General features: G+C 38.3%; 9 protein-coding genes and 1 non-coding gene across 19 annotated transcripts; 2 read left to right on the top strand and 8 right to left on the bottom strand.

Moving 5' to 3' along the window:
• Positions 1–3,298: 3,298 nt before the first annotated feature.
• Positions 3,299–14,215, bottom strand: si:ch73-40i7.5 (amyloid-beta A4 precursor protein-binding family A member 3). 3 transcript variants are annotated; one of them, XM_036586237.1, is made up of 11 exons: positions 13,980–14,215; positions 11,565–12,660; positions 11,417–11,459; positions 10,090–10,235; positions 9,727–9,813; positions 8,612–8,788; positions 7,159–7,338; positions 5,481–5,693; positions 5,145–5,264; positions 4,914–5,054; positions 3,299–3,940 (listed from the first exon to the last, which is right to left on the bottom strand). In XM_036586237.1, exons 2-11 carry the CDS (start codon positions 12,567–12,569, stop codon positions 3,869–3,871), a joined length of 2,184 nt encoding a protein of 727 aa, XP_036442130.1. In that variant the 5' UTR covers positions 12,570–12,660; positions 13,980–14,215; the 3' UTR covers positions 3,299–3,868. The 3 variants fall into 3 exon arrangements, with proteins under 3 accessions (XP_036442130.1, XP_036442131.1, XP_036442132.1); XM_036586238.1 differs by having other exon boundaries at positions 14,049–14,215; XM_036586239.1 differs by lacking the exon at positions 13,980–14,215 and adding an exon at positions 13,446–13,956.
• A 241-nt stretch (positions 14,216–14,456) lies between these two features.
• pex11g (peroxisomal biogenesis factor 11 gamma) lies at positions 14,457–20,576 on the bottom strand. Of its 2 annotated transcripts, none has more exons than XM_036586236.1 (5): positions 20,482–20,576; positions 17,949–18,137; positions 17,318–17,496; positions 16,166–16,237; positions 14,457–16,036 (listed from the first exon to the last, which is right to left on the bottom strand). In XM_036586236.1, the coding sequence occupies exons 1-5, from the start codon at positions 20,482–20,484 to the stop codon at positions 15,811–15,813; spliced, it is 669 nt and encodes a 222-aa protein (XP_036442129.1). In that variant the 5' UTR covers positions 20,485–20,576; the 3' UTR covers positions 14,457–15,810. The 2 variants fall into 2 exon arrangements, with proteins under 2 accessions (XP_036442129.1, XP_036442128.1); XM_036586235.1 differs by lacking the exon at positions 20,482–20,576 and adding an exon at positions 19,779–20,075.
• Positions 20,577–24,211: 3,635 nt separating this feature from the next.
• si:ch73-40i7.2 (FYN-binding protein 1) lies at positions 24,212–47,344 on the bottom strand. 3 transcript variants are annotated; one of them, XM_036587266.1, is made up of 16 exons: positions 47,203–47,343; positions 35,566–36,134; positions 34,043–34,106; positions 33,605–33,687; positions 32,111–32,148; positions 31,963–32,000; positions 31,536–31,668; positions 30,262–30,421; positions 28,076–28,223; positions 27,941–27,960; positions 27,777–27,840; positions 25,963–26,026; positions 25,632–25,794; positions 24,927–24,960; positions 24,785–24,822; positions 24,212–24,437 (listed from the first exon to the last, which is right to left on the bottom strand). In XM_036587266.1, exons 2-16 carry the CDS (start codon positions 35,876–35,878, stop codon positions 24,403–24,405), a joined length of 1,395 nt encoding a protein of 464 aa, XP_036443159.1. In that variant the 5' UTR covers positions 35,879–36,134; positions 47,203–47,343; the 3' UTR covers positions 24,212–24,402. The 3 variants fall into 3 exon arrangements, with proteins under 3 accessions (XP_036443159.1, XP_036443161.1, XP_036443160.1); XM_036587268.1 differs by having other exon boundaries at positions 24,790–24,822; XM_036587267.1 differs by having other exon boundaries at positions 24,273–24,437; positions 27,941–27,957; positions 47,203–47,344.
• Positions 47,345–51,398: 4,054 nt separating this feature from the next.
• On the bottom strand, positions 51,399–59,677 carry slc35e1 (solute carrier family 35 member E1). The gene is made up of 6 exons (XM_036586434.1): positions 59,116–59,677; positions 57,695–57,765; positions 57,379–57,516; positions 55,132–55,257; positions 54,006–54,251; positions 51,399–53,849 (listed from the first exon to the last, which is right to left on the bottom strand). Exons 1-6 carry the CDS (start codon positions 59,558–59,560, stop codon positions 53,634–53,636), a joined length of 1,242 nt encoding a protein of 413 aa, XP_036442327.1. The 5' UTR covers positions 59,561–59,677; the 3' UTR covers positions 51,399–53,633.
• Positions 59,678–60,189: 512 nt separating this feature from the next.
• On the bottom strand, positions 60,190–65,836 carry LOC118818893 (mediator of RNA polymerase II transcription subunit 26-like). 2 transcript variants are annotated; one of them, XM_036586431.1, is made up of 3 exons: positions 65,567–65,836; positions 63,905–63,982; positions 60,190–62,529 (listed from the first exon to the last, which is right to left on the bottom strand). In XM_036586431.1, the coding sequence occupies exons 1-3, from the start codon at positions 65,636–65,638 to the stop codon at positions 61,024–61,026; spliced, it is 1,656 nt and encodes a 551-aa protein (XP_036442324.1). In that variant the 5' UTR covers positions 65,639–65,836; the 3' UTR covers positions 60,190–61,023. The 2 variants fall into 2 exon arrangements, with proteins under 2 accessions (XP_036442324.1, XP_036442326.1); XM_036586433.1 differs by having other exon boundaries at positions 63,905–63,979.
• A 1,570-nt stretch (positions 65,837–67,406) lies between these two features.
• On the bottom strand, positions 67,407–71,793 carry hmg20b (high mobility group 20B). Of its 3 annotated transcripts, none has more exons than XM_036587181.1 (9): positions 71,745–71,793; positions 70,455–70,557; positions 70,110–70,337; positions 69,847–69,967; positions 69,569–69,624; positions 69,371–69,437; positions 69,069–69,284; positions 68,674–68,806; positions 67,407–68,465 (listed from the first exon to the last, which is right to left on the bottom strand). In XM_036587181.1, the coding sequence occupies exons 2-9, from the start codon at positions 70,530–70,532 to the stop codon at positions 68,453–68,455; spliced, it is 912 nt and encodes a 303-aa protein (XP_036443074.1). In that variant the 5' UTR covers positions 70,533–70,557; positions 71,745–71,793; the 3' UTR covers positions 67,407–68,452. The 3 variants fall into 3 exon arrangements, with proteins under 3 accessions (XP_036443074.1, XP_036443076.1, XP_036443075.1); XM_036587183.1 differs by having other exon boundaries at positions 70,110–70,313; XM_036587182.1 differs by lacking the exon at positions 71,745–71,793 and adding an exon at positions 71,526–71,715.
• Positions 71,794–72,650: 857 nt separating this feature from the next.
• On the top strand, positions 72,651–80,692 carry btbd2a (BTB (POZ) domain containing 2a). 2 transcript variants are annotated; one of them, XM_036585910.1, is made up of 9 exons: positions 72,651–73,466; positions 73,964–74,083; positions 74,920–75,076; positions 76,013–76,118; positions 76,238–76,435; positions 77,038–77,230; positions 77,409–77,496; positions 79,147–79,293; positions 79,594–80,692. In XM_036585910.1, exons 1-9 carry the CDS (start codon positions 72,970–72,972, stop codon positions 79,753–79,755), a joined length of 1,668 nt encoding a protein of 555 aa, XP_036441803.1. In that variant the 5' UTR covers positions 72,651–72,969; the 3' UTR covers positions 79,756–80,692. The 2 variants fall into 2 exon arrangements, with proteins under 2 accessions (XP_036441803.1, XP_036441802.1); XM_036585909.1 differs by having other exon boundaries at positions 72,652–73,556.
• A 796-nt stretch (positions 80,693–81,488) lies between these two features.
• LOC118818632 (elongation factor 2-like) lies at positions 81,489–87,003 on the bottom strand. Its single transcript, XM_036585908.1, has 13 exons — positions 86,885–87,003; positions 85,636–85,850; positions 85,294–85,475; positions 84,917–85,128; positions 84,545–84,723; positions 84,310–84,415; positions 83,851–84,103; positions 83,471–83,666; positions 82,945–83,311; positions 82,483–82,836; positions 82,207–82,389; positions 81,982–82,114; positions 81,489–81,895 (listed from the first exon to the last, which is right to left on the bottom strand). Exons 1-13 carry the CDS (start codon positions 86,885–86,887, stop codon positions 81,702–81,704), a joined length of 2,577 nt encoding a protein of 858 aa, XP_036441801.1. The 5' UTR covers positions 86,888–87,003; the 3' UTR covers positions 81,489–81,701.
• Positions 84,193–84,257, bottom strand: LOC118819588. The gene has a single exon (XR_005008191.1). It is a non-coding gene; the product is annotated as a small nucleolar RNA SNORD37 (small nucleolar RNA).
• A 12,293-nt stretch (positions 87,004–99,296) lies between the features above and the next one.
• Positions 99,297–116,694, top strand: creb3l3a (cAMP responsive element binding protein 3-like 3a). The gene is given in 11 exon segments (XM_036585907.1): positions 99,297–99,730; positions 100,039–100,152; positions 101,954–102,100; positions 102,102–102,195; positions 102,468–102,601; positions 105,083–105,193; positions 105,311–105,417; positions 107,838–107,906; positions 108,020–108,104; positions 109,385–109,481; positions 115,738–116,694. Coding segments are annotated over 11 exon segments (1,290 nt in total). The 5' UTR covers positions 99,297–99,709; the 3' UTR covers positions 116,049–116,694.
• The last annotated feature ends 6,712 nt before the right edge of the window (positions 116,695–123,406 follow it).

The raw sequence follows: 123,406 nt of genomic DNA, 5'->3' as shown, positions 1-123,406 counted from the left end.
TAAATAACCATTTATATAATAAAAGCACAACAGTAGGATACAGTAAGGTTTAACATTAACATATCAAACTGAATTTCTTTGTGAAACATAAAGAGAGGAAAAAAGAAAAGACAAAAAAAGAATAACATCATGGATTTAAATACAACTGAAAAGCTTCAGCACAGTAATAGATTTACAAAACGTCTTGTTTTCCTTCAGATATAGATATGTAGATACTAATGTGGATGTATGCTTACATAAATCTGTGTGTATAAATGCCATATGTGAAGGTTTTTCTAGAGGTAAAGGTTTTTATAGATAGATAGATAGTTTGTATTATTTGCTGATTTTAACATAAAAATCAAACATAAATTATAAAATGTGCCATAACTTTTGTACAAACCACACTTTGTGTTTTATTTTCCCCCAACTTGTTAAATTCAGCAAATAATTGGTGTTTGTTCATTAAAATTTGCAGAAGTGGGTTCCTGTGTGTTAACTTATTGTGTTAACTTATTTCCAGAAAATCAACAAAACATGTGGGCCAACTCAGCATTTTTCAAACATACCCATACCACAGAGCATGCGGGTGCTGGTAATATCAATGGACCTCATTCACCAACTCTTATTATGCAGAAATTTCGGCTTAAAACCCACTTATGCAGTTTTTACGAAGATTCTGACATGCGCCAATGTTTTCTTATTTGGGATTTGTTCTTAAGTAAGAACAGAATCTACGCAAACTCAAGAGCACAAAAGATAAGAACAATTCTGCAGTTTAAGAAAACGTGATGTAGACTTTTTCTTAGGACCTTACTGAAAAACAACTTTAAGAAAAAACTTAGTAAGATAGGCCCATCTAAACTTGTTATGTTTCCCCACCTAGTTCTCCAGGTTTTTTATTTAATTTGGGTGCCGTTCGTAGAGTCTTTGAACAAAACCTTATGTACAGATTGAGCAGTGTGTACAGATCTTACAATAGTATTAATCTGATTTCACCCATCACATATATACAGATATAGCTATAAAGGATTTTGTTTATGCTGAATACTGAGTGACTCTATGCACTTTTCGATCTGTGATTGTGCATTGCTGCACTCCAGCACTATCAGTATTAAAGGTGCAGTGTGTAAGATCTATGAGCATCTATTAGAATAAATAGAAAATAGTATACAAAACCATGTTTTCATTAGTGTATAATCACCTGTAACTATGAATTGTTGAGTTTTTGTTAACTTAGAACGAGCCCTTCATATCTACATAGGGAGCGGGTCCTCTTCCAACAGAGGCTGGCATTTTGCACCACCATGTTTCTACAGTAGCCCAGAATGAACAAACCAAACACTGGCTCTAGAGTGCCTAGAGTTTCGTCTAGAGTTTCGTCAAAGAAGCGAAAACATGAAGAAGCAATCTGGAATCAGGACAAGCTGCAGCAGAAAATAAGGATAAACATTATTGTTTCCCATTTGAAAATTGCTGATGAGGAACACTGAAGTTGCCTGGTTTGAGCTGGACAGGTAATTTAGCATAAGCAATCTAATTGCAATGCACCTGAAGGCCACTGTAGATTCTATTACATGCTTGGAAATGGGAGGGTAAGTCAGTTCGTTACAATCTGCAACCTCACCACTAGATGCCACCAAATCCTACTGTTACTAAGTAGGGTTACTGTCTAGGGGAAAAAACTCTCTATGCTATCTCTGCGCTTTTTGGTGTGTGTTTTATTTTTCCAGTATCTAACCCCTGATAAAAGGCGCTGATAGTGAGATCAGGATGTGAGGGATCAGTGACAATCCTGCTTGCTCTCTTTTCAGATCTGTATTGTTCTATGAGGCAGGACAGTTTGATCCTGCAGAATTTTGCTGCAGTTTGGCTTTCTACCGTGATACAAACCAAACACTTAATGAGAATGTGAGGACAGACTCTATGATGGGAGAGTAGAAGTGTTCCATCATTGTGTGTGGTTGATTGTTTTCCAGCTGCCACATCCCTGCTTTTTGAATGATGGAGTCGACACGCCCATTTTTACTCCATTTGAGGTCCGGTGAAATTACGGTAATGGTCAAATGTTCAGAAAACACAAGTGAGTCAGTTCCACTTCCAGTCACGCATGACCAAAACCACCCTTTTTCACAGATCATGAGCAGTTCCTGTTTTCCCCTCCACTAATAGGCATATTACTGGCATTAACACTTGTTTGCTCCTTCAGAGAAACAGCAACTTTCGTGACACATTAGTGGCAATGGAACAACTGAGCAGACAATTTTTCAAAAAAAGGTGAATTAACCTCTGTAGTTACCCAATGTATCTGTAAAATCCCTCAAATGGAAGCTGTCAATCTGCAATTTAACCTCGCATCATTGTTGAACTTCATATCAAATGAGCAGAAAGCAACCAATAAAAACTGTCTAGTTACTCACACTATACACTGGATGTTCTTGCACACATCCTCTTATTAGAGACTAAATTAAACTTAATTTAACTTCTAAATGCCTAATAGGTTAACTGAAGAACAGGGGAACATGCTCTAAGAACAGAGTGATGTTTACAGTAATATGTACAGTGCTGCAAAAATCAGAGACCACCCTTCATAAGTTTAATTTCTAGTTAATTTTAGATTAGATTTTGTTAGATTAATGGACTGGCCAGCTTAGAGTCCAGACCTCAACATCACTGAATCTGCCTAAAGGTTTGGTCACCATGTTTAAAACACAAGGTACCCTGGATGTTAATTTTATAAGGTCATTCTCAGTGTTTATACAGTTTTGTCTGTCATTAAGAAAAGATCTACAGCTCTGTTCATCATTATGGACACATCCAACATTTCTTCTTGTTCACACCTTCCTACTAATTAGTTGAACACTAGTTTGTACTAATTTTCTTAGAATTCAAACTTCAGATCACTAGTGTATCCTCACTGGTCATTTTACCTTATAGGTGGATGCTGCACTGGCACTGATGCATCAGGCATAGCAATGCCCACCACCCAAGTAATATCTGGTCAGTTGTCATCCTATTGTGATCCCTATCCCTTTTTAGACAGTAGATGAGGGCTGATCAATCAGGTGGGAATCAGATGGGATAAAGTCAATTAAGAAATCCACCTATATTATAGATGGTTCTACTAAAATGGCCAATGTCCATACGTTATAGGTAGGTGTAGCTAATAAACTGGCATGTGAAGGTATAGCAAGCATGAAATAATTTCAGAATAAGCCTGGGATTCCACATCAAGCTTATTGAAAAACTGTATCTAACAGAGACTTGAGGACCTCCTTAACCGTATAGAGGTAAAACGACTGAAGAGGTTCAAACCAAGTTTTGAATATATCTTTTTAATAAACATCTAATACAGCAGCTATTAAAATAGTTCTACTGCTAAAAGCAGACACCTTGACATAACCAAGGTCATTCATTTTTACAGGCACTGAGGCTCAAGTTCTAAACACAGCATGCAAGGCCTCAACTCTTCCAGCAATGACCAGGTCACTGACAGCTGAATTACAAAATATGTGAACGGTTTTGGGGAAACAGACTAATTTACACGATAAACAGTAGGTTTGTGCCAAAAATAGTACACACACAAACATATTTCCACACTTAAAGGTCTGGAAGGCACAGTGGAATACAAGTGTGCATGCTGTGAAATGCATTAAAGCTTCTCCTAGTGCATTACTTGGCTGAAATTATTGACTCTTGCAATAAGCATGTCTCAAAATGCAAAGTTGAGCTCCAGGGTTTCAGTGCTGACTTTAGAACAGATACTGAGGAAGGGCACAGTGACAGTTAATACTCAAGATTCATTATTCACTGCATGGCACTCTGTATCTGAGTGGCTCCAAGATGAAAAACTGCATCCAATGATGAAATGTCTGATGACTCATCTCGGTCACAGGAAGACAGGCTGCTCTTGTCCAGTTAAAAGACGGTACGTGGATGTAGGCATGGTCTTCAAATGAATCTATTTTAAAAGTAAAATATCAAACTGTTATTTCTCATCCCTGAATTTGAACATAATATACCAAACCTTTTTTTATTAAATCATTGAAAGACAAATTGCAAATGGCAAAATACTAAATCAGGGGCCTTATTTATAAAACAAGGTTTCATACTAAATTTATTCTCAGGAAATGAGAGCAGTGAATGAATGATTTATAAAAAGCAGTGTCCAAAAGAGTAATCTGACAGTATAGATACACTAAAAAAAGTCTGGCAAAACTTTAAAGGGCCCATGTTCTACATTTTCTTGTATTTTCTTTTTTTAAATAGTTGTGTGGTTTTATGTACCAAAACCAGTCAATTCAATTTTACATGACTATTTTCAACCTCTTTTTGTCTTTTAGAATTAAAAAGGCTAATGTAAATCTAATGTAAGATTATTATATGTAAATATATGAATGTTGTATGTAAATGACCTCTGTTGTGACAGGCTGCCCCAATGTTGTGTCTCATTCAAGACAGCTGACTCATATGAATGACTGGGCAGACACACATGAGTGTTTGGTTCTCGTGACATCACAGAAAAAATGAATTCAATATATATGAACTGTACAGACCGGGGAGTGAATGATACGTTATAAAACTTTAACAATGTTTACGCACTACTTCAACTTCCTTTATTTAAAATAGTGAGGGAACTATGAAAGGGCCGTTTTTATCTATAATTATATATCTTTATGAGAAATAAATGATGTCTACACTTTCCTGTAAGCGTAAATGTTAACAGTGTTCATGGTCTGCAGACTCCAATGTCTGCAATATGCTGGCAGTGCCACACCGAAAAAGTATGTCAGGTTGAAAATTTATGCATACTTATTCACATTTTTACATCAAAGTGAATCTGAAACATGAATTTTCATGGTCAATCATTTTAAGATCAAATCTGCGCATATAAATGCTTTATAAATGAAAATTAAGCCATTTGGGACACTTACCTCTCCCACCGCATTACTGAGGATTTGGATGATTTTCTCATGAGAAGTGGCTACAACACTCTGCCCATTAATCTCAATGATGCGATGACCAACCCGAATGCCTCCCCTCTCTGCGATCCCCCCACGCATTAAACTGCAAATCTAACAAGAATTCAATGTTAAAATGCATCAGACTTGTGTTGTATTGAGGTTCATCACAGAGTAATAAGCTTTGTCAACAGTGCAACATACAATGCCATCCTCCACGCTGAAGCCCAGCTGGTATTTGGGGTCTGGTCGTTTAATGATGGCCATGGTGACCGGCGGGCAGTGGACTATGCTGAGCTTCACTTGAGACTGGCTTTTCAAGTCCTGAAGAGTACGGAGAATTATCATACACATGCATACTTCTCATCAGTATTTCACATAATTTCCCATAAACTGCAGGTTCAGTAATTAATCTCACGACTGATTACTCCGTTACTACTATAAATTACATGGCAACTACTGTGAAATTCTGCCATCTTGCTTTACTTGTCCTAAAGAGGTAATAAAAAGAAAACTGCTATGCTCAGAATGCCATCTTACCCGGATGATGTTGTGGCAGGTGGTGATGGGGAGGCCGACCAGGCTGGTGCCATTCACAGACATGATGCGGTCCCCGATGCTTAGCTCTCCTGAGCGCTCGGCAGGGCCTCCGTGCAGCAGGTTGGCCACCACAACTGTGGGCAAGATGGAGCCCCAACCAGATTCTACCACTGCCAGCCCCAGGATCTCTCCCACCTGCTTCGTTATGCAAACCTTTACAGCAAAGTGTGGAAAAAGGCATCACATTTATTTCAGGTCAGTGTGTAATAAATTGATACCACTAATTAAAAAGAGTGCTTTTATTAAAATATGGCTCATCCTGTTCGTTATGCTGACCTGATTGGTAAAACAAATGACTCATTTTGTTTGTTATGCTGACCCTTGTTATTCTACATTATATGGCTAAAAATACCTGACACCTGACCACCACACCTATATGAGAATTTGGAGCATCTCTGTGGGAATTTGTGTCTATTCAGTCAAAAGAGCATTTGTGCTGTCGGACACTGATGTTGGATGAGAAGGCCTGGCTCACAATCAACTCCAATTCATCCAAAAGATGTTCAATGGGATTAAGGTCAGGGCTCTGTGCAGGACACTGGAGTTCCTCCATGCCAAACTCCTCAAACCATGGACTTTGCTTTGTGCACAGGGTTACAGTCATGCTAGAACAAGAAAGGGCCTTCCCCAAGCCGTTTGCACTATGCTTTCAGGTAGGTACCGTTCTCCTGGCATCCGTCAAACCCAGATTCATTCATCAGATTTCCACATATTAAAGCCTAAATCACCAGTGGCTGCGTGCTTCACACCACTCTAGCCGACAGCTGGCTTGGTGCATAGTGATCTTAGGCTTGTGTGCTGCTGCTTGGCCATGGAAACCCATTTCAGAAAGCTCCCAAAATACAGTTCTTGTGCTAACGTTGCATCCAGAGGCAGTTTGGAACACTGTAGTGAGGGATGCTACACAAGATAGGGCGATTTTGATGTGCAGCGCGCTTCAAAGTGAGTTTGTGTGGTCTGGCACTTCGTGGCTAAGCTGTTGCTGTTACTAGATGCTTCTATTTCATAAAAATAGCATCTAGTAGGGCAGAGGTTTTACAAACTGACTTTTGGCAAAGGTGGCATCCAATGACAATGTCACGTTTAAAGTTACCGAGCTCTTCATTACGGCCCATTCTACTGCCAGTGTTTGTCTATGGAGATTGCATGGCTGTGTGCTTGATTTCACTTATATTTATAGTGAATAGCCGCATAGTGTAAATCTAGCATTCTCTTTTGCTAAAACTTCCTATTTATATCAGGGTAATACTTGCAAAATCACCGAGGCTACCCAACTGACCACCTCCAATTTGCTTAGGACTTTCGGGAAATAACGTAATAACATTTTTAGCCTTCATTAGTTTTTGAGATATAGATTCTTTAAAATACTTAAATCATCTAACATCAAAACTTTAAAAATAATTACTTATGATTTATCACTTATAAAAATGTAAAAAAAATCTAAAAAAATTAACGGCAATGCACATGGCACAATGATACTACTTCCTGAAAGTATTAAGCAAATCTGAGATGGTCAGTTTTCTGAAATCTGAAATGAACTGAGGCAGATTTATGCTGTGTTCTGTAGCGAAATATCAAACAGACTTTTATCTAATTCTTGTAAAGGCGTGTTCTTTACCTCTCTAATGTTTTCAGAGCGTGAGAAGTGGACCAGGTCTCCGTTATACAGTTCTTGTGTGCCAAGGTAGTCACTGTACTCCCCTGGCCGCAGCTCGCCCGCTTTAATTCCATTTTCTTGCAAAAACTGCTGATATGCAACTCCAAAAGCCTGGCCAATTGCCTGAGCTATAACCTGTGCCTGCAGCAGACAAGAGCAAAGATGGGTATCAATACCAAAAAAACTGGGACAGTAGGTAAAATTCTACTCAAAACAGAAAGCAGTGATTTTTAAAACTACTTTAACCTGAGTGTAAAAGACAAGGCCAAAAACCACAACTGAATTCCTGTGACATTCAACCCCTTAGACAGCACTGCATATAAAAAAGGTATGTTTCCGTGACGGATATCACCACGTGGGTTTGGGAATACTTTGGAAAAGTGTTGCCAATAACCACCGTCCATCACTGCATCCACCAAAGTAAGTTAAATCTGTACAATGTGCAGTGGAAGCCATATGTCAACAATGTCCAGAAATGCCACCAACTTTTCTGGGCTCAAGCTTATCTGAAATGGACTGGTGCACAGTAGAAACACGTTTTGTGATCTGATTCCGTTTATAGAAATAATGGACGATGTGTTCTCTGGGCCAAAGCAGAAAAGAAGTATCCAGGTTGTTACCAGTGTAAAGTTTATAAGCTAGCATCTGTCATAGTATGGGGGTGTGTTAGTGGGTAACTTGCAGATCTGTGAAAGCACCATTAACGCTGAACAAGTTGGAGCAACATATGCTGCCTTTTAGGTGCTGCCTTTTAGGGACATCCATGCTTATTTCAACATGACACCACCAAGCCACATTCTGCAAGTTACAACACCATGGCTGCGTAATCAGAGAGTGTGGGTGCCTGCAGTCCAGAACTATTGCCCAGTGAAAATGTATGTGGATTTAAGGCCCTGTACAGTTGCACAGCTAAAGACTTCTGCAAAAGAAGAATGGCAAAAATTCCACTTTCAAAACTGGATCAATTGGCGCCTTCAGTCCCCAAACATTTATAAAGTGCTGTTAAAAGGAAAAGTGATGAAACACAATGGGAAACATTCTCCTGTCCAAACTTTTTAGAACGTGTTACAGAAATCCAATTTGGAATAAGCATACACTTACAATAAATAATGAAGTTAACGAGGTAAACACAGTGTTTGTGTACATTTAATACAGGTCAAATAGAATTTACTAACCACTGCTTTCTGTTTTCATTAGCATTTCACATACTGTCCCAACTTTGGAGTTTTGGAATAAGGGTTGTAATTCAGTAACATTCTAGAGACAATACAAAGGCGGCACATGAAATTGAGGCTTCATAAGTTGTACTGTTTTATAGTGTGTTTTCATTTATAGTCATTTTAGTCCTCCCATAGCATTGCTCCATCTCAAAGGGAAATCTTTTACTGCCTGAGCAGAGGTGTTAAAAACTCACATCGTCAGAGGAGAACACATGGCAGATCATCCAGCATTTCTTGGGCGCTGCTGAAGTGCTGGCTGCTGCATCTGAAGGTTTATGAACGGCTGGCTTCCTACGAGCCATTAATACCACAACACTTCCAATGTCAGCTATATAGGAGATCATCTGCAGAGGATGGTCCATCATAGCTTCCTGAAAAAAGAAGAAAGATCTTCAAAAAACTCAGAAATTCATAGATGTAACCCAGGAATGGGCTGCACAGTTCTTGCATACATTTTTACTTAAGCTCAAGTCTTTACTTGACACTAGTTAGTTTCAAACTACACCAGTTAGTTTCATAAAACCCTTTTACTTAGTAAAACTTAAGTTGCACCACAAATCCTTGTTATGTTTTAACTAGTAACAACTAACTAATGCATGCGTCGCCTTAATGTGACAATAAGATCTATAAATGTGCTACCATGGAAATGTGACAGCAGCTTGCACTGACCTTTTCTATAGAAATAATATCCATTATTGAACAGAACTATGTGCACAAGTTGAACTGAACAAACCTGAATATAGTTAACTACTGTCTGTTAATTCTTTAATATTTACTTGCAACAACCAAATATGTAGCTTTTTGAAAACCCTTTCTGGCTAACCAACATAACAGCAGCATTGGTTTAAACATTTCAGCAGCTGCTGAGTCTCGCTGAGCTGGAGCTGTGGATGTTAGCTTCACGTTTGGAGTTAAAATCAGGATAATGGTTAGAGCTTTAAGTAAAATCATAGCGTATGGCATTGGAACACTCTTTACTTTTAATGTAAGTTAATGTAAAGAGATTTTATTCCAAGCAACTTTGCAACAATTCTATTGGTCCATTCATCATAATATTGTAAGACACCATCAACTGGACTATATTCAAATGCAAAAAAATGGTTTCTCTACTTTTTGTACTTGTCTGTTTGTCTGAATTCTGAATCAACCTAAAATTATCACACTGAATTGAACTGAGTGAAAACTGAAATTTGAATGTGTCCTAAACAATAGTAATTCAGTGAAATCAGTGTGAAATCAAAGATTTAGACCCCCAATGCAGACAGACAATAATTAAATCTGATCTCATTTATGAAGTCCAACAACAAACCTGTGTATCTGCACTCAACACTTTGATTCTCTGAGTGGAGATGAAGAGGTCCACCTCGGTCATCGGCTGAGATTCTCCTTCAGGTGCCTGGTTTTGGACACAAATACTCATTATTAATGAATTTATAAATGCAGAACATTTTAAAAGAATTAAAATCTCAGAAGCTACAGAATCTACAAGGCAGACGTAGCAGTAAACTGTATCAAACTAATCACTGACAAATTATCTAGAAGGCTGCCTATGCGGCTTTCCTTCTACTTTCAAATATGACACACAAAAAAAAAGACAAAAGAAAATGCTGGAAAGCACTGAAACAGGAAATTCATATTAAGCACATCATGAACACCAAACTACACATTTTACCTTGATGCGGTCTACAGCTTCTTGAGCCTGAGCCATGCGAGCGTTGGTGGAGGGGTTCTTATCCGACTGCAGCTGTGTGGAACCCAGGTATTTCGCTCCAAATATGACTCCATCCAGAAGATCTTCAGGATCACAAGGACCAGGCACTAAGACAAAAAGAGAATGTTTATTACTTAGTGAATTACGCACTGGACTAGCTTTACCAGAGTAAATTCTGTAAGGTAATCTGTAATGAATTTAACTGGATTATTTGTAGAGAATAAAGTATCTGCGTAATTTAGCCAAATTACCACAGAAAGTCCAGAGAGAAACGTAATATTATTAACGTAATATTATAGCCATTATGTACAATAAAGTCATTAAGTACAATTTATTCATTTTTGAGTGTTAGGGGGGAAAAAGGGAGACAAATGTATATAACAGAAAATTATACAAAAACCTCAACAAATATTTTCTTTCAGTATTTAGTGTGCCCACGCTTTGCCTTTATTGCTATTATACAAAAGTTGGCAGCATTTTCTGCCTCTCGTGAGCCCTGATAACCCCAGACACAATCAGTGATGTTAAGGTCTGGACTCTGGGATGACCAGTTCATTGTTCTGAGAACACCAGCAGCTTCTTTATTTGATTGCAAATTGTCTTCTTTTTGTCTATTTCCTTTCCTCAGTAACCTTGATAGCTACACATCCTTTCAGACTCAGTGTTGGGTTGTCTTCTCACAGTGGAAGGATGGACAGAAACACCTGCACAAAGCAGAGTGGAGCTTGATTTTCTCCTCTCTCTCTCAGAGATGAAAGCTTTAAATACGGTTTATTTGTTCATCCAGTATTGGTGCTCCATCAGGTCTTGACACACTGTTTGGAGTCCAATTTTCTCTTTAAAATTCTCCAATTTTGAAAATTGTTTTCATTTATTTTTCTTTTTTCTTCATGCAAGTGGATTATCTTATGTGTAATCCAATATCTCCTGAAAAATTAATAACTTGTACTAAAAGGCTATTTTGAGTTTAAATAAAATAAATGAAAGGTGGTGTCTGACTTCACAGTACTGTACATGTCAGCATTATCTGATGGGGTAACACTCAACAACGACACAGTTGTGTCTATTATTACAGTTTTGTTTTTAAATTAACACGAATCAAATAAGGCTACTATTTTTATTACCTTATAACTTGTCAGACATTGCAAATCCATATTTAATTAAAATAACAGATCTTGTCATTAAATCACTTAAATTTTAGTTCATCCCTGGGTAAAACCTGTTCAGCATGAACATGGCTTTAAACCTTCTGTAAATAATGCGATGGAAACAATTTCAGTTTTCCTACCATCTTTATAGGAAGGCTGAGCCTCAGCCTCAGCCTCAGCATCCTGTTAAATGAAAAAGAATAAAAGATTTTTAAAAAAAAAGACTCATGGAATTGCTTGCCGAGTGGTTTTAACTATTTGCACAAGAAAGAATAAACGTACACCTACCACATCAGCTCTATGGCAGGGTATCTCGTCTGGGGACAGACCTTTGGACTGTCGCCATTGTGCCAAGAGCTCGTCCTCAGAGTAGCCTGAGACCATAAACTCATCCTGGAAGGGGCTACGCCAGGTGTCTTGGCCATATGAAATAGAGACCACCTCATCAGCCTCAACACTTTGTGCTGTGTACCTTGTCTGGGGGTCTATAAGCTGTGACACGTGTTCAATATTGTTTTCAGTAGTTTGGGCTGTATAAACTGGCTGAGGTTCCCTAGTCTCTGGTTCCTCCAAAAGCTGCAGCAGATCTCTCTGATGACTCTCTGTGAAAAGAAGACCAGAGGCTATGCTCCCCTCAGTGCAAGTCTGGTAAGTGTTACCTTCTGGCTCTGGGCATAGGAAGGAGTGTCTGTCAGTTAAAGTATCAGGACTGGATGTAGACTGCTCTGGTTCTGGTTCGTGGATAGTTTCTTTAGGAGAAGGTGTTGGGTGAAAGAGCTGAAGCTGGGTAAGTAGAGTTTGAATGTGGGAGTGGTCCATGTCCCGTGGTCTACGCTCCTCTTCTGGCTTCTCCTCTGGACTGTTCTCCAATATTTCAGGTTCACTCATTTCCATCTCCTGATTTGTAAGACCTTCCATTTCTGAGGGAGTTTCTGCTGGTGTAAAGCTCATGTTCTGAGCTCCATAGTCACTTAGTTCCTCTAAAGGCGCTTCCATGGAGTCCGTATGCGATGATCCAGGTTCATCAATATCCCGAAGTGAACATTCACTTGATGAGTCAGACCTCCAGTCCAGCGGAGGGGGCTCTATAAGGTTGAAGGAATCCAGATCCTCCAACAAAGGGCTTGTAAGACTTTTCCCAGCATGTGTGGATGCATGATAGTTATCATCTGTGGTTTCTACAGCTAACTTGGCTGAGGCTGTTCTTTGAGGAATAAGTTCTGAACTTTCCAGCAGCTCATCTTCAAATGATGTGACCTCATCACTACTGACAATATCTGCCAGCTTCTCCATTCCAGACTCAGGTGTGATTAAGAAGAAAGTGAAAGACAAGAGTCTACCTTGTGGTTAAGCTCATAAGCCACTCATTTCCGCCCAAGATTCCCTAGAGGTATGAGAAGAGAAAGAAAAGGTTATGACAAATTTATAGGTGACCAGCCCATTAGCAAAGTGCCAAGTGTTCTGATAAGGTTAACAGTGCATTAAAAGCGCATTGCTCTACAATGTTGACAGTGCTCCACAACAAAATGGTGATCTACTTACTTGATTTGCTATAATTTATACAGACGGTTTGAAGTCAATGTGCATTGGAAATCACAATGAACTTTCCCTCCTACACTGTAATGTATATTTAAATGAAAACACCGTATCAGGGAAAGTCTCTGAGCTAGCAGAGTGTTTCCACTCAATGACAGGTGGAGGTGGTGGGAAAGGGAGGTGATATAACTGGAGGAAACATGATTTAATTGGTTAATATTACTTTTGCCTGTCCGCTGGTGCAGAGTGACGTAATCAAAACTCACAAGATTTCAGCGGTTGCACTATATTCAGACAGAAACAAGAATGTATGTTGTCTTTTAAACAATATATGATTAACTGTGCTCAATATGATGAATTATGCTGAACATAACCAGGCACATGAGCACAAGTTCAAAAAAAGGTTTTCAAGTTGACATTAAATAGCCTTTACAAGAGTAGTCAAATAGCTCTAAAAATGATGGGTTCTGAATCAAAAGACATGGTGAGAAGATGTCTTTGGAGCAACTACATTAATTGAATGATTAATTCATTAAAATATAATGCACTTAATGTAAACAAGATGCCAAAAAGTATATAGCTTATCTAATTTGGGGAAAAGTCTAAAATAGTCTAGTAGCAGGTCAAAGTTACCTGACTTTGAGTTACTTTGACTTAGTACTGCTGGAAATTCCAATGAACTAACGTTAGATGACTGAAAATTTCACAGGCATAAATCAACAGCCTAAACGATCTGGAGGGGCTATTATGGGTTTGAAGCAACCAACATCCTAAATATTCCTTGAAGAACCAGACAGGACCTCCCTCATCCTTTCACAATAACACTACTAGGTGTGTATGCAGGGGTTGTAATGGGCCAAAGTACATCCCACTATCTCCCTCTCGAGTCCAATGACTATAAGATAACCGGGCAAACTGGCATTTTTCTGAAACGTTTTCTAAAACACAGCGAGAATACAGACATCCTGAATAAACCAACCTATAAATAACCCAAAAGCAGGCAGGCAGTGAACAAGACATAACAGGAATTTCTCACAAACTACAGTAAATAGACAGCTGAACAGCACTGAGGGCGAAGCAGCAAAACCCGCAGGTCTTCAGCTCTGATATCTCAGTTAAAGTGAAGCGATCATGAACGAAATGAGAGAAAACTATCGCCGTCTTTACCAAATGAGCTGGAAGTTTCGACAACCGGTCAAAGAAAGTTGACGTATCTCGACTCAAGGTCCCTTTTACCTGTCTCCATAGATACTGTTTATAATAGAGCCGAACAACAAGCCCGAGGATGACAGGGTCGCTATAATTTAAAAGATGTAACGTTATTTAAACACATCCAGTAAAAACTCTTAGCATAGTTTAGCTCCATTTCTAAACACTGGACGCTGCTACGAGCCTTAAACGCGCATGCGCGCACAGCGAAGTCATGACTAATCGATTGCATACTCGGCCTCCACCTTCTAGAGCACAACGTTTGACACTGAGAGCAAAGAAAATACAGAGCAGCTTTGATATAACGTCCATTAATGTCCATTTCTCAACTGATAATCATCAAAATAAAGACTATTTTGTAGCACATAAAAGCAATGCATTTGGTGTACCACATGAAACACAAGTGAGAAAGAAAAAAGCGTCTTAAAATGTCACTGTCATTAATAAAATAATTTATTTCAGAATTTGTACAACATGTTATATATTATAAATTACAAAATTAATTTCTCATGTATGCCAGGTCAACAACGCTCTTATTAATGAATATACATTTCACACACACTCATTCAGTGTAGACATTACATTCTAACAGAAGTTACTTACATAATATCAAGCTTAGTCGTTTATCCTGTCAGCGTGCAGATCTAATCATATATTGTCTATACAAAAATTAGACAGATCTGATGGTAAATTTACAATTTAGGATTTGTAAAGCAAGTGAAATGTATGGTATATTTAATTGCAAATATAACCACAAAAATTAGAGTTCTTAAATTGTAGGTTTTAGAACTGATTTATCACTGTTGGTCCACATATTCAGAACTTCGATTATGAAGTTTAGAGGGCCACATGCTCACTACACTTCAGGTCAGAAAACTCCACATCAATTTACTGGTCAGGGCTGAACACAGACTTTCCACTGTGCCGATGTGCTGATTTAGGACCTGGTCTGCGACTGTAATCACTAGAAAGCAGGAAGGAATCTGATCCTACTTCAGTTCCCTAAAGCTACCAAGCTGAATAAAAAATGTGAAATATCTGATTGTGAATTTAATTTACTGGTAAGAGTTAAAGGAATGGTTTAGAAAAGTATGCTTTTTTACTATGTAGCTAGACCCTAATAGATGTCTACAGAATCCACATCTTTTAGCTCCACTGCAAAACTAAAGAAGCAAACTTTGGACACCAATGTCCTGGTTGATCAATGTTTGGGGTGAGGGGTAAAACTGTGTACCTACTGTAATTTAATTTTTCAAGGAACGATTCATTTCAGGTGTGGAGAAAAGAATCTAACAATGTCGCAGCACGAGTGACTCTGTATTGCATAAAGACTACAAATAACTCCATTAGTGTTCGTATCAAAATGCACCTGATGCTGTAGGTTTTGCATGAAATCCACATAAATGCTATTTTTTCCAGGCCTTGAAATCTTTAGTCTAACTGGATACAAAATTATGTGAGAAAAGTGTACATAGAAATAGAGCACTTTATGTGAAAGGCAAAAAGAGAATGCCATGGCTCTTGTTTTGTCATCAATCATCAGTTTGAGGAGCATTTGAAGCACTTTTACTTTCACTTGAAGTGCTAAAAGTCATTTATAGTGCACAATTTTACATGAGAAGTAACGATTTGCACAAATGTGAAGATCTGTCAAGTACAATTTATAGTGAATTATATGAAAGCGTTGTGAAGTCTGTCTTTACCAAGAAAACCCTGAACATGAATGGAAATTTATGTAACCTATATGCAAAACAATGGCAACTTATTTAGCTACCCACAATCTAGCGCCTCAGACACTGGCAGTTTGGTCACTGGAACACATCTGCAGCATTCCAATCAGAGAGGAAAAGGTCCCCATGAGTCCCACCAGCCAATGGGGGAACCGGCCAGCCCACAGAAACCCAGGAGGCATCCAATGAATAGCATTGCTCAGATCTGCTAGGCTGCTAAGAACATTCAGAAACTCTCCCCAAATCTGCCTCTGGATGTCAACAGTGACGGTGACGCCATCTTCCCTAAAAAACACAACCAAATGATTTCGGAACAAGTCTCTTTCTTATATAATCATTTGAACACTTATTATAAAGTGGTTAACTCAATAAAGTTGTATTAATTAGACGTGTTAATGTCAAAGATCGACTTACCTGCCATCATCTTGTGCTGCCTGTCTGCATTTCTGTGCCTTCCTCCTTAATGTCAGGATTATTCTGAGAGATCTGAAACCAGGTCAAGGTGGGGGTGTAAATCTCTGATTTCATAATGATTTTATTTTGATTTCTTGGGAAATCATTCAGGGACTCAACCTGAAATACAAATGTGATTATAGGGAAAATACTTACACAGTAGTGGAATACAGACAATAACAACAAAACGCGTTTTTATTTTTACATTTGAAAATAGCCTTAGAATCTTATTTTGTTCCAAATATAATGAGCATATTCTTCACTGAATATTAGTAGAATTAGGGATGCACCGATATGGGAGTTCCGGGTCAAAGGTGCTCAAAAGTTTGGAATCCATGTTTTCAACAACAAAAAACCAACTTTGTCTCAGATACACATATACAATTGTTATCATATAATTTAATTTATTATATTGTTATATAGTGTAATTTTCTATAGGTTCCAAACCGTTTTTAGGAAGCTGTTCAAAAAGCAGTGACCAAATCTAGCCGAATTAAATAGATATTTACAGTCTACTATTAAATAACATTTGCTGTTTTTATCATACTATAACTTCTTGTTGTTTCCAAAATACTTTAAATTGCACATAAAACATTAGTTAATATTTCTGAGTTTAACATTTCAATCTACACTATATAAGTTATTATCGAATAACAATTATTATATAACAAGTGATTACAGACTTTTGAACGGCAGACTCTCTCTTTATGCCACTACATAAATATTTATAAAATGTGTAAACTGGGACTAGATCAACCTGGATTAGCATTACAGAGAAACGTAACAGTTATCTGTATACAAATGCAGTACAATTAATACAATTCAGGCACTAAACTCAGTAGCCCAGCATCACCTAAACATTCTGCTCTGTTGAAGTACAGTAAATACGTCATCAAATGTTGGTTTAATTTATGCCAAATGTAATCATAAGTCCAACGGAGATTTTTACAAGAATTATCTTTCAATATTAACAGGAGTCTGATATCTACATGCATCCCTAATTCAATTGTAATCAGTATAAACATCTCAAAATCTCCACCTTCAGATGCACTTCAGAGTAAAAACAAAAACAGTAAACAAGCAAATATTTGGCCAGTACTGGTCTAGTTTTACCTGAGAGTGCCCAGAAGTAAGGACAGACCCCACAAGCCAGTGCACAGTGTCCACCATTTGTCAGACTTGACTTTGATGAGCTCTGCATCAGCTGCCCAGGCGATGTGTTCGCAGGGGTAATACAGCTGGTCAGCAACATTAATCAGGACAGACATCCACCGTAACACTTTGTCCTGCTCCTGTCAGTGCAATTAAAAATTGTTAATTAGCTTCTATTTAACCCTTTAAACTGCAGGCTCATTATTCAGTTATTCGTTAACTAATATGTAAATTATGTAGTTGTAAGAATGAGTCCTTTAGTGTCAGGTTAGACTTTATTCTGATGGTCTTATATAGAGCAGTGTTACGGTAACATTAAGGTTCTGTGTTGAGGTTAAGGTAGAGCTTGGTGATATGGTAATATCATAATAAATAAGGACATTTTTACAATACATGATGAGTCACAATATCTAAAGTAGTGCCACAATTAAAAAAAAACACTCAACAAAAAGTATGAATATAATGATTTGTACATTAGATCCACGGTACTGCCCTATTCGCAATGAAATGACATTGAAAGCTGACACGAGTTTGTCCACAAAATTAAACATCAACAACCCTATCCAAGCAAAAACAGGAACTGGTACTTTACCGTGGCCCCTAGACCATAGCTCTGAGAGTAAGCGGCCATAGAAAGGTCATCAAACAGCCGTAGTACTGTCCGACAGTGACTGAGCTGAGCGGAGAAGAGCAGGAGACTCTTGCCAAATTGAGAGGAGTCACCAGTCCTTTGGGACAAAACACCACCAACCAGCTGGGATCCATAGCAAAGTGTTCTTATCTAACCCCAGCATCAAAAACAGACAAGCACGTTACTAGTAAAATGTAAATGAGTTCATTGTTCTATGTAGTATTTGGCTTTTGTATTCCACTTGTTAAAGTAACACACAAATTCAAAGCATTTTACAGCACAACAACAACCGTCAATAATTGGGGAAACAACATGAGTAAGGTCATATTTCATAAGTGGCTGCTTTTCCATGTAATATCATTTTGTAATCAAGTCTGTGATGCAGATATCATTTAACACTTTCAGCAAAATATTGGTGATGATGGTGGGCATCTCTGTGCTGATGATCTGCCAGACCTGCATTGTGACCTGCTTTATTTTTGCATATTTTGGAAGCTACAAGTAATCCTCATAAATTTGTTACTTCACAGGAGAAGGCAAAGATGTTCTGAACTTTTAATGCAAATCAATGTAAAAAGGTTTAGTACCAAGTGATTTTGGAAAATTTCTATTGGTCTAATCATCATGAAATTTTCACTTTAATGTAAGGGACTCCTGCATTGTTCAAATGGTGTAAAAAATAAAAATCGATAAAAAAGGGATACACATGTTTTCTCTGGACAGCTATGATACACTGCACTGCATTTTCATCATGTAGAACTAGCTAGATCTGTCATGAGGACTGAGAAGTGGCTGTCTCAAAAAATGATCACTGAAGATAAAATACGAAGGTTGTTCTCCAAAATACAAAGGATTATTCAGTCACCCTCAGAAGTGCTCTTCTTTGGGATACTCAGGTCTCAATACACCTTTTCTCTTGCAATTCCAACAGCTTGGCATAATGACGGGATCATGAAGTCTTTCTTTACTTCCACCTCTGATTTGTTTGGTCTTCATCTTAGTATCCAAAAGAGGCCAAAAACAAAAGTCAAGCTAGATTCACTGTATAAAGCACCTAATCTGACTTGACTTTCTGGACTCGACTTACTGGAATTGGACAACATGAAGACCAAAGAAATCTAATCTGTGACTCATACTTAGGAAAAACATAATACACGTCAAGACATTTAAAGACAATATGTATCACGATATTTCATTTTTCTGAGATTTAGTAAGTTGGAATGTACTAGATAAAATACAACCAGTAGTGCATTTAAAATTAGACTATAAAAATACTAGAAATGCAATGATTTTTAGTTGGCATTTCACGTACTGAGCACTACATCTAGTTAAACAGGGCTGATTATGCTGTTTTTGTAATGAAGCATGAAACTGTTCAGTGTTCTTTAAGTACTAAAAATATCCACGATATGCTCAGAAAATCATACTGTGGCATAATTTATCACGATAACGATAAATATCATTATATTGCCCACCTCTACTCCTACTTGTCGCTTAGCTAACCAAAACGACCTCAGAATGTGTCATCATTAGTAAATAACAGGAGAAAATGAATGAATTAGCTGCCAATTTACAAGTACAGTTCGTCACTGAAATGAACAGCTGCAGTAATAAACACCTCTGGGAAGTCGCTACACATCGTATTTAGGGTGGAAGTAGATTTAAGTTTAATAGCTAACGCTAGTTAGTTACTGCACGTATCTGCACATAAATGTAAACGTCGCAGGTTTTGTACCAGTTTTATGCTGATTCTGGTTATCACAGTGCACAGCTCTGTCAGACACCACTCACCACTTTATCTCTTCCTCTGTAGGACTCCAGTAAATTCACCACTGACTCTAGAGGGTCCTGCATGCTGGACTATGAGGGGCGCTTCATATGTTACCGTGAAAGAAACACAGTTAAGCGCTTTACTCTCCTCTTTTAAAGCACAGGATGAAAGAGGTAGAAGTTTCCTTCTGTATATTACGTTGCTGTTTACCAAAAGACCAAAATCAGACCTTTTTTGTATTTTCATACGGCTGTTTCCTCCGGTTCAGTAACCTCACCTACTGCACTTTGGCCAGGAAACTGTTTTCCCCAGACCAAAACAGTCGATCACCTATTCGGGAGTCATCTTAGAAGAAGAACGACGTGTCGGTCTGAGGAGAAAGTGATTTCACTGTTGCGGTGGTGTTTAGCACTCTTAACATTAAACTTTATTTATTTATTTACTTACCAAATCAAATTATTGCAACAGGCATTTAACCATCCAAAAATGTTGGCTTAAAAACAGCCCAGTATGGGTGATTTCCATAACTTAGTGCTGGGTTACTACATAACAGAGCACACGCTGGGTCACCCAGCCTCTATATGATCAGTCAGCAGGCTGGGTCATCATTCATTAATCCTAGAATGCGGTTACTTTAGTTGCTCTTTTGTTGGGTTACTGTTCTTGTCTTTCATGTTTATTTTTACATTACATATTAATGTGACAGTATTTTCTATTTCTTACCATATAACCACCAAGCAAGTCCCCCGAGAGCAAGAGGACAGTGGACCACTGTCGGCCCGCTGCTTGCAAAGTTGGTGGTCCACTGGCGTTTTGCTCAGCGTTTTCCGGGCGGCCCACTGGCGGTTAAGCGGAGTATTAGACAAAATTTAATTTATCGTCGTTCATTTTCCACTCACAGTCCAATTTACTGATTTTAACTTCCTTCCTTTCTTTAGTCATACTTTGTAAATTAGTTTAGTAAATAATTTTAATCTAGTACAGCGTCAGCAACAACATTTTACATTAGTCCTAATCATTATTTTTTTCTCGTTTTTTTTCTAAAATAAAAGTCTCTGTGCATTTATAATCTGTTTGGGGAGACTGAGCTCTTGTATGCAGGACAGTAATCTGGGTGGTCCGAGGGTGGACCCCCAGTGGCAAACAGTCAGTGAGGTGCCGACAAGCCAGCGGATCGATATATGCTTGCTGTCTGGGTCCCTAGCTACTATCAGAGATACTATAGCAACCACATAGCAACACTCTAGCAACCACCTTGAACACCGTAGCAACTGCCTAGCAACAACCTAGCAACCACCTTGGGTACTATAGCAACCGCCTGACAATACCCTAGCAGCCACCTGGAACTCCGTGGCAACTGCTTAGCAACAGCCAATGAACCATTCTGTCAATCACCAGAAGTATGATAGCCAAAAATTAACTACTTGTTAGTCTAATGCTAACAGCTCAATAATGTCAAACTGTTCATTTAAAATCCAACTTTCATTCATTTTTTAGCTGCAGATAGTCTGGCATGTTTTTCCAACCGGCAAAGTAATGTAGCATACATTAAGAGAAGAGTTCATTTGATTGGTTAACTGGGTAGGTTAGCTGTGTAACGTGCTTGGTATTGATAAATATTCTTGACCAATTCAGACATCCTTTTCTTACACAAACAATAGTAACATTAAACATCTTTAAACAAAAATTGGAATAAAATTACTTGACCCACCGTTATGTATGATAAATCAATTATAACGGTTTGTTTATCTGCGAGGAATCACAAATTTATTTTAATAAGACATGGAAAAGGTCATGACAGGGTAGACCAGTATATGACAGGGTGGACAGGAACATTTCATATTTACATTAAATGGCAGAACTTTCATTAACAGGGAGTCCATATTAAATAGCTAAGCTTATATTTGACAGTGGAGAGTGGCTTTGGGCGTGTGAGTGAGCAACTGAACGAGTCTGCGTTTGGGTTATGCTTACTATTTAAGTGCTGTTACTGCAGTGTGATGAGTGACGAGGTAAAATTAACCTGTTTTAAAACCTTACAAGAACTATTCACCTCTTTTAACATCAATAGTTTAACAGTTACCAGAAAATACTATTTTATTAAAAAAAACAAACAAAAAAAACAAGAACAAGAAAAAAAACAAAGAAAAGGCATGTATATGTTCACCCTGCATGGCATGATGCATGATAAGGTGGACAATGACAAAGTGGACAATTTTAGCTATAGTTAGCATTTGATTAACATATGCTTGGCCTACAGGTGTAGACAAATTCAAATGTTCAAGATGACTAAGTTTTGTTTCAAAGATGTATTTTGATGCTTTAAAATGATTTTAATTAACTCAATATTTCACCATGACAGATATCTTAAGCTTGTTCTTGGCTAATAATGAAGACAGTGTGAGAAATATTAAGTGAAATTAACTTATATAGTTACTGACACATTGGGTAGAGCTGTCGCCTCACAGCAAGAAGGGCCTGGGTTCAGTTCCCTGGCTGGGCAACCAAGGTCCTTTCTGTTTGGAGTTTGCATGTTCTCCCTGTGTCTGCATGAGTTTCCTCCCACAGTCTAAAGAAGTGCACTCAGGCCAATTGGTAATCCTAAAACTGCCCCTAGGTGTAAATGTGTATGTCTGTGCGTCTGCCTTGTGATGGACTGGCAACCTGTCCAGGGTGTTTTCTGCCTTCTGCCCAGTTAGTGCAGGGATAGGCTTCAGCACCCAAGATGATGGGGTGGACAGCAATTTCATGGGTTTAAATAGCTTGATATTTTTATGAAATGGCAAAATGAAGAATCAGCATACCTAAATTAGGTTTTTATTGGTTTCATGTAACAGTAAGAAGCAAAACGGCCACATTTTATGGAAGTTTACTTACCGACTCCTGTCAGTCCCATACTGCTGCCTTAAAGCCATGAAACTGAAATTAGCCCACTTGCTGGGTTGTTATTATGACACAGTCCCTAACCCAGCAGTGGGGTCCCAAAAACTACCTAAAACTAGAACAGTGGAAATAACCCAACAAAATGAGAGAAAATGCTCAACCCAGCATCTGATTAAAAAACAATCCAGCAGTACCTTTTTAGTAAATATCAGGTTGTGTGCATCCTTATGTACATTTTTACCTTTATTCCTGTCGTATGTGACTAACATCAAAATGCTAGACAGTCAAAAAGCAATTTGTTGTGGTTTCATTGTAAATAATGGCCTTTTCTGACAACTTAAATTAAATGGTAGCTTGGTTACAAGCTATAAAAGACAAATATTTTAACTTTCATAATGCTATGGAGCAACTTTGCAGCGTCACTATTTGGTTGTTACATTAAACCCATTTTTTATATATTATCAGGCTAAATAAACCAGCACACAGCAAAATTATCTTTTTTTAATTACAAAAGGGGAAATAAAATAATAAAAGAAGGGGAGTACTATCCAGGATGCATCTGAATCTATCACTATGACCTGGAAAAGAAATCCAGCCACCATTAAGGTGGATGTAGCCAATCACCATATATAAGGTAAACCAAAATGCATGTCTATTAGAGTCAAAGGGATGAAAAGTGTTCCTCTCTGCCATCCTGCCCTCCCCTGTCACTCAGGACAACAACAACATCCTGTGCAGCAAGTAACCAGGCCCAAATAAAACGTGTTTAGCCCCTTACATGGCCACAGGCCATAAGTTTTATTACACACTTCTATAACCTAAAAATAGTTCAGCTAGTTTGCATTGAAGTCCCTGTAGTTACTGAATCATAAGCTTTAGTACGTAATAAGACTGGGATTGTAAGGCTTGAGCTGAAAGTAGTCACAACATTCTAGAAATAATCACTGTAATCACTGAAGGAGAATAATAATTGCTTTGGTGTAAATGTTTGATGGAATAGAACAGAATTGGGTCTCTGTTGTCTGCACGAAGGTGAAATGAGTCCTGCCTTCATCTCACCAAAAAGTATGTGACATCCCCAGACATATTTTGGGAAATGAACCCTTTCGGGTGTAGCGTAGTGGATAACAGCACTGCTTTCCATTCACCAGACTGGAGTTCAATCTCCTACTTGCATCAGCACACTATACTACACCACTAAAATGCTAAGTTTATGCTTAGTTTTCCTACCTTTGTAACATGATTGAATTGTAAGTCACTTTCCTTCACTTTTCCTACTTGTTTACATGTAAAATAAGGCGTACACAGGTCAGTGATCTTAATTACACTGAATGATAGTTCTTTTAATTTAATTCTGAGTTAGAACAAAAAATAAAATTAATGTCCGTCATCTGTTAAATAGAGGTGACTTGCGTGGTGACTTTTGCCATTTGCACTGAGAATGGTACTGCACAGCTGCAGGACATAAAATTACTTTTCTCTCATAACCCTGAAAATATGTGTTTTTCAATGAGTAGCTCATTATAGCAAATACTAACCTAGTAATAATAAGAAAAATGAGGATGTGCAGTTTATTTTAAAAAATGTGCATTTATTTCTTTAATGTACAAAGCTTTAATTCATAATCTTAAGTATTTCTGTCCTCAGGATTGAATAGTTTCTTAGTAGGAAATAAGTATTCTCATAGTCTCAGCCTAGCTCAGTTGCTAATTCTTTTCTGTTTTATGTCCACTTTCTCCAACATTGTTCTGTTCCTGTCCATCAGGGCCTCAAAGGTCCATCATTATCATAAATATCTGCGAATGGAAAGAAAAGTAAGGAAAAGTTCTGGACAAAGTTTCATACACAGCATTAAAGGTACATTTCAAAACTAAAATTAGCCACAGCTCATAAGGCTAAGGTTTGGGGAACGGTAGAACTGGACTGATAAAGCTGGGCAGGGCTCTTCAGCCAACTAAGCCCTAATCTGTAAGACTGTACATGTAAAAATCAAAAATAATTTAACCACAAAGATGTACGTTAAATTATTAGGCATTACAGCCTGCTTAATAATAATAATAATAATAATAATAATATAGTAATATACATAAAGCTTGACTGCAGATCATTAAAAGAAGACAATTCTAAATTTGAACTCTCATACCTGACCTGTTGTCAATGTCATCATATATTTCGCCTTCCCTGAAATAGATAAAAATAGCATTTGACAGCATTTTTTTTACAAACAAAATTATATGAATGTGAAATAATAAGGAAGATGATAATGATTATAGAACGATACATACGCCTGTAGAAGGTAACATGTGGGCACATATCCATCTAAAAATAGAAGAAAAATGCACAATCACTACTACAATAAATATTCCAATGATTTATCAAATTCTGAAATAATGAAATCATTAAGATGTAAACAAAGTCATTTAGAGTGGTTTGATGTGAAATGCTCCATTCTAGACAAACTCAAAAGAGTCAGAGTCGTTCACAGTGGTGGTGACAGGAATTAGTGCCTCTAAATGCTACCCCACAGAAAATGATAACAAGGAATGATTATAAATGTGCTGCCTGATCTCTGAGACATTGTTTTATGATAGTTTTTGGATAAGATTTCAGCCATAAAACTTTTTTTTTTAACCAAGCTATTCATGAAGGTAATTTTAAGGAAAAGTAGAACCCTGAAGAAAACTTTTTTTTTCAGATTTACCACTATTTTTCCATTAGTACCATTATATATAAAACCTCAGAATACATGTGTAGAATAGGAAATAAAATGGTTAAATGAGCTGCAGTTGCAGTTGAGTTATAGAGTTGACCTATTTCTCCACACTAAACTATGTCACATCGCTCTGAATGACTTTGTTTACATCTCAATGTTTATGTAATGTATAGAAATCTAAGAAATTTCCGATTTTTATACCACTTTTATTGGTTCATTTGCCATTAAAATATTTAAGTATTGCAGTGTTTCTCACAAGAGGGCGCACGGCACTTACATTTGCCCTGATTGTTGCGGCAGAGTACTTTCTTCTCGTTAGTCTGCTCAATGACCTCCAGAATCTCTCCTCGTACAACAGACAGGTCTTTTCCTCCGCTCTTCTTTATATTAGCATTGGGGTCCACCATCATGCAGCCAAGAACCCTGATAGGCCCTTCAAACTGTCATCACCAAAAAACAACAAACAGATTTAATATGCTGGTCTGGTCTGCTCCTTAGACAGTTCAGTGTATTAAAGAAAATGTTCTAGGCAAATTAACAGGGACTTAGCTGACCCGTTGGTGGGGACAACTATACAGAGGATATAAGGAGTAATAAAGAAAATTTACCTTGAACTTTTTCCTAAACTCCTTCTCCTCCTTCTCCAGCTTCTTGTTCTTCTTGGGATCATGGCTAGAAGAATGAACAAACCAATAGTTATAAACAGAACAATATTTTATAACATACTTTTTATGCTAAATATCTCATACAGTAGATGCTAATGTACTAACATGATGGCACCAGAGACATTACATAGACAATAACGTGAGCACATGAAACAAAGCTTCTTTCTCTGAGCTGTGGCCATAAAGTTAAGCATTAACTTAGACAGGAGCTATAATTCAGCTATAATTTAACTAGGAAGCTGTCAATGGAAAGCTGGTTCAGGTGCTGTCCTTGATGAATACTTTGGATTTTTCCTCACTGCTTAATGTAAACACGAGAGCATATGAAGCATGTCCATAAATTGCTGCTATCTGCATATAAATAAGAGCTCTACTCCTCTCATAACATGTAAAAAACACATTTTCAACCAAATTTTGGCAAAGTGGACTGAATACATCAAACCCATAAACTTTACTGTAGATTTAGTGTGATGCACATTGTATATTTACACTTTTATATGTTGAGGACATGTTGATGCAATTTATCAATGTATTGTTGTGAAATTTAAGAGCCATTTTCTGAATAAATATATGAATATATAAAAAGTGATAATGTTATAAAACTTCAGAATTTATGATTATGACGTGGTTATAAAATAGCAACAAGGCAGGACAGTAAACAGACATACACACATAATGCATCGATTTGAAGATGGCGAAGTGCATCAATTCTGGAATGTAATCAATGTTTGCAATAATATTATAATATTCACTCGAGGGATTTTTGGTCAAAATTAAAGAGGAATTCCATCAATTTTGCAAAATGTCTTCAGAATTGTATTATTAAGGTGTAAAGTTTTGATGTGAAATGGCTCATGGTAGAATAACTTACCATCTCAGATTTCTTTACAATGGTGGTGATAGGAACCAGGAGTCGCAAAGTCTACAGCACAAATATAACTATTTTCTGTGCTATCTAAAATGACTGCTGAACCTTCACGTGATCTTCTGAGTTGTTATGTTTAATATTAATAATGTAAAGTAGTGGTAATTATGAGAAAATAAGTTCTCTTTGGGTGCTATTTTGTCTTATGACACTCTGCATGTACCTCTGTGCCATGAATGAATATTTAAAAACATGCTTTAGGCAAAAAGCTTATCTTAAAACTATCATAAAACAATGTCTCCAGCATTAGGCAGGATTTTCATAACCATTTCAGGTAATATTTTTTTATTGGAGGTAGCATTTAAAGTATTATGCATCTCAGGGAATGTATTCACAAAGTTTCTTACAGCAGGAGTGCTGATTTAGGGTTAGATGCATTTACTTACATTTACGATTTATTTATGATGACTTTACTGACTGGAACAGATCCTAGATCAGCACTTCTATCCCGAGCTTTCTGAATATGGTCCCAAATGTCTGGTTCTTATCACCACCACTTTGAACAATTCTGACTTGGTAAGCCTCTCTTGAATGGTGCATTTCACATCAAAAACACTTTGAATGACTTTGTTTACATAATAAGGATTCAACCAAGCAATTCTGAAATATTGATGGAGGTCCCTTTTAAATTCTTGGGCTATTTAAACATTTGTTTTTACTGTCTACGATCTGCTCCTGTGTATATTTTTGTAAACTACAGAATATTTGTAATTATTGTATAATTGTAAAATGATCAAATCACATCAAACTTGAGATTTTGCTGTCAGAGATTTATACCCCTACTGCACACAGTGAGTAATCACAGACATGAAGTTTCTATAATGGTGCGTACCATATCTCAGGCGGGGGGAGGGGGAATTCATCCGGTATGACTGCATCTATATCATCATATACCTCTGACAGAGAGAAAGAGAGAGAGAAAGAGAGGAAATGAAACAACACTGCACCAAGTAAAGATTAGTTGCCTGAATATGCAGTAATTGTCAAACCACTTACCGCCGCCCATAGTAAAACTGCTACAGACAGAAAAAAGAGAACACAACACTCAAAATGTAAATCTCTGCTGTTTTATAACACTGTCTGCATCTAACTACCAATATCAAAAATAGAACTGGAACACAAGCAAAACACCTGTTCAGGGCGTCTGAGCCGACATCATCATAAACGTCATCGTCTTCTTGGACTGGAGGAGGAAGGGAAGAGGGTGTGACTCCGAGGCGAAGCTTCCGCTTCACTTCTTCATAATCCACATCAACACATGTGTTACTGATATAACCATCTACAAGAAAAAAAAACAATCTATTGGTTATTATCAGTTATAGTGATCGTCTAGATTCTCTATTGGAGTAGTTCAAAATGATAAGCATAAGCATTATAAGCAAAATATTTTATGCAATAACTACCTAATGTAAAACTCAGATATACAGTACTGAGCAAAAGTCAGAGACTACTCTTCACTAATTTGATTTCCAGTCAAAACAGCCTATTCATTTTTCAAGAAGTATTTCTGAGGAGATTAGAAACATTTAAGACAATTAATTAGCACAATAAGGAGGATGTCAATAGGAAAATGAGTGAGAAAGGAGTTTCTAAAACTGTTCAAAATATGATTTAAAATTATAGAGGAAATGGAACTCCTAACAACTGTGAAAGGCCTGGAGAACTCCGAAACTGTGACCATCAGATAAACAGCACTTAAAGCTTTCATTTTTGAGAGAGAGAGGAGGAAATCAAGTTCCACTCTTGCTTCAGATCTGAAAAGTGGAAGGACAGAGTGAAGGATGAAAGGATGGACAGAAACAGGTGTTTCTGTCTATCCCTCCACTGTGAGAAAACAGCTCAACGTTATGGGTCTGAAAGCTGTCAAGAAGCTGTTCCTAAAAACGAAATAGAGAAAAAAAGAAGAAACCCTGCAAATCAAACAAGGAAGCTGCTGGTGTTCTCAGAACAATGGTCTGACCACTTGAAGGCCCAGAATGTGTTTGGGATTACCTGGATTGTGAGAAGCAGGAAATACAACCAACATCTAAGACTGAACTTTGGAGGTGTGGAAAAATATACCTTCAGATTTCATTTAAAAACTGAAAGCAAGTCTCTTGAAAAGAATGGAAGCTGTAATAAAGGTAAAGGGTGAGACATTAAATACTGAAAAATGTGATATTATATTTAGTTGTTGAGACTTTTGCATAACTTTCTGTTTAAATGTATGTTTCCTCTTTTTTGTGACACTGAAAAATGAATAATTTGTACTTAATGGCTGTTTTACATAAAAACTAGGCTAAATAAAGAGTGATCTCCTACTTTTGCACAGTACTGTACTGTAGCATTTCACATTACCACAAATGCAACTTACATTGATTGCATTAAATTTACTCTACATTATTTCCACATGAATAAAATATATCAACACAAATTCATCTGTCAGTCTACTTACTTAAGCAGTAATTATGTTGATGTAGAAATTACATACATATTTGAATGAACGGAATAAATTTAGTGCAGCACATTTTCAGTGTATAAAAATTCAAGTTAGCTTTTGCTGTAATAATTTACATCTAGTAATTATTCATTTATTCATCATTATTGGTAGGTACTGAGGACATTTTCAATACTTCTAAGATTACTCAGTGACTACTACAATTATTCAGTAACTTCTATTAAAGTACCATGGAAGTTATGTAGTTATGAGTGTGTGGAACGGACGTGTTGGTCCACAGGCCGGCCCTTAGGGTTTCAAGTCGACCTTTTTACCTTAGTATTTCACATGTCTGCTGATATTATTCTCTTAAATGGCCAGGGTCCACTGGTGGGCCCTAAGAACAGCCCAGCCAGTTAACACTGGAGTCTCTGTAGTCATTGAATAATAAGCCTTGGTATGTAATAAGCCTGGGATTTGAAGATGTAAAACCTGATGCATCACGATGTTTCATTTAAACAAGAAAATTATTGTTTTTCTCCTTTCTTCCAACAAAGTATCATTTTCACCTGCCTCTGAAATGATCAGATTACATCAGAACCAGCAGGCAGGAAAACATAATAAGTTACCTAACAATTATATCGAGTTTCACCTCCTGGTCTCACCACTCTCACCTATCACTGCAAACGATCAGCTAGCTCAGAGACCCTTCCTGACACAGTGTTTTATTCTGAAATATGCCACAGCACGGGAGGAAAATGTGCCATGATTTTTCATTTATGTTGACTTTAAAGGGTCAAGATGTGGTATTTATTTTGCATTCTGTTACTGCAGTCTTTGGTCTCAGAAGAAGCCTAAAGCAGACATGTACTGTAAGCCATGTCTCTGAGGCTAAGCTCACATTCTCTGTTCATGTTTCGAGCCAGCCATTTCCCCTCAGGATTGTTCTTCACTCGGACGATCTCCACGCTCTCTCCCTGCCGCACACGCAGATCACTCTTCCCTCCTTGCCAGTCCTCTCTCACCCGAGCGATGTGCAGTACTTCCTCTTCTCCAGTCAGCTACAGTAAACAACAAACGTGTATGAGTGAATGATAAGGTATCCATCAGCAACATAAACAGGAACATCAACAAATAGCAACCTCTCTTTATCCCTTAGAATTTAACAGATTGTTGTTCCTACTGTGCCTTTAAGACTGATATACGTAAATGATATCTTCAGATTTGCTGCCTTGTACAGTGTCTGGTTTGAAAAGCAGTCCGGGCCGAAACATTCCTTATAACTTCAGCGTGAATGGGTGGGGCTACATTACTGTAGGCTAAATAGGCATATATGTAAATACACTAATTTTTGTGACATTACAGAAACAATTAATGAAAATTGTGCTGTTTTTGCAGCTTAGTTTGGATATATGGACTGTATGGACTGGGGAGTGAATGGTACAAAATTTAGGAATGTTTACATTCTACATCAAACTCTTTTATTTCACAAAAGCAAGGAAAATCCAGTTTTGCATTATATGAGTCCTTTAATGTAAGAAAATGAGAAAGTGCGTGAATTTTGATGCATAGTAAACGCTTACATTTACTCAGTTATATGTATTTAAGTAAAATTAAAAAGCAAGATTTGTATTTTCAAACGGAAATACTTTTTTCCAAGTGATGAGAGTCAATAAAGTTTCACTTTAGTATATAACATTTTGTTACTATTTCTCTTTTTTGTGTTTCATTTCATGTTGCTTTGTTGATTCAGCACCTGCACTTTCCACTGTTGCATGCAACTCTCAACCTTTAAGCATAAGCATTTTATTTTAGACCAAAAAGATCCCAAAAAAAGAGAAGAATGGCACATAACAACATAACTTCACCTTCTATGCTCAAACATGCAGGATGTACTAAGAACTTCCATATAATTTCAGTCATCAAGTTTAAATACAAGTTTAGTAACCAAAAATTTAGGCTGCAAGAAAAGATACAAAATGTAACATGGAACATGACTGATGATGATCCCATTTTTGAGAGATAATATAATGTGAATGTGATATTTTCAACAGATGTTTCAGTGATGATCTCACAGATGAAATATGTTAAAATGTGCACTTTTCATATATCATGACAAGCATGAATGTATAATCACCATATAATAAATGGTAACAAATTATATTATAAACTTACTTTGAATTTTTTTCTGTACTCATTTTCTTTTTTACGCCGTTCTTTTTGTTCTTTCGTTTCTGTTTCTTGCTGTCGTTTGAGTTCCTTTTGTTTCTTCTTCTCAAAGACGGCTGGCTGAGCAAACTCCTCCTGTCTATAGTTCAGCAGAACACATCAAATGAAATCTGAGAAGTGAAATTTGCTTGTGACAAAATTGGTGGTAAAATGTATTAAGGCCTCCAACTCTAAGTGTATTATTCAGTTATTATTTATAAGACACATTATTCATTAACTATAAATTATTTAAAACAAAGCTAATAAGTAATTTATGTAATATGTAGTAGAATTGGGCACATATATTGGGCCTTTAGTATTTTAGGGGTTAATTATTACTATGAACTGTGCAGATAAAACCAAAGCAGTTTAGTGAAACCAGCGAACCACTTACTCTTCGATATGCTCGTAAATTTCACTTTGATCACTGTCCTAAAAATCCAAGCAAAGAACAAGTAAACATTCACACAAAATAAGTTTGTTTGAGCATGAAATTCTTAAGAAACAGTGAAATTCTGAATGTAAAGTATGGGGACACACACCTCACCAGCCTGAGATGAGAAACTGTCAGTCCACGATTCTGTATAAGCACAACATATGTTTATTAACTAGCATATTAAAGCCATAGTTCAATCAGCTATAAAATTATTATAGGAAAAAATGGGCATCAAAGCTGCTATCAAACATATATGAGATCACATCAACGTGTAAGAAATGAGTTCATGGCCAAAGACAATTTCAAAGTCTGTAATTGCAAAGTATTGTTCTTATAAAAAAGACACACTGAAAAAGTAATGCATTGAAATTCCTTGATTCAAATCTGTACAATAAAATATGGTCAGCCCCATGATTACGTTTGGCAAAGATAGGTAGAAAAAAATGTCTTTGTGGTTAATAAGCTCAGTCTAAACATAGGATTTCCACTGGATAATTATGACTCAGTCATGTAACTAACTCTAATAATTAATTTTGATAATAACTCTTTGGTTATAAAACTGGACCAGAAATATTAGATTTATTGATATAATAAAATGGTGTTACTATTACTAATACTGAAATGTAAATATCGATGAAAATACTTTTGTTGCCTCCTCCCCCGGTTCTAAAAACTTGGTTGCGCTCAGAGCGTGAAGCAGAAGCTTCAACATTCTCCAGCTTCACTGCAGCAGAGCTCACTAACGGTCTAGATTTTAACCTCAAATACATTTAGCACAGATTTTGACGTTACTGTATAAAAAGACACTTAATGCAAAGTGTTTGGTGCCTACGCCACAACAGAATGTGTAGGCAGCACATATCACTTTATCTGAGTCTGAGGTTAGCGTTAGTTATTGTATCATTAGCATCACCTCTAGCTGTGGCAGCCCTCACTTTACTTCTTACAGTGTTCACATACATGCAGAGTTCCATAACTTAAAATAAAAAATCATGAACTTTTATGTAGTTCTGAGTAGTACATGTGAAAAAATGCCCTCTAGCAGGTTCTGCTCAACCCCTCCACTGTTCAATTCAAAGTTACATGCCTTTGAATTTAACACTGAAAATTTGAGAACAATTGATCCTTTAATTGAAGTAAATTTAGTCTGAGAAAACAAAAACCCTTATCAACAAATATGTTTTTAATAACACTACGTTACTATTATTTACACCACACAAAATGTGACTGAAGCATGATCTCATTTATATTTCAGTTTCACAGAGGCCAAATTCCCTTATTCATTTAGGATTACAGAACACACAAATAAAATGAGTCAAATGTGTGTTGACCTTCATAAACCAGACAATGGCTATAAAAATAGTTACATGCCCGCAAAAAGTTAAAACAGCCAGAGCTACAGTGAACCTGCCTGGAGGAATGCTGATAATACATTTTAATGTAAAAATGATGTTTACGTACATTTGAATCAAGTGAAATCAATGCATCACTTGTGTTCAGTGTACATCAGTATGAACAAGGTTGCATAAGGACACAGCCCTACAGATGACATCATTATATGAAGTAAGTCATAGCTGGTATGAAACATCCCGTTGTTTACCTCTGGAGGATGGCTTTGGAGGAGGAGGTGGAGGTGGGGGCAAATTAACATCATCGTACGTATCCTCTTCGTGCTCAATGTTTCTGAGAAACCCAAACGAAATCAGTCAGTACTTTTGTATTTGATCTGCATTGTTCTCAGGAAATTCCACAATTTTGCAGTGCATTTACCATGCACGCACCTACGCACACTGGAGGCGTTAAAAAGCGAAAGCGCTCATGTTTGAGGTGCGCTTTTGAGTGGCATAATAAAGCAAGCTCAAAGATATAGAGGTGTAACAAGCAATGTAATCCACTGTCAGGCATTTGTATCACCTGTGCTTTATTCTTTCTGTTGTCATTGTTGTTAAATTTATTTTAATGTTGTATCTGAAATGACAAATTCCAATTTAAGTGATAAATGAACAGTAGCAAGAACTATAAGAATAATAACGCTTACGGGTTTGAAAAGGGAGGTTTATTTGGTGGCAGGAGTGTAGGTTTATTTGGTGGCCTTCCTGGTCCTGTGGAATGTGCCCACACACACACACACACACACACACACACACACACACACAAACGTCCAAGACATCAGACATCACAGTTATCTGACTATGAAGTACATATGTAGGTCCTTTTAAAACATATCGTGGCTGTCAAAAACAAAACAAGCAAGTTTGATTTTTATTTTCTATGTCATTTGAACAGCGGCTTGGAATTTGAATTAATTTTTCTTTACATTAACTTACATTAAAAGTTTTTAGATACATATGTTTTTGGATAATAATAATAATAGCTGTCTTTAATCTTATCTTGCACTTTTCTGAACAGAGTACTGTTTGCCCTGAAAATATAAGCTTGAAATGAATATTTGTTACATCAAATTTGATCACTTGCCCTGGATTTACCTGCTTAAACTGCAAAGGCCTGTATGTGGGTCTAAACACTTCAGTTCCTTTTTTCATAGCAGTTTCCAACTTTCATAACAGATTCTAGTCAGTTTTGTTTAGCAGTTTATTAGTTAAGCCCAGACTTATCACATACTGAGGCCTATTATTCATTAACTACAGGGACTTCAACGCAAACTGGCTGAGCTACTCTTAGGTTATAGAAGTGTGTAATAAAACGTTGGACTCCTGGTCCTTTAAGTGGTTAATTTTGTTGTTAGAGAGCAAAAAGCCTAATCTGAATAATAAGAACGAGTAAGGGGTCACTTTACTGGTCTTAATGAAGAATTTCACAGAATTCATAAAGAAAATGTACAGTGGTTGCGCAGCTTCAGCAGTTCTCAGGCGGTTGTATAACGGTTAGTATGGTATTTTAGATAGTCGCTAAGATGTTGCTAACTGGTTGCCATATCCCAGGTTGTTAATTCTAAGTGTTGCTAAGTGGTTGCTATGATGTGGTTTCTAATGTTCGCTATCCAAACTCTTCGCTATGGTGTTGGTGGGTGGTTGCTATGGTCCACCAGGTGGATACCAGGTTTCTATAGCATTTTTTGTGGTTGCTAGGGTGTTGCTATGTGGTTGCTATGGTATCGTAGGTGGTTGCTAGGATGTTGCTAAGTGGTTGCTATGGTTTCCCAGATAGCTGCTAGGGTGTTGCTAGGTGCTTGCTGCAGTTCCAGGTGGCTGCTATGGTATGCTATGTGGTTTATAATGTACTGCAAGTGTACTTGTATCATCACAATATAAGTGGGTTTCACAAACTTTAGTCTGTCATTCAGTCCTGGGGGGTTAAGAAATTGTCATTTAACAATGATTGTACTAAGGCCGTACGTCGGATGAAAAATTTGCATACAAGAACACCAGTCTCAATCAGACTAAACATTTCAAAGTTGGAAAGTTGTCGACATCTCGAAAACTGTGGGACAAATTAGTGGATAAAAAGCTGACAGAAAAATAAGAGAAAGAAGAAGAAGAAAGCAAACCAGATAACAACAGTGCAATAGTTCTCTTTCACTAATGAAAGAGATGTACCTACCCTCAGATGTCTTGGTCTCTTGGCGTCTTGGGGGTTGAAATGATAGCGCCTTTTTCCGTAAATGGTCCAGGTTGACCACTGGGGGTCGCCTGGGCTTTGAAGGTCGTTGCCCAACAGCAGGAAGAGGCTTTCTCAGAGGTGCCACCTCAGACAAGCTCTTCTGGCTGGGCAGTGAAGGTCTGGGAAATGATTGGGGTTTCCTGTCATCAACATGCTTCATCATTTTGTTTTGGAGAAGCTCTCCTGTCAGTTTTACTCTCCCTGGGATCTCAGGCTCTGTGAGGGGCGTTTTAGGCTCCTCTTTGGCTCCCATACGGTGGGAGGGTGGGGGTTTGGGGAAGACTCCATGAGGGAGCCTGACCAAACCTTTTTGGTTCGGTGGTGGAGTTCACTGGAAGGATCGGCCTTGGAATTACAGGTGAAGACTTGTTTCGGACCGCTCCGTTGGCCGAGGACTCTGACGTAGGACCCACCGCAGAATGTCTCGGGGATGCGCCACCTCCAGAGCTGGCAGTTTCTGTCTGTACATTAAACTTAGCCCTCAGGGCTCTGACGTCGACATTGTCCCCCTATGAAAAAAACACAAAAATTAACTTACTGTAGCAGAGGCAAATATCCCAGGAAGGGTGGGATGCATAACACAGAATGTTGTTGTCTCTTGATATGTAGTTTACCCATGAACAGTTAGAAGTGAAATACATGTAATGCTGTTATGTAATCAGGGTGCAAAAAAACTACCTGTATTCGGTTACAGTTACAGTAACCAGATTACAGACACATTATAAAAATAGGGTGATTACTAGTAGGATTACATTAAAACCTCTTCATCGTTAATTGCACAAAACAAAAAAAATATAAAATTACAATATGCTCTACTGCAGGGTGGTAAACGTAGCAAATACAGGATGAAGAGCTGCCTCTGTTAGCTACAGCAACTGTAAAATATTTTATAGTGAGCTATAAAGTGCAACTCTATGTATTACCTGGAATTCTGAAAATGGTTGTGGTTATGCTGCTAAGGACTATTATTAATTATCAGCACCGATAATAATAAACGCACAAGAGTCAATGCTGCTCTGGGACCACAACTGGTCTATTTGTTTCCCCAACCCCTTTGAACACTGTCTAAACTCCACTGTCCTGTGCTTAACACCCATATAGTTATAGCATATTGTATAGAAGAGTTTTTGTATGCTGTTTGCATAGTTTATTGTCTGTATGCGTTATATTCATTCTCTGTTTGTCCTGTTGTTTGTTCTGTGTTAAATGTAGCACTGTGTCCTGGAGTAACTATATTTCGTTTCTCATTCAACACATCTGTGGTGAGAAGAAATGACATGAAAATAAAGTTGATTGACTTAGGTTTAACAGATTAGAACTGTGATATTGTTATTGTAAGGATAGTGGAAATACTCACATAGAAATCTGAGTTAATGGGGAATTCCACTGATATTTCAAAATTTCTGCATAATTCAGTGGTTCAGATGTAAACAAAGTCTTTCCGAAGGGTTTTATGTGAAATGGTTCACTGCAGAGAAACATACTGATGTAGATTTCTTTACAGTGGTGGTGATAGGAATCAGGTGTTGCAATGTCTACAATGTAAAAATAGACATTTTATCTACTATCCAAAACCACCAGTGAACAGTGTCTTCTGTTATGTTGATTATGGTAAAATAATAGTTACTCTGAAAAGCAAGTTTTCTTGCAATGCCCTGCATTTACCCCGCCGCCATGAATGGATTTTAAAAATACATTCTAGACTAAACTCTTCTCAAAACTATCATTGAACAATGTCTTCGATATGAGGCGGCATATTCATAAGCACTTCACATAATAACTTTTCGTGAAGGAGCCTTTAGAGGCAAAACCACTGTGAACGATTCTGACTTGACATGCTTTCTACAGAACAGAGCATTTCACATCAGAACACTCTTAACAGTTTAATTCTTCTAAAAATTCTAATTTATGCAGAAATCTTTACAAAATCGTTTGAATTTCCCTTTAATATCACTCACTCTTTACTTCCAGTCACCCAGTTTATTTTACATTGCACAATGTTTAAAACCACCACGACACTGCTGTGCCTGACATACTCGTAGCAGCACAACACCAACTCACAACATGTCAGTGTCACCGCTGTGCTTTGAGTGGTCCACCACCCAAATTATATCTGGTCCAATGGTGGTCCCTTTCCACTTGGACAGAGTAGAGAGGCAACTGTCTGGCAACAGTTGAGCCCTTGCAACAAAAAATGTGACATTTTTGTAAAATCATCTAAGCATGGTATTGTAATGTTTGATATCCTGTATTTAAAATAAAAGGGTCACTAAAATGTAAATAAAGCATAGTTTAGCTTTTAATGTAAAATGCTGTACAAAATAAAATACAAAACAAAGTAACTGGTAATCCAAAAAAGGTGGTATGGTCTATATATTGTTTATCATTGGATGGGCTCAGCTGGACTACAATATGCAACTGTACAAAGTTTTACCAAGTGTAAAGTAAACTCATATTGAAAATTTACTAAATTAATCAATATGAATTTTGTGGATCACAATGTGGTAAGAACTCTATTCTGTCTCTACACTTTTCAAAGTATTTTTAATAGCGTGAACAAGGTTTTAAATATCTGCGCTGACAGCAGCGTTTGAGGTCTTGTGCAAGCCAAAAATGTGAGCAAAGACCAAGCGAGCTAACAGAGGTACAGACCTATAACCTGCTCTTACTCAAACACATTCGAACTACAGAGAGTAACAGGACACAAGAAAAATATCATCACAATGCCAGGAAAATTAAAAAACTCAATTGTTCCTGTGCAAAAAGTCACAGATCAACTTTTCATTTAATTCATTTCCAGTCAAAACAGTAATTTAGTACAAGTTATTAATGTTTTTTAGCATTGAAAAAATTAGAAAACACAGGCATTTCAGCCACTAAGAACAATATCAGTATTTATTGTGTCTATCCTCTGTTTTATTACAGCTACCTCTTTTTCGGGAAACTTGCTTTCAGTTCTTCAAAGAAATCTGCAATATTTTTCCACACCTTCAAAGTCTGTTTGACAGTCAGTCTTAGATGTATTGCATTTTCTGCTTCTTACAATCCAAGTAATCCCAAATACAGACATCTGACTTTTTTTGACTGTTTCATTTACTCAGTAATGTTGTTTTGACAGCTACACCTCCTTTCAGACTCATAGCGCTGAGCTGTCTTCTCACAGTGGAAGGATGGACAGAAACACCTGTGGATTTTTTCAGATCTGAAGCAGGAGTGGAGCTTGATCTCTCAAAGATGAAAGCCTTAAGCACTGTTTATCTGTGGATTTGTGAATTCTCTTGTATCTAATCTGCTCAGAAATATCTCCTTTAGCCATTTTAGATACACAGGAGAAAAAACCTGCAAGGCAGATAAGGTGAGCTTGGGTAGTTGCTTATGTGAATGTTAGTGTCTCTTTGAAGGGGAACATAATATCAGTCATTTGGGAACAGCTTTTGTTGGAAGGACACAGGAAAGTGGCAATAACATGCACAAAAGTAAAAAGTGGACAAATACTGACAGATTACAACCCCAAATCAGAAAAAGAAGCATGTAAAACAATACAACAGCACATTATTTATTATTTATGTTGTAAATAATGAATATTGTTTTTTTTTTCAAAATAAACATTTATTTCTATTACGATTCTTGCAACACATTTCAAAAAAACTTGGCACAGTAAAGCATTTACCACTTTGTAATGTTGCTGTTCCTTTTCACAACACCTAAAAGACGTTTAGGGACTGAAGACATCAAGTGATGAAGGATTTTAGGAGCAATTTTGTTCCATTCTTCCTACAAGCAAGTTTTAACGTGTCCAACAGTACGGGGTCTTCGTTGTAGCATTTCGCATTTTAAAATGCCCCACACATTCTCTACTGGGGACAGGTCGGGACTGCAGGCAGGTAAATCCAACACCCGCACCCTCTTCTTCCGCAGCCATGCCTTTGTAATGTGTGCACAATGTGGTTTTGCATTGTCTTGCTGAAATATGCACGAGCATCTCTGGAAAGGATGTCACTCCAAAATCTCTAGGCACTTTTCTACCTTAATGGTGCCATCATAGAAGTGTAAGTTACCTCTGCCAACAGCACTGACACAACCCTATACCATGACGGACCCTGGCTTTTGGACTTGTTGCTGGCAACAGTCTGGATGGTCCTTTTCGTCTTTGGTCCGGAGAACATAGGGTCCATTTCTTCTGGTAAATACTTGAAATAATGATTTATCTGACCACAACACATGCATCCACTGTGTGATGGTCCATCCCAGATGCCTCCGAGCCCAGAGAAGTTGACAGCGCTTCTGCAGTTAACTCAAGGCTTCCTTTTGGCACGGTATAGTTTTAACTGGCATTTGTGGACGTAACTACGTAGCTTTACAAAGGTTTGCCAAAGTAATCCTGAACCCATGTGGTTTTAAATTGTAAATGAATGACGGTTCTTGATGCAGTGTCATTTGAGGGACTGGAGAGCAGCTTAAGCTTAAGCTTGCGTCCTTTACGCACTAAAATTCCTCCAGATTCCCTGGATCTTTTAATTATGTTATGCACCACAGAGAGTGAAATACCCAAATACCTCCCTCTCTTTCTTTGAAAAACAGTGTTTTAAATATTTCAAAAATATCCTCATGCATTTGCTGGCAAACTGGTGATCCTCGGCCCATCTCTGCTAGGACTTGGCCTTTTCTGGATGCTGCTTTTGTACCAAATAATCATTGCAATCACCTGTTTCAAATAGCATCATTATTTAATTACTTTACCTCATTGCTAGCCCTAAATTGCCCCTGTTCCAACTTTTTTGGAATGTGTTGCAGGCCTGAGTGGTAGGAATAGATGCATATTTATAAATGAAATGAGCTGACCAGACAAAACATGAAACATCTTGTGCTTGTACTGTATGCAATTAAATAAAAGTCAAAGCAAATTGAAATCACTGCTTTCCTTCTGCATTTTCCTGATTTGGGGTTGTAGATATTATTCATGTATGTGTTAAATATCTTTCCTGCTTTGTACTTGTATTAGAGGCTGTTTTGACTGGAAATTAAATAAACAAAAGGGTGCCCTCTGACTTTTGCACTGTACTGTATTTTGCATGCGCAGCAAATGTATTACTCTGTGCTACATTATATGTGTGTATGAGGAAGAAAATCTGGGACATGTTTTTAACCTGACACAGTTTGGCAGCTATTTTTATTGCAAAGCGAACTCTCCTGCTTTGTACGAAAGCATGAACTTGTGTAAACCACGTGATTCTACCAGGTGTCTGTCGGTGAGGACAGGGGGGTTACACTTTGCGGAACAGGGGTAAAAACCCTGAAAAATGAGAATACATCTATACCATCACAGTTTGATTTTCACATTTGTTTAACAGTCTAGGATTCCCTTTTATATGCAATTTACCCCAAACACCCTTTTACGCTTTTAGCATCAAACACCATCTCACATAACTTCTGTAAAGGATCAAATTAAAGAACAGTGAGGGCTTGATTTGAGGGGGGACTCATAGGTACAATGACAAAAATGATTCCCAGTGTAAGTGCCATTCCCCCATTCCCATCCCGTTTAGAATAATGTGCTTATGTGTTTATATTACTTATGATGTCTAATAAGTTTCATTCACATCTACACATAAGGTTGCTTTGTGTGTATCCAGAGTTCTTCATGTCAAATAAACAAGTGCAAAGCACACATGCATCTACTAAACTATTCTCTGAAAAGGAGAAGTTTTATTTGGTTCATCACTGCCATGCAAAACTCATATTTTCCATTTTTAACCCTGTAATGTCCCGTTGAACCATTTGGTAGAGCACATTTTGAGTCACTATATATGTCACAAAGTGCCATCTCGACCGTTTGGTAGACGTGAATATTTTAACAAGTGTGGGGTCAAAAAAACGAAAAAGAAAAAAAAACACCATTTGTTTTTATTATTGCCCCAAACAAATAAAAAATATAAAAAAATAAAATTCCATTGCTTTTTTCTTGGTAAGGACATTAAAGGGTTAAAGCTGCCCTTCATACTGTCTGTACATGTCATTAATAAAGTACCAATCGAAACAGTCTGAAATCACTTAGAATAATATCCTGTTATATTAACATGCATTAAAATTAAGAACTTATTCCTTTTTTTTTTATATAAAGTTCCCGTTTTGGAGATGCAAGGTTTTCTGACAACGTAAGTGTAACTGCAGTGACGAAATGCAGTGGAAAGAATAAATAAGGAATTTAGAGATGATTGAAGTAAAATACTTTAGTTCACTGTGAAGAGATTGTGGTTACAGACCTGAATGTTATATGCAGTAACGTACTACATATAATCCGGATTAACCCCTCACATGGCCAGAGCCTCAAAGTTTTATTACACACTTCTAAAATAGCTCCACCAGTTTGCATTGAAGTCCCTGTAGTTACTGAATAATAAGCCTAAGTGTGTAAAGAGCCTGGGATTTTAGGTGTTTAATCTGATTACAGAAACTGTTGTCATCTGGATTACTCGTAATCAGAGTAGGACATCTTTCATCGCCAATCAAATTAAAGTTATTGATAAAGTACATCAATAGGTAATGGTAGGTAATGGTAGGTAATATCAATACTAATTCTTCATTTTGAGTGCGTCCATAAACTGCATGATAGCTGTGTCAATATGACTGATAACAACAGTTAGTAGTTATATAAGTTGGGGGGGGGGTATAAGGTAGAGGGAGAGAATATTATACATTTTTCTAAATTTGAGCACAATTACATAGTGAAGATGTAAACTAAGTAAACGATGAGTGGTTTGATGTGAAATGCTCTGTTCTAGAGTAACCTACTGAGTCAGAATTCTTCACAGTGGTGGTGACATGAGTCAGACATCTGAAGAGATTAATGCCTCTAAAGCAGCCTCATAGGAAGTTATTAAATGAAATGATTACAAATAAGTTGTCTGATGTCTGAGAAATAGTTTTATGATAGTTTTGAAAGGTTTTGGCCTAAAACGTACTTTTTTAATCAATTCAAGGTGGAGAGGTACGTACAAATGTAGGTTCACTGGTTGTTTTGGACAGCAAATAAAATGGCTATATTCGTATCGTAGACGTCACAACTCCTGGTTTCTTGCACCACCACTGTAAAGAAACCGGTGTTGGTGAGTTTCTCTACAATGAACCATTTCACATCAGACCAGTGTGGTTATCTCAGTCACTGAATTATGCAGAAATTTAGAAAAATCAGTGGAATTCCCCCTTTTAAAGCTGTTTTAGGTTCAAAGATCTGCCAATTTACCAAAATTTATGAAACCACATCAACCAGGTGGATCAGAAGCAGTTATTAAAGTAATCGACAAGTAAACAGATTACATTACATCTATTAAGATTACTTACACTGTTACACCGAAAGATTACTTAAATAATTATTTACTAATTAACATTTGTAATCAGAATCAGATACTATTTCTGAAGTTTTCTACCCGACACTGGTTATTAGGAAAAGAACTGATTCACTCTTCTCTTTGCAGGTAAACCTCTGAAAGCCCGATTTAATTGCCAATATGACATTAAGACACATTTAAACAATGCGACAATGGAGTAACTACTATCGGGAGTAAGATACAAGGAAGATTTTACGTCAGAGAATCAATAACTGCACAATGCATACAACAAACAAAATAGATTTAAAAATTCCTGTGACTTCAGGCAGCTGGACCAATAACCCCACACCACAATCAAGAACTTACACTGATTAAAGAGTGTAAATGGTACAAGTTCTCTCAGTAATAAACACCACAACTTTCTGACAAAACTTCCAGACCAGCTTCTTAACAAACAGTATAATATTCATAGACACAATGCGAGACACAGTTCATTGTTCAGAGAGGTACATTAAATGCAGAAGATGCAGATACTTTGCAGAAGTGTGAATTCCCCTCACCATCTTACAGCACAGACAAAAGCTGCATGCTTGAAGTTGCTGCTATCAATGATATGTTGTCAAGAACAGTTTTACGTGTTGTTGGTCAAGTTCTAGACTTTGTAAGCTATAAGCCAGTGGCTGAAAGCCATGTTAACTGGAATAATTTCACTGTATGTAATTTGCAAACTATTTAAAGTGTTTTATGCCAATTCTAACTGAAAAAATGATTTTTGAGCACATTAGTAACACATTGTCACCATGTGAACAAAAGCTTGTATCTCCATTTTTGTCACTTTTTACTTTTATGACCTAACCTGACATTGTCAGCTGCACTTTACATTGGGCTAAATTTTTAAGACAAATGGTCCAATAGAAGTCGTCCAAAATTATTTATCTTCAGCATTCTTGATAGCTAGTTTATGATACATCTGATTGTGTCCATCCATCTTGTCGTCCTCTTCCTCTTTTACCTTCAATCATTCCATGCAGGACTGTCTTTTCCAATTAATTGGTTCTTCTCATAATATATCTGAAATCAGAGCCTCAGTTTCGTTATCTGGGCTTCAAATATGAGGTGATGATTGATTCGGTCAAGAATGCTTTTGCTTGTTTTCTTTGCCGTCCCTGTTTTTTTTCCAGTAGCCTTCGTCAACAATTCAAGTTCAATGGCATCAACATCTGAATCAGACAATTCTGAAATTTGTTTGCAGAGATACGTTATTACATCTTAAGATCTTCTCACACTCCTTCATCCTCAGTCGAGCGCCAATCTGTGCCGTATTTCATGACTGCTGGATTCTTCGTTGTTAATAATTGATCCAAGTAAACAAAAGCTGTCCACCACTCGTACATCTTCCCCATCAGTGGTAAAGCTACCAGTCTTTCCTTTGTTTTCTTTATATTGAGCTGAAGACTCTTTCCATTCTGTCCTTTAACTTTCTATATGAGGGCGTTCAGATGTTCCTGATTTTGTCTAGAATTGCTTGAAATGAATAACATCTACAAAAAATTAAGAAGGTCCTTCTCCTGTAAAGTCACCATTTCGGAAAGTGACGTTGTGCTTCATTTAGGCCTCTTTTCTTTGTATAATGTGAACAGTTTAACTATTTTTATTATGCATTATTCTACTTTACATACAATAATGAATTATTTATACCACAAACAGACTATTTAGAGCTAAGAATACTGCACTTTTTATGTAACTACAGTCTCCAAGGAAGAGAACAAAAAATAATAACAATAAAAAATGGTGCAAAAACATTTTTTTGAAAAATAAATAAACAAATAGATTGATAAAGAAGCACTAGGGAAAATAAAAAATCAAATTTACACAATGTTATCAGCCAAGAAATGTTTGGTGTTTGCTTCTTTAGTTTTGGAGCTCTGGGGCTAATGTGGCTAACAAATAATCGAAGCTCGTCCACTAGCACTGTGAAAACCGCATGCCTAAATCTTCACACACTTCAGACCACGCAAAATTATTAAGTAATCTCAAATACACTTACTTATGTGATTTCTAACACTGTGTGACAAAGGTCAGGCTTCAAGACGGCTGCTGTGACTGGCTTTAGCTGTGCAACATCCTTTAGGCCATTTTTATAGATAACAGTACGTCATACACTGTCAAAAACCACATTAGCAAGTCTATTCGAGGCATCTTAAGAACGAGACATGGTTTGAGGCCAGGATGTGATGACTTAGGGCTGCAGTTTGCGCAATGTTAAACTGACTAGAACCTTCCATTCCTTGTAAATTTGAGCTTTTGCCAAACAAAGTCACAACGTCACACAGTGACTACATGCCAGTGATGGTTCTTCTTCCTCGAATTTATGACACAACAAACAGGGACTTTTCCTAATCATCAACCTCTAAAATCTATGCCAAACGTACAACGATTTTAGCACAAATGTCACTAGGAGTGCTTACAAAGCTTGCATCCTCTTGCAGACTTCTTTCGTGTTGATAAAGAGGTTAAATGCGGGTTCAGAACAATAGCGAGACACAGGAAGCGCCTCCAAACCACACACACCTTTACACTACCCCTGCATCACTCAGCAAAGACTGCCATACAAGTTGGAGTCCATGATAAACCAATCAGCAGCATGCTTTGCTACAGAGACTCTTTGTAACAAAAAGGCAAAGGAAATGGTCCATTATCTGCACTACAATGCACTCGCTTAAATAAGACACAATCACAACACACAATCCAAATAGTACATGTGTTAAATAGGGAACGTTTTCAGACGAAACCGATAACATCATAAACAGAAAATCATGTACACCATCACTTTTTAGACTGCAGGCCTATAAAGTGCGTTACTGTCCTATTTGCCAACATTGTCTTCATGCATAAACAAATGATGATATAACTTTAATGTAGAGTGTGACAGCACTATTTAGACTACAGCTGATGATCATACAAGTCTAAAACTAGGATAAAGCTTTGTCCCATGCGTGTTCTGGAGAGACAACAGAGTTGCGTGTTCACCATGCTCTAGTACAGAGGGCTCTATTCAAACCCCAGTCAGACTCAATTTACATTCTCTTCCATTTCAGTTCAGTACCTGAGCCAGGCAATCAAGCACTGGACAACAAATGATCTAGAGCAGGATAAAAATATGGACTGGCTGGGGATTCTCTGGGGACTGGAATGGAAACCCTCTGCTCTAAGACCCCTAAATCAATCTATGAAGAAAATGCCAATTAGCTGATTGGTTTTAAATGATAGGAAACACTAAAGTTTGTAGAGCTGTGAGCTGTTTTTATTAGGGACATTCGGTCTCGTCTTCACCTCCAAAACACCAGCAAGGACTGATGTTTTCATTTGGATGGCATGTTAAGTAATTTAGATGCTAATTCAACTTTAAAGTTTGTAGGACTGTGGCCCTGTGGCTCTTTAGGGCTCTGTGGCCCTAAAGGAGTGTTTTTATCAGGGACATTCAGTCTCATCTTCATCTCCAAAACACCAGCAAGGACTGATGTTTTCATTTGGATGGTATGTTAAGTAATTTAGATGCTAATTCAACTTTGTTAAGCAAACGGTTAAACTCCAGTGCTGGCAAGAACTGTCTTTACAGCTGAAATAAACACAGAACAGCACCAGGATAACTACAGTTTATGGCATTTATGAGATATATGCAAGTTTAGAATTTGAAAGTGTATACTGAGATCAAGTCAAATCTTCTGAACAGTAACTTCTTTTCCTAATATTAGCACAGACAGAGAGCTGCTGAGTACCAACTAGCATTTGTTTATGTGTAATTTTTGATGGATTTGTACTTTCTGAGCATTTCAGTCATAATAACTGTACTTGTACTTAACTGTATTTGTGAGGAAAGACATCTACTTTTCCTTATTCACATTCACAGCTGCTTTTGGGGTTAATTTCATTCTTGTGTTGATTCAGTATCTGGACTGTTTCTCTCACTTTCGAGCTTCAGCATTTCGTTTTAGACCAAAAGTAGCACAAAAATAAGAAGTTCCACTGCAGTTCTAAGGGAACTTAGTACATGGGTTTTTTTAAAACTCATACCTTTTTAAAGTCTTACTCAAATTGTTTTGCTAGCTATTCTCGCTTCTACGTGAACCATTATTTCAATGAAGCAGCAGCAGCTTTTCTTGAGGATAGTAAAATGAACAAGAAACGAAAAAACAACATAGACCCAAAAACAGAAAAGCTTTAACATAAATAACTGATGAAGTCTTACCATGGATATCAGAGCAGAGTTTTACTTTCACGCAACTTCCATGACATCCTGAATCGACATTAAATAATCTGGCGCTGTTTCCTGAAGGACGAGGCTCGTTTGCGATGGATAACCTACATCACACTGTTACGGCTTTGTCTCTTCCCACTCATATTCGAACAAGTCCCGCCCCGCACTCAGCCCCGCGTGACGATTGGCTGACAGCGGCCCGTCTCGAAACCCTAACCGCTCTCACAGGTTTGCGCTGAATGGAATGTCTAAATAAGAAACTAAACAAGAGCTTAAGCGCTTCAACAAGGAAAACTCTTCAAACTATATGGTCGTCTGCTTTGTTATGTTATTCTGGTCACTCTCATAGCAAACATTTGATATTCATCATTTGATTTTTTCAGCATTGGACTGTTGTATTCAGTTCTCAGGACAAGAGAGAACAATATGAAAGGAAGTATTCTGAACATCAAGCGTATAATGATATAAAGCATCTCACTAGGTTGCTCTGTCTCTGAACTTTCAGAATGTAATGTACCTCTAAGCCTGGTTTCAGATTTGTTTTAAATAAGAGTCAGTTTCATTTGTGTTCTACCAAACAGTGCGGTATAGAGGGCAGTACAGTTGTTTGTCTCCCTCTTGCGTCCGGACTGTGAACTGCACCAGTTTGCTGTATAATTCCACAGAGAATACACCAGGGCTCCCCAAAAGGCGGCCTGCAAGAGTTAAAACGTTGGGCCGCCGCCAAGACATAGGCACATATATACTAGAGCATCTATAGGTGACCATCCAAATAAAGTGTGACTGCAGTGTTGAGGGTGTATTAGTGCCAGGATGTGCACTCTGAAGTTCACAATATAAAAAATGATGCCCTGTTTTGGACAGACTGTGCTAACACTAGCGTGCTTGTCTGTTTTTAAGGACAGTTGGGTTCATTAGACTTTTTCTGATTCACTCAACTAGTGTTTTTTATTTCCTTAGTATGAAATATTGGGTTTAATTACACAATAACCATGTTACATCAACTAATACAGACTACACAGTGAGAACCGGTGAGTTCAAGAGAAATGGAGATCAAAATGCTTTTCATTCAGAGCCATAGTAAAAGTGTGGTGTCATTACTCCACTCAACATGAAGCGCCTCACAACGCAGAGGCAAACCCCAAACTTACACTAGCTAGAATTTTCTGAGGTTAATGCAACTACTTTATTGTGTAATTAAAACCAATATTTACTATTATGCAAGCAAAAAACACTAATTGAAGTCAGCAAATATTTTCCTTTAAGTATAATGAATTTAGTGATCTTTAAAAGCAGAATCTAGTAGCATTATCAAAGTGTAACGAAAGCATGGCTATATTTTTAAATCATGAATTTCAGATTTTGGACAAATGCAGCCAACACACTGCATGTTAGCTGATATTAAAATACAATACTACAAGTTGCAGAAGAATATATGATCTTATACTACATTACGATGGTGGATATTATAAACCAGCATTTGAATTTAAATTTTTGTAGCCCTTGTAATAAATGGGAGGTCTTAAAGCTGACTATCCTGGACCAACGAGAGCAGCCCGAGGAGAGCAAGTGGGTTCTCGCAAACACAAATACTAGGACCCAACTTGAGTTTTTAAAAATGTATCTGATTAGTTCATTTATTTATTGGTTATACAAACAAAGATGCCGAGTCGAATAATTAAAAATAAACCTGAATGATTTAATGGATTTTCCAATTTAAGAGACTAATTCTTATGATAACAACTGGTTTGAAAATTAATCTGTAAATAAAGATTTTTTTTTTTTTTTTGGGAACTTTTTCACAGTCTGTACTCTTGTCGAACAAAAAACAAGCAAATTATTCAAATATATATTACAGCCTATGAATGCGATTGTACTTCACTCCTCCTGCACATTAACAGCCAACTTACTTACAACTTACTTACCACACAACATTTTGTTGTTGGTTAACATTCATAAAGTTTACAATGAAGTCATTAAAGTATTGAGATTCAACAGTTAAAAGTAATAAAAAAACTTGTTCGTTTCTAATAAAAAAAAACATATGTAGACAAAACTTGAAAATAGAATAATTGCTGTGCAAATAGAGCTCCAATGGATCTACTGAAATGATTAACAATATTTATTAATCATGTATTTATATGTTTGGATGCGGTTTCCTGACAATGACCCAGATGAGCCACATACTCAGTTGGTAACGCCCTCTGGTGGATATTTTTGGTACTTCATGAAATCTGACCTAGAATATCAGACGCTCCAGAGGATTTTATGCGGTTATTTATTGTGTTTCCTGTCATTTTATGTTTGTTTGAATGTTTAATTAAAAAAACACCTTTTTCATCTTTAAATGCATAAAATGAAAAGTACAAAAATATTATTCAAACATTTTATAAATACTGCAATTCTAGAAAGTCATCGATATTTCTTTCCCCTTTTGTTTGAGTTTATTAATTGGGCTGTTGTCCATTTCCATAACTTTATCACATATCTTAATGTTTATCTGTGTTTTTAAGTACTCCACAGCTGTGAATTCTGTGATTCAAGTAATTAAATTATTTAAATAAAAATAATAATAAATAGACTACAACGCAGTCAATGGGTCAATGACGTCATGGGGGAGACGTTTCCATGGTGACGGACAGCGTCACGCGGGATAGTTTCAGAAATAAAAGAGTAGGCGGTTCGTCCACAGATATACACACCTAGTTGCCGCGTTGTCTGTTGTTCTCTGAGGCGATACGTCTGCGCGTCCGCCATGTTGGAGCGGTCAAGATCCGCTTGTGAACAAATTCACTTGTATTGAGAGATGAAGAGTCTCAGGATTAAATCGGCCACAACTTCCTTATTACTCAACCGATTTTCACCAAATCTGTTATAATCCTCAGACATAGATTAATCTAGGCTACTTTTATTTCATTAATAACTGATCGTGCTAATTAGCCGTCCGGACCAGCAGGAAAGTATTCAGTCTGCACCTGACGTTAAAAGCCGCGAGTTCCGGTAGAAAAACAATCTCACACACATCAGCAAATCCATTAATGTGTGAATCACTTCTAATCTTACTACACATAAATAATAAAATAAGCCCCCCAAACCATTTGCATGCTTAATGAGTTCTTTGCTTAGGGAAATGGTTCTTCAGATTGATGGAGAATGTGTTTAACTCTGCTAAAGCCTGATAAATCAGTTCGATGATCAGTTATTAATCTGTTGTTGAGCTCTGCTAAACTCTACGACCCAGGAGGATGAAGTGGTTTAGATGAAAAACAGATTCTAGATTTTTAAAATGTAATACATCCCTCTACTTTGGAAAATTAAAGAATTCCAGAAAATGCCTAGAACTATGTTTAATTTTTTGTTTTCATTTACTTTTCACCAGCAATCGCAAGTGTGACTGGGCTTTAATGGTGGTGTACATTAACTTTCCACCCAGGGTTTAATACTAATTTAACCAGCTCTACTAAAAACACAGACATGTAAAGCCTTTAAATCTTGTAACAAACATTCAAGTGCTATATTCTTCACCTTGTATGTAGCAGTTTTAGAGTGAATCCTTAAGTAAGGCTTAACCGAACATTATTAGAGTAGTCCAGCAATCTACCAAGCTGTTCAGCTTAGACCTTCTACATCTTATACAGACATTTTGTAACAGTACATTTAGTTTTACTACATTTACTTACTACAAACATATGTATATTTGTAAGATCTTGCTAGTGTGGTTTTCCTCTCTTTCAGTGATGCACACAAAATAGTCTTTCTCCTTCTAGAGAACGTGCCAAACAGCTTTATGATCTGTAGATACCCAATTACTGATTCATCAAGAATGTACATTTAAAACTTTGTTCAAGCGTTGATGACAGCCTAGTATGTAGTATTTAATACTATATGTGTTTACTTGCACCCTTGCAATTACATACACCTGACCCGTTTCACCACTCAGTGCCTTCAGTTCCTCAATCTTTCCATGACTGCTTTCCTTTTCTACTTTCAAATCTAATTTAAACTTTTTTTTCATGAGCAGTTCTCTTCCTCCTTTGCTGCCTGGTCTTAAGCTTCCTTTTTTGTGCGTTCTTTGTTATGTAAAGCAACCTTGGGATTGTAAAAGGCACTATAAAACATAACATTGTTATTACTCAAAAAAGTGCTGGCATCTTGCTAAAAATGAATTTCAACACCTCTTCTCTCTGTGATTGACAATATGATTTATATTCTGTAAATGAAAATAAAGAAGAGGCAACAAAACAAGAAAGACAAACAAAACTCAAAGCCATAAACAGTTAATTATAGCTCAAATGCAAACAGGTAAAAGGGGGATTTCACTTTTCAAAACTGTTCATTTAGGCCAGCATCATTCTAGTACTGCCTCACAAAACAGCAATTTGTGAAGCCTACAGTTCATAAAAGAAGATACAGAGGATATGGAGGTATTTTCATGAATTGTAGTGTGTCTGTTGCAGAGAGGTAAAGGTAACATGACTCTCAAAGAGCGCATCATTTACTACAAACACAATGCACTTTAACAAGAGGCCTTTGCTTTGGCCCCGTTTTTCGATTTTATGAACTATAGGACACTAGGACAGTTGAATCAACAAACCTATTAAGTGCGCTCACACACCTCCCAAAGGACAACAGAAAAATCCCACACCCAACAATATCCCACATCGCTTTTATGAAGCATTCTCTCATCAGTTGAACAGACTTTTAAAAAGGCTAAAATCATGCAGTTTCTCTAAATCTGTTGGCATTGACTCAAAAAAATAATTACAAAACATTTATATTCACATACGAAAACCACACTGAGCAGTTCTTCTCCTCCCTTTTTTTAAGCCACAGAGATGAATATACATGCTCTTTATTAAAATTCTGTCTAACTTCCCCGCAGTCAGACAAAAGTTAACAAGGGAGCGTTTTTCTTTCGGGAAAAAAAATAAAAATAAATTAAAATAAAAATATACAAGTATCTCTAAAAGATATTGAGGATGAACTCTGAAAAGCTTAAGAAAGAAAATAGACAGACAATACAGGCCAAAATTCTGAAACTGAATCACTGTGCGAAAATCAGCAAAAACATAATATTGTGAATTAAATCACAAAAGACAAGCTAACTGACTACAGGAAAGTTCTTGGATTGCACATTTCATCACAAGGCCATGATAGACAGGCAATGTTCTGAGACAAGCACTTTTAACAGTAGATATTGCCAGTAGTCTCCTTTGAGAAAGAAAAAAAAGTATATGCAAAATATACATTTCCCCAATCCACTACATCTAATAGGATTCTGTGAATGGACTTTACACCATCAGCTCTTCTGTAGACAACAGTTTGCACGTTCACTGCCTCATGTTACCAGTGCATCACAGCCTAAAGTGTTTAGCCACATGCATTGTTCTTTAATATGAGAGCTTAGGAGAGGATTCCAATAATAATGAGGAAGTTTTAGAATATTTCCAATGAAGGAAACTTAATGCCCCTATGAAATGCTGAAAAAGTTTTATACTTTAATACTATGTGTCTGGTGCACCAATGAAGTATCTGGGCTGAGTGTTGCAAAAGTACTATTGACACGAACATTGCAAGATTGAAGGCTTTTCCTCAACATTACGCAGCAAACCAGCATCACTTGATTTGGCTAAAACACCTTCAAAGAAGTCTTAAAAAGCCTGATCTACACCAACCAAAATCTAAATGACTAATGGCATTAAAATCAGACTACAGCATGATTCATGTAGGCCTGTATAATGACGTAAAACTAACCGTCAAACACTGATTACCAAAAAATGTACCGGCTATAACAAAAGAGTATGGTAAACAGACGTCACACCTTCAAAAAAAGGTTTCCTCCAATGATAAAGCCATGATATGCCTTCCTAAGAACTTAAAAATAAAAATAAATACATGAAAATATTTACAAACTACAAGCAATATTCCAATTTTGGAATTTAGGAAACTTTTCATAAACATTAAACGATAACGTATGTTGTCCCAGTGTGTGGCAGCTACTAAACTGTTTCAGCTTCTGATGTCCTTGCTGTTTTTTTGACAGAGGACCCAGAAAGCAACAATCACATCTTCGATTTATAAATAGTATTATGACAGCGGACACTGAAATGATGTTGAAATATTCTTATGCAAAACAAAAACCTTAATTTTCACTTGATTAAGCTACTGTTGGCCTTAAAGGTATTCCAACATGGTTCAAAAACCTCGGCACCCTTAGTTACTGAGAAATTCTTGTTGATTAAAAAAGAAAAAAAGAAAAAAAAAAAGAAAACCGTGAAATAAATATAAAGAAACGGCCCAGAAAAATCTATTTGACAAGTATGTGAAAGGAAACACTTTCCTCTTCGGTTTCAATACTTCAGTGCCCCACAAAAGACAGTCTCCTTTTACAGTTAAACAGGTTCGTTCATCAGTTTCTCAGCTTATACGACATACTGGCTGGAACCGTAGTTCATCGTGTAGGCCTGTCTGCTGTACTGAAAGTGGTCGCTGAGAACGTTACTCCGGCCATACTGAAAGTCCGAGCCTTGTTTAAAGGTCGCTGAGCCATTGGACAGGGGTTTGTCAAATGACACCATGTCCTGCGCGGAGACCGGCAGCAATTTCTTCTTGGCCTCCTGGTTGGCATCATATTTCGCCTGGTGGACAGCAGGAAGAAAAAGATAGTTTGATGGATTAACACTGAGCAAACATACTTAAAAACTCGCTGATTTCAGTTTATGTGGACTGATCAACAAGATGATAAGCTCAAAACTGCTAAAGCACTAAAATGACCCATCACCAAAAGTTCTTACCTTATTATAGAGAAAGACGCCCAGGATGGCAGTCATCATCCCCACGATATTAGAGAGGCTGACGGGGTTTCTGAGCATCAGTAAAGATATGCTGATGACCATGATCCTTTTGGTAGCATTAGCAACCGCATAACTGAGTGGGCTGACTAGATTTAATATACTGAAGGCGATCATGTTTTGTGCAAAGTTGCAGAAGCCACTGATGATGAGGAGCACGAGTGTTCCAGTCCAATTGGAGATCTCTGACTGTAAACGAAGAAGAAAAAGAAATTTAAAAAAAAAATGTATTAGAAATAAAATACTATAATGTTAGAATTCTACAGATATACATAACTTTTCTCTACTTCTCAAGCAACTCGGGACACTTATGTAACTTGGTCAACTGATATTTATTTTCTTCCCTGAATGATTTCCCCTGATCATAGGGAAATGTAATTTTAACTGGCGTTTCTCTGATGTAGCCCTGTCCAAATCAGTTGTGCCATTTTTACGGACTGCATGCTCCTGCGTCAGTAAAGATTACAGTGGCTTTTTACCTACTATAAAACCTTACCATAAAATAACTCCATGTTATATCTAGCCTGTGCAAATTGTTATGTGAGTAAAATTTCAGCGAGTCTTCAATGTCTTTAAGTATTGAGAGACTCAAACAAGCATTTATTTGTGTTCTCTGTGGCTCAAATCAAGCTGATATGTATCAACCCGCCTCAACTGTACGGCTACAAACATTAAAACACATAAAATGGCAGAAAAAAAACATGTTGAATTTGACTGTTAGTTGTAAATTCCTAAGTTAATGACAATACTAATGACACAGAGCATTGAATTAAGACAGCTAAGTAGATGGTTAGGGTAAGTGAAATAATGGATAACTAAAAAGTTTTGACATTGTCTAATCTTTTTTTTTGCTTTAAATAAACTAAATAGGCACTCTGAGATTTCTTATACTGTGCAAAGAGAACATTACAGATGTGGCAAAATTGGATGGAAAACTAATCCCATCCAAATAGTACTCTAGTCTGACTGTAACCCTGACCTGTCCTAATTCGCAGTGATCAAAATCATCCAGTTCATCAATTAATTGTTACCACTTTGCACAGGTAATTGCACTGACATATTTACTTACCAAGTCTCCATCAACCAGAAACGTAGACAGGTCGACTAGAATCCATGTGGGCAGCATGAACAAAACTGCATTGAAGCCAAGTATGTTGAGAAGACGCAGGTGGTGTACTCTCGTGTCACGCAAAACCTGAAACATACATGCCGTATATATCAACCTTGAACTGGTTTAGTTAACCTGATACATTGATATGACACCACTTCAAACACATCTAGTAACAAAAACACAATGTTTTCCCAGATTTAACAAGGTATTTCTTTCCTGCACATAATAATAATAGTTAATAATAATAATAATGATGAGAAGAAGAAAAAAAAGAAGCAGAGAAGAATACATTTTATTTTGTGTAGTTCCTTTCTCAAAGTCAAGACACTTAGGTTGCTGTATATCTTAAAAAAAACCAAAAAAAAAAAACAATAACAAAACAAAACAAACAGCAAAAAACCCAAAGCATTCAGTGTGGGGCAAAAATAAGAAAACAAAAATACATGTTATACAGTATTGTAAAATGTCAATAGTTATTAATCACCAATTTGATTATGATTACCAAGGTTGCTTGGAGGTGACCTCATATATTTACAGCTAACCTACCGCACCTCTACACTGTAGGCCAGGATTAGTTGAATTTATTAAAAAAAACTGAGCAAACCAGTTGTTGTAAAAAAGTAATGTGAAAACACGAGTTAGAAAAACCACAAGTTTTGTGTTAGACTAACATAAACACGTTTGTGCAACTCATAAATTCTAATTATTTTAACTTTGAGTTAAACAACCCTAAAATCGGAAATATAAGTTTCATTAGAGAATTAAGAAACTTTTTCTAATCAAGTGATATCCACTTTGCTAAACACCAAACGGTAAACCCTTAACGTGAACATGGTCACCCGCCACCACAGACCCACACTCAGCAGCAAAGAGAATGACAACTTGCTCTTTTAGCCAACAACCCAAGGTCAGGCAGCTGAGTAAAGCATATATGAAAAGCATACGCCTGAGGAAAAAGTAGCCTGGGTGGAATGAAAATGCACGTATCGTGAGTAAAACAAATGGAAATAAACACTCAATATGCAAACAGATGGAGCCAGGAGCCAAAGGTAAAGAAATACGTTTTATCCAACAAGATCATGTTAACAAAACAAACAAACTAAGTTAAACTCATCTGTTGAGCAATTTTAATGAGAGAGAAACTATTACAATTTTTTAAATGTTTGGTTTCAAAGCTATCATGGTAACAGGCTAAATAGCCATACATTAATTCAAACCATAAGTTAACTCAAAAATGTCATCTGAGTGTATGAAATCATCCCTTAACTTATAATAGTTTAACAATGTGTGGGATATTGCTCAACTATATAGATGTAGGACAAATATTTAGTTTTATGTACAACAGACTTAATTTATTTGAGTTAAAACAAACTGCAGGATTACAGTGTAATGCTCAGAATATATAATCTTGACATCAGGATACAGGTACAAAAAGCCTTGAACGAGAAATTTCCTCCTTTATTACAGAGCACATTGAGCTGTTCAGTAAAGAGTGTGGTGTTGATATGAACTGACTGCCTAAGTACTTTTTAAATTATGTTTTATGTATCCTGGTATTGGACTTTTACTGTCAGTGTTTTGTTTAGTCATGTGTGAAAATTCCCTGCAGGTGTTCATTCAGGGCTCTGCTATAAAGAGATGGATAGTGACTGGTTACAGACCAGTTACAGTTCCATGTGCTTAAACGTGTTTTTAAATGACGATACTCAAACACATCTCCTTTCATTTTAGTCCTTCACATTTAGTTCCTAACACCTTTTTGTGTTTAATTTCATCCTGTTCTGTTGGTTCAGCTCCTGGGGTGCTTTGCTGTTGCTCACACCTCTCACTTACTAACTTTAGCATTTCATTTTTCACCAAAACAATGTCAAAATGAAAAGCACAGTGCCTAACAAACCTCCCTCCAATGTTCAGAATATATCATCTTGACACCAGGATACAGGTACAAAAAACCTTGCGGATATGCTGACAGACGTATTACAAATGGATTTACTATGACTGATTAAAGATGTACTAAGTTGTTCCACTCAGTACTTTTTCCAGTATGTTTTATTTTTTTTAACTGATACCTTTGCTCTCCAGATTAAATTGTAGCTTCTTTACTTCTACATTATTCATTAGTCATTATTAAAGCAACAACACCTTTAGGTTTTAGGCTACTCTACCCAGCTCGACACTGAAAAACAACTGTACTTAGACATTTACCTTTTTGGAGAATATGTTCTGCAAAGAAAAGCAAAGCGTAGCTGCCAGAGCACTGATCAGTCCCGAGACGTCAAAGGAGAGTTCGGTGACTGTGGCCAACAAGACACCACCTATGATTGGTATTAGAGAGATATAGACCTAAAATGACAAAAACAGGGTACAAACTCATGAACAACAATGCATATAATACAGACCGAGCATATTAAACCTCTTAAGCAATGAAACTTTTGGGTGAGACTGAAAACCAATTATAGCTAACAGACAGTCTGGCACTGAAAAGCTGGGCATAAACATTGCAAACCTTTAAAATACTTACTTTTGTGGTTTGCTTCTCCTTCATAATCATCCGTGATAACAACACAACCCATATGGGCATGGTGGCTTTCACTGTGAAAATGAGCAGTGAGCAGTTAGGGCATGTCTGCATTTCACTTCAGAGTCACAGTAGCTATCACAATGTGTCATGAGGCAGTGAAATACTGATTATCAGATTATTTTTTCAAATATCATTGTGGCTCAGGGCGGTTTCACCACAATACAAATTCAATAGCAAGTTGTATGAACACACCCACAGATCAACACCTCCTTTCATTCCCTGTTAAACAGGCCAGTGCCAGTTTAAGATTTCTAGATTAAGATTTTCTACATTTTCTACAAGATTTTCTTTTTTAAAACCCACTCCTGCAATGCTGGGGGATTATTGTCTATACTGACACACCATGATACTGACAGACTACACTTTTAACTACGCCTTTGATAGATGTTGCGCATTACATCCATTGAAATTGACCACAAAATAACAATGTCCCCATCATCTACTTTTCATTTTCCTAATTCCATTTGTGCTCTTTTCTCTGGAATCCAGGACCTGACAATTAAAAACAATGTATGTCATTTGCACCAGACTGTTTTAAGAGAAAAGTTAATACCAATTTAGACTAAATAAACAGTCCGTTTTCCTTCTGTAAATCTGATTTCTGTGATTAACATTCACAGTGTAGGGTCTCTTTGGTGTAACAAGGCAAAACTGAAAAAAAAAAAAACAGTCCAGTTAAAATAAGCTATGTTAGATTTGCAAGACATTAATTTGGCTTGGCGTAGCAGTAACGTATCTACTTAAGCAGCATGAGTTCATTAACTTTATTCAATTAAGCCCAAATATCACGTGATATCGCGATATATATGGAAGCTATCGCGACACTGAATTGAATCGATATAATCCAGCACTGCATTCCTCTCACAAATTCCTTTAATGCTGTGGCGATGGACATTTGTTTAGTGTTGCACACGCAGGCGGCAGATATGAACGAGTAATATGTGAGGTGAACAGGTCATTCAGGTTCACGTTCGTTCCAGATAATGAAATCAGGCCCGAACTCTTCTGGCTACGTAGCTAACGAGGCCGGAACTTGAGGACTTTCTTCAGGTTTAGCTAAGCTAAGCTAACGCTGACTGCCTGCTGGAGTTGAATGCTGACAGCTGGATATTTTCCACACAGGTTTAGGACCAAGAAAAAAAAAGACAACACGAAATGAACGAGTCCTCAGCAGGACCTAAAATAACTCTGACACAGTTAGGCCGTTTAATTTAAGGCTAAATCCAAGCAGCGAGTGTCAGCCAGCCGGTCTAAATTAGTAACCTAGTGGTCTCCAGTTGTCGTCGTCAGGCTAGCCACATGCTAACAGAGGCTGATGTTGACTGAAGAGGGAAAGGGGGAAATTTAAAAACTGAACTTACCAGTGTGAGCGTATGACACGGGTACCTTCCATATGCTGAAATGAGCCGACACAGACGCGAAATATTTTCCAAAAGCCAGCGGAAGGATGTACCATCGGTAGTATCTGCCAGGTACTTCAGATTTGGGGACTCCCCAGGCTCGCAACAGCGGCGGCAGAAAGATGACGATAGAGAAAATATGGAAGAGGGAGACGGTGACCGGATAAGGGAACCCGTTCAGGATGATTTTGTTAACGACGTTGCCCCCGGAGCTGACGGTATACCAGCACAGGCAAAGGAGACCGATCCGCATTCCCTCCTTCACGGGCAGACGCTCCACCGCAGCCATCTTCCCCAGTGTCGGCTCACCGGCGGCTGCAGCTTCATACGTGGAGCTCAAACTTCGTAATGCAGTGGGAGGGAGGAAAGGAGGGAGGAGGGGAAAGTGGGGGAGAGAAGGCTGCATTCAAGAGATTCGTCTGTTGCGAAAGGTTCTCTCTCAACTTTCATGCAGCTGATTTAAAGGTATATTCTACCCTTTTTTCAAAATGTCTGCATAATTCAGCGGTTGAGATGTAAACAATATCATGGTTTGACGTGAAATGGTTAATTTATAGAGAAACTTACACAAATTTTATTTACTATCCAAAACCACCAGTGCACCTACACGTGGCTTGTGAGTTTTTTTTATAATTTATATATTTTAATTATTTTTTATAATATATAATGTTGATGGTAAATCTGAAAAATATTTTCTTTGGGCACTACTTTGCCCTAGAACACCCTTTATGTATGCCTCCACCATGCATAGATAAAAATAGATTACTATACGTTTTAGGCCAACATTTTACCACAGCACTACCGTAAAACACTGTGTGAGGGAGCCTTTAGAGGCATTAAACCCTTCAGACGTCTGGTTCCTATCACCACCACTGTGAACAATTCTGACTTTGTTCTCTAGAACAAAGCATTTCACACCCAAACCACCCTGAATGACTTTGTTAACAATGCAACCATTTAATTATGCAGAAATTGTGAAAACTCGTTTAGAGTTCCTCTTTAATTTTAACAAAATAAAAGCCACACTCGAGTTACATTTCTAGGGACTTGGTGTGCCACTTTATTGACAAAAAGAAAACCGATTATTTGAGTAAATCCTGTTATACCGTTAGTATTATTGTGAATAAAATAATATACTTGATTTGAAAATGCCTCCCAAGAATAAATAAAACACACAACAAAGCGAATTTTAATAGATATCACATTCATATCATAACATATTCTAAGAAAACAGGCCTATAAAACATACAGAGCTCCTCCTGCTTTTTGATAGTTGGTCTGGCTTGAAAACCCGCACTAAACTGATGTTGATTGCACTCTTAATTTGGTGTCCCTGCTTGGCCACTATTATTGCTGCTAGCAGCTATTCTGTAATAAACAGCTCAAGGTAAACTCAAACACACACCTAAGACTTTTAAAGAGCTGCTCAGTAAGGTGAGATTTGTTTAAATCATCTTTCAAAAGTATGTCTTCTTCCAAGTAAACACCGTCCTTTGCAACCATCTGTAGACCACACCCATCCCTATTCTTAAATGAATACAACAGATTTTGACATCTAAAACAAACACAAAGTCAGAATAAATACATAAAATATTACAAAACAATTAATACAATTAATAGTACATCACTATTAATCTGTTCTAGACTTAAAGTGTACCAGCGGTGCATACAACAGCTTTTTTCATTACCTGTTTTTAACAATCCATCATTACCTGTTTATTACCTTTTTTAACAATCCAAAGCAAGCACAAAAAGTCAGAATAAATAAATACAAAACATTAGAAAACAGTTAATATATAACCATAAATCTGGACCAGGCATAAAGGCGGTGTTTGATCCTGAGATGCACTTTTTATTATAGAAATGGTTTTAGTCTATGCATACATATGGCAAAATATTAAGTTTATTTCCATCCCCATATGGATCCAAGGATATGCAGTCAGTCCAGTCATACCAGTTGCCCGTACTGTCGTAACAGCCATTAACCCCTGACCAGTGCTGATTGTGTATTCTGCTGAGGTCTTCTGATGTGATGTTTCGGCCTATTCCTGGAATGTCTGCCTCAGAGATACTAGGCACCTGCAGACAGACTTTGTTGGAGTCCGTCATATGGTCTTCTTCGTGTTTCAAGTACTCTGTCATAAAAGAGTTTGACCCTGGGGTTTGATTTCCAGAAGTTTTTAGCAAGTTACTTTGAAGGTTTAAGTAGTATTTCACAATTTCATTCTGTGATAAATCTTTCCAGTTTGTCTTGGGCAAAGCACTGGGTGATGAAGCAGGGCGGCTTTGCTTCAGGTTGTCTGATTCACTAACATCTAACACTGAACTGTGCCGCTCCTCAATCTGGTTGACACTTGCAGATCTTATTTGTTGTGTGAAGGGATCAAAGGTTAATTTACGATTTTTCACTCGAGTAGGTTTGCTCTCCTCTGCTGAACGTCCCTCCAGATTGCCGGCATCGTCTTTTGACTGATGCTTCCTCCTCTTTGCCTCAGATGGTTTAACGTCTTTTTCAGTTTCCACGTTGGTGACCTCGCTGAGTAAGCCTGAATGAAGACGTTTTAAGCCTCTGGACTTTTGGGGCAAGGTATTCATTTGTTCAAGAGTTCTCTCATTGTTTTCAAAGGGTTCAGTATCACGATACTGTGGCAAGGCCTCTTTTGGTTGCTGACTCTCAGTGTGCATGCCGTGGACGGAAGAGTTTACTGGCAGTGCAGAGAACGGTTCAGAGTCAGAGCAGGCAAATGATGTTGGCCACTTGGTTGTCACTGCTGGCTTTACTGTTCGAGGACTAGGAGACGTGCAATGACTTTGGAGTTTTTGCTGCTCTTTCTTAGTAGCAGCTCTGTCCCTTTGTCCATGTTGTTGTAATACCGAAGTTCTAAGGACTGAGGAAGCATCAGGCTGTTTGCTGTGTTCAGGAGATGTGAGATGAGGCTTGGTGGTACTGGCCTTAATTGGAAGAGCCACACCAGAAAAAGTGTCTGGACCCCCAACATTTCCACTGGCTGATGACAGTGCAGGTATCTGTCCACAGCCTGATGTTTTTGAGACCTTTAACTTGGGGCTCTCTTCTGCTTTCTGCTCACTCTTTTGACTAATGGCCTGCAACTTTTCAGTGTTTGATGAGTGACTAGTGAGTAAAACAGGCTTCTTGTCCGTACCTGTTGCAGTCTGGACAGATTTAGTAATAGGTAACGATGGAGTTTGGTTGCATCCATTACCAGTGCTTGAAAGTTCTTTCGGCAATTTTTCATTTTGCTGTGGCTCAATCAGCTTCTGCCAGTTACGCAGAAGCTTCTTTGCACGCTTAGCCAGATCCTCATCCCTGGTCCTCTTCCTCAAGTCATTAATCAGCTTCCCAAGGCGTGTTTCCTTGAACACAAAAGAACCCATCTGTTATACTAGAATTGTAATTAATACATCTATAACTGAATGGACTGATATTTTCAAAAAAGTAACACAATAACCTACTTTTCAAATGTGTGTTGTTATATTTTTAATAACAATGACTTTAAAATATCATAATAACATGACTATTCTAGACTTTAAATAAGTGCACTGTTGATAGCTGTATATAAACACTAAGCTCTCCTGTGCATAAAGGATCAGAGTATGTTACTGAGGATTTGTGAGTTAACCTGAAGTGTACTGTACATTGTCTCTAGTTTGCTGAGCTACTTAAAGGTGAACAGCCACATGTGAGATTTAAAAGGCAGTCTGTAAGGATTCAATGCTACCACAAAAAAGAAAGCAATTCCGAAGCAGGAAATGCAGCCATGTCCAGCTACGTCTCTTGGTCATTAATTGTTGTCCTCAGTATTTACCAAAAGCCAGCTCAATCCATGAAATATCCTTGACATTTATTTTCAAAATGAAAAGGCTAATAATTTATAAACACTCAGCTAAGAGGCCTTGGTGCCCTCATGCCAAGTAACTCCTGGCCATATGCTGCACAACTAGCCTCAAGTTAACACTGAATTTTGCAAGCTTTTAGTTTGCTCAGATTCAGTACTGGGGTTCTGGTGTGATGTTACTGATTTGTGTAAAGATGAAGAATAAAAATTATATATCTGATATATCTATATAAATAATCGAAAGAAAGAAAATAACAAAAAAAAACATGAATAACCATTTTAGTTATGACTTCCAGCTCTGATAAAACCAGTAACACAGCAGCAACTGTTAATATTATTAATATCTGGAGTTCAGCCACTGTTATGGCTTCTTATTTGTTTGCCCTGCATTCAGCTGTCATCAACTGGAATACATATGTAGTTGGAACATGGCCAGAGAAATAGTCTGTTCTCTCGAAATGCCAGACTGAATACTTGCACCAGAACAACATGTAACCTTGTAGGATGCAGGTTCTGTAAATGTGTGCAAGGTATGTTGAGAAATCTAAGAAAGAAAGAAAGAAAGAAAGAAAGATAGAAAGGTTGTTGGAACACACTAGATAATAGTGATGGGTAGATACTTGTGCTGATTACTGAAGTTGGTTAAGGAATGGCTTTTTGGTCACATGAAAAGCATTCACACATACCTGTACATGTAGAATATAATATAACCTGAACAGGCAGTAATGATGACAACTAGAATAATTCACAACAACATAATAGCACTTTTTAGGAGTAAGAACTGTAAATTATATGTTACACTGTACCCGAGTCTTGGCACACTTTATGTTAAATAAACAGTATAAGTGTGAAGAAAACAACTTTAATTTAGTAACCACCTAAACATTTCTTACCTCAAGTGCCTCCTTGGTGATGGGGTATTTCTCTAGGTTGGATATTACATCCAGTACAGCCACCATGTTGTGGATCTGCTAAATGGTAGCAATGGAATTACATTACAAAACAGCCATTTCTAGCATATGTTGCCATTTTTCATACAAAACTTCATACAACTACAGTTTCTACTGTACAAAGATAGTACTTAAACTAACATTGAATAAAACATTATTGGAGACCTTGTAGCAAAGGCTAAAGTCCTAATTAGGCTTTTCTTTAGAGCTAAATTACAAAATATGCCTATCAAGAAAATAACTGAATATGAAAAGCAACTCTTAGGTTAAAAAAAAAAAACAAGCTGAAATATGACCAGAATGGACAAATCATTGTGTCACTTCCCCACCAATCTGATAGGAGTCATGTGGCAAAACCTACCAATGATTTTTTACATTTACACCACAGAGTTACTTTCCACAAGTGTTCAGATCTGTCATGAAGTTGATTTTTTGCTATGAGTCAGTTATTATAGGAAACCTGTTATCTGGCCACGTCTGTTACAGATTTGCTGACACGCTTGAAGCTTCCTGAGCCTGAAGAAATCAGTCCCAGCTATGAAAGTTGAAGGGGTTTCATCACCTTTAAATAAACTGCACCTGCAAGTTATTGTCCAAAAAGTTTCAGGTTTCTGTTTAACACTCTGTTACAAACATGCAAATCGTGCATGCGAGTCTTACGTTCCAGTAATTAAACTGTTTGTGAGAGAAGTATGCAAATCTCAGGATTATAAGAATTTACTTAAAATATATATTTAAAAAAATCAGATTAGCTCTATTCTGTATTTTAACACTGCACTTTGTGCTGCTATCCATCCAGAAATATACATTCCTCCATTCTTAAAATGTTCATGGTGTAGATATAAAGTACTAAAGCCTTTTCACTACAGGTCACATAACGTTAGTCCTTGTGATTTGCATTTAGCAATGGTCCAGTCAACAGAGCATGCAGGCCTATCTCTAATGTATCTAATTTGATATGCATTCCACCTCAAATCACCCTGTTAAATGAGGAACATAATGTTTGAAATGCACAAACTAAACTAAACTTAGCTAAAAGCTGCGCCAAATTGAGAGTTCAAATGAGTGCAGGTCACTTTTTTTCAAAACTTAGCAGCCTGAGACTGTACAGTATTTGTGCTAACGTCATTTAAACGGGAGCTCTCCCAGTGGAAACGGGTTAGGTTATTTACACACAAGATTAATCCATCAGCAACATAAACACAATTACAATTATAAAGTATTCATAATGTAGGTCATACAGCCTAATACTACACAATGGACAAAGCTGTCTGGAATTCCACAACATTTTGATCAACACATGCACACATTACTTACAAAGCTGAGTTAATACGAGACAATGTCTGTTTTTTAATAATGTAAATTATAATGTAATGTTATATAAGCGTTCATTATTTACACAAAGCTCTAAAATACTGAGACTAGCCGGATTCTTAACGGTAGCTAGCGTTACCACGGAAGTGCTAGCACCACTGCCGAGGCATTAGACTGAACGTTTGTATACAGATAGGCTAGGCTAGCTAACCTAGCTAACACGAACCACCACACTGTGGCCGACACCGCGCTCCGTTTCAGGCTGAACTGAGTTGCTCTTTTGTTACTTACGTGACTCTGGCCGTCTATAGCTTGGAGCAGTCTGTCTCTCAGCTGCTGCGGGGTGCTCGGTGCTGTTGTCATGGCTGTAACGGGAGTGAGCGTTTCTTCAGCAGGTAAAACCTCCAGCAGACTTTGAGCCGCCGGCGACACATCGGAGTAAAGGCTACATAGCTAAACCTCCACTCGCTCGACTGTCAGACGCGGACACGGCGTACTCTGAGGGTCTAAAGAGAACAGAGCTGTCGGCGACCACGCACACGCACACAGGGCCGCTGCGAGCCGTCCTTTCACCGTCACGTGACCAGTGTCAACTAATCACGATGAGGCGCCGCGCGCCTGCAGACCTTGTTGTGTATTAAACAGGTTTTCAGTGTGATTTTCACAGCATATTAGTTGGGTGTGGTTATAAAGATTGTACAATAATGTTGTGGTGCTTGTGACCGCGATTAGAGTCGACTCTGCCTTAGCAGAGCTGCGATTTGCTCGGCCAATCAGATCCGACGGCGTCGTGTATGGAGCCAATCAGACGGCGCTCTGTGCGGAGCTTCAAGAATATTAATGCGTATCATACGAAAAGGAATCTCGATGATTCTCACCGTAACGCCGTTACTAGCGAAGCGAACGTTACCAGAGCCGGTTTATGACGTTGCTGTCGTGACGTCAGTCAAAAATAAAAAGAAAAAGAAAACAGATCTGGGCATCCCAAACATGTACAATAAACTCTCTTAGGGAATTTTAATAATGTGTCTGGTTATCACTTAAGTACGTGATATAGAATATGGAAATTAGAAATAATAAATAAACATTAGAGTAGCGGGAAAAATAATACTTTACGTATTTTGTGCATTGTTTTGTGAAGCACTTTGAGTTGCATTTCTGTGTATAAAAGACGCAATGAAAACTGTTATTATTATTATTATTATTATTATCATCATTATTATTATTGTTATTATGAAAAAGTGATTGGATTCCATAATTTCCATCTAAAAAAGCTTGCTAAGAAACAGAGGCAAAAATAAAATTAATCATATCCTTGATTTAAAAAATAATAACAAAGAAAATTGTGCCACTGTCCAAATACCTTCAGACCGCACTGCATCACAATTTTATTATTTCCATCACTTAATGTAACTGTAACATCATATGGAACAGTGAAAGTATCAAGTAGTAGCCAAACCTCACATATTTAGAAAAATAATGCTAAACTAATTGGTGAACATTTTAAAATATGGAAGGATTTTTTAAGTTATTATTATTATTTACCTTTACTATTATTTAGTAAATTACTATTTATATTTATATCAAATATAAGCGAATGCATTCATGAACACATTGGACAAAAATAATAGCTGGCACATATGTAAAATGACTATATACATATATATAATATATATGAATGTGATAGAGAAATGCTGCATTAACACACTCAGCTAATAACACAGAGAAGAAAAGCTGAGGTCTTGCATCATATTCTTCTTGTTTAGAGTGGTCCAGAGTGGTCTCAGCACTGACACCAGGTGCTGTAGTGTGTACCGCCCCCTGCTGGAAATTAACTGGACAACCTACAGTCAGCCGGTTCACTGAGACCGTTGAAAGTCCACAGCACGACACAGTATCAACTTTTTCCCTGCTTGGGCACAACTGATTCAGCTCACACAGCCTAATGACTGCTACACTCTGCAGAACTACATTTAAGAAACATTGATATAGCAACTTCACAACTGCTGAAACTGAGGTGGTGTGACATCATGGTTCCTTAATTTATTTTTATTAATGAATTCTTAACCATATTCTTTTAGTAGCTGGTTCATCTAGTGACTACCTCAAAATAGAAAGACATTTACACCCAGGCCTTTAAACATTATTTTTAATGTTTGATATCGGCAGAGTTTCACCAAACATATTACATTTACAAAATTATTCTTGAGAGCAAACAAAGTCTCTTCTCCTCACTGTTTACGGTTTTAATCAATCAATAGATCTCATGGAAATGTCATAATTTCCATATAAAAATACTTGCCAAGAAACAGAGGCAAAAAGAAAATTAATCGTATCCTTGATTAAAAACAATAATAACAAAAAAACAATAATAAACAAAACTATGCCACTGTCCAAATACCATCTGCATCCCTATTTTATCATTTATAACATTTAATGTTGTTGTAACATCATGTGGAACAGTGAAAGCATTAATATATAGGACGTTCAATGAAATTACAACATTCAAACATTACACATTTAAAGAAAAATAATAATAAACTAATTGGTGAACATTTTAAAATATGAAAGAATTGTACATTTCATTTATTATCACACTGAAACAATTGAAACATTCCCTGATTCAATCTCACAGTACCAATGGGAACATATTTCTATTCAAATATATACATCATTGTAAACAGTCTGAAATCAGACAGGAAAAGTTCAATTTCAGTTTAATAATTTACTGGAAATTCTGAAACGTAATTCCATCTAGTACTGAGTAATGAAAATTTAATTACGTTCCTGAAATAAAAAAGGAAAGGTTATTTTTGAAGAGGTGTAGGTAAATTAGGCAAATGAGCCATTATGCTAGTCTATAGCAGTGAAGAATAAAGAATAGTTGACCTAATTTGGAGAATGTATTCACCAGCCAATGTTTTCACACAATGAGTTTTACATATCATAAAACAAAAATGATAAGACATTATTCACAGTGAACCTATCAATTTGAGGGAACAAAAATACAAAAGAACTAGGTTCCAAGTGTGTCCAGTTAGATCTTCAGGCACCATTGCTACACCTTGTAAGGCAAAGATTTTCTCCAAGTTACTGGGGTGAAACTGCCCTCCTGGCACTTTCAGACCGCTTAAGTGAACACTCTCATCCCATCTGCTGCATAGCTGCACATGGTTCTCAGAGTTTCTCACTAAAAGTGAGAAAGAAGAAAAAGATTCACCAGATTTTTACTAGAATTCAGTACTAAAGCAATCATCTTCCATTCTACAATGGCATATTTACCATATGATATTTAAAAATCCATGAGTAAATGATCAAAAATAAAAATGCATACAACCATGATTTGAGTAGGAGAGGTACCTGAAGATTTTGTTGTGATGCAGTTGTAACACACTTACCTGTCTAAATGAGCCAAAAGCTCTTGGAGCTTGAGCAGCAGGGCCCGGTGCTCATGAGGACTGCTTTCTAAGGCATTGCTCAAACGGCTCAGATAAGAGTCCAGAGTTCCAACTGAGGGGGTCTCACCTGTACCTAAACACAGAGTCCAAGTTCACATGCCACTGAATACAAACTTGTACTTCAACATGTAGATAACAAACTGCCATAGGTTGAAGGTAGGATGTAAGCAGAAGTTGAAGTCACAAATAATTGAAAAGCAATACTGGTGAGAGATTATATAAAAGAACAGTATTTAGGCAGTTCTGTGAACCATAAGCAAAGTACTCACCATGGTATCGGAAATGCACAAATCACTGGAACATCTCTACAAAGGAAGAGTATGTGTGCTACTGACCTGGCAGGGGCACGGAGGCCAGACTGCTGACCAGTGTCTGTTTGATAGCCTGCAAGCGGCGATGCAAAGCTTGCGTGCGGAGCTCATCCTGGCCAAGCTCAGCTTCCAACCGCTCTTTGGCACTGAACATATCGGCTATATGCTTCTGCAGGACAGCGTTCTGCTCCTCAAACTCCATGTTAGCTTTCCGCAAACGCCGAAGCTCTGCCTCTCGTGCTGCAAGACAGAGGGCCATAAAACAAAAAGCTGTTTCTTTCCCAATTAAAGTGGTAACCTATTCTATATCATTAAAACTCACAAACCTTTGTTCTGGTCCAGGAACTCCTCAGTGAAAATCGGCACGTCAAATCTGTTGGACAAATCTGAACTCTGGGGGACAGAACGCTTTAAATGGGTCATGCTGAAATTCTAGGTCATGCATACACTGTAGACAAAAGAGGAAAATAAAATAATGAAAATATCTGTTAAGGTTTTATTTTAATTCAGTTTTTGCGACTTACCTTGAAAGTGGCCGATCCTGAACTATTGGCATTGATAATGACAGATGTTAACTCCTCTGCCAAAAAGCAAAAATAAACAAGTTTTTTTTTTTTCTTTTTTTTTAAAAAAAGCTTGAAATGAAAAGGGTTAGAATTAGTCTATAAAACTACAAAGGTTCCATAATGCACCAATACAGGTTTTACAAAGTACAAGAGACAAATATAACAATTCCAAGGGTCTTTCCACAGATGCTCTCTCAGGCAGGACAGTACAAGAAGGACAAAGAAATTTTTCTGACCTTTCTTAATTTTTTTGTCCTGAATTTTTGCATTTGTGAGCTGGTAGGCTTCACTTTTCTGATACTCTCTTAGTTCCCGTGCATATTGCATTTTTTCTCGTTCAGCCTCATCCAGGTAACGCTGTAAGCAAAGACATTCACTGCATTCTCAAGAAGGATGGAAATACAAAACACTGACTTCCAACTGAATAAAATGCCCACCTGGCACAGCTTTGTAAACAGATATACAACGTCAGAGACCACAACTTTAAAAGCAAAGGTACCTGTTTGTCATGGGGAGCGAGGCGGCTCCATTCTGCCCCAAGTCTCTTGGTGATTTCAGGGAAAGGAAGGTCAGGATGCAAGGCACGAATCTGTTCCCGTCGTTCATTCAGGAAGCGCACGTATCCAGTCACTGGTGCCTTAGGACCATTGGGTAACACCTTCTTCCTCTTTTTCCCCTTGGGCCAGCCACGCTTCTTTACGGGCTGTGCAGTAAGTGAAAGGTTTTTCTGTACAGATTACATTTGCGGAGCAGATTTGAAATACAAGCTAATTTCTTTATGTGCATGTATCTTTTTGTAAATAAAAAGCCATATTACAAGACAATGCAAATACTTAAATCTTACTTCTTCCTGCGTGGAGTCTGAATGATGAGTACTCTTAGATGCAGGGGCATCACTCAGTTCTTGTTTCACCCCTCCCATTGTAGACTTGTCAACTCAGGAATTTCTGAGAAAAATGTGACAAAATAAGCAGCTTCAATAAGTACAACCACCAAGTTTCTTAAGAATGAATTCAAGAGTGGTGGTAACAGAATTCGACAACCTGAAAGTAAGTTCCTTTGATTATTTCTTGCTAATTCCTTTTTACTTTAAAACACCAATTGTACAGGGTGTCCCAAAAAAATTACATCACTTTGTAGTCTAATAACATAGCCAATTTTCCCTCAAATATTCTCAAATTTTAACAAAATGTGTAAAAACTAACCAAGTTTAATTTTTAATGATTTTTTTTAAGATAGAGGAATGGCATTCACTAGAAATGAAAGGGCATTTTGTGTGTTAGAAATATGCTCGAACACAGTTAAACAAGTGTGTGCAGTGTGCATTTTCGACAAAATTCAATAAAAATGCACCAACTGGAAAGCAGATTTGGACATAGCACAAAAAAATCAAAGAGGAAGGCTGTCTTTGCAGGGCAAAGGGATCTGGACGACCACCAGCATCGGAAGATATTACATTTGTGAAGCTTTTTGAAATCGGTTATAAAATCTACATCCCTCTGAATTTCTTGTTCGAATTTTGATAAGTAAATCTTGTATTGTTCAACATGAAGGCTATTTAATTTCGTTTGCCCAGGACATGTAGTTACTCAGATATTCACATCTCAAGTGATGTCAATTTTTTGGAGACACCCTGTATTTCACTACCCAGCTAACTTAGTTAGCTCTCTCACACTGCTAGCTCGCTAACCAGCTGACCTGAGTTGTCTGTCCAGCTAACGAGCTAAGGTTAATCGAAACGTTCATAGCCCCAGTGTGGTTAGTTGTACATCTGAAAGTCACTACAGCCTAAGAGCTAATTTACTAAACAGAAACATAATTACTTCTGAGGTACTGTAGTGGAAGATGCTGAAAACGCAATGGGATTTTACCACTTGCACCCTCAGCTAGCATGAGCTAGCACAGCTCAGCCTACCTATTATTATTATCGTTAGCTGGGAAAGTGGCTAGCTTTGCTAGCTTAACATTTAGCTGTCTTGCAGACTCGTATCCGTTCACGAAAGGCATAGTGGTACTAAAATACGACGGTAAATCATTGCACTTTTCGAACACATGCGCTTATAATTAGCAGTGGTTCTCGGTTAACATTATATCCGTTATCTAATTTGCTAGCTGTAAACCGACTTTAGCCTACCTGAGTCGCTGCGTCCCCAAAAATCAACAAGAGTATTAAAACGTACGGCGCGTTCTCAACGCCGATTGGACGCCGTGGTGAGCCGGGATGAATTTGCGACATTTGATTGGTTGTTTAGCCTTGAGGGGGCGTTGCGACGACTTGTTACGATTCCTTTTTTCATTCAACGCCGTATCAGTTTTTCGCAAAGTGGATCAGCGGCAGATAGCCTACAGAGTTTTGAAAGGAATAATTATGGTACGTGCTTTTGTTTTTAAACTCACCAGTAAGCCTGTTATTGTCAGCTTAACAATGGAGCTACTCTGTGCAAATACTGTTGGGCGTTCATTGAGTTTTACCCTTTAAATAACCTTTCTGGAAGTGAGTAAACGTTAAGTGTGTTTTTGGACGCCTGAGTTGAACCTTATATGTTAATATGACTTTAAATCCCCCCAGTGTGAGTGTTTGAATGCAGTCTTTCTAATGTAGTAGCATACGTGGTGGTTGTTTGGAGCTGTGGTGTTCGTGCTGGTCATTTTCTTTTCATTCAAAAATGAATTTCAAAATGTGAGACTTCCACAAAGTCTCCCATGTAAACAAACCATGCTTACACGATCAATGGTCTTGGCTTGGCACCTCTAAAGTCTCGGAGCCTGACCGCGGCTTTCAGAGAGAGCATTTTAAAATCGCCTTGTGGTCTTAATGTAGGCTGTTAATAGTGACCCCTGATGTTTCATCGCAGGACCTTGCTTCAGTCAGTAGATTTAAAGACATCTCTTTATTGTGTACAGTAGTCTTTAATCTATGCCTCTTTACAAGATGACCATAAAGAGACCACAGAGAGATTTTTAAAGGGTATCCATTAAATATTCATGTATACAGATGCTACTGATGGTTTTCTTAATAAAATACAGAGGTCAAGGGTGCACCCAAGAAGGCAATACAGAACACTGTCCCTTTCGAGCTGGCTTATAAGGTAGTCATGTTGACACAATGAATGTGAATATCCGGGGAAACTGCACTAACATGCACTGCTCTGCTGCCTACATGAATTAATTGGGTAGGGCTCCAACTGCAAACAAAGCAAAGCAGGACAAGAAAGGTTCCTGAAAATGTACAAAGACACGAGGGCGTCCTAAAAAAATTCAGCTGTCATGGAAGATGTTGATGTCCCGGCCACCTAAAGCTCCATCTCTCCACCCTCTCTCGGGGAAAGACCAGTCACTTTTGGCCAGCATTTCTGGCTATGCGCTGTTGTGCATGTTTATTCCAGCAAAGCCTGCAGTGCTCTCCATCCAAGATGGCTGCGGGTGAGAGCAACAGCCGTTCCTCGTGTTTAAACCTGTCCACCCCGGGCCCGCTGGGAAACGCCCAGGCGAGCAACGGAGTCCACTCGGCCCCGGCGGGCAATGCGGGGTCTGGGGCCGCCGCCGGAGGGCTGAACAGGACCACAGGGAGCACTAACCCACAGCCAGGCCTGGACAGCGACGTCGCGGTGAGGGCCACGCCGAGCGCGCAGCACCAGGCTCGGCAGGCGGCCGGCCAGAGCGCCGCCGTGGCGGCAGCAGCAGCTAACGTAGAATCTCCGGGAGGCTCCGCGTCCAACATGACGACCTCTTCGTCGGCTTGCTCGGCGGATACGGCCGCCATCTCTTCATCGCTGCCCGGGAGCCCGGCCTCCGTGCTGGTGTACCGGGAGCCCGTTTACAACTGGCAGGCGACGAAAAGCACGGTGAAGGAAAGGTTCGCGTTTCTCTTTAACAACGAGGTGCTAAGCGACGTCCATTTTTTGGTTGGGAAGGGGATGGGTGTGCAGCGCATTCCTGCACACAGGTAAGGTAGAAAATGATGCAGTAACTTTTTGACATGATGGTCTTATCACTCATGGTCCTGTTTTTTTAAGCTAAAATTAGCCCCAATATATTAAAACCTAAAATATGGGTTAGGCAGAAGCTTAGAAGTGCCCAAACGGAGGATTAGCTGACCATATTTCACGGTGAAATGGTGACGTTAAAGTACAAAGCTAGCTGCGGTCTAGTAGTGAAACCGAGGAGCTCCGTAAGCTACTGTTGTTATCATTCGCCTTCACAACTTCCACGTCAGTTGACGCTTGTAAATGATGTTGAAGTGCAAACAAACGTTGGCTAAAGCCACCGTTTCTTGTCCCGACATGATTTGTGCCACTCGAAACTACATTTTTGCCTTTTATTAACACTGCTCCTCCTTTTTCCTCTCCACAGATTTGCTCTCGCCGTCGGGAGCGCTGTGTTCGACGCCATGTTCAACGGAGGCATGGCCACAACATCGACAGAAATTGAGCTGCCAGATGTGGAACCGGCTGCTTTTCTGGCTCTCCTCAAGTAAGAACCAAACAATAAAGGTTTTATGGTGCACTAGTGACCGCTGCTTGTTTATGATGGTGGCTTGTGTTGTCATAAATGCCCTTGAAGTGTCCTTGCAGTTACAGTTATATGGGATCAGTACATAATGTTTGGGGTGTGTGGTGTGGTTTGAGTTGTGAAGCTGTTGATGGAGCCCTAAAGATAATTCCACCGATTTTTCAAGTTTTTTTGCATAATTTCGTCGTTGCGGTGTAAACAAAGTCATTCAGAGAGGTGTGATGTAAAATGGTTAATTGTAGAGAAAGGCACAGATTTCTTTACAGTGGTGGTGATAGAGACCAGGGGTCGCGATGTCTGCAACACAAATATAGACATTTTATTTATTATTAAAAACCACTTGTGAACCTACACGTGTCTTCCAAGTTTTTATGTGTTATGTTTATCTTGGTAAAATTGTGGAAAGTCTGAAAAAATAACACCCTGCATGTATTCCTCCACCATTAATGGATTAAAATAAAACGGATTAAGATGTTTTAGTCCAAAACTTTATCACTAAACTCACTGTCCCAGGCATCAGGCAGCATTTTCTGTGTATTCATTTCATGTAACAACTTTCTGTAAGGGAGCATTTGAAGGCATTGAACTCTAAAGACATCTGGTTCCTGTCACCACCACTGTGAACAATTCTGAATCAGTAATTTTCTCTAGAACAGAGCATTCACACCAAACCACGCTGAACGACTGTTTACATCTTAACTATTCAATTATGTAAACATTTTGAAAAATTGGTGGAGGTCCCCTTTCATCCACTGTGTAGGATGGCTCTTATGCTGACTGATTCTCTCCCCATGCAGGTTTCTATACTCCGATGAGGTGCAGATTGGCCCTGAGACAGTAATGACTACATTATACACTGCAAAGAAGTACGCAGTGCCTGCGCTTGAGGCGCACTGTGTGGAGTTCCTGAAGAAAAACCTACGTGCTGACAACGCTTTTATGTTGCTTACCCAGGTAAGGGCTGATTTGATTGCGACCTTTGCTCCTGGTATGAGAAGCTGTCAGGCTGTGTAATTTAATTATTTGCTGTCTCTGCGGAAGGGTGTGTCCATGACCATAATAACTTAACATTACCAGAGAAGGCACCAAGCGTTATCTAGGTTTTGTACAGTTTACTGTAGATTTTTGCAGTATGTCCAAAAGCATTCAGACACCCCTTCTGTTGAGTGAATTCAGTTACTTTGAGGTGCACCCATTGCTGACACATGTGCTCAACTGCACATGCAAAGCTTATATAATCTCCGTGGAAAAAACATGGCCAATAGAATGAGAGGCTCTGGAACAACCAAACACAAGTCATTCCAAAGGTCAGGTGTCAGCCAGGGGGTGTAAAGCCCGCCAGCACTGGGCTATGGAGCAGTGGAACTGCGTTCTGTAGAGTGATGAAGCACAATCCAATAGATGGTCTACGGCAAATTATCCAACATTACTACCTGACCTCACTTGTGCAGTGATCCAACATATAGTCTAAAGCCTTCTCGGAAGGTTAGAGGCTGTTTCTGTCAGCATTGAACGGATGTTTAGACTTTCAAACTGATACTTGATGGAATATTTTATTTTACTACTGAAGAGCAGAGTGTTTAGTAGATGATGCGCTACTGTGTTAAGATGTCTGCTTTATTTAATGTTACTGCATTTATAACTCTCCAGAAATAAATGTTATTTTTCTGTAATGCTAATGAAGGTAGTTTTGGGACAAATTTCTACAATTTATAAGCATTTATGTGTCTGCATTGCTATGTATGCTATGCATGGATAAATATCGCCTCCTGCTTTGGCCCACAATTCCAATATCGGTACATCCTTTCATATTAATCCCCTTGATTTTGGATGAAATATTGAATGAACGGGGGAATTACAGAAGCAATTAAATGTCATTCATTATTGCAGGCACGGCTGTTTGATGAGCCGCAGCTTGCCAGTCTCTGCCTGGAGAATATAGACAAGAACACTGCGGATGCGCTTGCTGCTGAGGGATTCACAGACATTGACCTTGGTATTATCATCATCTCTAAGTTAAATCTCTCTTATGCAGAGTAACATTCTGTTAATTAACTGATATGACACCATGATAAAATACATTTAGGCATTTAACTCCATTTCACCATTTGTTAGATACGCTGATGGCTGTGTTGGAGAGGGACACACTTGGGGTGCGAGAGGTGCGTCTGTTTGGGGCTGCAGTGCGCTGGGCGGAGGCCGAGACACAGAGGCAGCAACTGCAGCCCACTCCGGAGAACAAAAGGCGGGTGCTGGGTAAAGCCCTCGGCCTCATTCGCTTCCCACTGATGACCATAGAGGAGTTTGCAGCAGGTAAGAACTCAAATTAGCACCAGTGAGATGATACATTTCATTGATAATGTATTGATGCATTGTGATGCATCAGTCTAAAGGTGAATGATTTCTGTTATAATAGATTATAATCGGTTATATTAATCAATATATTTACATTTTTGACAAAAAATGAAATTCTCTGACAAATTTAAATATAAAAATCCAAAACTTTTAAAAAAAAGTTCTGAACTGTACCAAAATAGTTTAATGAAAATCAATTGAATTTTAATGAAATTGGAGAGTTTGTGATGGTGATGCATTGAATCTTTTTATGAAGAATCATACTCAGAGTGGAAGATTGTGGTCAGAGTTTTACATGTTATAAAGCTCTCTACATTTACTCATGAATTTATAAAAATAGCATTTAATATGTCTATCATAATCATATCATTAATTGAATCTGAAAAAAAGTTTAGTTAGTACGAACATAGCAGAGGAAGGGATTAGTAGGTGTTGAGTGGATACCGGTCACTGTCAGTTTCATGTTTGTTGTTGGACAGACTTAACTGAATATATCATAATTCTTTTTTTCTGAGAGGCGCTGCTTCTGGTGATTAAGCTTCCTTGGTTTTTGTGAGCAGGTCCAGCTCAGTCGGGTATACTCACGGACCGGGAGGTGGTCAGCCTCTTCCTGCACTTCACTGTCAACCCCAAACCCCATGTGGAGTTCATCGACCGCCCACGCTGCTGTCTACGAGGGAAGGAGTGTAGCATCACACGCTTTGGCCAGGTGGAGAGCCGCTGGGGATACAGTGGGACCAGTGATCGCATCCGGTAATAATTACAGTACAACACAGAGAACTACTTTTTCTTTTCATGAACATTCACTATTCGTTTAATTTGATACAGTTTAACATGGAAGATGCACAAAATAATGGAAATAGTGATAATGGCCAAATGAATAAATTGGGACAGACTGGTTGAGTATTTAACTGTCAAATGTTCTCCTTAGGTTTTCTGTGAATCGCAGAATATTTGTGGTGGGATTTGGGCTCTATGGCTCCATACATGGTCCAACTGACTATCAGGTCAACATCCAGGTGAGAAATGTCTCTTCTAAATAATGACATCAGGGGTGGAAAAAGTATGGATACTGTGTCTTAAATAGGGAGCCAGTAATATACTGTGAAAAGTAAAAAACAGTGTCAACCTTTTAAACATACGTAAGTATATAATAGTAAAAAGTAAATGCTTTAAAAAAAATATAAGTTTTGTTGGTGTGGTGCAGAGGTGGGCAGTATTACAATATTTCATTGTTAGCATGGTAAGTTGTATTATCGTTGTACACAGTATGGTTTTGTGAGCATATTGTGGATATCAACAGTACTTACAGAACACTGACCAACTGCATGTTTCATTACAAAGAGATCATAATTAGTCCTGTTTAATTAGATTTTGTGCAATACAGAATGTGAAATAGTGAATTAAATATCTATTAATAAATGTTATACCTGGTTTTGATGGCAGTTTTTAAGTGTAATTGGGGAAATGACAACGCCTTTTTCTTTCTTAACATGTTCTATTTCTGAATGAAACTGTCTGTTTGGGTGGGAAATAATTGTAGACGGGACATGATTTTACTCTTCAGGGAGTGTGAAAAGCAGGCATTCTGAAGTCAGACTCTGACGGTCAGCAGGGGGGAAAAAAACTATTTTGTCAGAAAATGTATTTTCTGTAGTTTATGAAACGTGATTCATTATTTATTAAAGGTTGATTTTAATGTTTTAAAAATACTTTTTAAGCTGTAGACAAGGTGAAATGGCGGTTAGCAGACTACCTTTTAGCATGTGTTTTTCACTTTTCTTACACTTTGGCAGCAAAAGAGAAAGTCTTCATGGAAAAAAAGAAGTCAGGTTATTGTTAAATTAAATCTGTGTATAAGAGTAACTATCTAACATGTGGGGGGGGCCTTACAGCACAGCCGAAAACTTCGGAAAACCACGCAAATACTGACAGATCTCACTCATGTTAACATGACCGTGGATTGTCAACGTAAACAAACAAATAACGCTGGTCCAAGAACCAATGAGGAGAAAGAAAACATTCTTGGTTAGTATAGTTTCTCCCAGCTGCAGGAACATGGTTACGCAACCAAACATCAAAAGATGTTTAAAGGCGGGCAAAAGTCGCTACGCTTCAACCAAGAATTTTGTCATGTGAGTGATATGACGCAATGGATTGTGCTTAATATGACAAAGAACATGAACTAACAAGGTGAAAATCGATTTTACACCTACTTGAAATGTGGCATTACTATCGGATTGTGTCTTTGTCAAAATATAGTTGTCCATATTCTTAAAATGCCTTCAAGGATTGTGATATTTTTGCCATATGCCCTAGTTGTGTGATTGCTAGTGTGTGGTGCGGCTACTATTTGGCAGTGCTTGTCCTTGTACAAAGATAAATTAGCATGCATTTAGTTGGATGTTTTAATGAAAACAATAAACTCAAAAACACAGGAACTCGAGACAAAAAGAGGAAAATCTTTTGGCGTATTCTTAAGGTCTAAATAAAAGCGCTAAGGAGCTAATACTATCTTTTTCCTTGGAACTGTAATTGAGTCCATGCACCAATATTCAATTTCAATAATACTCAAAGTAAAAACAAAATTGCTGTTCAAGTCCTTTCTATCTGTGCAAAACACACAGAATGTGTTTGGGGTTTTTACAAAACGTATGTCCCCTATGCAGATCATCCACACGGACAGCAACACAGTGTTGGGACAGAATGACACAGGCTTCAGCTGTGATGGTACAGCTAATACCTTCCGAGTGATGTTCAAGGAGCCTGTGGAAATACTACCCAGTGTCAACTACATAGCCTGTGCAACACTTAAGGTAATCTGCTGGGTCTTTTCTTGGGTCGACTGATATGAAATTGTCATTGATACCAGTAAAAATCTGGTATCCAGTAATACTGACTGATAATTGTATAGTCAAACATTAATCAGACTCCAGTACTTTACTTAAATAGTGCTTTAGTGACTTAAATGATTGTCAACTCTGATTTGTCAATTATTGTCCTTAATCTTTGGAACTAAATTTTATCTGTAAACGATATCAGTTAGACCCTACTCTTTTCAACTGTCAACTTCATGACTACAACTTATAAAATAAATTGTCTTTGAACCTCTGCAGGGACCGGACTCCCACTATGGGACAAAGGGCATGCGCAAAGTCACTCATGAAGCCCCGGCCACAGGCACCAAGACCTGCTTCACCTTCTGTTACGCTGCAGGCAACAACAATGGCACTTCAGTAGAGGACGGACAAATTCCAGAGGTCATCTTCTACACATAATGATGGACCTCTGTTAGTTTAAATTGTGTGGCCTCCTTCGCTACATATTATTACCGATTCCCTGAACTTTTCTGGTCTAACTGCAGATCAGTGACCAAATAATGATCTCTTATCATGATGTTTTCATTTTTTTGTTGCCATATGGTAAGAGCATGAGAAATCTATCAAGTGTCCAGGTGTCCAGGGCACAACTTTGTTTTTTCTACTTGTGTAGCACCACATAGTGTAAGCCTGAAGTTACAACCAACTAGTGATCACTTGGGGAATAACAGAAATCTCTCAACAGCTGTTGATAGTTAATCTATAGATCAGGCCTAATTCATGCGAAGCTGGCACAGCTCGATTTTTATTCTGTTAATGGCAACATTGTTTAATTTGTCAGTTTAGTTTAGTGTTGCTGAATGGTTTGCAACTGGGTCCAACTTTTGACTGATAGGTAAAATGCTCATTGCTTTGGAGTTGCACTGATGCACTTTTGACCCAGACGCAACTGCAAATTGTACAATGTTTGGGGGGAAAATACACTACAATTGTGTGGAACACAGACTGTTACATGTTTTCTGACACATAAAATTTGATTTGTCATGTGTAAAAGTAGGTAATGTTTACAATGAATGCTGTTTAACCATAGTTGCCCTCTTCATAACGGAGCCAAATTCCTAGTAGTGCACTTCAATTCTAAACACCATTGTTGAAGAGAAGCTCTATTCTTGAGTGAAGAAGTACTGAACACCTTTCTATAATTCTAGTTTACTGTTTCTATCTGGAGAAAAATAGATGATAAAATTTGGAGGATGATCACAGAACAACTTATTGAATGTAAAACTATTTGCCAATCTGTATATTGCTTATAAAATTTCAGTTTCACCAATGCTTATTGTAAAAGTGCTGTAAATATATCCATGTTCTGTATGTTCAATTAAAGTCTGTGCACTTAGTTTTTTTTTTTGAGCACCACTTGATATTTTCCAAGTGAGACGTGTTGAATCATTGCATGAAAGGAAGCATTTCATCACATGAACCATCTTATGGATTGTAGCAATAACTAGAGGGGCCGATGTGGCTGCAAATTGTAGCCACTTATAAGACTAAAAGACAGACCTACAGTATAAAGTTACATATCACTGCTGTCAGAAGTAAACCTCATATCTCCATTTTTGTCATTTTTCAGTTTTGGATCATTTGAAAATGCCTGTTGCCCTTTACTTTGTGTATACTTCATTTAGAACAGACCAAAACAAATGACCCAAAATGACTTCGAAAGAAGTCTGGTTCCATTGCCTTGCAATACAGCAAAATGAAAAGAAACCTTAACTTTAAAAGTAATCATTTGAGAATTTTACACAGTGATATAAACTGCATTCTAAATCAGACACAACATTTACTACTACACAACTAGTTAAGTCCACTAAAAACAATCAATTTTCCTTTTCCCTAAAATCTGTTGTGTCCACCTGACAGAACTCAATCAAGCCACTGTATTTCTCCTTGGATTTTAACTAGCATGTCAGGAAGGACATCAGTTAGATAAGGAGTTGGAGCAGGTGTTCTAAAGAAGACCAAGAACTCTACAGTTCTACTTACAGTAACAAGGGGTGGGAGCAATACCCCACAAAAACCAATATCAAGCCAACAGCAAACCATCCAATGCATGTAACACATGGATAGTAGTTACTGCACTGCAATGGCATTAAATTAGTGAAATATTGCAGGCAACCCAAGTGCAACAGACATAAGCACCACAGGTTTTATTTTACAAAACATGCTACAAAGCAATTAATGTCCACTCAACACAATTTTTATTTCCTTTATTAATGTTTAAATTTATTATTGATCGATCTTGTCTTTACTTTTGGCAAGCGTTAGTGCTCGTGATGTTCTGTACAGTCCAGTCCCTCGATTGGGAGGGGAGGGTAGTGGGGGAGGAGAGGAATGGGACAGGAGCTTTACAATTTGTCCAAGTAGTTATCCAGAGCTGGAATTCCTTCCTTGAGACCCTTGCGCTTGCGTGTGTCTGCCACTATCTGAGCAGGCTTGGTGTTAGGCTCCATGGGGTCTCCGGGCAGGACCTGCCAGTGGTCGAACACACACTGTGGGAAGGCCTGACCAGAGGTGTTGGAACGGAGGTCAGCAGTGAAACCTGGGCAGAAGAGAGAACATTTTAGCTCAGCATTCAGCACAACTTGATACTGCTAACAAACTGGGGGTGGGGTTTGGCCCACTTACCAAAAGACTCATTGACAGGCAGGTAGGCCTTGACCACAAACATGGGTGTTCCTGCAACCTGGGACTCCTCAAATACCAGACCTCTCTTTCTGTTCAGTACACCATAGATGCCACCAACAACAGCCTCAGGGCACTGTGGACAGAAAAAAGCACCATCAACCCCTGGCCTACAGCTTAAAGCAAGCAATGGACATTTTCTGAATGATAACTTTTGGAACTACTTGCCTGGATCTCCACCAGGTAGACGGGCTCAAGGAGCCTTGGCTCAGCCGTGAGCTGGCAGGCGTAAAGCACTCTGCGGGCTGTAGGAATGATCTGGCCACCACCACGGTGGATGGCATCAGCGTGAAGAGTCACATCATGAACGTCAAAGCGACAGCCACGCATGTTCTCCTCACAGAGCACACCCTAGAGGTCAAAACATTTGTCTTAGATAAACAGCTATACAAAAAAAATAAATAAATAAAATAAGGAAAGTCCTGGAAGCATTAAAAAGCCCACCTCCTTGGTGGCCCACTGGAAGCCAGCCACAACGCTGTCCTTGATCTCATTAAGGTACTGGACTCCCTTGGTCACATCCACCAGGAGGTTGGGGCCGGTTCCGTCAGGACCAAAGCACCAGATCTTACGGGCCTCAGTCACCTCCCACTCATACTTCTCAGCCAGATAACGGGCACGGGCTTTCAACTCCTGCCTGGATGTGACCTCACCCTTATCGATGTCCTCGGGCAGACCTTCGGCCAGGGGACGAGCCTTCATGAAAAGACGGTTATGCTTGTTGGGGGACTTAGACAGGCACATTTGTTTGGACTCCTCGGACACGGTCTCTCTGTAAGACACAACTGGGTCGGATTTCTGTGAGGGGGTGGGGAAAAAAAAAAAGAAAAAAGGCAAATTACATCAGTCATTAATTTCAGGTTGCACATCATGCCCACTGGTAATAAATACCTAATTTGGTAGTACCTTCAATGGAATGCAGGCATGGTCCTCCTCAAGATCCTTCAAGCAGATCTCAAGATGCAGCTCACCAGCACCAGCAATGATGTGCTCTCCAGACTCCTCAATAATACACTGCACCATGGGATCAGACTTGGCTAGACGTTTCAGGCCCTCCACCAGTTTGGGCAGGTCAGCAGGGTTCTTAGCCTCCACGGCCACTCTCACCACAGGGCTAACGCTGAATTTCATCACACGCATGTTGTGAGCATGCTCAAAGGTGGTGATGGTCCCTGTCTTCACCAAAAACTGGTCCACACCTACCAGACCCACGATGTTACCACAGGGCACGTCCTCAATGGGCTCAACATAGCGGCCCATCATCAAAATGGTCCTAAATTGGGGGGGAAAAAGGTTAAAGACTTCCTATGAAATTGCTCTCCCTTTGCGTGAAACTTTCAGCTTGAATAGCCTTTGTCAAGTGCCACGTCACTTTAAGGATTAGCCAGATCTATTAAAATTAACTACCGGTTTGACAAGTCCATGAACTAACCTCTGGATGGGTTTCAGATAAAGATCTTCCTTCTTTCCAGGGGTGTAGTTTGGTCCCATAATGCGTACCTTCTGGCCAGTGGACACACAGCCAGAGAAGACACGCCCAAAGGCATAGAAACGACCCTTGTCGGAAGTTGGCACCATTTTTGAGATGTACATCATAAGTGGAGCTTTAGGGTCACAGTTCTTGATACCTAGGATTCAGTAACGGTTGACAAAATCTGTTACTTTGGCAAAATTATCCACATAACTAAATAAAATAAAATCTTTATACAAAAGGCCTGTCAAAATAATAATGGAAATGGAAAAATGCAAACACTTGCATTTTTCTTACTCTAAAAATGTCCAACTTTAAACACCAACACCAGCCCAACATACCCATGGCAGCCTCATCATCTCCAGGTCCTTCATACAGCAGCTCACAACGGTACTTCTGAGCAGTGACAGGGGAGGGAAGGTGGATGGTAATCATCTGAAGCAGGGCCTCTCCAGCTGGCAGCCAGCGACGCATCACAGCCTTCAGCAGGGGCTTGCCCTCCTTATCCTTGTCCTCCTGGTCCAACTTGATGTCCAACTTCTCAATCAGCTTGGCAGTTTCCTCCTTCTTGAAGTTCATGATGGCATCAAAAACCTGTGACAAAAGAACACCATGAACAACCTTGTAACTAACAAATGTACCCTTTATAAAAGCCAGCACTTATCCTTTTCTTTGCCACGCTGAATCAGACTGAAATCTTTCATCACTAACAATCAGGTCAAAGTGAAGAATTCAAGTCATCACTTGATGGCCTACATAAATACCTAATTACACAAACCCGGTACATAATCTTCACTCACTTTGAAGATGGGGTCCAGAATGAGTTGAGCAAAGGTTCTGGGGAGCTTCTTGCCATCAGGTCCAATAGCAGACTTGCTGAACTTGCCAGTGGCAGGGTCAAAGTACCTGCAGACAAAAATTCAAAAAGTCAATTACTGAACTGCACTGTAAAAAAGCAAACCACCCTGTGGAATCCCTGAAGAGCATCAAAGCCCATTTTCAGGTCTAAAACAGCCACAAAGTCAGAGAACTCACCTGTCACCCCACAGTTTCTTCATCATGTCCTCCACTTTCTTACAGCGCTCTGCAGGTCCCAGTTGGGCATCACCCTTAGCAGCAAATTTCATCACATACATCTCAGCAAACTGTTTGAGGGTGAAGGCCCAGCCGTGCAGTCCAGACCCAAACCCGACAGTGCCAACAACTGGATCAATCTAAGGCAGAAGGTTTAGAAATCAGATTCAGAACACTGAAAGCTTACCAAAATGGCATAATTTGCATTCTTCCTTGGACCAAAATTAGACTTAAATTTCAATAAACTCATTAATGACTGAAGCCTCAGTTGTCAAGCTTCAAGTAACTAATCACAAGTGTGATCACAAAAGATGTACTACAAAATATTCTTACCATAATGTTGCCCATTGGTCCATTCTCATCTTCGCCGTAGGTGGAAATGATTACGTTGACGTTCTCCACAATGCGCTGGAAGGTCTGATACAGCTCCTCAGGTTCCAGCTGCAGCTCCAGCAGGGCACGGTCCATCTTGTTCATCATCAGCACAGGCTTGATCCTCTCACCAATGGCCTGTCTCAGCACAGTCTCAGTCTGCACACACACACCTGGAATGAGAGGAAACAGGCAAGATTAAAAAAGAGCTACGCCCCCTAAATACAACACTGTCCAGCTGAATGAGCAGCTGTGCCCAGCAGCAACTTCCTAACACGGAAGGAAAAGACAACAGTTTCACAATTGTGCTTTCAACATGCATAAGGTCTTGTACTTACCAGACACGCAGTCGACCACCACCAGGGCTCCATCAGTGACACGCAGGGCAGCAGTCACCTCTGAGGAGAAATCGACGTGCCCAGGGGAGTCGATCAGATTGATCAGAAAGCCAGAACCATCCTTGCACTGCTTGATGAAGGCCAAGTCGTTGTCAGTTAGCTCGTAGAACAAGGAGATGGCACTGTAAAAAAAAAAAAAAAAAAAGATGAGATTAATAATCCTTCAACTTGATGTAGCAACAACAAACCGGGCACCAAGTTCAACAGCACAACAGGCAATCTATGATAAAAAAAAAAGCTTGTGCTGAGTGGGAGCTTGTTTAGATTGGCAGAAACACTCACGTGGACTTGATGGTGATGCAACGCTCCTGCTCATCCTTTCTTGTGTCGGTGAAACGCGTTTCTCCGGCACGGGCTGAAGCAATGATACCAGCCTTGGACACCAGCGAGTCAGTCAAAGTGGATTTACCGTGGTCCACGTGTGCAATCACAGACATGTTACGGATGTTGGACTTTTTGTCCATGATGGCCCGGATCTGGTCTACGGTGAAGTTCACCTGAGGGAAGAGAAAGATGACACGTCAGAACTGGAATAAAAAAAGTAAAACAAAGCTAGGACTTAGCTGCAGATTTCCCCAGCTGACACAACTGCAGCTATGAAAAAGACAAACAATTAACCTATTCGATCCCAGTACACTCGTCTTGCCAGGCATTGTAAAAAAGACAAAACGTGAGTGGGGCCCGCAATATTTTGCTGACATCACCGTAACCGCGCCCCGATGACTTCGATTCGATTGAACACAGACGTCAAATGGCGATGAAGGCAGGACCTCCACTCTGAGTAGCGGAGTAAAAACAGGTAGAGATTCTTCACTCAAAACCTGCCGCAAAGTAGCGAAGACAAATGCCATATCAAACTGCGTAATAATGACTACGCAGTTTCAGGAATTAAGATTTTCGATGCCTCGTAACAGCTAAAAGCAACGCAGCCAAACAGCAGCTTCTGACCTGCGCCACATCAAGCCGGCAACAGGCCACGTGTACCAAAGATAGCGGTGGACTTCAGGGCCGGCTAGAATTTTAACAAAATATGGGTCATTCTTACTCATTTCTAACCTCCAAGCTGTTCTTATAGTATTTGCCAATGTCTGCTTCTACACAACCAGACTAATCCGGCACGATACAACCGTTTAAAAACCATTTTTCCCCTCAATTTCTTCGAGCGATGTTAGCAACATAGCTAGTTAGCGAAGTAGAGGCCAACGCCTGAATACGAGCTAAAGACCGGTAAACTACGCCACACATTTAACATCACACAAAACGGACCAACAAGCAACGGTAACCTAATTTAACAAAACTTAACGTCTAACACAAACACGAGACGTTGAACTACGGCTTCTGTGCGGCTCGGAAAGGGCCGTAATACAGAAACACAATAGGGCTGCCATTTTGGGCTGATGATGTTGGCTCCCAGTCTCAACAACAGAAAAATAGCACCTTTAACTTCAGTTGGACGCCTAAATTAACACACAGTGCTACGATGTGAAGACTTACTAAAGCATAGGAGTTAGAAAGTGGGCAACAAACTCACCATTTTGACGGATGTTTTTGGATTCGCTGTATGGAGAAACAGACACAGAAGTTACACTGCCCACCTCACCGGGGCATAGGCAGGGAAGAGACCGCTGACGTCAACGCGTAGGAATATATAGCGAGTGCGCGTTCGACGTAGCCTTGCGTGACGACGTCAGGCTCGTTCCACTATGCACACTAACTAGGGATCAAACTAGGGCGTTTGGCTAGTGTATAGGATATTGGCCGACAATTAGACGGAGAGGAGCCGATAAGCACGCTCCACTAAAAGTGTCGCTACAGCTTTGAAATAATGACGGTAGTAGAAATTAAAATAAAATAAATAAATAAATAATAATAATAATAATAATAATAATAATAATAATCAATAATAATAATAATCAATAAAATAATAATCAATAAATAAAAACCACCAACTCGAGCACCTTTTAACATTCTGCTGAAACCCTTGGAGGACTAGTTAGCTTCTAGCATCAAATGTTAGACTTCGGCTTTTATTATTATTGTTTCTTTACTACCCCCTATTGCTCTTTTTAGGGTCATTTAAATCTGATATAAAATCCTATAACTCTAAAGTGTGAGGTGTGAGCAACAGCACAGAAGTCCAGGTGCTGTCAACAATAAAAAAAAACAGAATTAAATTAAATTCAGATGCATAAAAACCTTATATTACATAAGATGAAGCTAGCATATATGAGTAATACATGCCCTTCATATATGCATATGTTATAACATATATTGGTAACTATGTGTTAAACATATGTTAATATATTTTGATATATATCTGAAATATATGTTCCATATTTGAAAATGTCTAGTTTCAAATAAGTTGGCATTTATGTCACATGCATGTCCGTGTGTAACTGATCTAAGCAGGATATAAGGTAAATCCATATATGATAACGTTTGTCATGTACTTGAAACCAGTATATTACCGTATATCAGAGTTCTACATGGGTAAAAATTAGATTTCATTGATTACAAACATCCAAGCGTAAGCAGAAAGGTATAGAAGTAAAAACGAACAAAACGATCACAATTTAAATGTGAATAGCTGGTCCGCCTCTGTAAAATGGGCCGTTTGGTTGCGTTCCAATAAGCGAATTTGTGTTCTAACTGGAGCACTTAGACAGGGCCTAGAATTCGAGAACGCTAACTAGACCGCTTAGTCAGCGTGGAGAATCTTGCTCACTGGCTAACTGTCTCGCGAGAACATAAGAACGCATATTGGAACGCGGCCAAAGTTCCACTTTGTTTCGGCAAAGAAAGAAAGTCCTGAAAAATCCAAGCAGCGATATTTTGACTGGTGGGTGACGCGCTAAACCCGCAACAGTTCTAAGTCTGCAACCTGCCAATGGCTAACATGGATTACTCGGGCGCCATTCATTACAGCCGTACCGAAGTACGGAAACATGACGTGTGGTTCTGGTTTGGGTGAGCTAATAGATGTGAAAATCAGTGCTGTCACTGCTCTTGTGCAATAATGTGCTGTAGAATTATTGTAGAAAACCTTGATACTTGACTAGATACTCTCAGCAGGTGGCGCTATTTCTCTGGTAACACACGGGCACCTCCAATAGCAGCTGCTGCCTGTGCAAGTCAGGATTGAAAGTGCTGTGTAGAAACTACATAAACCAGGTTTTGCATACCAGCTTGCGTTAATCCTGAATTTAATGACTGACTACAGATCTCATTATAACGTACTATTGGTATTATTACCAGATTTCTGGACAGACCCTGGAATCTATGTTAAACTGTTCTTTTTTACATTTAATTTGCTATGGATCAGGTTTTTTTATGGCAAGTAACTATTCATACAAAAACAGAATAACAGTAAGATACATAAAAGCTTAACATTAACAAACAAAAAAACAAAACAAAACAAAACAAAACAAAACAAGGAAAGCTTTAACACAGCAATAGATTTACAAAATGTCCTGTTTTGCTTCAGGCACAAATTCACTAATGTAGATGTGTAATTGTGTCAATCTGTGCAGACAAAGGTCATATTCTCATCTTATGTAAATAAAATTTAGCTATTATTATGATCTAGTTTATCATAAAATGCTCATCAGGGTTAAATAAAGGGCCATCGAAAGGTAATAAAACACAATGATTTTAATAGGTTTTTCTTTTCAAGTCTAAAAAAAGATCAACCCACAAAGAGTAAAAACCACACAATAGAAAAATCAGCCTTCAATGGATTCTGTAGCCCCTCAGGTTTTTACTCACATGTGGGGACTATAAGAAAACATGAAACACGGTTTAATGATTTGTGTTGCTCAGTATTTCAGTTCTTTGCTTTTTAAATTCAGAGGGAATTTTACAGATTTTTCCAAATTTCTGCACAGTCAAGTCTTTGAGTTGTAACCAAAGTCAGTCAGAGTGGTTTGAAGTGAAATGGTTCATTGTAGATAAACTTACCGACTCAGTTTTGTTTACAGTGGTGGTGATAGGAACCGGGGGTCACCATGTCTTCAGTGCAAATAGCACTATTTTATTTATTATCCAAAACCACCAGTGAACTTACATGTGCTTGAGATTTTACATGTAACATTGTAACATGATTTTGGGGATGATTTGCCTTTCAATGCCCTGCATGTACCTCTCTGCCATGAATAGATGTAAAAAAACATTTCAGATCAAAAACCTCACCTCAAATCTAACATAAAACAATGTCTCTGGCATCAGACTGTGTATTCATAACCATTTCATGTAATAACTTTCTGGGTGGGAGCTTTTAGAGGCATTAAACTCTTCACATGTCTGCTTCCTATCACCACCACTGTGAACAATTCAGACTCTGCAAGTTTCTCTAGAACAGAGTATTTCACATCAAACCACTCTGAATGACTTTGTTTACCTCTTAACCATTTAATCATTCCAAAATTCTGAAAAATCAGTGGGACTCTCCTTTAAGTTCACAATGTAGGTCATAGAGCCGTAGCAATATCATGCTTCAGACATGCTGGAAGTGAATGCTAAATGAATTCTGGGGCAGTTTATTCTCTCTAAGTAATTTTAAAACATTCTGCAAAGCTACAAACTTGTGCTACTGCAGAGCACTTGCCATTAAACCTGAACAGATATCCCAGTGGACAGATCAAAGTCAGAGAAGGTAAAAGAGAATGAGAAATCAATCATCATTGTGAAGCAGAATGGCTCTGTGCTACGCAGAGAGGGACAAAGACGAGACTGAACAGTTAATGGAGAGCAATTTTAACAGCAATTTCAACAGTTTAACAAACGTGTCAACTGATGACAATAGTACGACACACTATATAGAGTGCTGTGCGGGATGGACGGTGAGACCATTTTTGTTCTTTTGACTCTCTACTCCAGCGCATTTTATGTCAAAAGAATGCACTTTGGTTAGCACTATGAGTCCTAGCTATAGGCTGGATATTTTTGGATACTATACGTCCAAAAGTTTCCAGATACCCCTTTTAGTTAGAGAATTCAGCTGCTTTAAGTGACCTATAGTGTGAGTTTTATTTTAAAAAAATCAAACATATAGTCAGGCAATCTCTATACACAAAAATCGCCAGTAGAATGGGTTGTTCTGACAAGCTCAGTGACTTTAAATGCGGCACTGTCATAGGCTACCACCTTTGCCACAACTCAATTTGTGAAATTTCTGCCCTGCTTGATCTGCCCTGGCCAACTGTAAGTGTTACTATTGTGAAACGAAAGCTTCTAGGAGCAAAACATCTCAGCTATGAAGGTCACTGGGTTCCAAAATACATCACTATGTCACTATGCGCAATGCCAAGCGCCGACTGAAGTGGTTTAAAGCATAGCGCCATTTTACGTCAGAACCCTACCTATCAGAATGCATAGTGCCAACAGTAAAGTTTGTTGGAGAAGGGATAATGGCCTGTGGCTATTTTTCAGGGATCAGGCTAGGTGAAGTTCTACTTAAGGCTAATGTTAATGCTACAGCATACAAAGATATTTTTGACAACTGTATGCTTTCAACTTTGTGGCAACAGTTTTAGGAAGGCCCTTTTCTGGTCCAGCATGACTGTGCCCCTGTACACAAAGTGAGCTACATAAAGACTTGGTTTGATGAGTTTGGTTTATAGGAACTCCAGTGGCCTGCACTGAGCCTTGACCTCAACCCCACTGAACACCTTTGGGATGAATTGGAACGTCATTTGTGAGCTGTCTGACATCAGTGCCTGACCTCACAAATGCTGTTTTGATTGAACAGGCACAAATTCCCACAGACACACTCGAAAACTTTGTAGAAAGCCTTCCCAGGAGAGTGGAGGCTATTGTAGCCTAAAAGGGCTTCCAACTTCACATTAATTCCCATGTTTTTAGAATGGGATGTCTTGCACTCTCAAGCAAGTGTGAAGGTCATACAGTGTATCTTCCACAGACATAACTTTTGTGCAATAAAAAAAGAAATAACATTTCATGCAATAACAAAAGGTATATTTTGTTACTATGCAATAGTTGGGAAGACGTGCTGTTCACTTCATTATAAAGAATAACTCGACGGATTATCGCCTTTGTTACGTTTAAGCTGCTTTTATTTCCCCTGCATTGTAACTGGATTTGCATCTGTGATTGACTCTTCGCTTTGTGTGTTCAGTTCATTCTATTGCATGTGTCTTAGGTCACTGTCCTGTTGTGAGATCCGTCTTTAACTCAGTTTCAACTTCCTAGCCTCACATTCTGTTCATGTTTTATTAGGTCTGTTGTGCTATCCGGTGATAGCAAGTTGCCTAGACACCGAAGCTGAAAAACACACCATAAAGCTCCAACTGCCTGGGTTCTATTGTTCACTGTAAAAAAGAGGAAAGTGCCAGAGGTTTGTTTTGAAGTGTCTGTGAGATGTTGTCATTCATCTGGCCTGTTATTTTGCTTTCACCTCATTTGAACCCCTTTCACAGTAGCCTTAAAGTGTAATTTGTGTCTGTTTTGAAGCACCCAGGGTCGACAATGCTTTTTTTCTTTCAGTCATGTTGATAGAATACATGTTGATGGAAATGCACATGATTTTCAAAACTGGAAGTAAACTAGATTAAAAAAAATGTCTTGTAAGTGAGGCATCAAGTCTGCTGCAACAGCTTGTCTTTCCCTGCCATCGTCTTTCTCTGTTTTTGTCTTTGCTTCTGCCTTTGTTTTCATTTCCTTGTGTTTCCTATTCCATGTGCTTTTGTAGGCCATGTGCTTTTGTTGTTGTTCTGGTCTGTGTTTCCTTCTCCTGCCCCCTGGTCATCTGTCCCACCTGTCTGTTGTCTGTAGCCATGCCCTCTCGTCAACCCCAGGTATTTCTCATGTGTTTCTCGCTAATTTATTCCCCTTGGTTTGGTCGCTTCCTTGCTTGGTGTTGTTTGTAGTTTTGCTGATTCTTAGTTTGAGCAGTTATTCTATGTATTTTGTTCTCTGTTCGTTGCTTTTGGTGGTCTATTCATTTCTTTAGTGCTTTTCTTGTTTTGCTTTTTATTTGTCTCTGGTTCTTTCTTTGCTACTTTCTCCAGGAACAACAATAAAACTGCTAGCTCGCACTTTCATCCTGCCTTCTCGTCTCCTTCGGCTTCCAACACGTTACATCAACATTTAGAATTTTTTTTATTGTGGAAGTCTTACATGATTATTTAATATGATGAAAGGCTGCAGTTGTGCTGTTTATCTTGCCATGACCATCTTTGTGAAAAAGTATGAATAGTTTTGACAGCAGAGGGTTTTCACTTCTCCCGCTTTCACCTCTCATTGCTCACTAGCAGCTCAACATAGTCACATTTCACACAGAGAGAGACATCATTAGGATGCACCCAAGGGACGAAGGGCCAGATTCGTCATGTGGTTAAGAGAATTTTCTACACTGTTTCCAAACATGTTTGGTCCCAAAATTTGTAGCTCAGTTTCTGTGAATTTCGGTTTTCTTTGTTTCTCTGGTTTTATTTCTTTTGGCAGCCATTCAGTGCTTCACCTGGCTGGATCATTAATATGTATGAGCTCATTTACATGTCTATTCTGATTGTCTATTCTGATTGGCTCTTGCCCAAGACACCAGTGGAACCGGTGCATCACCACCACAGTGACTTTATGAATAGCTCTTATTTAATTTGAAGCACATTTTGTGTGACGGTGCGCTGTTACTGGCAAGTTTTATGAATCTGGCCTGCTGTCATTGTTGACTGAACCTAACCAATGACATAATGTTCAGCTGTGTTTGTAGTCTGCATTATAATAGTTTTCTCTCTCTCATTATGATAGTTACTTTCTCTCTCTCTCTCTCTCTTTCTCTCTCTCTCTCTGTCTCTCTCTCTCTGCTTTTGAAGTTTTTTTTGCCTGCTGATTTTCTTTAAGCTTTTGCCTTTATGTGTGTGAGGTTATGTGTGTTAGTGCAAACATGTTAACCTGTTAAGAATAATTTTCTGTTTTTATCCATTCAGTTGTTCATGTTTCCTTTTGTCATGTTTTGTTATTCTGAAAAACATGTTTCTTATTAAATTGTATGATATATTCATATAGTTTCATACTTTCATACTTTTCTTCTAACACAAATAAAATCACTTAAACTGCATGTTACTACATGGAGTACACGTACATTTTACGGTGCGTTCAAAGGCAGCATCATGTTTTCGTTCACGCCAAACATGACGTCTAACATGGGAAAATTACTCTACCTTTGACTTTCTGTCCAGAAAACGTTCTACCAGAGGTTTCATTATGAACTTCCGCTGACCCTCAGCTGTGCATTTATGTTCTTCAGAGGCTTGCTGCAGTACACCAAATTCATGCAAGGTCCTTTTGACAGTTGAATCACTGTGGTGAGAGATGCCTGCAGATCCTTTGATGCTAACCTGGACTTCTTGGACAATCCTTTGACCATTTCTCGGTCAGCCTGTGAGCTGAATTTGGTGTGACGGCATGCTCTCCGTATATGGCCATTGATCTGGAGTTTTCTCCCCTTGCACATAAAAGAAATGTTGCACGATGTGACAGTCTTAAAGCTTGAATTTGCTCTATAGCCCTTCTCTGAGACATCAGTGACATTTCTTTTGAGATCTGAAGGCTCTGCTGATCTTAGTATGAAGTATTTTGACTGATATGTAGCTATAAAGATCTATTCCTATGCTAATGAAATTATATGTCATCAATACATTCCAAAATATTTTAATATATTGTTTTCCCATGAGTGGTCTTTCTCTACATGGTCTATAATGCCAGATGCAAACATGCATTTAGAACACTATATAGAGTAGTTGTAAAGTGAGCTTTCAGTACTTTTTGAAGCAGTTTTAGTGCAATCAAAGATACTTCTTTGGTTTGCAATCGATTTGTTCCAAGGAGTGACGTCTTCAAAGACTTTTCATGAAAACAAAGCATGTAGGCTATAAGTAGCAACTTTGATGAATAAAACAAGAGGATAAACGCTGGTTTGTTCTGAAATTTTCCTCAGGTCACCTTTCATAGCTACAAACTCTGGGAATGAGGAAGGCTACTGTGGTGTGAAGGACAGGCTGTGTGACTTCAAGAAGGAAACCAAGCAGGTGCTCAGAAAAACATATCCGGAAACCAAGCTCAAGTGAGTACTTTATTCAGACATAAGGATCATAAATGTAAATGCAACCTTAATGACAGTTCTTACTGAGGATAGCACCCTTAAGCACAGCCCCCAAAGTCTCTGTTCCCTAGCCAGGTTCCTCTGTGTCTTCCAGGCCTAAAGAGCCCAGTTTTAGACCTTTAAACCAGAACCCTCTTAAAAATAAACATGCCAAAATGGATTTGAGGTCTTTGAAAAAAGAACAAATTTGGGTTCCCTAAAGAACCTTCCAATGGCTGGTTCTTCAAAGACCTATTGGTGTAGATGAGATGTGTGAAACTTTTTAAAATGTAATCAACCTGCATGTAAAGTAAATTTCCTATTCTAATTTTAGGTTTCTCCGAGAACCAAACATTTTACATACTCAAAAAAGATTGTTCATCAAGGGTTCTTTATAAAAGAAAATGGTTCTATATAGAACATGAACTTTGCATCATGAAATGGTTCTTTAGTTGATGGAGAATGTGCTGTAGATGGCTTTTGCTGTTTCTATATAGCACCAAAAGGGTTCTTCTATTGTAACAAGCCTATATATATATATATATATATATATATATATATATATATATATATATATATATATATATATATATATATGTGTGTGTGTGTGTTTATGGCTTCAAAAACTGCATCAGGCTCATTATAGTTGGAACCTGATCCATTAAAATATACCTATCAATCTATTTTAAGAGTTTATAATACCTTTTAAGGTTCTGGGGGGAACCCTATAAGAGGTTAAGGTCCCTGTATGTGGGCCCACACTTTCCTTCATCTCATAACACGCAGAACATTTTAGTTTCATGTTTCAAAGTAGTTATGGATAATTTATGGTAATAACTGAATAACAATACCTGCAGTTTAAGGGGTTAAAGAGTTCATGCTCCTCCTCTAATGAGTCACACCTGTCTGTTGTGATGACGAGGGAGGTGTAACTTAATGTGTGAATGGCATGATAATAGCTCCACCCTCAAATGGTCACGCTATATCAGATGACTCACAATGATATAGAGGTTTGCTGTCATCTTGTATTGATTAAAAAAATACAAAAAAACCCCATAAAACAACACAGTGACACAGGCTTTTTTAGAGGAAATCAAGAAGTGTTCCAAATTAGTTAAAGTCTAATTTATTTATATAGTGCTGGTTACAACAGATGTTATCCCCATGTAGCTTCACATAAATGCAGTTTCAAGTACCTAATGATCATCACTGAGGGCAACACTGACTCAAAAGGGAGTCTATCCTCCTCTGGGTCACACCACTTAGAGGAATTACAATAAATAAAAGAGAATTATGAGAATTATAATTAATGAACTGAGATTAAAAGTTTAATCAGAGGCCTTATGTTTAAGATCTGTGGGGTGAACCAATGACTAATGCAGAAGTCTGTCTAACATTATTAGAAAAACACTAAGAGAATTAGATTAGGACTAACAATTGAGTTAAAAATACAGTGTTAGTCAAATTAAACCTTGCATTACATGACAACTCTATTCATGTTTTTTTCATGAGGAAAAGGCAGATGAAGAATATATATCATTCATTCGATGACTAGCTCTCCATAAATACTGTATCAACCTCAGTTAGTGAGGTTTCTGAGGTCTATGCTGTTAAAACGTGTGAGCAGCTTACGAATGGACTTACTTACACTTTAAGTCAATGTCTGTTGCACTCTTTACTGGATAAAGAAAGATGTTTCAGCCGAGGCTTTTTTAAAAGCCTCCACATGGACAACAAACTTCACTTCTGGCATCTGAAACCAGGTTTCCATCTGTTCCATCATTGCACTGAGCATGACTAAAGGAGGCAGTGAATTAGCAATGAGTAGACTCATGTAAATTTGAACAAGCTACCACTCATACCTCTCATTACAGCGCTGTCGTCACACAATCACATCTTCAGTCGCCCTTTGTTGTATTGTAAAACTGGAGTCTCAGCAGTTGGCTGGGAGAGTGGCTGCTAATAAATTGCATTAACTTCAAATAGCTGAACATGCTTCTTCAGTTTTCAAGTTGCATGAATTTTTCATTTAATATATGATGAGACCACTCTTTTGATAAGCATGTGTCTGTCTGGAAATGTGCTTTTGTAATCCGGTGAAACGGCTTTGACAGAGAACATGCTGATACCAGAGAAGCTAATGATTTGTGATGGGCTTCAGCCAACATGATCACTGTAGCAGCATACAAATCAGAGGAAAAATCCAAACTATTTATGATATCTCAGACAGGCAAAGAAGATAAATAGGTTAGCTCTGAAAAAGAGGAAGAGGCAATGATGACAATTAACACTCTTATTTGCTCAAATTTGACCTTAAAAAAGAGATTTCCATTCAAAAAGCAGCGCATTCTGCTATAGCGGTATGAACGGGTGTGCATCTAAAATGGTTAGGAGATATTTCTGAGGAGATTACATAGAAAATAAGTCACTCGCATAAGAGTTTCCACACCTGAAATTCAAAAGATCAGATTGCTTGGATTGTCAGAAATGGAAACCAACTTCTAAGACTGAACTTTGGAGTAGTGGAAAATATCCCTGCAGATTTCTTTGAAAAACACAAAGCAAGACCATCAATAAGAACGGAAGGTAATATATGAATAAAGGCAAATTGTGGACACATTAAATACTGGAAATTTTGACATTATATATAAGTTCTTGAGGCGTCTGTGAATTTTGCTTTTCTTGTGATGCTGAAAAAGGAATAACTGACTTAATTGCTGTTTTTGATTAGAAATTAAATAGATGATAGGGGTGACTTCTGAGTTTTATACAGCATTCTATATCATATATACAGTTAATGATTCCCGCTCCTCTGTGATAGAGCTATGGATAAATCAACAAGCAACAAACTAACAAAAGCCAAATGGAAAGCTGCTGTTATCTCTGAGAGCTGTACACACTTAAAAAGATGGCTCATCAAGGGCTCTTTAGTAAAAGAAATGGTTCTATTTAGAACCATTTCATGTTTAAATGACTCTTTGCAGGGTGAAAGGGTTCTTCAGATATGTTGTATATGGTTCTATATAGAACCTTTTTGAAAAGGGTTCTATATATTACCAAAAAGGGTTCTTCCATTGTTATAAGTTTGACATTGTAACAATAGCAAAACCCTTTTTGTTGCTATATAGAACTATTTTCAAAAAGGTTCTATTTAGAACCATGTACAACACACCTGAAGAACCATTTCACCATGCAAAGAATCATTTGAGCATGAAATGGTTTTACAGCCCTATTTTCAAAAAGTTTGGGAAGCTGTGCAAAATGTAAATAAAAACAGAATGTAATGATGCGCAAATCGTTTAAACCCAATATGTAAATGAAAATAGTACAAAGACAACATTTTAAATGTTGAATCTGAGAAATGTTATTGTTTTTTCAAACATATATGCCCATTTTGAATTTTATGGCAGCAATACTTTTCAAAAAAGTTGGGACAGGGGCAAGAAAAGACCGGTAATGTTGTGTAATGCTGAAAAAAACACTTGATTGAACATCTGATAACTAATTAGGTCAATGATTAAAAACAGACACGATTCTGTAGGGAAAATCACTGCATGGGTTCAGAAACAGTTCCAAAAACCATTATCTGTGACCACAATCCGTTGCTGCATACACAAATGCAAGCTAAAACTCTACCATGCAAAGAAGAGAACATACATAAACAGGATCCAGAAACACCGCTGCCTTCTCTGGGCCCGAGCTCTTTTAAGATGAACTGACGTGAAGTGTAAAAGTGTCCTGTGGTCTGAAGAATTAAAATTTGAAATTCTTTTTGGAAATCATTGGCTAAAGAAGAGAGGAACCATCTGGTTTGTTTTCAATGCACAGATCAAAAGCCAGCATCCATGATGGTATAGGGGTGCATCAGTCCACAGGGCATGGGTGACTTGATCTGTGAAGGCACCATTAATGCTAAACAATATATACAGATTTTGGAACAGCATATGTTGCCATCCATACAACATCTTTTTCAGGGAAGGCCTTGCTTATCTCAGCAAGACAATGTAAAACCACATTCTGCATGTATCACAGAAGCATGGCTTCGTAGTAAAAGAGTCCAGGTGCTAAACTTGCCTGCCTGCAGTCCAGACCTGTCACTCATTGAAAACATTTGCTGCATTATAAAACGAAATATACAACAAAGGTAACAGTGGTAAACATTCCCTTGTCCCAGCTTCTTTGAAATGTGTTGCTGGCATAAAATTCAAAATGGTCATACATTTTCAAAAACAATAACATTCTCAGTTTCAACATTGAATATATTGTCTTTTTCACTTTTTTTCACTGTTTTCAATTAAATACAAGGTTTAAATTATTTGCACATCATTACATTCTGTTTTTATTTACATTTTGCACAGAATCCCAACTATTTTGGAAATGGGGTTGCATATATAACTCATGGTTCTAAATAGAACAATTGGCTTTACTAAAGAATCTTTAAAGAACCATCTTTTTTAAGTGTGTAGCGATGAGAGCAAGAGTAAGAGGGATACAATCACGGAGGAGTTGGCACCATTAACGTGACGATTCTAATATGTACACAAAAGAACTTAAAAATTGTAATTTTAAAAATCTTAAATTAAAATTAATTAACAAAAAATCTGTATCTTAACTAGATTTCCATAAAAGCTTCCATTCCATTCATAATGTCAGGAGACATTCTCATTTCCAATAAACCTTGCCAGTGTGAAAGAACTTGATCGGAAGGATCTAAATTGTGTTAAAGGTCATGCAGTCAAACTTACCTGGAACAAACTGGAGCTACATGACCCTTGAGCTGTGCTGGTCTGTATGGGGGGTGTGTTCACACAGCAACACCAAACAGCCCATTCAGGGCAAGAAAACCTAACACATTACTGGCAAGGAACACTAGGTTTCCAGAATTGTGATGCTATCATTAGAGAACCAGATGTTAAACTAAGCAGGATTACTTGTTAATAATAATTTGTTTGCAAGGTGTTCGGAGTGTTGGATTAGATTAGAACAAGCTGTGCTAGTTATCATGAGATTGAGGCCATATTCTTTGTTGTTTCATCATTTTATCTGTGTCTGCTAGTCATGCGTCACCTTCAACCAGAGCCAATAGGCAGCCAGGTCCGCTAATGATGATCTGATTGCAGCGTTGGAGTTTAAACTTTGTCCTCAGAGTGATATCAGTGAGGGAGCAAGTCTGGACTAAGAAACAACACTGACAATTTTCCCTTTTTTTCAACCATTGTCTTTGCTTTAATGGTGGTATAGCCCACCAAGGTCAAGGTAATGGAACACTACTCAGAGCAGGTAAGAGCTTTTTGTTTAGGATTCGGTGACGGATTTTCATCAAGAGCGCTGTTGTTGTGCTAAATGACGTCTTTGTTATCAGGCTAGTCCAGATGTGGTTGCACAGACACCAAAGACCAAGGTTCAGAAAGTGTAGAAGTTAACTTTACTGCAGAACTTATCTTTGTGTGTGCGTGTCAAATAGAAAGAAAGGACTCTTTATACATGAACTTTTTCAGGCGTTTGCATTCCATTAATTTGTAATTTCACACAATTAATCAAACTGACAGGAAGAGCATTACATTACAGAAACCTTCATATGCTTGCAGGCTTGTGATGGGATAGAACTGCTGGATTTGCTTTTTGACAAGAACGATGGCATCTTACGCCATGAGGAGATGATGCATCATAATGAGCAGCCTTGGCCAGTCCAGGACCCTAACGTAAGTGATGCATCTCGCACGCACACAGCCGGCCTTCTATTTTAAGTTCGGACTGTTCTTGGACACTCGGATCCATTTATTTGAAGCTTTAGTATATCTCTCTGACCTTAAAGTCTAAGTGGCTGTATGCAGGCCCACACTTCAGTGTCTAATATTTCTTAGGACAATCAATATAATCTTTAAAAGTTGCTGAAATAATTCATAGTACTTACAGAATACAGTCTTAAGATTACTAATAGAGCTACAAGCCTGGTGTTGTATGCAGGCCTGCGCAATATATTGTTTGTTAATCATTATCTTGATGTTGGCCTTTGCAATATTGCTGTTGCAGAAGGCTGCGATATTTGTATGGATTCACTGGATTCCTGTTCAGTACAGAATGTATTTTAAAGTCTAATGGACTAACACCTTATTATGTATCAGATTCTTTAACTGGATATGCTTCACAATGATACAGTCATAGAAGACAGGATGGTTTTTGCATAGAGTCACATGCAAAAGTTTGAACACTCCTGGTCAAATGACATGTTTTGTTTATTTTTGTCAGATGAAAATGGGTAAATACTTCATTTCTCTGTAAATTTCAGTGCACAATTTCAATTTATTTGCTGACATATTGAGAAAAAATAAAACATAAAATATAAAATGTAAATAAACAGTAATTGTGCATTAAAATGTGCACAAGGGCGTTCTATGTAGAAAACGTGGTAGCAACATTTTTTTTGCTTTAGTTTTTTTTCCTTTTTTTATGTGTTATTTGTTGTATCATTTGACCTTTTTATGAGCAACTATTTATTTTGGTTATTATTTTATTTTACTTATTTATAGAGCAGTTTCTTGTTCTTCAAAGTTCATTGTTATTTTATATTTTATACTCATTTATTTTTTATTGTTGCTTTATTAGTATTTATTATTATTTATATTTTTTTGTTATTTTTCCATTCTCTTTTTACAATGTATTTATGTTCTCTGTTTCTTTCCTCTCTGATTCTGTTTCTTCTTTTTATGCTGGGTTTAATTGTATAGGACTTTGAGCTGCATTTTAATGTATAAAAATGCTATGTAAATATATATATATACATACATTTCTTCTTCTTCTTCCCATTATTATTATTATTATTATTATTATTATCTCAGTCATATGTAACAATTTGGGCACACCTGGTCAAATTACATTTGTTGATTTTTATTTGAAAATAAGTTAACACATCCTCTACAGAGAACACACTTCTGCATGTTTTAATACACAATTACTGTTTATTTGCTAAATTTATTTTTTTTGTGTGTATTTTGATCAATCTGGCCAACCTCAGATGTTCCAGAAGAGTTTCTTTGGATGTTTTGATGAACCAATTCCTTTCTAACCTGGCAAACATAAATGTACTTCAAGCATGTTGAGCTGTCCAATGATGTTAGTGGTGATTCAAAAAGATATGGTTGTGCTTCACATGTCTCTTCACTTTCACTTAGTAGCATTGCCTGATACGGGGAGACGTAGGTAGTAAGTATATATATATATATATATATATATATACAGGTGTGATGGTCAGGCGTCCACATACTTTTGGCAATATAGTGTTTATATACATACACTTTCCTGCCAATCTGTAATCATGTCACAGCAAATGTTAACCAATGAGTTTTAATGTACTGCAAGAAATAAAGCAATTGCAAAATGCATTTTTGTGACAATATGCAAAATTTTTGCTATATGGCATTCTGTCCATATCATGCAGCCCCATTTCAAGGGGGTTCAAGTGCGTTCAGTGTCAGTGATGTTCAGTGTATCTTTGTTTGGTAGATGATAATGCCGGCCCAGGGTGGTGAAGACTTCTTTAACGCCCTACTGAGCGGAAACGACTCTGTGTCTGGCTCTCCGCTATGGTCGCCCTCCCCGAGTGACAGCGGGATAAGTGAAGACCCTCATTCAGACCACAATGACAGTCCTGCATCCCCCTGGAAGCCCCCCTCTGGAGTCCTGCTACCTTCCTCCCCAGCCACAGCACGCCCCCCCTCCAGACACCAGGCTGCCCATCGATTTCAGTGAGTCGCTGAGCACTTATTTGTAAAAACAGCTTCACAGCGGTCGGAGATCAATAGCCATTTCCTTTATAAACACTTCAGGCAGTTATTGCTCTTCTGTTCCATTCCAGAGGAATCAAACATATATTTTTTGTCCGCGGTCAAAGCCGTTGTATAGCATGATTTTTCTGTTTTTGGCTCGTTTTGTTCGCCTTTAAGACAGTCGATTATTCATGTGTGTGGTTACACAAACATACACAAAGGCAAACAAATGCTATTATCTGTTTCTGCAGATGGCTGGGGCTCTGGCATTTTCCCTGAGAGGGCTGGAGGGATGCGGCCTGCATCTGAAGTGGTACAGGCCCGGCCGGCCATCGCTTTCACTCTCACTGTCAAGGACCTGCTGCTATCTGGCACACCAGAACCTGTGGGTACCCAAAGTGTCAAGCTACTTTACATACATAACGAAGTGTAGGACAGAAGTGCGCTAGGTAGTATTAGAGTTTAGTATGGATGGAAATGTCTGCAGGCATCATAATATCAAATTTGAAAAATAAAAAATAAAACCTCCGTCTGTTATGACAATGATAAATATCAATTTTGAAACAGGTTTCATTTTACAGTTCAACATGAAGGACAGTTTTATAGGTACTTTTTTGCCAGAGGGAGTGACAAAGCTAGAGTCACGCTGACAAAACATTCAGTGCAAATTAAGAACAAAAATAATGCATTTTTTAACATGCCCTTGTCCATATGGCTTTGACATTTCCCAATCATTTTATTACCTCAAGCGAAAAGAAGTCCTCAGAGGGGTGAGGCATCAGAGAACACAAAAGTGCACTTTGATTTAGTGTGTTCACACTGGGTTTAAGGTAGCCAATTACTCCATGTGTTATATATGACTGCTGATACAACTTCATCACATTATTCTGCCAGCCTGCTAGTCAGCAAGCTAAAATCTTTGCAGCCAGCAACAAATAAAGGCAATGCACCACAGTTTTAAACCAGAGCTTATAACTAGATTAAGCATTATTCACAAATTTTATGTACGTTATGTTCACACGTTTTGCATTAAAAAGTGTGCATGGCTAATTAGCTCACTGAGGCTAAACTAGCCGAGGGCCAGTGTGTTCTGATTTGAAAAATTTCTCACTCTCTGCTCCTCCCCACTGATCACTACTGAAATGTAGATTTTACACACATCTGAGTGGTGAGTCGAAGGTGGCAAGGACATGTTAAAAAGGTATTGAAACGAGACCCTCGTGAAGCAGTTATTACCCCAGTGCTGTCACTCAGAAAGCAGTTCGCTAGTGTGAGTGTAAATGAAGTGAAATCAGGAATGAAGTTTCCGCTAAAGGATCAGAGCATGTGCATGCACAAAGAGAAAATACACGTATATATGTGGATCTATCAAAATTGATTAGATTTGATTAGATTCAACTCAGTTAAAAGTAATTATTAAATAAAGTTGAAAATCTATGAAAATAGCCAAAAATGTTTTCCTTTTTTCCCTTACGTACATTGATGTGTGGACTACATTTTTAATCAACCTTTACTTAAACTTGGAGTACATTGTGAGTGACTCTCATTTACAATGTAGCCGAGGCAGTACAGAAATCAGGCACTTAAGGAAAAATCTGTCAAATCTGACTAAACTGATATCTAAAATTAAGAGTAAAAATCAATCAAATCAGAATAAACCAATACAATTGCAAAAATAATAGAAGTAACAAATCAAATTGAGATAAAATTAAAGAAATGTTAGTAATAAAATAAATAAAAGAATGGAAAATGTAAAACAATAACTAAAACATACCAAAATCATACAAAAAGTTAACTAGAATCAAATAAACCAGTTGCAGGTGGTTAGATTTGAGGTGGTTAGATTTTAGCAGTTTAAAGTGTACATATGACACCAGCGAGCGAAGCTTTAGAGTTTCCTGTAATGTATTCCAGTTTGCTAGTGCTCTGTAGCTAAAAGCTGATTTTCCCAGTTCAGTATGAACTCTTGGCACTTGATGGTTAATCCAATCAGTGGATACTTTTCATCTTTTATTACATTGAGCATTTTTGTGATGTACGATGGAAAAAATAAAATGAGACAATGTATTTGAACTGGGCGGCACGGTGGCGCAGTGGGTAGCGCTGTCGCCTCACAGTAAGAATGGCCTGGGTTCAATTCCTGGCCAGGTGACCGGGGTCATTTCTGTGTGGAGTTTGCATGTTCTCCCCGTGTCTGCGTGGGACTCCGGTTTCCTCCCACAGTCCAAAGACATGCAGTCAGGCTTATTGGACATGCTAAAATTGCCCCTAGGTGTGAATGTGTGTGTGTGTGAATGTGTATGTCTATCTGTCTGCCCTGCGATGGACTGGCGACCTGTCCAGGGTGTATCCTGCCTTCTGCCCAATGACAGCTGGGATAGGCTCCAGCACCCCACTGCGACCCAGAAGGATAAGCGGTTTAGCTGATGTATGTATGTATGTATTTGAACTGTATCTCACATATGCCCATATGGTTTTTTTCATATGGCGTGACTAGACAAACCATTTACACAGAAGTAGAACAAAAATAATAAAAATACCACAGTACCCCATGACCCCAGCCAAAACATGGGGGCATACTTCACTGAATATTATTGTTACTGGCATATAATCGATGCAGTTGAACTGTCACCTTCAGATTAATGCTGCATCTCCCTGCACTGATGTATTTTTACACATCAGTACAGTATTCAGTACAGACTCATGGAAGTGGACCCAAATTCGTGACATGTTCGAGTACAGGAGTGAGAGAGTGATGGGTCTTTGCTCTGCAGCCAAACTGCCTGCACTCAGCCTGCTAAACTGCGTGAAGTGCACTGTACATTTCACAGGTTGTTGGATTTACATTCATTTCTTCTTTTTTCAGCCTCCGCAGGCGTCGCAGCAGTGCCACCAGGAGCTGGTTCTCAATGAGGATGAGAAAAAGTTACTTGTCAAGGAGGGAGTAACTCTACCAAGCCAGCTGCCTCTTACCAAAGTACTGCATGTTCACATCCCTACCCTCCAAAAAAAAAAAAGTGAAGAGAAGACTCCTTGCTTTTGCTTATATTTCATGACGATAACAATTTCTTCTTCTCCCTGACCTTCACTGCAGTTCGAAGAGAGGATCCTGAAGAAAATCAGGCGAAAGATCCGGAACAAGCAGTCTGCCCAAGAAAGCAGGAAGAAGAAGAAAGAATACATAGATGGACTGGAGAGCAGGTATTGAGTTCACTGCCAAAAGCAATGAAGCATGGGACCTTGGGCACTGGGGCCTTGGATCCATTCCCCGCTCAACAACACCGGCAGAATAACCAGGGCCATGCTGTAAACAAGCAGTTTGTAATGATGTGCAGTGTTTTTCTGATGAGCACCACCTTGGCTTGTGGCGGCTTCTTGTGCACATTTGGTCCTGTTAAATGAGCATGCCAGGGATGTCACGAACACCGGGTGGCATTTTAGTGCGACTGCTATGAAAAATAACAAGATTTTTATGTAGCTGCTGATCAATTTCTGCTAGAATTGAAAATATCTAGCAGCATTCACATACTGAGCTATGTGAATACTGTGTTTGAGAGATACACTACCAGTCAAAAGTTTGAGACACCTGGTTGTTTTGCACTTTGCATTTTGATGTAAAAGCTAAAATTTCAATTACATACAACAAAATAAATATTAAGGATGCATGACAAAACAAATATTCCATTTCCACAAATTATAGGCCTGTGTTGGAACTGTGGGGATCTTCTTTGGTCGAATAAAGACAACAGCTATTTTCTAAGGTGGGCATAAAAATATTTATGGACAATTTACATCAAACCTTTGATGACCTTTGGCATAGAAATAGAATGTTCACATATCACTGCTGACAACGACCCAGCAACCTTTCTCTTTAACTTTGGAAACTGGTATCCTCTACTTTATCAGGGTATTGCTTTTACCGATCACTCAGGCACAGGTTTTGAATATCTGGAGCTTCATGTCAAAATACATTCGCAGGAAACTTTGGCTGGCTGCTTAAAAAACTGTGGTAATGGCAGATAGTGGAATGGTTGCTAAGCAGTGATTGGAGATGTTCAGAAATGATGTGGAGAGCATCAGGATTTTGATTAGGCATGATACAATGTCGAAATTAGTTTTTTATTGTGCTGCTAGTAAAGTTCCTACCATGAGCCAAGACAGCCACTCAGCATTTGCCCATAGGTCCTGGGTGAGCTGAAAAAAACAATATATTTTACACTGGGTTACTGTGCTGAAATGTCTGCATTTTATTCATTTTACTGCATTTGTAATCATATAGAAAGACAATTTGAATTTCTCTGCAATACTGCATAGATAGATAGATATAGTTTCATTTTCTACATTTTTTAAATGTTTATGTATTGGCATTGACAGATACGTACAGAAAAAATGTCGGATTTCAGTGCTGGCCCACATTTCCAATATTTCCGGTTTCAATTTGATACCTATGTATGCATTTATGTCCAAAACAACAAAAAAATGTAAATAATATTTCTGAAGTGTAATTTTGGACTGTAGTGAAATTTAGATTAAAAAATGTAAATTTGGAACCACAATCATTATATCATTCTAATATCTGAATACCTAACATCCTAAAATCCTATATTATGTTAATATCTTAATATCCTATTATCCTTACTTTGTATTTCTCATTAAAAGTGAATTTGTTTAATTTCTGTCCTCGTTAATGCATTTTAATCAATCAACTGTGTTGTGGTGAGGGAGGACACTGGTTTAAAACACTCTGTTTGGTAGAACGCCAGAATTTTTTCTGAGTGATTGCATGCATTATAGACCACTTTTAAGATTATGATATATGCTGTGGTGAGTGGGCTTTACGTCACATACAAGAAATATAAGTGCTATGTCATGATTAGTACCACCTTGATTAGAAAAATAAACATTTGTTTTCCATTATATATCAGCTGTTATTCTGTCTAAAAACTTGATATGCCCACAATTGTTACAAATGGATATGCAGCGTTTTAGAATGAAACTTTTCAGTTCTGTATTTCATGGTTTTGATGTCTTCATTACATTTACATTTACATTTATAGCATTTGGCAGACACTCTTATCCAGAACAAAATGTCAAAAATATAAAAAAAATTGACTAGGTATGTCCAAACTTTTGACTGGTAGTGTAAATTCTTATTCAGTTGCTTTAGTGATCATAATAGAACTTTTTTGACCTCCTAATCATGTAACTATTCTGTTTACTACAGTTCAATGTGAACTCATATTGAAAATGTATAAAAAGTATATAACATAGCTTGAATCCTAAGTCTTTCTATTCCCTATATAGTGTACTGCATAGGTCAAACAGCTGCTTATGGCTGAATATAAATGGCTTTGTAATATACATATAATGCACTATGTGAGTGAAGAAGCCGTTTCTTCATGACCTACATAGCGTACTACACAGGGAGTAGGAGTTCATCAGAGATTCAGCCATAGTGTACAATATCTTTTACAGTGAATGAATAAAACACTGATAATCTACTACATGTTCCATACACATTACCTGTTGGTTTGTGAGTGGAATAGATTAGGTCTGATTTGAGAGCCTGATGCTTCTCTTTGCACATAAGCTGAACTCTTCTGGGAAATTTGTTTTGCCAGGATGGCAGCTTGCAGTGCGCAGAACCAAGAGCTGCAGAGGAAAGTTTTCCAGCTGGAGAAATGCAACATGTGAGGGAATGCCTTATTATCCATTCTTCAGGGTTCCAGTCCCCTGTTCTTCTGTGTCAAAGCTGGTAATGTCACATTATTTCTTCTGGCTTCTCTCTCTCTGACCGGCTCAGGTCTCTGATGGAGCAGCTGCGTCGACTGCAGGCAATGGTCATGAATGGAACCAACAAACCGGCCCAGACTGGGACTTGTGTTCTGGTGAGGAACATAACAGGCAAACACACACTGACATACAAACTCAAACAAATCTCAAACATTCATGCACTCACCTATCCACATGACAGCTACCTAAGGACGTACTCTGTATCAAATACAGTACTGTGCAATAGTCAGAGACCACCCTTCATTTATTTAACTTCCAGTTAATACAGCAAAATAAAGTTATTCATTCATTTTTCACATTTCTGAGGTGATCAGATAAGGAAATCCATCTGCATAAGGTCAAATAAAAATAAGTAAAAAAAGATTTCCAAAACTGGATATAATATTTTCATGAAAGAAAGAAGCTGCTTGTGTTCTTGGACCAATAGACTGACCACCCCAGATTCCAAAGCTAAACATCATTGAATGTTTTGGAGATTATTTGGTTTGTGAGAAGAAAAAACGCAACCAAATGATAGAACTTTGGAGATGTGGGAAAATATCCCTGCAGATTTCTTTGAAAAACTGATAGCAAGTCTTCTAAAAGAAGTGGAAGCTGTAATATATGCAGAGGGTAGACTCACTATATATTGCAAAATATGGTGTTATATTTAGTTCTTTGTCATTTTATATTCTGATGACGTTTTCTGTTTTTTCCTTACACTGAAAAATTAATAACTTGTACTTAATGGCAGTTTGATTGGGAATTAAGTGACTGATTTTTGCACAGTACTGTACATACTGTGTAGACAACTGTTTAGCTAAAAGTCACATTTACACAAGGCAAATATAGTTTAAAAAGAAATAGAAGCTCATAGCTAGTAGGTTAGCCTTTGGCAAATATGTAACTTCATTTAAATTTGCTTATGTGGTTTATGACACTTTATGACATGCTATTATCTATAAACATGGGCAAGCATATGCTACTTTGCAGAAAACAGTCAGTTTTTGCCTGTATTTTGCACAGTGCTAACCTTATGGATTTAAGCTAGCTGTTAGCTATATTAGCCTTGAAGCTCCCATGCTAAACAAAGCAAACTTCAAACACCAGGCATGTTTTGGCTGATTGACTTTAATTTAATTTAAAGAGGAAATTGTGGCAGTGGCTTCAATTTGGATGTCTCATGTTCATATTTTACATCAAGCTTATGGAAAATGAAAACCAGCAAGGCTGTCAGCGAATAAGCTCAAGAGAAGATATTCTAGGTAAAGAGCTGCAGCCTCAAGCATATCTAACCTCTAACTCTGTCAGTGGTGCAGGAAGTCCAATGTTGTGCCATGCCATCAGCTGCACTGTGCCATCTTACTCGAACTGTCCATCTGTTTCTGTCCCACAGGTACTGCTGCTGTCCTTTACCCTGATTCTGCTGCCCAGCCTGAAGCCCTTCACCGAGACCAAGGTCAGCCAACCCGGAGACTTCAGCCCACTGAGAGGTCAGTCCACTAGTACCATCACACCCTGAGCTGAGACCATCTCTAAGCCTATGTGGGTAAAGACTGCTGTGGCCACCCTCGTTCTTTTGCCCATGCTGAACGGCGCATGATTCAAAGCAAAGTGTGCAATGTACCATTAACGTCAACAAGCCATTAGACCTGAGCTGGTGGCAGTTATTGGATCGAGCCAAGGAAATGATGGACGTCTGGTAGAATGGAAAACAGCTTTGTCATTTTCCCCGTGTCTTAAATCACTGGTGTAGATGAAAGCTGTACATTTCAGGCAGCTGTTAGTGGCTTTGCGCAGGATCAATTTTTAGTTCACTCATTCCTCTGTGGCAGGGTAATTGGAGGTCATGGTGGGAAGTTTGGTCCATTTGGTCACACTCACTTTAAATTAGCATCTTGTTACAGACTGAACTTGTCCTGATATGATCTCGGAGGATAGATAGACTGAGTGCATTCGAGCTGAAACTCTATCAGATCAGTAGCATTTTGTTAATAATCAGACACAAAGCAGTAATTTAGGTTGATTTTACTGCATCTTGTTATACAAAATTGATCTGCATTGAAGAAAAAAACTTGACTTTGAAGAAATATAATTGGGAATTTTTAGTTCAATACATAATAAATGACAGTTATTGCTCATTGCTTATGCTGTTCTACAGCACAATACTTTGCCTCTTTACCTCTAATACTGGGTAATTGGAATATTTTCAGCATCACAAGATATTGTTCACATTGCAGTAAGCACTTGTAAGTCTTCTGATGTAAAACATATTCGATATTGCAGAGAAATGTGTAGCATTGTTTAGGTAATGTGAGGTAGGTAATGTTAACAACTCATTTTCAGAATGAGAACTCACTAAAACAAAGAGGAACACAGACTCATCCTGGTTTTAGGACATACAGAAAACAGTTTAGTGAGAGGATAGACACATACATAACTGCTTTAGCATATATGTACAGTCAGCCCTATAATTATTGGCAGCCTTGGTAAAGACAAAAAAAGTTATAAAAAAAATTAAGAATATGAGAAAAATCTAACCTTTAATTGAAGTAAAATTAGTGTAGAAAAACAAAAATCCTTATCAAAAAACCTTTTTAACAAAATATTTATTGTCACCCCCTATAAATTCTTACAAAGTGTAACTGTAGCATGTTCCCATTTATATTTGGCTGGTCATCCTGCTTCCTGCTTCTCTCAGGTATGAATATTAGGTTCTATAGAAGCCAAATTCCCTTAATCATTTATCAACATGGGAAAGATTAGAGAATGCACATGAAATTAGGTATAAGAGTGTTGACATTTTGTAAGTCAAGCAATGGCTATAAAAAAACAACTAAAAACAGCCTGAAAATGGCAATATCCACTATTATGGCAATAATTAAGATGTTTTCAACAACCAGAGCTGTAGAGAGCCTGCCTGGAAGATTTGCGGAAGATGATTGCATTTCTGGGTCACCAAATCTTCAAAGCTAGCATTAGGTGCCACCTCTATGCCAACAAACTATTCAGAAAAAAAAACCTTTTCTTTCATCAAGTGACAAACATAAACAGCTGGAGTTCCCTAGATGCTACCAGAAGTTTGACTGTAACCAGGTTTTGACAAACCTCTGACCCCTGAGCTAAAGAGGAGAATCCAAAAAGAGAACCTAGGACTTTGGAGGATTTGGAGAGATTTGTTTTGTTAAAAAAAAGTTTTTATTTTTTCTTAGGCTAAATCTAAGAAACTTTTTTAAAATAGTTTAGATTTTCTTGAAATTTTCAATGCAAAATTGAGATTCACAAATTTTATAAATGGTGGTGCAGTGGGTAGCGCTGTCGCCTCACAGCAAGAATGGCCTGGGTTCAATTCCCGGCTGGGTGACCAGGGTCATTTCTGTGTGGAGTTTGCCTGTTCTCCCTGTGTCTGCGTGGGTTTCCTCCGGGTACTCCGGTTTCCTCCCACAGTCCAAAAACATGCAGTCAGGCTGATTGGACACGCTAAATTGCCCCTAGGTGTGAGTGTGTGTGTGAATGTGTATGTCTGTCTGTCTGCCCTGCGATGGACTGGCGACCTGTCCAGGGTGTATCCTGCCTTCGCCCAATGACAGCTGGGATAGGCTCCAGCACCCCACCGCGACCCAGAAGGATAAGCGGTTTAGATGATGTATGTATGGATGTATTCACAAACAAGGGGTACCAATATTTACGGAGCTGACTGTACCCTGTATCAGGTAGTCATTTCATGCTAAGGAAGGTACTTTTTACAGGAACTGCAACAAGCAGTGCTGTTTGCTTTTCTTGTATTCAGTGGTGTTATAAGAAATTATAGTTGTTCTTGACATTTTTGACATTTTTGACACTACAATGCCTGTTTTTACTGAAGATGAAAATATGAGACAAAAACACAGAATGTCACCTATTTCTGGGCCTTGCAGGGCTTAGAAAAGTTCTTGTTAGCGCTGCTTGTTTGGGTTGACTCAATATAAATTGGCAGACTGACTTGGCCAGCTTACAGCGATGACTGCTGATGAACTTCTAGGTTGCCTCGACATGTCTGTATCAGGTCAATGTTTTGCTGATTAGTGAGCTGCTGTCCAACAGGGAGTTTGCACATAAAAAGTCTAGATGTTTCTTTTTATACTTCTGAAGGCATTGGCCTGCTTTCATCTCCAGTTATTTCATCAACTAAGCTGAGTGAGCAAGTCAGTGAGACTGTGATGCCTGGCTAAGCCATGACACTACTTACAGATGAGGTAGTACATTGTTTGAAACTTAAATTTTCCATCACAGTGGTAGTGGCTTGTCTTCATCTCGCCTGTCTGTATGAATTAGGTTGAGGCTTGTGTGCACTGCTCACCTACCGTTGCTTCTGCTGCGAGTTCGCACCTTGTGGTGGAGCAGTTATAATTCAGCGGCTGAAAGTCTTCTTGCGAACAGTAGGTTGTTCCTGCACCCTGGGAGCTGTTTGTGATAGTGACAATTGTTTTAAGGGTTTTCTTTGCTGCTCTGCTGATTTCACTGTCCTCAAAAACAGTCATTTTCCTCGACCAGCTGTGCTCCTGCTGACTGTCAAACCACACCAGTGATTTTGTTCTGCTCAATTTTGGTGCTACAGTTACAAGTGCGTTCTTTCAGCATTCAAGCTTCTTGATTTTGCTCTCAAACCATCATACTTCGTACTTCAATGGATGCAATTTGTTCAGTCCTTCGAGGGCAGCTAAATGTACAACTGTCAAAATCTAATCCACAACACTACCATCAGCACACTGCTAGGATAGTGGCATATAGAGTTAACTTTGTGCCATATGTTTAAAATAAAATAAAAAACTCCACAGGTAAAATATTAAGTATCAAAATGCCCAAAATATGTTGCAAAAAACAAATAATGAGAGTTAAATCAAACTTAACTTTTTAAAAAAGATTACTACTCATTTTCACTCATTCTGATATAAATGTATTACTTATTTTGCCAGTTTTTGCTTTAATATTTAATATTTATATTTGTTATATATTTTTTATTTCTGGAATCACTCTTTTGCTTCTGAAATTTTTATTTTGCTTCTGACTTTTGGCACTTTTGGGTGGGTCTTTAGGGGGTGGCCAACTCATTTGGAGTGACAGGTCTTCTGAACATGTAGCCACTCAGCGTGAATAGCCCCCAGCATGACAGAACACACTGTACTGATTGCTGCTATGAGTGCAACGTTTTACTGGCATATCCAACAATATGAGCAATGTTTATCATATTCCTCTTTAATTATTAATTAATTATTAAAGTTTATGGGTCCTTTGTCGACCTGGATAAAACAATAAAACTTAATATGGTCGTTGAAGAACAAACTTAGTTGTTTATGAATGAACGAAAGCTGCACCTCCGTTCGCAGCTGCTAGTGCTAACTAGCCTAGTAGTGTCCTCCAGGGCTAACTAGGCTAGTCATGCTGATAATGGGACTTAATTGCTTAAATATCTAACATTAGATCACCGTATTAATGTGAAGACAGTGATTTAAAGCAGCAGCATTCTATAAACTAGCGTGCTCACGTAGGAAGCCTATTTCAGTGACCAACACAGGCATTCTGTGGGTAGAAACAACAAAAGACTGACAGAACAGCCTTCATAACCCCCAGAATCTATGGCCAACCTTGACATGTTGACATGATTTCTTTTGTTGTGAGTAAACATTACTGTCTATCATCTATCTCTTGGCAGCAGTAGGCCGCAGCTGGCAGTAATCAGAGGTATTTTCCACTTTTCACTGCGTTTAGATCAGTGAATGCGTTATGTGCACTCAATAATCTGATCATAATCGGATTTCTGCAGTTATCTGATTATTCAAATGGTTATGTAAACAGCATACTCCGATCTAGAAATCCAATTAAGAAATCTGATAAAGAGAGCTGGATTTTAGCTCAATAGTCAGATTTCTCAGCGCATGTAAACTCTTACTCTGATTTCTTTCGGATGTCTCAGTCTGCGTATGTGCGGAACAGACTGGAAATGAGCAAGCAGCGCTGGCGCGAGATGGCAGCAAAACACTTGGAGCGACGATGAAACCAACTGCATTTCTCATCTTCTAGATGATGTATGTTCATATTTTTAGGTGGCGCAGTTTTTTTTTTTTTAAGCCACACCATGAAGTTTGAGTTTACATTATGTTTACCTCACGTCTTCATCTGTGAGTTTATTGGCTGGTTGCAAAGCAGAAATTTGTTTACTGCCTGACTCATGTAGACCTGTAGTTTTCACATTATCTGATTACTCAAGTGCATATAAACGCGTTGATCAGATTACTGACAAAATTTTTGATTCTGCAGTTATCAGATTATTCAAAAAAAATTCTACATCTTTTTTATAGTTCATTTCATGTGGTATTTCCATTATTTTGAAAGAATGTTCTGAAGAATGTCCATAAAATGTGTTAATCCACTAACGAAACACTGTATTCTCTGTCTTAGGTTATGCAGGCCTGTGATGTTTTGCGATAGTGAATGTTTTTTTCACAGTAAGAAAAAAAGACAACATGTATGCTGGTCTGTGAAAATGATTATAAACCAATTTGTTGTTCATTTAATGCAGCACCTGTACACTGTCAGAAAAAGGGGCACTTTCCAGGTACATTTCAGTCTGGCAAGGTACAAACTATGTAAATGTACCCTCAAGGGTACAATATGATGCTTAGGGTCTAATTGTGTAGCGTAATTGAGTGTTAAAGGTAAACTAAAAGAGGTATATTTGTACCTTGTCATAACCTTTTCAAATAGACATCAAATAAAAAGCGTGGAGTCAGTACAGGGTGTATGGACTCAATGAAACTTAGAAAATATAATCGCAACAAAATATATTTCCTAACTAAAGGTACCCTTGAGGCGAGGGTGTCCAGTCTTATCTGCAAAGGACCGGTGTGGCAGCAAGGTTTTCATTCCAGTAATGCAGGACCACACATGATTGAAGACCGAGACCAACTGATTTAACAAGTAGAAACAGGTGAGCTTCTGCTTGTTTGAAATAAAAAAGCTGCAGCCACACTGGCGCTTTGTGGGTAACACTGGACACCCCTGCCTTGAGGGTACCACCCCAGTGACAGAATTTGAGTGTACAAAAATTTGTAAGTCATCAAAGTCATCAAATTTGTACAGCTAGTTAGTGGGGGTGTAATGCTTCTGAAACCAAGAATGAAACTGTGTATGACGAATATTAATATTGTTTTGATGTCAGATACCCCCCTCACCCCCCAGCCCCAAGCCACTGCCACTGATTTAATGAAACCCAGAAATTTTTCCACCATTTTTTCTTATTCACTTCCACACTACCCTAAATAAAAAAGTAAGGTATGAAATGAACTGTGGATTTGGAGGATCGTTACACCCTGAACAGTTATGGTGTTTTCACTGCTTTTAAATGTCAAAAGCCTGTAAAGTATATCAAAATAAACAGCTGGGATAAGCAGTATGAAACAAACAAACAAAAAAACAAAGATCACCCTCAGGAAAAATCCATTCCACATGATTTACTGGAATTCTACGTTGTTTTTCTTAACAATCTTTGACAATAGCTATGCCTTAGGCATATCCTACATTGAATAAAAGCTATGATGTACATATCTGCCATTACGGATTTGGTGAAAACTAAAGAAATACTAAACCTGTGGCTCAGGTACATTAAAGAATGTCACTGTTTCAGACACTTTTTTCCAGCATGTGAAACAGAACCTAGAATATATGTTGGCCTTCGTGTCTCATTCCTTTTTCTGCTCTAATCCTCTCCAGTTCAGTCACGGTCCCTGCACAACCTGCAGTCCTCTCGGGTGCTGCATGCCCTCGAGCGTCCGTTCTCGGTGGTGGACGAGTCCACGTCTCACTCTGGCTTCCCAGGAGACCAAGGTATGGAGGAGATATCATCTCTAATGGAAAAGCTTCACAGGAGGCCAGGACTGGCTAATTATGACCTAGGAGCCAACGACACCAGTCTGGACCAGCATGACGACCATCACCATGGAGACCCCATCACCGGGCACATAGCGACGGTGACCTTGAGTCGGGCCACGCGGTTCATCGAGACTCCGGCCGCATGCCGATGACATGTGAAGGGCGGAGGGGGATTTGCCCAGGGCAAGTTCTGCACCAGTGCTTTTACACAGGAAATCTATAGCCAACAAAGAGCCGAAGCCTTTTCTCCTTTTCCTGCAGAGCTAATGAGAAGCAGACAAAATTCATAACCCTTAGTTTTTGTAGCTTTTTTTTGTAGTTTTTGTGTAAGCTTGGCAAAACCAAAAAAAATCAACTTGTTTGCTGGTTTATATGCTGGAGATGCTTGTGTAACTTACTAATAATTTCTCATACAGCTCAAGGAGAAGGCCAGAACCTCTGGTGAGAGAAAAAAGAGAAAGAAAGTTAAAGAAAGATCCTCCTCAGGAAATCCATTCCAAATGATTACTGGAATCTTTCCAAGTCTGCATCTTCATTTTTTAAACATTCTTTGATGACAGCTGTGCTTTAGGGATATCCTACATAGAAACAAAGCTATAATGTGCATTTTTGACTATGCTGTGTACAAATAACTCCAAATCATACTTAGACAATTGCCTGTGTATATATTTCAAATAAGGATTCTATCAATCTTGAGAACAAAAAAATGCACTGTAAAAAATAATAATCTTGTCTGTAGCTCAAACACTTTATGCAGTTCATTTTATGGTGTGTTAAATAAACTACTTCAAACTTGTATTATGGGCTAATATGGGTTTATCATTTCTGAACTGACACTACAATGACACTCCAAAAGTACAGAGTGAAATGGCCTCCAGATCTGTCTTAAAAAGGGGCATTCAAGCTTAAAACTAGCATTAAATATTAATTTTATATAGCATTCTGCAGTGCAGCATAGCATCCCTCAGCCTCATCGGTTTGACAGAATTCACAGTTCTGTATCATTTTTGTTTTCTTGTCATCCTCTCATTACAATACCCAGCATGCATTCTGAAAAACTGTTATTCGGAATCCTGACAGAGCTTAACAAATTTTGACTGCGAGCCACTGATCTAGAAGCTAATTATAAAAACCTCCATGATGCTAGCTAGTGTGAGTGGTTTAGCACTAACCTCAATTGTTCATTTTTGAGGAATAATTCAGTTGAACAATTAGGCAGCTAACAAAACAACGTTCAAACTGTGGTCCCAGGGATCCCCCAAATTTTTGTAGTCTTTCAATATTAACTTACATCTTTAAGACACATCAAACGAAAGAGGTTTTCCGAGCCTTTAAACCAGTAAATCTCACTTCACAGACTACTGTGGCATTGCTGTAAGAGGTGAGTGGAGTTTGCAACAGACATAGCACTGGTTACATTTTTCACGTTGGCTGAAGTGTGAAAGCTACTGAAAACGAGGTAACCCTACTGTTTCCTGTAAATGGAATAAACCTGTCTCTAAACTGGTTCACACTGGAATATGACCCAGCCATTCCAACAAGGTTCTCATCTGTTTCATTGCTTGAGGAGAGCACAGGTAGGGTGGATTCTGGTATTACAAGCTATTGGAGAATGGGGGACACTTAAATGGGAATTCCACCAAGTTTTCAAAATTTCTGAATAATTCAGTCCTTGAGATGTAAACAACGGCATTTAGAGTGGTTTGACATGAAATGCTTAATTGTAGAGAAACTTAAAGGCTCAGATTCCTTTACAGTGGTGGTGATAGGAACCAGGGGTCATGATGTCTACAAATCAAAGTCAGGGGGTAGTGCTGTCCCCTCACAGGAAGATGGGTCAGGGTTCGATTACCTTGCCTCCTTCTGTGTGGAGTTTGCATGTTCTCCTCGTGTCTGCATGGGTTTCCTCTGGGTGATTCAATTTCCTCCCATAGTCCAAGGACATGCAGTCAGGCCAGCTGGAGATGCTGAATATCCCCTAAGTGTGAATGTATATGTCTGTGTGTCTGCCCTTTGATGGACTGCCCACCTGCCCAGGGTGTTTCCTGCCTTTTGCTCAATGCTGGGATAGGCTCCAGCCTCCCCCCATGACCCAGGAGGATAAGCAGCTTAGATAATGTGTGTTGATAATGGTAAAATAGTCATAAATCTAAAAAAGTAAGTTTTATTTAGGGACTATTTTGCCTTACAACACCCTACATGTACCCCTCCACCATTACTGGATTTAACTTAGTGGATTAAAATACAATGTGCCAGACATGAAGCAGTGTATCTAATCATTTAATTCTGTGAGGGAGCTTTCAGAGCCATTAAACTTTTCAGACGTCTGGTTCCCATCACTGTCACTGTGAACAATTCTGACTCTGCAAGCTTCTCTAGAATGGAGCATTTCACACCAAATCACTCTGAATGACTGTTTAGGTGTAAACCATTTAATTATGTAGTATTTTTCTGAAAAATCAGTGGAATTCCCCTTTAATTCTGCTGCTCACTAACACATTATACATGAGCAAAAGGAGATACCATAAAAGAGCTGAATTAAATCACAAGTGAGAGACGTGAGTTATTCAGGGTTTTTAACACGTCCCACCTAACATGAGGTCCCATATGACCTGATGTCTCATAGCCCTAAATAAGAGGATACACAAAGGTGCTCAAAACTGCTGTAGCCAATTAGCACTGTACCTCACTAAAAGCTGAATTTACACTACAACGGCCTGGGCTACTGCAGCTGGAAGGTCAGTTTGGCAGCGATGGCCCTTTTTTTCCTCATTGAGAATTCAAAGCTTTTGTACTTGTCGGCTTCTCCTTCACTCTGGGACTCTTTCTCTTTAATCATGAAGAGAGGGAGAGAGGTATCTTTCATCCATTCGCCATTTCCCCCGGGAGCTGCGCGAGCTTCAATCCACACGCGCCTCCGCGCGCCTCACGAGGAGGTGAAGGAGGCTGCCAGTGAAAAGAGCCCTCGTTTTCCCTTCCTTTCCCCTGCAAACCGATGGGCTTTTGATGCACCGAGTTGACCCAGATTAAGTTCAGTGGCACAGCACAAAAATTCAGGGCACACTGGTCAGTCCTCCGGGGTCAAAATTCTCCGTTTTATTTCATTTTGGTGTCATGGTGCGTGAAGCTAGCCAGCTAACTAGGATTTGATCCACAGGGGAAAAACAGTACGTTCAAGTCAGCACATCACTTCCCTGACAACAGCGCCATTTCTCAACATTTGGCAAGTTACATATCTTTACATACCTTTATTTATAAGTAATGAGTGTTTAAAGAGAAATTCCACCGATTTTTCAAAATGTATTGTAGAACGTTCAAGAAGTGCTTTTGTATGTTGGCTTTAGGTTGTTCTGCATTTATTCACTGGGTTTTTAGTCTAGTAAGGACTCTTGTTCTGGATGGGGGGTGTGTGTGTGTATGGCAGGGGGTGTCAAACACAACCACTGAAAAGGCCATATTAAAAAATCTCGACAAACCCATGGACCAACTGTGTTTTTATTTCATTTTAACTTAACACTTTGCTGTGACCCGAACTGGCCATAGTTTACTCTAAAATATGGCATATTCAAAAATAATTTTAAATGAAAACAAATTGTTTTACATAAAACAATAGGCTACATTAGCTACAGATAACTGTTAAACCTCTTTAAATGTCCCCACTATACTATAGGTTTTTTAAACTGCCTGTTACTAGACACCTGGCATCTTTTCTTTTTGTGGTGCTGTCCCATAGATCATTGTTGGGGGAGGGGTCAGAGTGCAGTGCTGGGGAATGTAGTGCAGCTCATGGTGAAATGGTCAAATATTAATAGGAAAATAAATACATTTCATGGGCCGATTAGGATTGTGCCATGGGCCTGCCTTGGCCTGCAGGCCTTGTGTTTGACACATGGGGTCTATAGAGAGCAGAGAGCTGAGTAGCAAACAAGCTGTTAGTAAAGAGGAAACTACTTATGTACGGTGTAGCTGTGACCAAGAACAGCTGGAGAATAAAGCACCACAAGTTGTGGGAAAGCTTTTAATAGCAGTGAATGCTACATATGTATAATTCAATCATTGTGATGCAAAGTCATTCTGAGAGGTTCAGTGTGAAATGATTCACTGTAGAGACTCTTAATTTCTTTACAGCGGTGGTGATAAGAACCAGGAGTCACAATGCCTACAACACAAACTTATCAATTTAATTTATTATCCAAACTGACCAGTGAACCTACATGTTATCTGAATGTCTGTATGTGATGTTGACAATGGTAAATAGTATCTCTCAACCATTAATGGATTAAAAAACTACACTGTAGCTCAACAATGTCTTGGGCATCAGGCAGTATATTCATAACCATTTCATGTAATAACTTTCTGAGTGGGAGCTTTTAGAGGCATTAAACACATCAGATGTCTGGTTCCTATCACCACCACTGTGAACAATTGTTACTCTAAACCTGAGCATTTTACATCAGACCACTCTGAATGATTTTGTTTTCATCGGAACAATTGACCTATGGAGGAATTTAGACATTTGCGTTTGCTACTGGCATAGACCCAGTTGAATAAATAGGTGGCAGGGGATTATTTTGAACATATTATTATTGGTATATAATATTAATATTTTTATTCAAGCACCCTCTGCTACAAAATCTGTGTTTCCTAATTGAGTACTGAGCCTTTTTCTTTGTGTTGGTTTTCCCTGTTTTTGAAACCTGCTACTCCCTCTGGTTTTTCGCATATTGACCTGTCTCTCATTTTGCCTGCCTGTGTTTGGGACCCTGCCTGCTGTGACTATGTGTATTGGACTGTCCCTAATAAAGATACTTTGCATTTGCAGCCCAGCTCTGTCCCTATGTTACACGTGCAAAAACAGTCTTTAGGGTGAATCTCGAGTCTTTATGATTGCTGTCAAAATGTGCAGATGAGGTCACTATGGGAATGTGAGGTGACTAGTTGAACCCGTCTAACTAAATAGAATATCCAGCCCCACATTAGTTTGTACTGTATTTACATACTGTTGAAGATGGCAGTATGCATTTTTGGACACAGACAGAGATTCTTGGAATGTAGTGTCTGAAACTGTCATTTTCTTTTGCTGTCTGTCTCCCAAAGAGCTAAATGGGTTTTTCTTTTTTGGGCACAGAGAGTCCCTCCTAATACTGCGTGGTAGAGTGGATACATACATCTGTACTGACTGACTATTAGTCACTACTGTGTAACTGATTCTGAAACCTAGTGTTGGTTTATATTGCAGCTACACATGCTCTCCTTTTCCTCTCTCCTCTCTTTTGCTGTCCCTTCTTTCGTTTAAACAAGCAATTTGCTTTTTTCCTCTTTAATGTTTAAGCTTGCTATCTGGGCTCCTTAGAAAAGGTTTAATGTGTTCAATGCTTGCCTTTTTCTTCTGAAAGAAACTAGTTAACAGTTGTCTTTCCCCACCTCTCCGATCATTTTGGTGTCTGTTCTGTATTTCCGTTTTTGGAAAGTCTGAATGGCATTAGAGCTCCTACATCACCATTAACTACATTTACGGGACATATCAAACTGTTTGTGCCTCTGAGAAGGATGGTCCTCTGGAGAGCTGACATTATTATCCATGGAACGTTCAGTTCATTCACTGACCTACTTATGCCAATATTAGATTATTTCAAAGTCTAATTAGCTAAAATCCTGAAATCAGAGACCAAAACAAACACTGCATTCCATGCTTTCCAAGGGCTCTTTCATGTTGGGGCCTTGATAGTCAGATCACTCAATACATCAATAACCCTACAATTAAAAAATAAAGAAGGAAATTGATTTTTGATGGTCGTATGAGCTCTTAGAAAATGTTTGTGTCATTCTTTTTGTGAGATGTACCTACTGTCCTAAATAACAATGACGATTGTGAAATAGGCTACATGAGAGTTGGGAAAGGGTGCGACACTCGTGGTTGAACACCTATATTTTTATGTTTTACACTTCTAAACACATACAGAGTAGGCCTACATTATGGACATGAATAATAATTCACATACACATATAACCCTAATGAACACAACTGTGCAGCTAGTATTCAAGTCTTAAAAGATGATCTAATAAATGGTTCCTTCAAGGGTTCTTTAGTGAAGACAGTGGTTATATACAAGTTCAATTTCTAAGTGAAAATAACACATAAAGAACCCTATACAAAAGGCTCTCCAACACAGAGAACCAATTAAGCATTCAAAGAACACTTTAAGGTACTGGCATGGCTTTTTGAGTGCTCGTTATTCAATATACAGCCTTTACTATAGAACCCTTGAAGAACTCCTTCTCTATGGGAGTACGTCAGCTGTTATGTTTTTCAGACCTCTTTAAATCCAAGCCAGTAACTGTAAGGTTGTGGGTTCAAGTCCCAAGACTGACTGGGTATTCTTGGTTGTGTTCTTATGCAAAGCACTTAACCCCCCACTGCTCCAGACAGCGCTGCTCCCAGACTGGGCATAGTTAGACAGCACAATGACAAATCTCCTTTGTAGGACCAATAAAGTATAATAACTGATCATTCACATAGAACCCTGAACACCCAAAGAACCATTACACGATTAAGTGGTTCTGTATGAGGGTTTTTAAAGAACATTTTTTATACACACTTAAAGATGGTTCCTCAAGGGTTCTTTAGTAAAGAAAATGGTTCTATATAGAACCATAAACAGTCAAAGAACCCTTTGCATGATTAAAAGCTCCTTCAGATTGATGGAGAATGTGTTTTACGTGGTTTCGTTAAGAACCTTTTTAAAAAAGCGTTCTATATAGCACCAAAAAGGTTCTTCTATTGTTACAGGCTTGACATCATAACAATGGAGGAACCCTTTTTGCTGCCCTATAGAACCCTTTTCAACAAGGTTCTATATAGAACTCATTCTCCATCAATCTGAAGAACCCTTTCATGATGGAAAGAACCCTTTAATTATGAAAAGGATTCTTCTTCTATAAAAAAAAAATTTCTTTTCTAAAGAACTCTTGAAGAATCATCATTTTTAAGGGTGTATATATTGTAAGCAGTCTTAGAACCATTTACTGTATAGAACCCTATACATCCTAATGGACAGTGCTAAATAAACTCTTTTGGTGATTAATTAACTTATGTATGTCCAGCTGAACTTAAGTGAATGTTGTGGGTGGCGTTTCATCTCTGTAAGAGTTAATTCTGACTCTTTGTGAAAGCTTGTGAGTCTAGCCTTACATCACCCATAATTCAAAGCTTTGTTTATGTCCAGAACCCATCGCTGTAGGAGGTCTAAATTATGCAGAAAAGTCCTCCGTGATGAATGAACACCTACAGTGTTGAATTAACACCATTCCAGATGGACCCAAATGAACGCTGTATGTGGTCAGTTCAACAATGGAGATAATATTGCCTTTAATAAATAAGCAATTATGTGATGAAGGGAAGGTGGACAATTGTGACAGCACCAGATTCACCAATGAGATATAAGCTAGACTCATATGATCACCACTGTGCACACCATTTTCATTCCTGTGCAGATTTTACAGCAGGAAA

The sequence above is a fragment of the Colossoma macropomum genome, unplaced genomic scaffold (assembly GCF_904425465.1).
Source record: "Colossoma macropomum unplaced genomic scaffold, Colossoma_macropomum, whole genome shotgun sequence".
Classification (NCBI taxonomy): domain Eukaryota; kingdom Metazoa; phylum Chordata; class Actinopteri; order Characiformes; family Serrasalmidae; genus Colossoma; species Colossoma macropomum.
Note: the sequence above shows the minus strand (reverse complement) of the source record. Positions and strands in the feature narration are given on the sequence as shown.

Excerpts from the sequence above, each read along its gene's own strand:
- si:ch73-40i7.5 (XM_036586237.1), bottom strand. The coding sequence starts at position 12,569 with ATGGAGAAGCTGGCAGATATTGTCAGTAGTGATGAGGTCACATCATTT. Across the intron at positions 11,460-11,564 it reads CCTGCCATAGAGCTGATGTG|GATGCTGAGGCTGAGGCTGA; the intron begins GTAGGTGTACGT and ends TTCATTTAACAG. Across the intron at positions 3,941-4,913 it reads TCAGTAATGCGGTGGGAGAG|ATTCATTTGAAGACCATGCC; the intron begins GTAAGTGTCCCA and ends CTTTTAAAATAG.
- pex11g (XM_036586235.1), bottom strand. The coding sequence starts at position 19,841 with ATGCAGGACCCTCTAGAGTCAGTGGTGAATTTACTGGAGTCCTACAGA. Across the intron at positions 18,138-19,778 it reads ACAGAGGAAGAGATAAAGTG|ATAAGAACACTTTGCTATGG; the intron begins GTGAGTGGTGTC and ends TGCTGGGGTTAG. Across the intron at positions 17,497-17,948 it reads GCTATGGTCTAGGGGCCACG|GAGCAGGACAAAGTGTTACG; the intron begins GTAAAGTACCAG and ends TTGCACTGACAG.
- si:ch73-40i7.2 (XM_036587266.1), bottom strand. The coding sequence starts at position 35,878 with ATGGGAGCCAAAGAGGAGCCTAAAACGCCCCTCACAGAGCCTGAGATC. Across the intron at positions 32,001-32,110 it reads TCTCATCTCAGGCTGGTGAG|GACAGTGATCAAAGTGAAAT; the intron begins GTGTGTGTCCCC and ends TTGGATTTTTAG. Across the intron at positions 25,795-25,962 it reads AGTTTAGGAAAAAGTTCAAG|TTTGAAGGGCCTATCAGGGT; the intron begins GTAAATTTTCTT and ends TGGTGATGACAG.
- slc35e1 (XM_036586434.1), bottom strand. The coding sequence starts at position 59,560 with ATGCAGCCTTCTCTCCCCCACTTTCCCCTCCTCCCTCCTTTCCTCCCT. Across the intron at positions 57,517-57,694 it reads AGGAGAAGCAAACCACAAAA|GTCTATATCTCTCTAATACC; the intron begins GTAAGTATTTTA and ends TTGTCATTTTAG. Across the intron at positions 54,252-55,131 it reads TTCTGGTTGATGGAGACTTG|TCAGAGATCTCCAATTGGAC; the intron begins GTAAGTAAATAT and ends CTTCGTTTACAG.
- LOC118818893 (XM_036586431.1), bottom strand. The coding sequence starts at position 65,638 with ATGACAACAGCACCGAGCACCCCGCAGCAGCTGAGAGACAGACTGCTC. Across the intron at positions 63,983-65,566 it reads CTATAGACGGCCAGAGTCAC|CAGATCCACAACATGGTGGC; the intron begins GTAAGTAACAAA and ends GCTACCATTTAG. Across the intron at positions 62,530-63,904 it reads TCACCAAGGAGGCACTTGAG|GAAACACGCCTTGGGAAGCT; the intron begins GTAAGAAATGTT and ends TTTGTGTTCAAG.
- hmg20b (XM_036587181.1), bottom strand. The coding sequence starts at position 70,532 with ATGGGAGGGGTGAAACAAGAACTGAGTGATGCCCCTGCATCTAAGAGT. Across the intron at positions 70,338-70,454 it reads CAGACTCCACGCAGGAAGAA|AAAAACCTTTCACTTACTGC; the intron begins GTAAGATTTAAG and ends TAATCTGTACAG. Across the intron at positions 69,625-69,846 it reads GGACAAAAAAATTAAGAAAG|AGGAGTTAACATCTGTCATT; the intron begins GTCAGAAAAATT and ends GCTTTTTGGCAG.
- btbd2a (XM_036585909.1), top strand. The coding sequence starts at position 72,970 with ATGCGCTGTTGTGCATGTTTATTCCAGCAAAGCCTGCAGTGCTCTCCA. Across the intron at positions 77,497-79,146 it reads ACTATCAGGTCAACATCCAG|ATCATCCACACGGACAGCAA; the intron begins GTGAGAAATGTC and ends TCCCCTATGCAG. Across the intron at positions 79,294-79,593 it reads TAGCCTGTGCAACACTTAAG|GGACCGGACTCCCACTATGG; the intron begins GTAATCTGCTGG and ends GAACCTCTGCAG.
- LOC118818632 (XM_036585908.1), bottom strand. Across the intron at positions 85,476-85,635 it reads TGCATCACCATCAAGTCCAC|TGCCATCTCCTTGTTCTACG; the intron begins GTGAGTGTTTCT and ends TTTTTTTTACAG. Across the intron at positions 82,837-82,944 it reads ATGCCTGCATTCCATTGAAG|AAATCCGACCCAGTTGTGTC; the intron begins GTACTACCAAAT and ends ACCCCCTCACAG.